Genomic DNA, 126,521 nt, shown 5'->3' with positions numbered 1-126,521 from the left:
AGGATTTAATTCCCTTAGAAAATGTTCTTAAAATGTCTACATCTGAAACCAAAGTCAAAAGGGAAAGTAGTGAGCCAAGGCCAAGCATATTAGTATTGGATCAGGAAGTCTTAATTTTAACTTACATCTATTTATATAAGAACTGAGTTTTGACAGTTTTGATTTACTTAGTTATTATTTTGTCATTAAACTAGCTTGATGATCTAATTTATGGGATAAAATAATCAGCTAATATTTCGATGATGGTTCCAATATACCATATCACAAAAGATACAAAAACCTTTTCACTGTTTGGTACAGGGTGTAGCTCCTTTGAGTATCATTTAGGAATTATATTTTTAAACCATTGTTTTACTCCAAAAGCTATGCAAGATAGTTTTTCCAAAGTATCAGTTCTGATCTCAATGCCATAACATTGCAAAAACAATCTGATTAACTATAATAATGAACCATAATGTAATACAGCACATTTATCAGCATTTCAAAGTTTTGTAGCCATATGTTTACGTGACACTGGATATCCTTGAGCTACTAGCTTGTGTAATTAGATTATATAACATGCTTATGCAAATCTCATGAAAATCAGAAAACATTATTTTTTAGTTATGTTGTATTACGAGGATGGATAAAAGACAAGAATATTATGAGTTACTCTAATTCTGAGCTGAATTTTCCAAAGCTACTTTCAGATTAAGCTGGTACAGTGGATGTAATTTTTTGTTAACTAGAATACAAAAAGTTAGTAATCTAAGACAGGCACAATCTGAAAATTAATTCATCGAAGAATATCATTTTCTATCATGACCAGATCTCAAGCTATTGCAGCTATAATGCATAAATCATGATTTTGTTGGAGAAGCAAATTTTTTTTTGCTGTTTTTCATCGGTATAAAAGATATTTTTTTCCATCGATATGCTTCAGATTTCCAGCTTCAAGCAGCAGTGACCTGAGAACCTAGTTATAGGTCAAACCTTTCTGGAATGTATTGGAATAGTTGCTTTTCATTAGTGTGTACTGCTGTTCTGAAAATTCTTAAACAATTTATATAAATGATTTGGATGAAGGTACCGATGTTATAGTTGCTAAATTTGTTGACGATACAGATAGGTAGGAAAGTAAGTTGTGAAGAGGACATAAGGAGGCTACAAAAGAATATGGATAGGTTAGGAGAGTGGGCAAAGATCTGGCAAATGGAGTATAACGTGGGAAAATGCGAGGTTGTCCATTTTGGCAGGATGAATAATAAATAATAAAACAGGAGCATATTATCTAAATGGTGAGAGATTGCAGAGCTCTGAGATGCAGAGGGATCTGGGTGTACTGGTACATGAATCACAAAAGGTGCAGCAAGTAATTAGCAAAGCTAAAAAATGTTATCATTTATTACAGAGGGAATTAAATACAAGAGTAGGGAGGTTATGCTTCAGTTATACAGGGCATTGGTGAGGCCACATCTGGAGTACAGTGTACAGTATTGGTCTCCTTATTTAGGGAAAAATGCACATGCATTGGAAGCAATTCAGAAAAGGTTTACTAGATTAATACCTGGAATGGGCAGGTTGTATTTATGAGGAAAGGCTGGACAGGCTAGGCTTGTATCTGCTGGAATTCAGAAAAATAAGAGGCGACTTGATTGAAACATATAAGATTGTGAGACCACTTGACAGGGTGGATGTGGAAAGGATGTTTCCCCTCGTGGGAAAATCTAGAACTAGGGGCCACTGTTTCAAAATAAGAGGTCACCCATTTCGGACAGAGATAAGGAAAAAGTTTTTCTTTCAGAGGGTTGAAACACTTTGGAATTCTCTTCCTTAAAAGATGGGTGAGGCAGAGTCTTTGAAGGCAGAAGTAGATAGATTCTTGATAAACAAGGGGGTGAAAAGTTATCAGGGGTAGACAGGATTGTGAAACTGAGGTTAAAATTGGATCAGCCATGAACTTACTGAAAGGTGGAGCAGACATGAAGGGCCATGTTCATAAAATCCTGAAACCATCAGGGATGAATTAGCAATGTCTCCTTGTCAGGACAGCTCTTTACCATATGTTGAGATACGTAATAAATCAAATTTGTTCTAGGCCATCTAGGTTAGAAATGTATTGTCTTTGTGTGCAATCAAAATTACATATACTTAAGATGCTTTTGACAATACTTTATTTCATATCCCCAAAATGAATTAAAAGTGAGGATCAATACTGATTTTGGAAACCTGACTTCATTTTTGATGTCACTACAGTTAAATATCTTATAGATACTTACAGACAAGGCTTGCAAGGCTATATTCGCCAGGTACTGTATCTCAGCAAGGAATCAATATTTTGGTGCATGGAAGGTAGAAAATTGCAAACTTTAAAAAATGAAATAGAAAATTTGTTTTGAATGAAGAACGAGTTAAGAGAAGGAAACCGAGCAATGACTTGATTTCAGCTGAATGTCAGAAGCTCAAAAAGCCATTTTGCAAATATCATTGAATTCATTCAATGTGGAATGAATACTCTCAAAAATAAATTTACATATATGTGTACATTGTTTCTCTTCAATTCTGTAATTCTCTAGAAAATGATGCTATCATATTGAAAAATGTAAACAAGGCTCAACTTAGAGATATGGCAACAGAAACTTAGAGGAATCACCACCTTTGGAGATTGTCTTCAGCTTGAGCAGTATATTAAAATCCATTCAGAAATATTTGGAATCCAAAAATCCTTGCATGTAATTTAGATCTGGAGCTTTCATCTTCTGCGCTGGTCTAACAAGAAGTAGTACAGTCCATAGAGTTGTTTTTGACCAGAATGTCTCTTCTAACAATAAAGGCCCCTTTGAAATTCTACATGACAGTAAGAGCAATCACCAGAACACCTGAATATCCTATCTTGCCCACACAGATGGATTACTTCAGGTGAAATGGTCATGATCAGAAAAACGACCATACCTAGCAGATGTTAGGCAAAATTAAGCAGTAAACATCACATCCACTCAAAGTAAATGTGAGCAGTTCGGATCATTCTTTTTAATGAATTTTGTGTTCATCAAAGAGAGGAATGTTTGCTTTGGTTACTTTAGGCAGTGTTAGTATCAGGTTAGATATTGCATAGTAAAGCTGCTTCTTCTCTACCCAAGACTCAGAACATTTAAAAAATTTCCAACATCAGCCATCCAATTTGATTTAAATCGTTAGTTCAGTGGCAACTTAGGAACAGTTTGTGTCGTAGTCCCTTGATCATTAGAAATTTCATTACAGGCTGCCCAGGCTCACCACAGGATCCTCATAGCCAATTGAGGAGGCTTTCATTCTCTCAGTTTAGGATTAGATTTGAACCTGGGTTCCAGAGGGACAGACCAATGTCTAATTTGGCCCAACCCTTCCACATTCTTAAGTTTTAAATCTGTGCTTTTGAACATTTTGGGATAACTAGTGGAGATTGGATGCTGACTTTAAAAAAATATGCAATTCAAGTTGATTAATTAAAACAATAGTTGAACTGTTTATGTATAAATGTCAATATTGCAAACTATAGGAGACCAATGGACATACAATCTAATAGATAATGATTGTTGCCATTCTTAATTGGCAGGGGTGGGGGGTGGTGGAGGAAATGGAGAGAGAAGGAAGGAGGAGAAACGTACATGACATTGGAGTCAGAGAAATGTTAAGTATATGGATTGCTGGGTAGGAGGTGGTTACAGGGATCAAGAGAAGCAAGGCCATGAGAGTATATAAATACGATGATGACAATTTTAAATTTAAAGTTTTGGGGGCCGGAAGCCAATGTGTGTCAGCAGGGACAGTATGATGATAGAGTGCAGCTTGGGCCAGGATTTCCCAGTCGGCGAGTGGTGGGGGGTGCACGCACACCGGGGGTGGGGGGGTGGGGGGGGGGCGGGGGGGTGGGCAGGGCCCGCTCACCTACGTGTAAAATGATGCGGGATGACATTGGGTGGAACTCCCAATTTCACCCCGCCTCATTTAAATTTTCAGGTGGGCAGGAACTCAGCAGAATCAACTGTGCACCTGCCAACCTGTCAATGGCCAATTGAGGCCACTGACTAAGTCATTAATGGACCTGCCCGTCCAACCTTAAGGTTGGCGGGCAGGCCAGGAGCCCTGGCATAAATTAGAAAAAGCATGAAACCTCATCCACGGGTGGGATTAGGTTTCATGTAGGTTTTTAAATTTTTAATAAAAGTGTTAATGAAAGTGATGAACATGTCCCTAGAGGGGATTTTTTTTTCTATTGTTAACATTTTTAAATTTGACGCCAATCTCCTTGAGGCAGCACTTAGCCTCAGGGAAATGAGTGCGCTCTTTCACATGCATGCACGAAAGAGCGCACTCTTGGCTTAGGGATACACCCCCGCCTGTACAGGGAGTGCATAGCGCTTTCTTGCAAACGTCACGCTGGGCGGGCCTTAATTGGCCCACCCACGTAAAATGGCAGTGCATCCACGCGCCTGCTCCTAAACGTCCCCCCCAATGGAGGGAAAATTCTGCCCTTAGTGGCATCTGTCCTATCCTGCACCAAGTTTTTGATGAGCTAAAACTTATGGAGGATGGGTGATAGGAAACAGGCCGGAACAGCAATGCAGTCATTGAGTCCGGAGATGACAAAGGCACGGATGAGGGTTTCAGTGGCAAATAAGCTGAGGTAATTTCAGACAATTCTTAGGGCATTTCTGCAATGATGTCTTTGGACTCTACTGAGTCCAAGAAGAAAAGGTGGAATTTACATGTTATTTGTCACACAGGACTCCTATATTACATTACTGCCCAGGCATCAATATTATATAATACTAAAATCCTGATAATAACAAATGGGATAGAGCTATCTTAAAGGTTCTTACCTCTTTACTAGTTTTACTTGACATTGTTGACAATCCTTTGCCTCAGCAAATTTAAGATGTATTCACCAAACTAAGTAGCTAAATATTTCCAATGAGAGAATTTATAACTTTGATATAGAGTATAAGTACATGGTCAACCTTTTGTTAAAAGTCTTCAATGGAAAAAAGACAGGCAGTTTATTGGCCATCACCTGTTTTACACTGAAGATGAATTTCAACCCCATTGTTTTTGCCTTCTCACCAACCAATGAAGATTATAATTTGCTGTACACTTTTTGATTAGCATTGGTCTTCTAATTCCAGTGACTATCATGGAGCATGTTTGCTCCACATAAAATGTACTATTACTGGAGCAAATGGATGGCTGCTGTGGAACCAACATAGATGGGCAACATAGCGGAGCAAAATGGTTGCTTAACAGTATTGAATTTGCTTCCAAGCACAAACAGGTTTTGACACAGACAACTGTAGTAATTTAATTTCATGGAAAATAAATGGTGTACACTGTGTTACACTTTTCTTCAATGACAACATATCCTTCTTTGTAAAAAGAGATAAGAAGACCTATTATCCTTTGAGCCAAGTTATATTTAGACAATTATTAGAATATCCAAAATAAAAAAAACTACCTTTTCTTGAAGTTTGACTTTATTTAGATTTTATTTTCCAGTTTCATCAAAATAATACACTTCCACTGATTGAAACACTTGCAAGACAATATACCAATACCTTCCTATTAAAACTGTATTGCATTCCTATATTCATGACTTAATTTTAAAAGTCCCAAAGGCATTAGATTTCTAAGAATGCAAATTATTTTTAAGAATGTGCTTATAGAGAAACACAAGTTTTATTGCACAATTGTCATTGAGATTATAAATTTTAAAACCATTATCTTCTGATCACAGGTATCAATACTGCATTATTTCAAGTATTTAATAGCTCAAGTACCTAGATATGCTGACCTTTATTCTCAATCTGGAGTCTAAACATTATTCAATTGCCAAAGTCCACAAGACATACGATTTATCTAATGGAAAATTACCTTCTGATGCTTTCACTCACTACCTGTAATATAATTTGAGTTGAAATGTTTAAGCTAATTCTCTAATACAATTATGTTTACATGATACTAAACACAGTCACAAGATTTATTTTCTGTTCTATTCTAATTAGCAAATAATTATAAACACAGTATGAAAAACATTAATAAGATGGAATGTAGTTAACACACATTTGATTCATAGTAATGTTTTGTGCTGTGTCAGTTAACTGACAAGGTTCACATTAATAAATGATGTAAGTTATTTTAGAAACAGACTACATAAATGCAGAGCCTATAAACTGTTGCCTTTCTTACTGCAACATCTGAAACTATTATCAATTAGAATTAATTTAAATTAGTATTTTTAAGTCATTAAATAAGCTTTTTGAAAAAAGTACAAATGGGTTAAGACAAAGAAAAACGTTCTTAAATTTTGGCACACTGCACTCACTACAAATTGGATTGCTTGGTGTTTATCTTCAGTTATTTTGTGTTTTCATAATCCTTTGTTGAAGTAAACATATTCCACTCCAGGACTGGTCTCTCGAACTTTGGCTTGAATATCATGCTCAAGATGGTTCACAGACATAGAACTGTAAGAAATTAAACAAAAGGCATCTCAAGACAGTTCAGGCATATAGTATCTCACAAGCTGTGCAAATGTAGATGGAAATCTAGGTACATAATTTTTATTCAAGTTTATATAATGACTCTATACTATGGTTTGGTTATATGTTTACATCCTAAATGAAAACTAAGTTGCTGTGGTGCATTTTGTAAACCTACATACTACTGCTACAGTGCACCCATGATGGAAGAGGTGAAGATTCATTTACTGGCAGGGGCACCGATCAAACAAATGGTTCTGTCCTGTACAGTATGCTTAAATATTGCGGCTGCACCTATCCAGGAGTATGGTGATCATTCCATTACACACCTGACTTGAACATTGCAGATGGTGCAGACTTTGAGGGGCCAGCCAGGTGGTGCCTCAGTAATTGGTGATGGGCTGCTAGCTGTTCACACTATATATAAATATAGGAACAGAGGAGAGGATATCCAGCTTTGCAGATGATAATCATCTTGGAGGCAGGTAAACAACATAAATTAAACAAGTGGGTGGAACAATGACAAATGCAGTTTAGTGTTTCAGGTAGTATGCTTTGGATGCAAGAATGGGAAAAGGGGACACAATCTAAATGGGTTATCAATAGGTAGCTGGATAAAGGGACTTACTTGTCCCTACTCCATTACAAACTATCTTGCAAGTGCAAAAGACAATCAAAAAAGGTTGAGGATGCTTCAGTGGCAGAGATATAAAAACAAAAAAAGTCTACTGAAACACTTGACAGACCTCATACGCACTACTGTATTCAGTTTTGGGCAGCCCACCTTAAAACTAGCCTTGGATTCACCAGATGATTTATGGGATGAAGGAACTGAACTATAATGACAGAGTAGATATACTTGGAATATACTCCCTGGAGATGAGGAGGTTATGAGTGATCTGATAGAGATGCATAAAATAATACAGTAAAGTACAGGATAAAATAGGGAATGATTCTTTCCTCCGGGGGGTAATCTAGAACAAAGGAACATCATCTTAGAATACAAAGAAAGATAGATTTGCATTTATATAGCACTTTTTCACAACCTCAGATTGTCCCAAAAAGCTTTACAGCCAATGAAGTATCATTATTGTAATGTAGGAATATGAGCTAAGTCAGTTTTTTATCCACTGGCATTTGTTGCCCATCCCTAATCGCCCTTGAACTGAATCACTTGCTGGGCCATTTCAGAGGGCAGTTAAGAATCAACCACACTGCTGAGTGTCTGGATTCACATGTGGACCAGACCAGGTAAGGATGGCAGGTTTCTTTCCCTGAAGGACTTTACTGAACCAGATGGGTTTTCACAACAATCAGTGATAGTTGTCATGGTCACCATTACCGAGACTAGCTTTATATTCTAGATTTACTAATTGAATTTAAATTCCACCAGCTACCGTGGCGGGATTTGAACCCATGTCCCCTGTGCATTAGCCTGGGCCTTTGGATTACTAGTTCAGTGATATTATCACTATGTCACCGCCTCCCCAAAGTTTAACTTGAACAAAGTGAGTGTTGGAAAATTTCTTTACACAATGTACTACCCCTATAAGGCTATTGATGAAAAATTGATTGAAGTGTTTAAAAAGGAGACAGGTACTCAGGAAGCAATTGATATGGAAAAAAAGACAACCTATTAAGGTGAAAAAGGCAAAGGTATTATGGCTCACAAAATGGCATTGCGAATTAGTCACATCAAGCAAGTCAGAAGTCAAAAGTAGACTGGACTTCGTACACTCGGCAGGTTCCCATTAGTTAATAAAAAACCAACAGCTTGGCTGCTGGTTTTGGTACCAGCTCACAAATGACCAAATTCATTGAATTCAATTTCTTAAAATGCTATGGTGTACCTCTGGATCACCAATCTGGTAAAGTAACCACTACCCTACCATACCTTATCCAAACATTTGAAACACCAGAAGCTTGCTACCCTTACAAAATAAAGGCTGATGTGGTCAATCTTTCCCTAGACAGTTAATGACTTGTTCTTTGTAGCACTTAAGATAGCACATCATTTATCTGTCCATTGTCCAATTTGTTCCATACTTGTCAGCTGTGATTTAGTCATCTTATTAAGATGGATAACTAATGATTCCACCAGAATGTTGAAAAAGATGAAACGGTGGGATTCTAAGGGATTCCAGTGTAGCTTCTGTGATAAGACAACAAACATTAATTTTCATGATCCAGCGTTTGAGTTTTCTCTTGGCATATATTCAGTTCAACAGGTACGCTGGAAGAGTGTGACTTTTTAAAAATGATATTGGTGTGGCACATATTCACTGGAAAGATGAGCTGTTATTTAAAATATTTATTACAATGAATAGTGGAAGAGTTCTGATTCAACAGAGAATAGAGGGATGTAAGCCTGGCACCTAGAGTTATGTACAGGCTTGGAACTGGACTTAAAGCTACTGGATGACATGGATTGTTTCTGCTGATAAAAAGTAAAACGAGCAATGTAAAATATCAAAAGACGTATTATGCTTGAACCGGTTTCTTACCTTTTCTGTGGAAACAATGCACAACAAAGTGGTGTGGCAAATACTAAACTGAAATGAGAAAGAGTACCAACAATAAAAATGGACAGAACACAACCAATTTTTCACACATACTTCCTTCCCAAAGTATTTGAAATATCCCACTATTTATCAAACCATCAAGGCATGGTAACAGTTCCATCAGTATTTTTGACAATACTTGCTCTGAATATTAAAACTAATTTTTTGAACAAATATTGTTTAATTAATTTTAAAATGTTGTAAGTAAAGGCGAGTGAAAGATTTTATATGGGCAGATTCTTCGGCTCGGCGAGCAGGGCAGGGCCTGCTCGCCAAGGCGTAAAATGACGCAGGGTGACGTCAGGCATGCAACCCGACGTCATTGCGCATCATTTACATTTTCAGTTTGGCGGGCATGCAGCTGACTTGGCTGCAAATCCGCCAAACTGTCAAAGGCCTTTTAAGACAAAAACAGAATTACCTGGACAAACTCAGCAGGTCTGGCAGCATCGGTGGAGAAGAAAAGAGTTGACGTTTCGAGTCCTCATGACCCTTCAAAAAGAGCATCTCCTGGACTCGAAACGTCAACTCTTTTCTTCTCCGCTGATGCTGCCAGACCTGCTGAGTTTGTCCAGGTAATTCTGTTTTTGTTTTGGATTTCCAGCATCCGCAGTTTTTTGTTTTTATTATTAAGGCCTTTTAAGGCCTGTTGAAAAGCAATTAAGGCAATCAGCTGAGCTGCTTAAGGTTGGTGGGCAGGTGAAGAGCTCAGTCGGCCTTCATGTTTTTCATGGAACCTCATCCATGGGCGGGATGAGGTTTCATGAACGATTTAAAATTGTCAGAAAACTTTTCATTAAAATTAATGGACATATCCCAGCTCATGTGACAGTTTCACATGAGGGGATGTCTTAAAAATTTTTACAACACTTTATTAGACTGTTTAAACTTTCCCTCGGAGATTTCTGCTCTTTTGCATGCATCACGCTGGGTGGGCCTTAATTGGCTCGCCATGTAAAATGGCGGTGCCCAGTCGATCAGGGGTGCCGATCAGCTGTGCCCGCGCCGGCCCCGCACAAGCCTCCGATGAGGAGAGAATTCTCCCCTATATTTTTTTCATAACTGTTTTAATACAGACTCAGTGCAAGATAATCCCCTGCTGTTTTATACTCTCTGCTGTTTTATGAGAAGCCCGTTTAGCTGTAGTGTAGTACACTTTTTAAAAATGTTTAAATTTGTAATCTTCTAAAATGAATTACAGCAAATCAATCTGATTTTATCCTTTGTTTGAATGAAGGAGCCTGACTTATACAAACTTTGGATGCAGTGGAAAACAGACCCACAACTACCTGCATTCTCACCTACATTACACACTGTTGCTGGGCCTCACTGACACTGACAAAGGGATGGAATCCTTCCATCTTCAAACTGAAATTCTTGCCATGGGAATTGTGGTATGTAGGTGCATAATTTGATTCAATGCCAGTGGTGAGTGACATTGCTACACCACTTGTTCCATTGGGCAGAATTTTTTGCCCGTCAGGCGGGCAGGCCCAACCCAATCACCAGTGGGCGGGGAGCTAATCCCTGCCGGAGAGGCGGGCCCCGCTGCCATTAAGGCCCACCCAGCGTGACATCCGGCGGGAAGCGCTATCTGTGCGAGCGGTGGGGGGCGGAATCCCCAAAAACAAGAGTGCGCTCTTTCGCGTATACGCAGGAAAGAGTGCACATCTCCCTGAGACTAAGTGCTGCCTCAGAGAGGTCGCTTACACTTTGAAAAATATGAAAAATAGAAAAAAACAATTCCCTAACACGTCCCCCTCGTGTGACAATGTCACATGAGATGGGACATATTCATAATTTACATAATAACTTCATTAAACTTTTTAAAACCATACATGAAACCTCATTCCGCTGGTGGATGAGGTTTCATGTTTTATATATTTGCCGCCGGGGCTCCTGGCCTGCCCGCCAACCTTAATGTTGGACGGGCAGGTCCTTTAATTGTATAATTGATCCTGTCAATGGCCTCAATTGGCTGTTGACAGGTTGGCGGGCCCGTAGCTGATTTTGCTGCGCTCCCGCCTTCCTGAAAATTTAAATGGGCCGGGATGATGTCGAGGGTTCCACCACCTGATGTCATCCTGTGTCATTTTATGTGTCAGCAAGTGGGCCCCGCCCCCTACTCACCAATGGCAAAATTCTGCCAATTATTTTTATGATGTGAGCTATTGTAATCTGGAATGCACTACCTGAAAGTGTGGCAGATTCAGTAGTGACTTTCAAAAGGAAATTGGATATATACTTGAAGGGAAAGAATCGCAGAGCAATAAGAAAAGAACAGTGGAGTGGGACTAGTTGGATAGTTCTACCAAAGTCATATGGCCTCCTTCTGTGCTGGATCAGTCCCTCATTCTATACCACAAACTCATGATGCTATTCATGAAAAATGATTTTAATGACAAACTTTTTGTTCAGAGTCTTTTACTTTTGAGATGACAGTGATAAATCTATAAAAAGAAATATTCTATAAAGAAACTTCAAATAACTGGTAAGATGACAGTAGCGCTGCCTCCAATATCTATTTACTCTAGGTAATGATATGCCAGTTATGAGATTTCAAAATATGTCTACTCACCAGACTCCCACCAAGCCCACTTGAATTGGTGCACTCATCCATGGGAATCGCTGTAAGAATGCAAACATCAGTAACTTCAATTTTGTAAATTTAGATAGAAATATCAGTACTGCTACATTATTTTACTAACCCCAAATAGGCATCAACAAGCTAGCTACATTTTGTATTGGAGATACAGGTTCATATGAAGGAAGTATTAATTCATTAATGACATTTATAAGCTTTTATAAGAACTGGTAAGTTAAACATAATTGTAAACATAGTCATTGCAGTCAACCTGAGCAGCTTGATTCTGAAAGTTTAATCAATCCTTTTTCTTGCTAATGTTCTCCACTCCTAAAGTTATTACTTCCTTTTTGAAGTAGGATTCCATTGGTCCCTACTTTTTCTCCAGTATCTTGTTTAAGTTCTCATCACATATGTGAACCCTAACAGCTGAGTGTCAGCCGACTCATAGAACTATTGCATATGTAATTTACTAAATGAGGCATCTCAGATGTGATTTTACGGAATGCAGAAAATGGAACATAGCAGTATAGCCTAAAGTAAATCCTGGCAGCAAATTAAAAGGTCTCAGGTGTAACCCAAGGAAAGGGAAAAGTGTAATCTTTCTCAATTGCAGAATGATAATTTCCTATGGTTGGAAAGTAGCCAGAGAGATAAACAAAAAGAAAGATAACATTGCTCCTTGTATACTTAAGGTTTTATTTGCTTCAACCAGATGTTTTTAAAAATATAATGTAATTTTTTTCTTGGAAATAATCAGTTTTCAAATTTACTGGATCTTTGTGCCTCTGCTGTCATGATAATGGTGATAAAGATGTATTCTTTGACAGCCAGTTACAAAAATTATTACTTGCATTTATATTGTGGCTTTAACATAGTAAAATGTTCAAAGGCAATTCACAGGAGCATCAAACAAAATTTGACACTGAGTCAAATGAGGAGATATTAGGGAAGATGACCAAAAGCATTGTCAAAAAGGTAGGTTTTAAGGAGTGCAGTAAAGGAGAAATAAAGGTAAAGAGGCAGAGAATTTTATGAAGGGAATTCTGGACCTGAGGCACTTGGCTGCTGAAGGCACAGCTGACAGTCATGGTTCAATTAAAGTCGGGCTGCTCAGGAGGCCATGATCAGTGTAGTGCAGATATCTTGGAGGATTATAGGGCCATAGAGGTTACAGAGATAGCTGGGGTGGGAGGTAGCACCATGAAGAGATTTGGAAACAAGGATGAGAATTTTAAAATCAAGTTGTTGCTTAACTGGAAGTCACTGTAGATGGGTGATGGGTGAACATGACAGAGATAATTGAGATATGGGAAACAGATTTTTGGATGACCTCAAATTTACCAAGGGTGGAATATGGGAGACCAGCCAAGACTGCGTTGAAATAGTTACACCTAATACCTAGAGGTAACAAAGGCAAACATAGATAAATATTTCAGCAGAAGATGAACTGAGGCAGAGGGAGGAGGAGTTGGGTGTTATTAGGGTAGTGGAAATAGGCGATCTTAATATAGCGTGGATCAGGATCAAATATGACACCAAGGTTGCGAACAGTCTGGTTCATCCTTAGACAATTTTCTGGGTGAGGAATGGAGTTGCTGGTTAAGGAATGGAGTTCATTGTCATCAATGTTCTCTGTAATACCATCAATCAATCAATAGGCAATGTGCACCACAAAGGCATAATTTTGCCTTCACCCACACCCCCTCACAAAAAAAAAAATGGCACACAATGCATTTCAGGGAATATACAGAGCAAAAATCAAAACTAAATCTATCCATTCCATGACAATGAATATCCACGCTCAAACACTCATCACCATCATGCTGCTGCCACAATTTTTTTTAATGTTCTCTTCATCTTAGATAGCATAGCAGCAGGCATTTAGGGGCACCAATCCCAAGGGTCTCAAAGCACTTTGGTCTGATTTTAACTCCATGTAAATGAATAGGTTTTGAGTGAGTTAAAATTTTGCCTTTTGTATCCCAGTAATTTAATTGCCCCCATGTCTGCTTTACCTCACTTGTCCATGGTGTTTAGAATATAAATTATGAAGTCCCTTCTTCACATTGAGGATACCCTCCATTATGTTGTGTTATCATGGCACTACCACCATGGTAAATGTTAGCTTTCGAACAGATCTAGCAACTCAAGACTGGGCAACCATGAGACACTGTGGGCCACCAGCAGCAGCAGAACTATACTCAAGCCACAATCTGTAACCTCACGGCCAGGCATATTCCAAATTCTACCATTACAGAATTTGTAATTCAGTTTGGGTTTTGCCAGGGCCACTCGGCTCCCAGCCTCATTACAACCTTGGTTTAAACATGGACAAAAGAGCTAAACTCCAGAGGTGAGGTGAGAGTTACTGCCCTGGACATCAAGGCAGCATTTGACTGAGTGTCAAGGTGCCCAAGCAAAACAGGAGGCAATGGGAATCAGGGGAAAACTCTTCACTGGTTGAAGTCACACCTAGCACAAAGGAAGATGATTGCGGTTATTGGGGGTCATCTGAGATCCAGGACATCATTACAGGGGTTCCTCAGGATAGCGTCCTAGGCACCTGCATCTTCAGCTGCTTCATCAATGACCTTCCCTCCATCAGAAGGTCAGAATTGGGGATGTTCGCTGATGATTGCACAATGTTCAGCACCATTTGCAACTGCTCAGATAATGAAGCAGTCCATGTCCAAATGCAGCAAGACCTGGATAATATCCAAGTTTGGGCTGACAAGTGGCAAGTAAATTCGCACCACACAAGTCCCAGGCAATGACCACCTCCAACAAGAGAGAATATAACTATTGCCCTTTGACATTCAATGGCATTATCATCACTGAATCCCCCACTATCAACATGCTAGGGGTTACATTGGCCAGAAACTGAACTGGACTAGCCATATAAATACTGTGGCAGGTCAGAGGCTAAAAATCCTGCAGCAAGTAACTCACCTCCTGACTCCCCAAAGCCTGTCCACCATCTACAAGGTGCAAGTCAGGAATGTGATGGAATACTCTCCACTTGCCTGGATGAGTGCAGCTCCAACAACACAAGAAGCTTGACACCATCCAGGTCAAAGCAGTCCGCTTAATTGGAACCACATCCACAAACATTCATTCTCTTCACCACTGATGCCCAGTGGCAGCAGTGTGTATCATCTACAAGATGCACTGCAGGAACTCACCAAGCCTCCTTAGACAGCACCTTCCAAACCCATGACCACTACCAGCTAGGAGGACAAGGGCAGCAGACACAAGGGAACATCACCAACCGGAAGTTCCCCTCCAAGCCACTCGCCATCCTGACTTGGAACAATATTGTCATTCCTTCGTCGTCATTGGGTCAAAATCCTGGAAGTCCCTCCCTAACAGCACTGTGGGTGTACCTATACCCCATGGACTGCAGCGGTTCAAGGCGGCAGCTCCCCACCACCTTCTCAAGAGCAATTAGGGATGGGCAATAAATGCTGGCTGAGCCTGTGATGCCCATATCCCATGATTTAGAATTTTAAAAAAATTACCAAGTAAAGCAGTGATGAAAAAGCATTCATTAAAGTACTTGTTTTTCTTCTAGTTCATTACAACGTTTTATGCATTTTAAGATTAAAAGGTCAGTAGTGAAATGAGTGAATAGCTTCATTAATATTTTTTAAAAACAGGAAACAAAATGAATACTGCTGGTTATTACACTAGCATCAGAATGACTCCATAAACAGAAATAATAAAAATTCAAAACATAAATATCAAAAAAAAACCTTACTTTTAAGAAGGCTTTCCTTTCCAAGGTATTCATTAGAAATGGAGGGATAGCTGAAAAAAAGCTCATTTAATAAATTAACAATATAATCACAAATAAAATAACAGAAAAAGCAGGTTTCTTTGGTAACACTAGGAAGTAAACATGTTTCTAATGTTTTAGATTCTAGTCCAATGCAATCACTACACAAGTATTCACGATTGACATTTACAACAGATAGTTTTGAATCCATCAGAAAAGGAATTTGAATTTCTGTAAAGCATTCTGTAAACATTTGGGTAAAAAGTTGATCAAACCTAATATGGTAAAAGTAACATTTCTGGTTTTCCAGTTGGAGGCATTGCCAGCATTAATACCTGACGAGACAAAGAACCATGCGAGCGAATTTTATTGATACTATATTTCAAGATTGTTCGGGGAAATATATTAACATTTTAAAATAAGAAACGGTAAATTAGAAAGTATGCACTTAAGCCATTTGCTTCCTCTCCGTTCACACCAACTTTCCCCAACTGTTCCTGAACAAGAAAGATAAGTTTCCTCATCAAGATGAATTTGTAATTGACCTGATTTTCTTAACTGAATCTAATTTTTATCTATTTTATTATTCACCAAGTTATCTAACAGGTCTCCTTGGTCTTTGTGCAGAGCCAGTGGTAAATAAGTACAAAAATAAACTTGCTAGGTAGGGTTCAAACTCAGCAGAGAAACACATGACAGGTATTGTGAAGAGAGTTCTTATTTGCATTTTTCTTTGAAAGTGCTCGAAAGTATAGCTCTACATTTCCATATAAAGGTCCTTACCAAAGCTGGTCCATGTTATTTGGAAGTCAGTGTTTTTAAGGTCAAGGCTAGAGTTTTGCGATTTCGGTCAAGATATCATCTTTCTGCCACTAGCTTTCCATCCAAAATCAGGCTAAGAAATGTTAGGATCTACCCTCAGAAGCTAATCAAGTTTGGATGACAAGCAAAGGTGGGCCTCCTGAATTCTACTATTAGAGCTACTAGCAATCAATGCTAAATCTAGCAGCAACCTAACATTGTATCTGAATTCTGAAAATCAAAAACACAAGACACAAAAATAACTGTGGTTAAAAAAATCTGCTTCAATCAAACTGGAATTGAATTATTTTGTAAAACATAACTAGCATGCAAATATATCAACATGATAAATCATAACAATTACCTACTGTAAATTTGGAATAAGTATGTAAGACCATAAGATGTAGGAGAAGTGGGCCATTCGGCCCATCAATTCTGCTCCGCCATTCAATGAGATCATGGCTGATCTGATAATCCTCAACTCCACTTTCCTACCTTTTCCCCATAACCTTTGATCCCCTTACTGATTAAAAATCTATCACAGCCTTGAACATACTTAACAGCCCAGCCTCTACAGCCCTCTGTGGAAAAAATTCCACAGATTAACTACCCTCAGAAGAAATTCCTCCTCATCTCTGCCTTAAATGGGTGACCCATTACTCTGAGATTATGCCCTCTGGTCCTAGACTCTCCCATAAGGGAAAGCATCTCAGCATCTACCCTGTCAAGCATGATTTCCCCTTAATGAAGCCATGCTGACTCTGCATGATTATATTACGCATTTCTAAATGCTCTGTTATTACATCTTTTATAATAGATTATGACATTTTCCCAATTACAGTTGTTAAGCTAACCAGCCTATTAGTTACCTATTTTGTTGTCTCCCTCTCTTTTTGAGAAACGGTGTTACATTGGCAGATTTCCATTCCTCTGGGGATTTTCCAGAATCTAAGGATTCTTGGAAGATTACTACCAGTACATCCACTATCTCTGCAGCTACTTCCTTTAATATCCTAGGATACAACCCATCAGGCCCAGGTGACTTATCGGCCTTTAGCCTCATTTTTCTCTAATGATAGTTATTGTACTTATTTCCTTCCCCACTTTTGCCCCTTGATTATTTAGCATTTTTGGAATGCTATTAGTGTCTTCTACCGTGAAGACTGATGCAATTCAACTCCTCTGCTATTTCCTGGTTCCCCATTATTATTTCCCCAGCCTCATTCTCCAAAGGACCTTTGATTACTTTGGCCTCTCTCTTCCCTTTCATATATTTAAAGAAGTTCTTATTGTCTGTTTTTATATTACTTGCTAGTTTACCCTCAAAGTTTATTTTCTCCCTCTTCATTTTTTTTTGGTCATCTTCTGTTGGTTTTTAAAACTTTCCCAATCCTCTGGCTTACCACTTTTAACTTGAGTGACTCAGGAAGTCATTTTATCAAAACTGTTTACTTTTAATACTATGAAGGTCCTGTGGCGCAATAAGTAGTGTCCTCGTCTCTGAGCCAGAAGCTCTGGGTTCAAGTCCCACTTGATAGCCAAGGAAGGTATACTCATAATGTGGTCAAACAGGTTGATTACCAACCTGCAAATCCTTCCAACACATGCCAATGGCTGGCAGTAAGAGGCGACTTTCCTGGTCAGCCATGCAATGGAAAAAAATTCAAACTTCTAACATCACTATCCATAACTCCAGACTACAATATGCATGTAAAAGTGCATGTTGCCACAGCAACTCTGATTCCGAGTGGTCTGTAACACAACACTTATAGTACTACTGACCCATGCCAGGAGCAGCCATGAGGATCCTAGAGATGACCACTTGTACAATAGCCTGTTGAGCAGCTTTTGCTGATTCTCCTAGTCGGTTACCATTCTCATCTGTTACTGGTATTCCATGTTTCAATTCTCTGTGGAATGAAAGCAGACAGTGAAGATTTTTGGAATGTTTGGTGTTGCAAACTTCAAAGCAACACTTGTCTCCATGCAGAAAGACTTTTTGTCAAAGCAAAAAGAAATGCATTACAATCTATATTTTCGTAAACAATGAAAATATTTAGATGATTACATTTTCTATGCTTCTTTAAATCAGTGCCTATCTGCTTATTTATTGGAAAAAAACTTACTTATAGCAATTTAGAACTAACTTTTCAAAAATACTAATTTTCTGAAAATGCACTGAGGGTGGGGCACAGAATGCAGTCTGGGTGGGGACCTTTGATGCCTATCACCAAAAGTGGCTTGGTAGCACCATCCCCTTTTCAGAAAGGCAGACTCATTATGATCGAGGCATCTTTTGGTTTGTGTCGCCATGTTAAATAAGCTGATGAAAAGATTTTCAGAAGCTTAAATCATGCTGTACTGAGAAACATATTATTCAAGTTAGGTAAATGGAGTGCCATTATATATGGTGGATAAAAACTACAGGTTTTTTTTTAAAAGTAAATATTGAAGCGTATTTAAAGATTTGATGTTCTCTTTGTATGGCCAACAATGGGAGAGTTAAAAAGGGAAAAATGTAATTTCAAAAATATTCCCAATCAAGGGTTTTTAGTCTCAGTAAGCAGTAATGATGATGGGCAAGTTATTCCTCACAAAGAACTTATACTGATCTTACCGGGCTTTTGTAGCATTCTGACTACTTTACAGCAATTGAGAGTTGTGTGAATTTCCTCAAATTTTTCCAGGAATATCAATTACAGAAAGTGTAACATAATAGGTTTGTTCCCAGCACTCTGCTAAATTCTACTCTTTAATAAGGAGGCTCTCAGGAATAGTTCACTATGACCACCACTTGATTTTGGAGAAATGCCCAAACTCTGCTTGAAATCTCTCAGTGCAAATCTGGAATTGGATAATCCACTGCATGATGCATCGTGCCACCCCTAGAATTATTTCATTTTGAAATTTGTGTTTTACTGCTATTGAGACAGTAAATGGAAAACTCACCTTTGTCTCATTAAAGGGATATTTATACAGTTGGCAGCAGCTACTGCAGCAAATGGAACAAAGCGTCCTATTAGAGGTGTCACACGCTGCACAGAAGAAATGGATCATTAATTACTTCCTTTACAAGAATAACTGAGGGAATCAGTCCAAATCTTCATTATTATATCTGTACAAATGTCTAAACATTATTAATTTTTTGTCTCCTGAACATTTTCCCTTATCCATATATTACCAACAGGTTGTTACTAATAGTGTTCATTATTTTGTCTCTTATCAAATGGGAGTACTAAAGAATTCAAAACTGGAATCCTGAGAAATGTAGCAGGAATCTGTCTACATGTTGAATTATGTTCTCACAAAGAGTACTGATGCAAGAGAGACTAATTTAATTTTCTTTCATTTAATCTTGATATTCCTTATAACTAAATATTACATGGTGTGTGAATTATTCTTCTATTTTAGAATTGATCTCGGTTATGTTAAATTGTGAACCACACTAGGCTTTTGTCATGCATCATTAATTGCAAATAATCCAGATTAGAAAACACACTCAAAATCAAGGAAAGGCAGAGTTAAAGAAAAATTTGAACATCTGAAGGAATTCAATAATATTCATACAAGAAAAAAAAAACATTCTTGCATTAAAGCTCACATCTCTGCTTAGTGGATAAATATGTTGTAACATGTGAAATACTAGCGTAGAAGCCTCAACTAGAAACAACACTAACAATTAGCGTCAGTATCCTTGCACTGGAAAGGAGTAAAGTTATCCAGGGTTCGGTTCTTGGTTATTATAGTATCCTTCAATAAAGTCCATGTGTACATGACCAGGCAAGCATAGGATCAAATTAGCTCTGAACCACCTACTGATATGTTTTTTGAATCTTGAACCAGTGGGTCTTTTGCAATGTATCCCTTCAAATCCTTCTATAGTTTTGAATATTTCTGTTAGATCTCTCCTTCACTTTCTCTGCTCCTTGAATACAGCACTAATTTTTCCATAATTATGTCTTTCATTCCTGGTATCCTCATGAAATTGGCAATACATATTTTCCATAGTTCCAATATCCAATAGCGGATAAAATATGCACGTATCAAAAGCTAATGATACCTTAGTTAGTGAATTAAGGCCAAGAGCCGTTGCTACTGCACCTGTTGTAGCAGACACATAGGCTGTACCAAGTTGGCTGCAATTTAAACAGGAAATAAAATAAAAAATCATAATTGTATTATATTCTTAGAACTTCTAGAACAAAATCTAACAGCGTTAACTATGATGAAAACACTATTCTGTTTTCATACTAACTGTAAATAAATACTCTATTTCTACAAGAAGTTAATGTATACAAAACAAATACATGAAATACGTTAATTTTATTTTGATCAACAAAACCATCATTTGGTTGGCATCTGAAATACAGTCCAAAACAGAAATTTATAACAATGTCTCACTGCAATCTTAACAGAAACACAACCTACCCTACAGTTATTGGAGCGTCTCCACTTCTGTTAGTATAGTTCACAATAGCATTGAAGGACTGATTAATCCACTGCCAGAAAACCACTGCTGGAGTAGTTCTAAAATCAAATCAATAGGAAACATTACACTTACTATATTTAGTTATAAAAATAACTGTTTTGGAAAAATAATAGGGAAATTGTTCAAAGCCCATATTGGATCACAATTTTCCCTACACCTGTATTTTGTTCTTTTCTTTATCTGTATTACAATTAAGGGAAACACTTGTAAAAAAAAAAAAACAAAAGTAAATGGTCAAGGTTCATGGAGCTAGGAATCACCAAAGTTGAAGGTAAGGTATATCAGGAATTAATGATTAAGATAGTTTCAAGCTTGAAGATTGTAAGAGGATGACATGAAACTTGGTGGGAATGTGAGTGGTGAGGAGGATGTTGAGGCTTCAAGGCGATTTAGACAAGTTGAGTGAGTGGGCAAATACATGGAAGATGCAGTATAACATGGGTAACTGTGAGGTTATCCACTTTGGTAGGAAAAACAGAATGGCAGAGAATTATTTAAATGGTAATAGATTGAGAAATGTTGTACAAAGGGACCTGGGTGTCCTTGTACACCAATCATTGAAAGCAAACATTGCAGGTGCAGCAAGCAGTTAAGATGGCAAATAATATGTTGGCTTTCATTGCGAGAAGACTTGAGTACAGGAGCAAGAATGTCTTACTGCAGCTGTACAGGGCCTTGGTGGGACTACACCTGGAGTAGCGTGTGCAGTTTTGGTCTCCTTACTTAAGAATATACTTGCCATAGAGGGAGTACAGCAAAGGTTCACTAGGCTGATTCCTCGGATGGCAGAATTGTCGTATAAGGAGAGATTGGGTTGACAAGGCCTGTATTCACTGGCGTTTAGAAAAATGAGAGGGGATCTCATTGAAACGTATAAAATTCTGACAGGGCTGGACAGAATGGATGCAAGAATAGGTTTCCTCTGGATGGGGGAGTCGAGAACAAGGGAGCACAGTCTCAGGATATGGGGTAGACCACTTAGGACTGAAATGAAGAGAAACCTCTTCACTCAGAGGATGGTGAACCCGTGGAATTCTCTACCACAGAAGGCTGTGGAGACCAAGTCATTGGATATATTTAAGGAGGAAATAGATAGATTTCTAGATACTGAAGATGTCAAGGGGTATGGGGAGAGTGGGAGTAAGGCATTGAGATAAAAGATCAGCCATGATCATATTTAATGGCAGGACAGGCTTGAAGAGCTGAATGACCTACTCCTGCTCCTATTTTCTGTGTTTCTATGAAAGATTGGGGGTGATGACGTAGCCCGGTGGGGGGCAGTGGCGCTGGGTTGGTTAAGGGAGAAAATAAGTTTCAATATCTTAAGATCACTGAGAAAGAATGATATAGGTTAGGAGATGGGTTATGACTTCAATATAGTAAAGATACAGGAAGTTGGAGCAAGTGTAGAAGAGAAGAAGGGTAAGAGAAGCACTGACCAATAGAGCACAATGTATATACTGTAATATATCGCTACATGGCGGGGTGAGAGTCAGTTCTTAAATAAAGTCAACAATCCGTGCCTTGATTTGTAGCAATGTGGTGGAAGCAGCTTATTTTGAAAATTTTCAATATAAAGTTAATAACCTACAACAAACCATGGAGATATTGATCACGTTATTACTGTTAAATAACATTAATGCCATAGAAAAAAATGTCATTTGATACCTTGCAAAATTTTTATCCAGTTCTTCTTCCTATATAGCCGTGTCCCCTATTAGTATGGTCATGTAATGCTGCTATGGAAGAGCTGACAATATACTTTCTTTCAAAACTGCTCAACAATAACTTGTATTTATACAGCACTTTGGATGCAGCAAATGACCCAAGGCACTTCATAGGAGCATTATCAAACATAATTTGACACTGAACCACATATGGAGGTATTAGGGCAGATGACCAAAAAGTGGTCGACAAGGTAGGTTATAAGGAACACTTTAAAAGGAACAGAGAAAGGTAGAGGGGTGGAAAGGTTTAGGGAGAGAATTCCCCATGTTTGACAAACTTATTGGAGTTCCTTGAGGATGTGATGACCAGTGTGGATAAAAAAGGAACCCAATCGATGTAATATATTCAGAATTCCAAAAGGCATTCAATAAAGGTGTCACATGACATTCAATACGCTGTCACATAAAAGGTTACTGCACAAGATAAAACCTCGTGGTGTTGGGGAAATGCATTAGCATTGTTAGAGGATTGGCTAATTAACGGAAAATGGAGGTTCAGGATGAATGGATCATTTTCCGGTTGTCAAACTGCAACTAGTGGGGTGCGACAGGGATCAGTGGTGGGGTCTCAACTATTTACAATCTATATTAATGATTTGGATGATGGACTTTAATATATTGTAGTCAAATTTGCTTATGATAAAAAGATAGGTGGGAAAGCAAGTTGTGAGGAGGACACAGAGTCTGCAAAGGGATATAGATAGGTTAAGCGAGCAGGCAAAAAATTTGGCAGAAGGAGTATAATGTAGGAAAATGTGAGGCCATCCACTTTGGCAGGAATAATAGAAGATAGATTTTTAAATTAAGAGAGACTGCAGAATACTGCAGTATGGAGGAATCTGTGTGCCCTCCTACATGAAACACAACTATTAGCATGCAGGTACAGGAAGGCAAAAGCAATGTTGCCTTTATTGCAAAGTAAGGAAGTCTTGTAACCACTGTACAGGGCATTGGTAAGACTACACCTAAAGCACTGAGTACAGATTTAAGGAGGGATACACTTGTATTGGAGGCAATTTAGAGAAGGCTCATTAGGATGATTCTTGGGATGAAGAAGTTGTCTTTTGAGGAAAGGTTGAGCAGGTTGGGCCTATGCTTAGTGGAATATAGCAGAATGAGAGGCATTCTTACTGGAATAAAAAAGATTTGGGAGGGGATGGGTGATGTGGGGAGGTTGACTAGTTGATGCCAAAAGGATGTTTCCCCTCATGGGGAATTTAGAACTAGGGGGCATGGTTTCAGAATAAGGGGGCTCCCATTTAAGGCAGAGAAGAGGAGGAATTTATTTTCTCAGGGGGATCAAGAATCTTTGAAATTCTCTACCCTAAAAAGCTGTGCAGGCTGAGTCACTGAATATACTCAAGGCTGAGATAAGAAAGATTCTTGAACTACAGATGAGTCAAGGGATATGGGGAACAGACAGGAAAGTGGCACTGAGGCCAAGATCAGAACAGCCATGATCTTTCTGAAAGGCGGACAGGCTTGAGGGGCCATATGGCCCACTCCCATTTCTTATGTTCTTATTCCAACACTTAGGAACTTGGCAGCTGAAGGCACAGCCACTAACAGAGGAGCCATTAAAATGGGGGATGCTTAAGAGGCCAGAAATGGAGGAAAAGAGGATTGTAGAGCTGCAGAGACAAGACCATGGAGGGATTAAAAACAAGAATGAGAATTTTAAAGTCAAGGTGTTACTTTTCTGGAAGCCAATATAGCGAGCACACAGGTGATGGGTGAATGGACTTGGTATGAGTTAGGATACAGGCAGCAGAGTTTTAGATGACCTCAAGTTTATGGAGTGTAGTCAGCTATTTGGAATAGTGAAGTCTAAACCTAACAATAGAATGGATAAAAGTTTCAGCAGCATTTGAGATGAGGCAGGAATAGAGCCAGGCAATCTAGAGGTGTAATTATGCGATCTTAGTGATGTAGTTGGAAGCTCATTTCGAAGATGAATTTTAAATTAAGTGGATATTTTAGTTCAGTCTCAGAGTTGCCAGTGAAAAGGTTGGACTCGGAGGCTAGGGAACTCTTCCTTAAACACCCATCCTGTATGGTTCTAACTACTGGCTCACCTCTAACTTTTTCTTTAAAGCTCTTGGAAGCATAGTAACTACCAAAGTGTACAATGGTTTTTCTTGCTTGACTCATTGAAGTCTAGATTCTATCTCATAAATAACGCTGAAACTCTCCTGATCAAAGTTATCAGTATTATATTGTATACCAATCTCTCTCCTCATGCCCTCTTTGGTTTGCAACATGCGTGGCCTTTCCATCATCCTCAATTGGCTCTTCTCTGTGATCAATTTATATGGGCCCTTTCTAATCCTGCCTGTCCCAATGTTGACAGTATAACTCCTGCAATGGCTTTTCTTCCCATGGGTTCTGATGATGGATCACAAACCTGAAACATTAACCCTATTTTCCTCTTTTGACAGATGTTTCTGAACTGTTGAATTTCCAGTATTCTCTGTTTTTAAGTTAGACAAGCAGAGAAGTTTCATAATTGGTGGAGGAAATATTTTTTCTATAAAAAGTAATTAATACAAAGCTTGTCACAAATTTAGGAACTACTTATTATTTTAAATTATACAAAGGCTTAGCAAAATTCAGGAATTATTAAAAATGTTCTGACAAAGGACATTGACCCAAAATGCTAACTCTATTTCTCTCCACAAATGCTGCTTGATCTGAGTGTTTCCATTGTTTTGTTTTTACTGAAAAAATACATTTTGTAATTGCTACTGTTTTTTTATTTCAGTACATAAATCGCCAGTTAAAGCCCCAAACATGGTCTTCTGCAGTGTTTTGCTGATACCTTTAAGGACAAAGAAAACCTGTGCCCTAAGTAATCCAAAAAGGGTGTCTATTCATTATTCTGTGCGGATTACATTACTTTATCTATTAAGGCAAGTGAAAACACTTGAGAATGTTGATAGCTCAGGTACACCAATTAAGTGTTGTCTGAAACACAGTAGCCAAAAGCAAACCTAGAGTAAAACATACAAAAAAAAGCAAAACATAACTTCATTCATGGTCTTATCATCTCCCAGTTACGTATACTGTTTACTGTTCTCCTTCTCAGTCTCCTAAGTTACTTATCTTACACTGCCTTGTTCACTGGTATTCACCAATTTCCACTAGTTCCAGTTCCCCCAGTATGTTGACGTAAAAATTCTCAATGATAATGGTGAAATCGGGCAGAGTCAATATGGATTTATGAAAGGGAAATCATGTTTGACAAACCTGTTGGAGTTTCTTGAGGATGTCACTAGCAGGATAGATAAGGGAGGGCCACTGGATGCAGTGTATTTGGATTTTCATAAAGCTTTTGATAAGGTCCCACACAGATTAGTAAGCAAATTTAGGGCTTATGGGACTGGGGGTATACTGGCATGGACTGAGGATTGGTTAATAGATAGAAAACAGAGTAGGAATAAACTGATCACTCTCAGGATGGCAGGCTGTGACTAGTGGGGTACCGCAAGGATCAGTGCTTTGGCCTCAGCTATTCATAATTCATATCAATGATTTGTAATGTAATGTTTCCAAGTTTGCTGATGATACAATACTTGGTGGGAATGTGAGTTGTGAGGGAGATGTAAAAAGGCTTCAAGGAGGTTTAGACAGACTAAATGAATGGGCAAGAACATGGCAGGTGCAATATAATGTGGAAAAATGTGAAGTTATTCACTTTGGTAGGAAAAACTGAGTGCAGATTCATTCTTAAATGGGAGAGATTGAGAAGTGCTGATGTCCAAAGGGATCTGGGTGTCCTTGTTCATAGCTCACTTAAAGCTAACATGCAGGTGCAGCAGCAATTAGGGGCAAATGGTATGCTAGCCTTTATTGCAAGGGGATTTCAGTACAGGAGTAAGGAAGTCTTGCTGCAGTTGTATAAAGCCTTGATGAGACCACACCTGGGGAAACATTTTCCCCTGTGTCGGGGGTACGCGTGACCCCGATCGACTTCCTCGGTCAGGGCTGCGCCACCCTTTTACGGGGGTGGGCCAGTGCGATGCTCGCCTGGAAGCGCTGAGTGTTCCCTGTGCAGGCTGGGTGAGGGGGGATTTCCTGGGTCGGGCCGGAAATCTCCCTGAGGCACAGAGGTGCCTCAGGGAGATCAGTTTGATATTTAAAAACTGAAATAAATTAATTAAAAACTTTTAAAACGTGTCCCCTCAAGTGACACTATCACATGAGCTGGTACATGTCAAAAGAATTATTTTTAAAATTTTTATTGAATTTTAAAACACTCATGAAACCTCAACCTGCTCGTGGATGAGGTTTCACAAAAAATGCGAAGGCCGCCTGGGCTCTTTGTCTGCCCGCCAACCTTAAGGTTGGACGGCAGCATTTAATTACTTAAATTAGTTTTTAACAGGCCTTAATATGTCTTTGACACAGTCACAGTCACAGCCTCCGCTCGCCAACCGGAGAATTCAGCCCCTGGAGTATCATGTGCTGTTTTGGTCTCCTTACTTAAGGAAGCATATCCAGCTGTAGAGGGAGTGCAACAAAGGTTCACCAGGCTAATCCCGGCGATGGCGGGACTGTCCTTTGAGGAAAGATTAAAGAGACTGGGCCTATATTCTCTAGAGTTTAGAATGAAAGGTGATCTCGTTGAAGTGTACAAAATTCTTAGAGGGCTCGACAGGGTGGATACAGGAAAGATGTTTCTCCTTTTTGAGGGACAGTCTCAGAATAAGTGATAGGCCATTTAGGACCGAGATGAGGAGCAATTTCATCAGTCAGAGGGTGGTGAATCTTTGGATTCTCTAAGCCAGGGGGCTGTTGAAGCTTCGTCATTGAGTATGTCCAAAGCAGAGTTTGATAGATTTCTAGCTACCAATGATATCAAGGGATATGGGGATAGTGAAGGAAGATGGCATTGAGGTAGAAGATCAGCCATGATCTAGTTAAATGGCAGAGCAGGCTCAAGGGGCCAAATGGCCTACTCCTGCTCCTATGTTCTCATCCTTGTTCCTCCATGGTCTTGTTCTATTCTATCTATGCAAGCTCACGTTCCAGCCCTGTTTTGGATTTCCCATCCTAAACTCCCCTGTGTTGCCAGACCTTTATCATTCTCAAAAAGAACCTACTGAAGGGCAAGTCATCCACCATTTGTTCTTCCTGAACCTCTGCTCAGGTGCTTGAACCTTGCTTTGTACCATGTCTTGAGATGTTTCATTACAGTTAAGGCATTATAGAAATGCAAGATATTCTGAGACAAGAATCGTGTGATACCTGAGCCATCAACATAACTAATATTTTCTAGATAATACACTGGCCTCAGCACCCATGCCACCCTTTAGAGGAATCCATTTTATATTTTAAAAGTCTTGTACCTTTGTGACTTCCTGTTGTGCAACACGTATTTGCTGTCTGGCCACATGTTTTCTGTCCAGGTCACACCTCTATCTTGCTATTTGTCATGCTATTTCCATAGCATTTGGATGACATGCTATCTCTCTCACACCTGTGAATTAGTTTTATACTGTAAGTTATAAGGCACTTATATTTACAGTTATAGAAACCTTTCAGTCCTCCCAACACTATATAGAAAGAGAATTTTGTCGAAATATAACACAGGAAAAGGCTGCTTATTCAACAACCAGTCCATGCTGGTGTTTTTCCTTCAAATGAGCAGTGGCCCTAATGGCAAATGCCTGCTTAATTCCCTTTGCCTTCAACCATCCATCTAACCTACAGTGACAACACTGGGTAATGCTAGTGCTCCTCCAAGCCATTTCCCAGATTCATTCATTCATTCATGGTAGAGGCAATGTGTAAAATGTTATAATTATTTTTTCTCTTTCCATACACTCTGTTCCTTGCAGGGAAGTTTTACCTTAAATTTATTGATGCTTTACTCAGTATTTGTTTGACGTCTTCTGGCCTGTCATGCTGTGTTATCCCCAGACAGTAAGTCTGTTCTTACTGAGACTGAATTCTGCTGCCATTGTCTTCCCATTCTGTACCTTCCCTGTCCATCCCTGCTGCTGCAGAGTTTCTTCAATGCTCCATCTTTAGGCCTGCCATGTTCTAATACTGGGCTCTCTACTACTGTCAGATTTGCTGCATGACCTCCCTTCCCATTCAAAACCTTCTGCCACTACCACATGACCTGTTCTATCCTATTAAGCAAGATCAAACTTTGTCTGGAAAAGAAAAGGTTCAGGGTGAGGTTGGTGGGACTGGGGAATAGATGTGAGATTCATGGGGAAAGCTGGGAAAGAGAGAGATAGCATCAAGTAGACATATGAGGGAAAACGCTGGAGCTGTGAAGCAGGACATACGAAGGCAAAGGAAGAGAGTTGGAAAAATGGGTAACAGGAGACAGGACAAGGGGCAGGTAGGGAACAGCAAGCAAATTAAGGGGGAATCTAGGAGAAGGCGGATGGGAGCTGATAAGGGGAAGGAAAGAAGTAATAGGATAAAGAGACAAAAAGAGAAAGTAGAGAAGAAAGTAGAGATGGGAGAAAAGGAAAACGGAATGTCATTGGGAAGAATGTAATCGGTAAAGGAGCAGCAGAAAGTACAACAGACAGCAGACAGGGTGAGTTGAAGAGAAAAGGTAAATACTATAGGTAGTACACAGAAACAATGAATAAATGGGAAATGAGAACACAAGGGGAGCTGGGCAGTAATTGTGTAGACACAAGAACAGCTGATGGGATGAAAGACAAAGGCATAAAACGAGCTTGGGGAAATTACACATTAGTGAAGGCAGTTAGAAGACCAACACCTTCATGTTGCTTGCTGCTTCCACCATGCTCTGTGATCATATGTCTCCTCTCGACTTTTGAGAACTCAAAGGAGGGAAATGAAAAAGACAACAGAGTCAGAAGAAAAGCTGAGAGACATCCAGAAAACAATATAAAAATGACAGAACCATAAGGAAATATAATGATACCACTAGAAACATAACGACAGAGTCAGGTAAGACACGAACCATTTACAGCAACTACTTAGGAGTTCCATTAGTATTAAAAAAATACATTATACTGCCCAGGGACTCCGGCATCCACTATTTACCAGGAAATAAACTTCCCAGGACTTGCTTTAAATTGTCAGGACCATGTGAAGCCCATTTATCACTGGTACTTTAATGTAATTCTAATACAAAATCATGTTTGAAACATGTTGAATAAATCCACAAGTATCAAACAGACAGTATAAGCCTGCACATTGTGCCATGCCATGGAGATTTCTTTTTGTCATGATTCACAATTGACAGATAATTTTGGTATATTTTAGGGCATTGCAACCCCTAAACGTTCCCCAAATGCTGCAATAGAGATTTCCAAATGGCATCCAGCTTTTGGGGTTCTGGGTAGTAGTTTCAATTCCACAATTACTTATCATATTTTATTTAAAAAAGAAAACCCTATTTGATGTTCCTAATAAGGATATGCTTTACATTTTCTTTTTGAAGAATGTAATTAGAAAATGAATTCCTTAATTCAGCCAATCCTACTATCTTCTATCGTTTCTGGATCAAATGGGCTGAAGTAATTACTCAAGTTCAATGCTTCGCCAGAAATGTGGTTAGTAGAAAGTAGGCAGAAACATGCAGCTCTCACCATATGCAAACTTGATAGCATTAAAAGTACATTAACCCTCCTGTCACAATAGGCTTTCTACAGTTGTGAAAAATCAGAAGGAAACCTTACATTTAAAATGTCTTTACTCACTTATAGAAGGTCATCATACATCCAGTAATTGTCATGTTCATTGGCACCTGAGCTGACATTCGGCCAATAAGAATCATTTTTTCTCCTGTATCTGGGTGAAACGCAGAATCATAGATATACTTTGCCCTCCAAAGTTCATCTTCTGTAAGTTCAGGAGCTATGATACCTTGCCTAAGATATAATACATATAAATATATAATAATCTTGCTGTAGGATAAACATCACCTAAAATCCTCTTATTAAAAAAAGACGAAGGTTAAAAGCATACAACTTAACAAGATACAGATGATAAAATGAATGAGTTTTTTTCTGCATCCAAGTGTCCAAGTATTTTACATAACAACAGTGACCATATTTGGTGAAATTACAATCACTTGGGAAGCAGTACTGAGCAAACTGATGAAGCTGGGGGCTGATAAGTCTTCGAGTTCTGATGGACTTCATCCTAGGGTCTTAAAAGAGGTGGCTAACAAGCTAGTAGATGCATTGGTGTGAATTTTCCAAAATTCACTAGATTCTGGAAAGGTTCCACCAGACTGGAAAGTAGCAAAAAAAAACCCTCTATTCAAGAAGGGAGGGAGGCAGAAAACAGGAAACTATAGCCCAGTTAGCTTGATGTCTGTCATGGGGAAGGTGTTAGAATCGATCATTAAGGAGTTGTCACAAAACTATAATGATTTTCATATTATTGTGGCTTATTGTAAAGTAGGTTTATGGGTGTGAATGTAGATAGTTCTGTGTGATTGAATTAAATTAGAGTCAGATAGGCTGCAAGCTTGAAATTATCAAAAGAAGTGAGGGGTAAGAGGCATTTGAAATGCTAATGAGTAAACATGGATGAGGTCTTAGCATGTAGGGTGTGATGGAAATGTGCATTTTTAGGTCAGTGAAAGAATTGTTTGGGTTTCAAAGGATGTTTACAACTAACAAGATAAATAGGTCCATTATGTTCATTTTTCCCAAAAGGTACTAACCATATTGGCAACATGAAAGATTTTTGTATTATGGGAAAAGTACATTTCCAAAGACATATATAATAATGGAATTTACAGATTAAAGAGAGAGAAACATATATAAAGAAGGAAGGAAGGTGATGTTGCAGGGTCATATAAGAACTAAAAGGAGTGTGTAAAACAGCCTTGCGGAATCCTCTAGCCATGTTTGCAAAAGTCTGCTGTGTCCAGTAACTAAAGTTAGAAAAAATTCTTTGGAATTCCACTGTCGAATGGGTGCTGTGGTAAATCTGCTAGCTTGCTATTTAAATTTAAAATCTATTTTGGACTGTTGCCTTAAAGGGGGTGTGTAGTTGGTAGTTGGGATAATTAGGAATTTTGGAATTTGTAATAGTACTATGTAACTGTAATCTTATTTATGTGCTTGAAATATTTTTTGTTAATAAATGTTTTAATTTAGTTTTTTAAGATATATAAAGGCATTAGGGGACTCTTCACTTCTGTATTCAGTGCACAAATCTCCTGTAATAAATACAAATTGCAAAGCCATTGTGATATTGAGGCCAAGTTTCCATTGTGGATTTGGTCCACCTGGCACAAATTACCTGCAACGTCATAACAGAGGTCATAGCTGGGCATTTAGAGAAACTCAAGGTAATCAAGAAGAGTTAGCATGGATTTGTGAAAGGGAAATCATGTTTAACCAATTTATTGGAGTGCTTTGAAGGAGTAATACGCACTGTGGATAAAGGGGAGCCTGTAGACATGCTGTACTTGGATTTTCAGAAGGCATTTGATAAGGTGCCACATCAAAGGTCATTGCAGAAAATAAAAGCTCATGGTACAGGGGGAAACATATTAAGATGGATAGAAAGTTGGCTGGCTGGCAGAAAACAGAGTATGCATAAATGGGTCTTTTTCTGATTGGCAGGGTGTGACGAGTGGAATCCCACATGAGTCTGTGCTGGGGCCTCAGCTCTTTACAATTTATATCAATAACTTAGATGAGGGGAGTGAAGGCATGGTAGTTAAATTTGCAAAAGACACAAATATAGATAGAGAAGTATATTGTGAAGACAACATAAGGATGTTGCAGATGGATATAGATAGGTTGAGTGAGTGGGCAAAAATATGACAGATGGAGCAAAATGTGAAGTTGTTTACTTTGACAGGGACAATAAAAAGTAGACTATTACTTAAATGGAGAACAGCTGCAGAAATCTGAGGTACAGAGGGATCTAGGTGTTCTAGTGCATGAGTCACAAAAAGTTAGTATGCAGACACAAGTAGTTAAGAAGGGTAATAAAGAATAGTATTCCATTAGGAGAGAAATTGAACATAAAAGCAAGGATGTAATGCTTAAGTTATATAGGGCATTGGTGAGACCACATCTTGAATAGTATGTGTAGTTTTGGTCTCCTTATTTAAGGAAGGATGTAAATGCATCGGAGGTGGTTCAGAGGAGGTTCACGAGATTGATACCTGGAATGAGCAGGTTGTCTTATGAGACAAGGTTAGACAAACTGGGCTTGTTTTTACAGGAGTTTAGAAGAGCGAGGGATGACTTGATTGAAGTATATAAGTTGCTGAACGGTCTTGATAAGGTGGACGTGGAAAGGATATTTCCTCTGGTGGGTGAGTCCAGAACTAGGGGGCACTGTTTTAACACTAGGGGGTCACCCTTTTAGGACAGAGATGAGAAGAAATTTTTCTCTGAGGGTTGTGAGACTTTGGAACTCTCTGCCTCAGGAGGTAAGGTCATTGAATATTTTTAAGGCAGAGGTAGATAGATTCTTGTTAGGCAAGGGAATCAAAGGTTATCAGAGGTGGATGGGAATGTACAATTTGACACACAAACAGATCAGCCATGATCATATTGAATGGCAGAACAGGTTTGAGGGGCTGAATGGCCTACTTCTGCTCCTATTTCGTATGTTCGTATTTTAAAAGTTATTCATTACTTGTGAGGCACTTTGGGACATCCTAAGGGTGGTCCATAAATCCAAGTTTTCTTTTCTTTATGTGAAGTTATTTTTGACAAATTTAGGATCTTACTGACTTAATGGCTCAGAATATGCTGTCAAAATAAGTGAGGCTAAAGGTGTTCACCGTTATTTGTGTGTAAATTATACAGCAAATGCAGGTGAGGGGCAGATGTGCAGTTAAATGGGGATATCTAAGTTACATTGCTCTACTGTAAGCCTCATAGAAATGTCACCTCGTTGCTGTCTCACCATTGAATGCCACAAAATTGGTGTACTTGTCCAACAGATATGACCCAAACTTGTCCCAGAAAGTTATTCTTGTCAATACAAACACAATGTAATCTTTTAACAATGCACCACTTGTTAATTACTGCCAATCAATCTCCCAAGCATTGAAAATTAATTATTACTAGTGTGGAATCTCATTCCTTTAGATAGTAATTTATGCTGGGGATTTGAAATGTCAAATTTAAAAATAAAACTGCCTTCCTCTTTTTCTCTCTTTCAATCCAACCTTTCGCTATTTCTCTTTTTGTACTGTATCTGATTTGGCATTGGATTCATCTACTCTAATTTACACTTCCTTTTCAGCCCTGAAGCTGTTTATTTCAGTCTCATTAGTTAAGGGGAGACATAGTTGCTTGCCCTGTCCATTTGGGTCCCATTTGTCCTGTTTCCCTCCTGCACGATCAGCCCACACTTCCAGCAACTAGCCATATAAATCTTGAAACCCTTACTTTGCAAGGGGAAGTCTAACGAATGGCAGATAGCATTAGGTCTCTGCTCCAGCAAATTATGGTCCATTCTCATTGATAAGTTTGGAAAAGGACTCTTGCATATTCTAATATAATCAATTTGTTAAATCTTAAAACACCCATTCAGAACTGAGGCACATTCAAATTCTTCCAAATAAATAGCGAAAAAAACAAGCAAATGGATTATACTTTTCTCAAGACTTCAGATGCTTTTTTTGTTCAAGTCAAACATACCAATTTCAAGGAAATACTTCAACAATTTATGATGGTTTCAAATTAACACGGGTTTGTGGGAATGATAATAATGCTAAATAATACTGGAGGAGAGAACATTCCGAAGCTAACACATGCAGATTGAATTTTGTGCTCACAAATTCATTAGCTTTATGTTTATTTATTTATTTACTTACAAATTACCTGTGGTGTAAGTTTAAATGCAGCTTTCTCATTTCTATAATGTGCCATGACAGAGTGCAAAGTGGACTTACTACAATCATACTAGCGATGAGAGACTTTAGTCACGTGGAGAGAACATAAGAAATAGGAACAGTGGACCATACTCCCGCTCGGGCCTGTTCTGCCATTTAGCATGGTCATGACGGATCTTTGGTCTCAACTCCCCAGTCCTGCCTCGATTCCCTGAGACACCAAAAATCTGTCCATCTCAGCCTTAAGTATTTTCAACTATGGAGCAAAGATTTAAGAGGGCAAAGATTTAAGAACTGACAAAAGAACTAGAGGGAAGGTTAGGAAGTTTTGTTTTTATGCAGCAAGTCATGATGACCTGGAATGTACTGTCTGAAAGAGTGGTTGAAGCAAATTCAATCGTAACTTTCAAAAGAAAATTGGATAGATGCTCAAAGACGAAAATAAATGGAGGGGGAAAGAATAGGTGAGTGGGACCAACCGGATATCCCTTTCAAAGAGCTAACACAGGCACAAGAACTGAATGACCTCCTTTTGAGCTATTTTTTTTTGCCTCCATGTAACAAATCTATATTCCCATAAATTTCAGGGGCTTTGATCGAATTGTTCAATTTTTTTGTACCTTTCAAACTCAACTATAACATTCAGAAACAGGTATTGTGATTAGGTAACCGCCTTCAATTTAATACAGACAAAACAGTTTGCTCACTGTCAACTGGAAATATTTTCCAACCTAGATTTGTTGCTATACAGTTACTACAAAAATATTCCACCTTTGATTCGTATTCCAATTTCATACTTTGCACATTAGTTTTCCTTGTGAAAAAATAATTTTTCCAGTTACTATTATGAAACAATTAATTAATCTGCTGGTGACATATACTCTGTCCACTGTTAAATAATAATACATTTATTTATGCTTGTGTTTATTTCTCATATGAATCCACAAGTAATTTCTTCCCTACTCTAGAAATTAGGGTTTCAGAATCTCAAATTAAATGTTGTTGTTTTTACCTTAAGCAAATAGAATTAATTTCATTTTAAATTCTTGGACCATTTCAATGTGTATATTGTACCCCTAAATCAGGCAGTTATTTTTTTCCCCATGGTGCAACATTGCAAGTAATATTTGTCAAAGACAAACTGTCCAGCATTAATGCTAAAGATATATGAATCAGTCAATATTGGGAAGGTCAGCATTTCAAGTGCACATTTTTTGCATTAGGACATTAAGGACAAAAATCAATGCCTAGCACAGTAAAATTAAATTCACACTTCCACTGTATACCTATATAGGAAAAATAATTGAATGTGGTATATAAAACTATGCTGTCTTTGTGAGTTTGAGCCAGAAATGGGTGAACGCTTCAAAGAAATAGCATAGGATGAAGTAAGTTTAGGTTAGAAAGAAGCTAATGTTTGGAAATACCAGATGTTTTATAGTGCTACCTTATGACTGACCTGTAGTTAACTCACCTGTTATGGATTGTACCCAAGCTATATTTTATATCGAAACGATTGGTCTGAGGCTATGCTGCATTGCCCAGCTTTGAAGCGAACATGCAACATCAGGAAAGAACTCAGCATGTGTAATTACTTGTACACATTTGGAGACCTCTGATATCAGATGGCAAATTTTACATTTATACTAAGATAAGGGGTGGGGCACAACATTTACAAACTTACAGCTGTCCAGAAGGATTAAGGATGGTTCCGGCATTTCTTTAAACCAAATTTGATAAATAAATGACCTTATACTCCATGATTTATCCAGCCCCAGGAATTGTAGATAGTTTTTCCAAAGGTACCCATATTTTTCTGTTCTAAAAATCAGATCTTAAGTACAACTCCAAAGTCAAGTTATCAATCATGTTTGCTTTTGCTGGTATGACGATTCTTATAGTTAAGAAACCAACATTCAAACATCTCTAACTGAGTTATCCTTATCCTCAATCTTCTTTCTAACTTGATATTCACCCACTGGGTTCTGTCTAGTGTAGGGTTGGGGTAATCCTTCCAGTCTCAAATCTTATTTGAGGCTTTTACCTTAACTTATTTAACTATGAACAGAACTAGCTTCTGAAGGTATTTTGTTGCTATCCTATTAAGTCACAATACCATTCACTTTTATCTCCCAAAGGGTTTCTTCCTTGTAAAGATATGAGTTCAGCTTACAAATGTGTGCATCCTTTTTCTCCCGTTGTTGAACTTAAAAAAGTTAAAATCAAATTGGTGATAAAATTGCAGGACATCAGAAATATATCAACAAATAAAAATAAAAGACAGGCTACAATGTCATATAAAAGCTTTGCTATACTATACCTATAATCATGTATTATCTTTCTAGCATTCTCCAATTGAGCATTTGATAGAAGAATGTTCCTGGGGTCAGTAACTGTGAAGAAGTGTTTTGCTCTCCCAATAAAAGTACCCTGGTCCCATCGAGGCTCTTTGGTATTGATGTTCAACGATACTTCTCCAGTCATTTTATACTCTCTAGAAGGCAAAGAAACATAAAACATGGATAAGAACATAATAAGAAATAGGAGAAAGTCATACAGCTTGTTGAGTCAGCTCCGCTGTTCACTGCTGATCTTTGGCTTCAATTCCACATTTATGCCTGCTCCCCAAACCCCTCGATTCCCTGAGGGACCAAAAATCTGTCCATTTCCTCCTTAAATACATTCAATGACGACAGATCCACAACCGTTTGGGGTAGAGAATTCCAAAGATTCACAACCCGTTGAGTGAAGAAATTTCTCATAACAGTCCTAAATGATTGGTCCCTTACCCTGAAACTGCCTCCTTGTTCTAGATTCCCAAGCCAGGGGAGACAACCTCTCAGTAGCCTATCAAGCCTTTTCACAATCTTGAATGTTGCTGACTCACCTAACCTGTCTATATCTCTTTGCAGCCTCTGTGTCCTCCTCACAGATTGCATTCCCACCCAGCTTTGTACCACCAGCAAACTTAGATATGCTTCTCTCTTTTTTGTCTACATCATTAACATAGATTGTAAATAGCTGAGGCCTCAGCACAGATCCTTGCAGTACTCTAATCATAGCATGCCAACTTGAAAATGCTAAATTTATCCCTACCCTCTGCTGCCTGTCCATTAACCAATCCTCTATCTATGCTAATATATCACCCCCAACTCCATTAGCCCTTATCTTGCGTATTAACCTTTTGTGTAGCACCTTGACCAAAATTAGGAGAGCTGTCCCACAGATGGGTCAAGCAACAGCCTGGCAGAGTCATACTCACAGAATCATACTTTCTAGTCAACATTCCAGACTCCTCTGTCACCGGCAGGATAGACCCACCAGAGGTAGTGCCACAGAGGTACACAGTACAGAGGGAGTGGCCCTGAAGTTCTCAACATTGACACCAGACCCCATGACGTCTCATAACATAACATGTAAAGAAATATCCTGCTGATTGCCACTTACTGCCCTCCCTCGGCTGAGTCACTACTACTCCTCCATGTTGAACAGCACTTGGAAAGAAGCACCAAAGGTAGCACAGGCACAGGACGTATTCTGGGTTGGGAACTTCAATGCCCATCAACAATAGTGGTTCAATAGTAGCACTACTGACCAAGTTAGTCGAGTCCTGAAGGGCATAGCTTTCCAACCGGGCTTGCAGCATGTGATGACAGAACTAGCATGAGGGATAAAACTACTTGAGCACATCCTACAAATCTACCTGTTGCAGATACATCTGTCTTCAACAATATTGGTAGGTGTGTACATATCTTGTCGTCCCAGCTGCATACTGAGGACACCCTCCATCATGCTGTATGGCACTACCACTGTAGTAAATGGAATAGATTTAGAAAAGATTTGGCAGCTCAAAACTAGGCATCCTTGAGTGCAATAGGCTAACAGCAGCAGAAAAATTAAATTTCGCCTCACCCAATCTGCATCTTCATGAAGGGGTATAGAAGAGCATGCCAGAAGCAGCACTCGATGTATCATTAATCTACTCTCAATCAGAGATGTTGTTGATGGGGGGTACTTTACTCTCACTAATCTACTCACCGATGCTTGTGTTCTGCCAGGACTATTCAACTAGAGGCCTTATTACATGGGCAAAGGAGCTGAATTCCAGAGGTGAGGTGAAAGTGACTGGCCTGGACATTAAGGCAGCATTTCACCAAAGTGTGGCACCAAGGAGTCCCTGTAAAATTGAAGCCAATGGAAATCAGGGGATAACAATCCACAAACTGGAGTCTTTGCTAGCAAAGTTTGCTGGGGACAAATTATCTCAGTCCCAGGACAGCATTTCATTTCAGAAGTTCTAAGGTAGTGTCCTAGGTCTAACCATCTTCAACTGCTTCAATGACCTTCCCTCCATTAGAAGGTCAGAAATGGGGATATTTGCTGAATGTTCAGTTCCATTTTTAGTTTGAGATAACTAAGCAGTCCTTCTTGCATGCAGCAAGACCTGGGCAACATTCAGGCTTAGGCTGATAAGTGGCAATTGTGTATATGATACATATTTCCCCTTTAAGAGGCTGTTAATTAGATAATTAGATTACTAGTTCATTTGGTAAACTCAAAAGAATATAATATACAAATTACACATTATATATGACAATTTCACGATAATTATTGTCACTTGTGTTAAATATTGTATTTATATGGCTTTAAGTTTGAACTACATTAATCCACTAGTGAGGCCATAAAGGTAACTAGATAAATATTTTTATTAAGCCACAATGATGCCTTCATGACACCAAGATTTTCCTATAATAACCTTTTGTGGTGTAAATGTTCTAAAAAAACCATTAGTACACAGAATCAAACCATGATTTGGTAGCTCTAGCTTCATCAGAATCTGCAAACAGATAGCTTGGCACAGATGTGGGAGTGAATCTCCTCTCTCCTCAATGACAAACTGCAAGGCTCTGCAGCTAGGAGAAATATCCTACCTGCACCTATCCTATCAGGCCCCTTAACAATTTCATGTTTCAATGAGATCAGCTCTCATTTTTCTACATTCTAGGGAACATAGGTCCTGTTTATTAAATCTCCCTGCATTGGACAATCCCTTCATCCCAGAAATCAGTTTTCATGTGTCAGTCATAGACCGGTGGTAGCACTATCACCTTTGAGTCTCAAGCTTGTGGACTCATGTCCCATTCCAGGACTTGGAACACAAAAATCAAAGCTGGCATTTCAATGCAGTTCTGAGGGATTGCTGTGCAGTCAGAGGTGCCCTCTTTCAAATGAAACATTAAATTGAGGCTCAATCTTCCCTCTCAGGGAATTTAAAGGATCACACAGCACTATTTCGACAAATAGGTGAGTCATCCCTGTTGTCTTGACCAATATCTCAATCACCATCATAAAAAAGAGGGGTTATCTGGTCATTGTCAGGTCAATATCACATTTTTAGTTTGTGGAAGTGGCTTTGTGCAAATTGGCTGCTGCAATTCCTATCAACAACTTCAAAAGTACTTCATTAGCTGTAAAGCACTTTGAGACATCCTGCAGTCATGAAAGGCAATATATAAATGCACGTCTTTCTTTTACTACACTTGTTCCAAGGTTAATACCCTATATAAAATTTCTTAGGTAAGGAGACCAAAACATACAAAAAAATCTATTCACAATCTATGTTATTGATTTATAGTCATTTGGTAGTACAGAAGAGTATTGGTGAAAAAAGACACCTTGTCGAAAATTTTCGTCTTGCACACATCAGGACAACTTGCTTGAGTTCTGGGTTTCGGAACTTGAGTGGCAGCTGCAGTCACCATTGTGCATCCACAAGGCAGAGGACTACGTGGATAGCACATTTAGGGAGGTGGTCACACCGCAGGTCAGAAGCATACAGTCAGAGAGGGAATGGGTGACCGCCAGGCAGTCTAAACGAACCAGGCAGGTAGTGCAGGAGTCCCGAGTCTGGTTTTCCATTTTGGATGCTGATGAGGACAATAGTTCCTCAAGGGTGTGCAACCAGAGCCAAGCCTGTGGCATCAAGACCGGGTCAGTTGTGCGGGGCAGGGGAGGAAGGAGAATGGAAAGGCAATAGTGATAGATGATTCCACAGTCAGGGGATTGGACAGACGTTTCTGTAGCAGTAAACGTGACTCCAGGATGGTGTGTTGCCTCCCTGGTGCCAGGGGCAAGGATATCACAGAGCAGCTGCAGGACATCCTTCAGTGGGAGGGAATCAGCCAAAAGTCATGGTCCACATTGGTACCAAGGTCATAGGTAGGAAGAGGGATAAGGTCCTGAAAACCGATTTCAGGGAGTTAGGAAGGAAATTAAAAAGTAGGACCTCAAGAGCAGTTACTCCCAGTACCACGTGCATAGGAATAGGAGGATAAATTAATTAAATACGTGGCTGGAGAACTGGCGTTAAGAGGGAGGGCATCAGATTTCTGAGGCATTGGGACTGTTTCTGGGGCAGGTGGAGCCTGTACAAGTTGGATGGGTTGCAACTTGACAGGACTGGGACTGATATACTCGCAGGGGTATTTGCCAGTGCTGTTGAGGTGGGTTTAAACTAGCTTGTCGGGGGGGGATCCTGAGGGGTAGCCCAAATTGGAAGAAAGTAAAGCTGGTAACAGGAAGTAGTAATGAGACCAGGAGGCAGGAAAAACAAAGCAGAGCATTGAGTAAGCTTTGAATGCGGAATGATGTCAAAAAGACAAAGTTATGGGTACTCTACCTGAATAGTTACTCAGAAGCAGCATTTGCAATAAGCTAGATGATCTAAAGGCAAAAATACAGGTAAATGAGTATGATATAATTGCCCTTACAGAAACATGGCTGCATGGTGACCAGGGCTGGGAACTGAACATTTAAGGATATTTGACTTTTAGGAAGGACAGGCAAGAAGGAAAAGGAAGCGGAGATGCATTGACAACAAGGGATTGAATCTGTGCATTAGTAAGGGAAGATCTCAGATCAGAAGAATAATGTTTGGGCAGAGCTAAGAAACAAAGAGCAGCAGACATTGGTTGGAGTTGTTTATCGGCCACCAAGCCGTTGTGATAATGTGGGGCATGGTATTAATCAGGAGATGAGAGAAGCTTGTAGCGTGGACAATACAGTAATCACGGTGACTTCAATCTGCATATAGACTGGGTAAACCAAATGAGCACTAATGCTGTGGAAGACGAGTTTCTGGGGTGTGTTAGGGATGGTTTTCTAGAGCAGTATGTTGAGGAGCCGAATAGAGGACAGGCTCTCTTAGATCTAGTATTATGTAATGGAAAAGGGCTGATTAATAATCCCAGTGTAAAAGAACCTTTAGGGATGAATGACCACAATATGATAGAATTTTACATTGGCCCGTAACTTCAATGCTTCCAAGTGTCGGATTTGGGGGGTACCACAAAGATGCACTGGGGAATCCCTCTGGCAAATTCCCAGTTAAGGGTTTGCACGGCAATTGCCCAGGAGTGCACACTTCCTTTAGACAATTGCACTGTGTTGGGAACCATCCGAAAACGTGATTTAAATCGCAAACTTAGGATGGTATTGCCACGCTTACACAGTATTTACCCAGAAAAACTTAGGAGAATTAAAAAATCTTCTAACTTCTGAGTACTTATTCCAAAGGGATAGGCCGACCCAACAGGATGCCACCCCCACCGCACCCCTCCAACCAACCCCTGGACCCCCGACAGCTACCACCCCTGACCTCCAACAGAACTGCCCGCCCCTCCCCCAACAACCTCCAAAAGCCCCATGCCACTGGACCACACCAGGCTGTCCCCCCTACATTGGCCCGACCTTGGACTGGACTGCCCCCCAGACCTCGGACCAACCCACCACCCCCCCTACCCACCAGACCAGCCCCCTGACCTCCAACAGCCACCCCTCCCCTGACCTCTGACATACCCCGACCTTGGACCACCCCACCCCTCCCCGCCTACCCCACCCCCGACCTCGGACCCCATCCCACCTCTCCTGATCTGTATCTAGACTTCACTGGGGCCTGCAAGGAGTCTTTCGCTGCAGGCCCCAAACAGCTCCATCGAACGGAAGTGTCAACATTATTTTCAAGGCCAGATAAGTAGGTATTTATTTCTTCTAATTTCTGTGGGCCAGCACTTTCTGAACTAGTCAGAGGTTATGGCCTATTATTTTTGAAAGTGAGGTAGTTCACTTTGAAGCAAGGGTATCAAAGTTGAATAAAGGGAATTATGAAGGCAAGAGGGACAAATTGGCTGAGGTGGATTGGGAAAATACATTAAAAGGTTTGACTGTATATAGGCAATGGATGGTCTTACACAGCTTATAGCACCTATACAATCCTTCAAGGTGTAAAATCCCAAAAAAAGTCAGTCAACCGTGTCTGATAAAGGAAGTTAAAGATTGTTTAAGATTTTTTAAAAAGGTTTATAAAGTTCACAGGAGTAGTAGTAGATTGGGAGTTTTTTAGAATACAGCAAAGGAAGACCAAGAAACTGGTAAAGAAAGGGGGAATAGAATACGAATGCAATCTAGCAAAAAACATAAAAACGGACTGTAAGAGCTTCTATAGATACTTGAAAAGGAAGTGTGTGGCTAAGAAAAATGTGTACCCATTGCAGGCAGAGTCAGGAGAATTCATAATGGGGAATAGAGAAATAGCAGAAAAGCTAAATGATTACTGTGTGTCTGTTTTCACTGAGGAAGATACAGGAAGTCTCCCAGATTTAGAGATCCAAGGGGCTAGGGAGAATGAGGAGTTGAAGGAACTTAGTATAAGTAAGAAGGTAGTATTGGAGAAATTAATGGGACTGAAAGTTGATAAGTCCCTGGGGCCTGATATTCTGCATCCCAGGGTTTTGAAAGAGGTTGCTATGGAGATGGCATACTGATGATCATTTTCCAAAATTCTATAGATTCTGGAATGGTTCCTGAAGATTGGAAGAAAGCAAATGTCACTCAACTATTCACAAAGTGGAGAGAGAAAATAGGGAACTACAGACCTGTTGGCCTTGCATCAGTAGTAAGGAAAATGCTAGAATCTATTATAAAGGATATGATAAGTGGATACTTAGATAATCATGATCTGATTGGACACAGTCAGCATGGATGTGCAAATGGGAAATAATGTTTGACGAACTTGGAGTTTTTTGATGTTACGAACAAAATTGATAAAGGAGAGTTGATGGACGTAGCATCCTTGGATTTTCAGAAGGCTTCTGATACAGGAGGTTGATTAGCAAAATAAAAGCACATGGGATAGGAGGCAATATACTGGCATGGATTAAGGATTGGCTAACAGGCAGAAAACAGAGTAGGAATAAATGGGTCATTCTCACATTGGCAGGCTGTGACTAGTGGGGTAGCGCAAAGATCAGTACTTGGGCCCCAGCTGTTTCCAATATATATCAATGATTTGGATGTGGGGACCAAATATAATATTTCCAAGTTCACGGATGATACAAAGCTAGGTGGGAATGTGTGTTGTGAGGAAGGTGTGAAGCCTAGTGTTTACCAGATTGATTCCAGAGATGCAGGGCTTGTCTTATGAGGAGAGATTGAGAAGTTTAGGCCTATACGCGCTAGAATTTAGAAGGATGAGAGGAGATCTAATTAGAGGTATATGAGACGCTAAAGGGGATAAACAAAAGTAGACGTGAAGCGGATGTTTCCCCTTGTGGGGCATTCTAGAACGAGAGGCCATAGTTTTAGGCTAAGGGCTGGCAGATTTAAATCAGAGATGAGGAGGAATTACTTTTCTCAAAGGGTCGTGAACCTGTGGAATTCACTACCTCAGAGTGCAGTGGATGCCGGGATGCTGAATAAATTTAAGGAGATAGACAGATTTTTAATTAGTAATGGGTTGAAATGTTATGGGGAGAGGGCGGGAGTTGAGACCGAAATTAGATCAGCCATGATCATATTGAATGGCGGGGCAGGCTCGAGGGGCTGAATTGCCTACTCCTGCTCCAAGTTTTTACAAAGCGGCTACAAGAGGATTTGGACAGACTTAGTGAGTGGGCAAGGACATAGCAGAAGGAATATAATGTGGAAAAATGTGAGCTTATCCACTTTGGTAGAAGGGTCACATGTGCAGAGTATTGCCTTAATGGTAAGAGATTAGAAAGTGTAGATGTACAAAGGGACCTGGGTGTCCTTGTCCATAAGCCACTGAAAGCTAACATGTAGGTGCAGCAGGCAATTAGGAAGACTAATGGAACGTTAGCAAGAGGATTTGAGTACAGGAGTAGTGATGTCTTGCTTCAATTGTATAGAAGCTTGGTTAGACTGCACCTGGAGTAGCATGTGCAATTTTGGTCCCCTTACCTTAGAAAGGATATTATTGCCATAGAGGGAGTGCAACAAAGATTCACCAGACTTGTTCCGGGCTGGCAGGATTGTCTTACGAAGAGAGGTTGGGGAAACTAGGCCTGTATTCTCCAGAGTTTCGAAGAATGAGAGGTGTTTCATTGAAACCTCCAAAATACTCAAAGGAATAGACAGGGTAGATGCAGGTAAGGTGATTCAAGAACCAGGGGACACAATTTCAAAATAAGGGGGAAGCCACTTAGGACTGAGATCAGCAGACATTTCTTTACAGAGGGTTGCGAATCTTTAGAATTCTCTACACCAGAGGGCCTTGGAAGCTCAGTCATTGAGTATGTTTAAGGTAGAGATTGATAAATTTCTGAGTAACAATAACATCAAGAGGTATGGGGATAGTGTGGGTAAAAGGCACTGAAGTGTTCAATTAGCCATGGTTGTATTGAATGGCGGAGCAGGCTCGACAGGCTGAATGGCCTTCTCCTGTTCCTATGTTCCTATACAATGCGGCGAAGAGCAGTGGGAAGCCAACAAAGACCAACAGAGGACAACTAAAAAAGTAATAAGGAGGGAGAAGATTAAATGTGAGGGTAAACTAGCCAGTAATATAAAAGAAGATTGCAAGAGTTTTTTTTAGATATATAAAGGGTAAGAGAGAGGCAAAAGTGAACATTGAGCTGCTGGAAAATGACGCTGGAGAAGTAGTTGTGGGGAACAAAGAAATGGCGGAGGAACTGAATAGGTACTTTTTGTCAGTCTTCATGGTGGAAGACACGAGTAACATCCCCAAAGTTCAAGAGAGTCAGGGGGCAGAGGTGAGCATGGTGGCCATTTCAAAGGAGAAGGTGCTAGGAAAACTGAAAGGTCTGAAGGTGGATAATTCACCTGGACCAGATGGATTACACCCCAGAATTCTGAAGGAGATAGCTGAAGAGATAGTGGAGGCGTTAGTGGTGATCTTTCAGGAATCACTGGAGTCAGGGAGGGTCCCAGCGGACTGGAAAATCGCTAATGTAACCCCCCGTTTAAGAAGGGAGTGAGGCAAAAGACGGGAAATTATAGGCCGATTAGCCTGACCTCAGTCGTTGGTAAGATTTGAGAGTCCATTATTAAGGAAGAGATTTCAGAATACTTGGAAGCGCATGGTAAAATAGGGCAAAGTCAGCATGGTTTCATCAAGGAGAGATCATGCCTGACAAATTCTTTGAGGAGGTAACAAGCAGTTTAGATGAGGATAGCCAATGGATGTTATATAGTAGTAAGAAAAGAGGCATAGACTATTTTCTAAATGAGGAGAGAATTCAGATATCTGGAGTGCAAAGGCACTTGGGAGTCATAGTCCAGGATTCTCTTAAGGTTAACTTGCAGGTTGAGTTGGTAGTTAGGAAGGCAAACGCAATGTTGGCATTTATTTCGACAGGACTAGAATATAAAAGCAGGGATGTGCTGCTGAGGCTTTATAAGGCTCTGGTCAAACCACATTTAGAATATTGTGATAACTACTTGGAGTTCCAGAAGGCCTTTGACAAGGTGCTGCACAGGAGGCTGCTCGGTAAGATAAGAGCCCATGGTGTTAGAGGCAAGGTACTAGCACGGATAGAAGATTGGCTGTCTGGCAGGAGGCAGAGAATGGGGATAAGGGGGTCCTTCTCAGGATGGCGACCGGTGACTAGTGGAGTTCCGCAGGGATCATAACTTTTCACTTTATACATTAACGATCTAGATGAAGGAACTGAGGGCATTCTGGCTAAGTTTGCAGATGATACAAAGATAGGTGGAGGGACAGGTAGTATTGAGGAGGCGGGGAGGCTGCAGAAGGATTTAGACAGGTTAGGAGAATGGGCAAAGAAGTGGCAGATGGAATACAACATGGGAAAGCGTGAAGTCATGCACTTTAGTAGTAAGAAAAGAGGCATAGACTATTTTCTAAATGAGGAGAGAATTCAGATATCTGGAGTGCAAAGGCACTTGGGAGTCATAGTCCAGGATTCTCTTAAGGTTAACTTGCAGGTTGAGTTGGTAGTTAGGAAGGCAAACGCAATGTTGGCATTTATTTCGACAGGACTAGAATATAAAAGCAGGGATGTGCTGCTGAGGCTTTATAAGGCTCTGGTCAAACCACATTTAGAATATTGTGAGCAATTTTGGGCCCTGTATCTCAGGATGGATGTGCTGGCCCTGGAGAGGATCCAGAGGAGGTTCACGAGAACGATCCCAGGAATGAAAGGCTTAACATACGAGGAATGTTTGAGGACTCTGGGTCTATACTCGATGGAGCTTAGAAGGATGAGGGGGGATCTGATTGAAACTTACAGAATACTGAAAGGCCTGGATAGAATGGACGTGGATAAGATGTTTCCATTAGTAGAAGAGACTAGGACCCAAGGGCACAGCCTCAGAGTAAAGGGAAGACCTTTTAGAACAGAGATGAGGAGAAACTTCTTTAGCCAGAGAGTGGTGAATCTATGGAATTCATTGCCACAGAAGGCTGTGGAGGCCGGGTCATTGAGTGTATTTAAGACCGAGATAGATAGGTTCTTAATTGGTAAGGGGATCAAAGGTTAAGGGGAGAAGGCGGGAGAATGGGGTTGAAAAACTTATCAGCCATGATTGAATGGCAGAGCAGATTCGACGAGCCGAATGGCCTAATTTCTGCTCCTATGTCTTATGGTCTTAAGAATGCCACATGTAAAGGGAACCACAATTTATACTGCATGAGAAGAGAGTGCTGGTTGGCAAGTGGACCTTGGTAGAAGCATTGCCATGGAGAATGCACCAATGACTGACAGTTAACTGCCAAGCTTTGTTTAAATTCAAAGCAGGCAGGTTGACTCTGAATGCCTGGGGAATGAGCCAGAGAATGGCTGTCATCTATACAGTTCAATGCACTATAAGTTTGGCCTTATTGGCAACCTTGTAAGTAGGGCCCAAGACATTTGCTCATTGTGCCAGCTTGATACTGAAGCAGGGTCCATTAAAGCCATCCTGTGAGATAATGGCTATGCTGATCAGGTCGTTGCTCCATGCATATCACGCAAACTCATGAATGGGCCCAAAGCCACCACTTTCGGTCCTAAAATGTGCACAGTCTACCTCAGATTACCCTGGAAGCGTAAGGTATCTCAACAATTTGTGAGAATCAGTCTTTACAGTGCAGGAGGCGGCGATTCGGCCCATTGACGCTCTGAGAGAGCATTCTACCAAGCCCCGCCCCCTGCCTTATCTCTGTAACCTTGCACATTCTCTCTTTCAGGTAGCAATCCAATTCCCTTTTGAATACCTCGCTCAAACCTGCCTCTACCACTCTCTCAGGAAGTCCGTTACAGACTCCAACCACCCCCTGGGTGAAGAAAAATTTCCTCAGAACGCTTATACTCCTTTTGCCAATTATTTTGAATTTGTGCCCTCTAGTTCTTGTTGCTCTCGAGTGGGAACAATTTCTCATTATTTACCCTGTCTATACCCTTCAGGATCTTGAATACCTCAACCAAGTCTCCTGTTTGCCTTCTTTTCTCCAAGAAAAGCAGCCCCAACCTCTCCAAACTATGCTCATAGCTACTGTTCTTTACCCCTGGAATCATTCTTGTGAATCTCTTCATACTCTCTCCAATGCCTTCACATCCTTCCTAAAGTATGGTGCCCAGAACTGGATGCAGTACTCCAGATGAGGCCTAACGAGTGCCTTATACAAGTTAACATGACCTCTTTAATCTTGTACTCAATGCCCTTATTAATAAAGCCTAAGATACTATATGCTTTATTAACTGCTCTCTCAAAATGCCCTGCCATCTTGAATGACTTATGTATATACACCGAGGTTCCTCTCTTCCTGCACCTCCTTTAGAGTTCCTCCTTTTATTTTAAACTGTCTCTTCATATCCTTCCTGTCAAAATGAATCATTACATGCTTCACTGCTTTGAGCTCCATCTGCCACTTGTCTATCCAATCCACCAACATGTCTATGTCATTTTGAAGTTCAAGACTATGCTCATCACAGTTGACAATGTTTCCAATCTTCGTATCATCTGCAAATTTTGAAATCATGCCCTGAACACTACAGTCTAGGTCATTAAAATATATCAGGAAGAGCAAGGGTCCCAACACTGAACCTGGGGAACTCCACTACAAATCTTTCTCCAATCTGAAAAACAACCATTTAGAGAAGCAGACAGAGGTGCAAAGAGACAGAGACAGGCTAAGTGAATGAGCAACAAGATGGCAGGTGCACTATGATAAGGGAAAGCGTGAGGCTATTTATTTTGGTAGTAGGAATAGAAAAGCAGAATTTTTTTCCAAAGGCACAAAACTTCTAAATGTTGATGTTCAGAGGGACTTGGATGCGCTTGTACAAGGAACAGAGTTAGCATACAGGAACAGCATGCAATTAAGGAGGCAAATAGCATGTTGGCCCTCGGTGCAAGGGATTAGAGTACAAGGCGTGTTTCGGTATGTCAGCAGAAATGCGTCCAAATGCTTTAAATGGAAGAATGTCCTTATGTAAATCTTAAAGCATGTTTCACGGCTTGAACAAATCTCTATGCTAATCCATTGGTGGATGGATGGTTTGGTGCTGAGGTAATGGGATGAATTCAGTTACTTCTCAAAAGATTCTCAAACTCCTGCAAGACAAACTGAGGTTCATTTTCAGTCACAAGTTGTTTTGGGAACCCTTAACGACTGAATGCTTCTCCTAGCCTTTGAATTGTGCTCTCAGCAGTAGAAGACAACATCGCTGAAAATTTTGGCCATTTGGAATGAGCACTCACAACCGCTATGAGCATTGTTCCTTCAAATGGACCAGCAAAATCAACATGGATGTGTTGCCAAGGTTTTTCTGGGCAATCCCATGGATGGAGGCATGCTAATTGAGGCATGTTTCTCACACTCTGACATGAAGAACAAGATCTTGCCTTGGCTTCAATGTCTTGGTCTAGGCCAGGTCACCAAAAGGAGCTTCTTGTAATCTCGACCATGTGAACTATTCCAAAGTGTTCAGAATGCAGTTAGTCCGACACTGGTTCCTCAATGTTAGTGAAACAACAACTAGCATGCCCCAAAGCAAACAACCTGAGGTGGCTGATAACTCCATCCTCCTGGAAACGCAAAGATGAAGGTCAGATGAGACTTGGAAGTTGGGGAAGAGTTGCCATGCATCACAAGGTCTATGACTTTGGACAATGTTGGGTCCACTCGAGTGGGCTTCTTGATTTGGACTGAAGTGATGGGTGTGTTCTCCATGTGTGCAAAGTAAAAGATGTCTTTCTGAGCAGTGTCCACATGGCTGACTGGTTAGGGGCAGCCTCAAAAGACCATCAGCATTGCCATGCAAAGTAGATTTTCGATATTTGATGTCATGTGTGAGCACTCAAAAATCAATGCCCAAAGCTGCATTCTGCTTGCAGCTAAAGAAGGGATACCTGTGTGTGGACCGAATATTGAGGTGAGTGGTCGATGATCAGTCAGCAGCGTGAATTTCCATCCAAACAGGTACTCGTGAAATTTCTGGATTCCGAAAATGATTCCCAGTGCTTTGCATTCGATTTGAGCGTATTGGCTCTCTGCTTTGCTTAAAGTCCATGAAGCAAATGCAATGGGCCTCTCCACACCTGAGGACATTGTGTGTGAAACAATGGCCCCGACTCCATAAGGCAATGCATCACATGCAAGTTGTGGAGGTAAGGAGGGGTCAAAGTGTGTCAGTACCTCGAAATCTGTCAGCACTGCTTTAGCCTTCTTGAACGCAGCATCACAGACGTCTGTTCATTTCCAGGCTTTGTTCTGAGAGAAGCTCATGCAGGGGTTTCAGCAGGGTTGCCAGCTGTGGAATAAATCTCCTTAATAATTCAACAGCCCAAAGAAAGAACAAAGCTGGCTGATATTCTGAGGAACTGGATCATCCAAGGTGCTTTGTGAAGACCAGCAGCATCAATGATGTGCCCCAAATACTCCACAGAGGGTTGAAAAAACTCGCACTTGTCTTTGCGAACCCGTAGGCCATACTCCTTTGTAGAGTGGCATCCAAGTTCTTGAGATGATCCTCATCAGTCTTGCCCGTTACCAAGACGTCATCAAGGCAACACTCAACTCCAGGCAAGCCACTCAGGATTTGCTCCATGGCCCAAATGATGTTATTCCAAAAGGCAAACAGCAATATCTGTACAGTCCTTTGTGTGTTGTGATGGTCAGATATTCTTATGACTTCTCATCAACGTGCATTTGTAAGTAGGCCTGGAATAAATCTATTATGCTGAATTTCTGCCCACCAGCCAGGCCAGCACAAAGGTCTTCAATATGGGGAAGTGGATATTGTTCAGCAGGGTTAACAGTAACCTTGAAATCTCCATGGATGCGTATGGAGCCGTCTTTATTGAGCATTGGAATGTTGCCCATTTGTTATGGAAGACTCCTACCTTGACCAGACACTCCAGGCCAGCTTCAACTTTTGGTCATATGGCATATGGCTTGATTCAGGCCATCAGAAATTTTGGTTGAGAGTCAGCTTTGATATTCAGTTTTACCGTGATTCCCTTTGTGCTTCTCAAATCTCCTTCAAAAGCAACAGCGTGCTTTTTTATAACAGCTGTCAGACCAGTTTCGTCTTTTTCCAATGCTGTGTACTTCTGCCCAGTTTAACCAGATCTTCTCAAGCCATGACCGTCCAACTAAAGGTGGGTAGTTGCCTTTCACCACAAACAGTGGTAGCTTGGTAGTCTGTCCATTTAATTCTATTTTAACTTCCATTCTGTCCATTATAGGTACAGATTCCCCTGTATGTTTTCGGCAGGATTTTTGCAGGTGTCAAGGGAAGATGTTTAAATTTCTCCTCATAAACAGCATCTGGGACCAGGGAAACTGCTACCTCTGTATCTAGTTCCATACGTATTGGTTGGCCTTCCAGCAGCGGTGTTACTCAGTAGCCCTGTGAACAACCTGTCACTGACAAGATGTGGAGGGGCCCTTCTTCTTCGGACTCGGTGTCACTCTGGTCCTCCTGTCCCTGCTGTACGACATGCAGATTTTTTTTCTTGTTACGCCAGATGGCAGATTTCTTTTTCTCTGGTTTGCTTTTCTGATTCGCTGCTACTTTTTTGTTTTTACAGGCAGGCTCAATATGCCCCTTCTTGCCACACTGACGGGCATTCAAGGTCTTTGCATCAATATTCAGATGGATGGTGACCAGGCTTTCTATAACGGTAACATTCTCAGCTGCTTGCTATTTTGTGTGTATGCTCAGCCGTCACGTTATGCACTTGAGTTGATGGACTCAGCTGCAGTGCTTCTTTTGCGGCCAGCTCCATAGAGACTGTAATCTCTATGACTTTCTGCAAAGTGGGAGTTAGCCTCTGTCAGGTGTTGTTTCTGGATTGCTTCAGTACGAAGGCCACAGACCAAACTGTCAAGGAGGGTATCGTTCAATACTTCTTGAATTCACAATGTTTAGTGAGCTTTTCAAGTACTGCACAATTGTTTCCCCCTCTTCTTGGTTTCTTTTGTAAAACCTAAATCTTTCTGCTCTGACAAGTGGCTTCGGGGAAAAACGCATCTCCAGGACTTTTACAATATCCTCATATGATTTTGTGCCAAGTTTGTCAGGCTGCACAAGCTTCTTAATAAGGCAAAGGTTTTAGCGCCCATCACAGTTAAAGTTGCCACTTTTCTATCATTTTCAATTCCATTTGCAAAGACAAAAAAACTTAGGGTTCAGTGTAGGAACTCCACTGTTCAACAGTCTCATCAAAATATCCCATAGGTCTGGTAAGGGTAGTCATTTTCCACCTTTTTATTTTCTCATCTTCATCAGTTACTTTTTGTTTACTGTCATTTCCATTGTTTTACTAGTAATTTCTTTCTACTAGCACTTTCACTTCAGTTTCGCTTTTCAAGTGGCATTACCACAAAGGTCCTTCGTCCTCATTGCCAATTTGTTATGAACTAATACAGGTACTGCTAATAACTTTTCAAAGATTAATCAATACACGTAGGCACGGAGGTGATTGAACATTGCAGCTCATTTTACTTTACATCTGCAACCGAACTAACAAACTGCGATCCCATACTGCACTGGCTTGCAAAGTACGTCAAGCAAAACAAGACATACATTACATAACAATTAGGGTCATGGGTTCCTCCTCTTCTGAGGCAGCAGGGCCAAGTGTGAAGTGGAGACTCTGGTGGGACAATCATTGGATCAGCTCAGAGCTCCCTGATACACTTGCGCAATGTTATATTTTTATGCGATGGTTTGAAGGGTGTGCCTAAGGAAATGAGCTCTGAGACACCAGCATTGCCTCCGTCAGAGTCTGTAAAATGATTGCGAAGAAAACCATTGCTCCCTACCCACACAACTGCGCACCCCTTCCCCGCCAGCACTCACAACTGCCCCCACTTCCCCGCCAGCACTCATAACTGTCCCCCTCCCCGCCAGCAGTCAATTACTCCACCAACCTCTCCCCCGCTCTCATACAGCCCAATCAAAATTTTTCAGTATCACAATTGGCCCTCACTATTTTTCTAGTGAATACCACTGGTTTAAGGGGTGGTTAGTCAAACAAATGAAGCAGAAGGGAATAGAGGATCATGCTGATAGAGTTAAATAGGGAAAGTCAAGAGGCAGCTTGAATGGAATATAAATCCCACTACAGACTGGTTGGGCACAGTGGCCTGTTTCTGTGCAGTATTTCCTATGTAGTTCTACATAGTTACTGTGAATTGTTGGAGTTCAAATGAGTAACAGGTAAAATAGGTTGGTGATGAGGATTGGGTTTTAAGCAAATGACTGAAGATCAGTTATTTGTGTGATTATAGAGGGACAGAGAGAAAACAATTATTTTGGGGCTGATTAGAAGACAAACCAGTCAACAATGATAACTCTGTCCTATTAGACACCAGTTGACGAATTTTAGGAATCTCCCTAGATTGTAGCCACACAAGGTTCCTGTTAATCAGTTTTTATTTTAAACTGTAAACTGATGAGAAAGGGCAAAGTCTTTAGTAGTTTCTGAATAGGAAGTTAAACTGGAAAATTACAGATAAATAGCCTGGTGTTGCATCATAGTTCGTTAAGGTATCTTACAGAACTCTTATCTTCATGGTTTCACAGTGGCACATAATAAGCAGACTTTGAACCATGATCCAAAAGTTGCACCTTTTCAGGAATATGTCACTGCAGAGTTGTGTAACTCAATGATTAACAATTACCCTACTTGCATGTTTAAACCAGGAAACCAGATATATTCTTCTCTTTAGCTCTAAAGAAGAGTCATACGGACTCAAAATGTTAACTCTATCTTTCTCTCCAAAGATGCTATTAGACCTGCTGATGTTTTCCAGCATTTTCTGTTCTTGAACCAGATATATGCTATGTATGCACATTCTCTCTGTTAATGTGGAATACAAACATGAACCAGAGGTTTTCTGGATTAATTCAACAAATAAATTTACAATCAATGGCAATACTATAATGAAGAATGTGGTAAGTACTATTGAGGAAAAATTCTGCATGTTGCAGGGGTTCCCAAACTGTGGATTGTGATCCCTAGTGGGGCCGCGAGATGAAATTTTGGGGTTCCAAGCTCTGAGGCAGCAATAGTGGCTATGGAGTTGAACTGAGTTTTGATAGCTACAAGGCCACTTCAAACGTTCCTTTTTTTTTTCTGTTCATGGGTGTAGCTAAATTGCCTGTTCTCTGAAACCCAATTACTGCTACAGCCACAGCCTGTAATAAAGATAGGTGTTCGCTGTTTTTAAGGCAAACCCAGCAGCTTTAACTTGCACTCAACAACTCCCTCTCCCCTAACCCTCCCCCCACCACCCTAACTTAACAACTCCCCACTCAATTTTCACTTTTCACTCTGGGGTCACAGAAAGTCTGAGACATTAAAATAGGGTCACATTAGGAAAAAGTTTGGAAAGCACTGGTTTATTGGAAAACTCTTCCTGGCTTCTCATTCACTTTAATAGTACATAAATCACAATTTAGTTCCAATCTGGCCCATATTATGAAGTACTGTTATGACCAAATTTCAGAACTCAATGAACTGCTGGATGTTAAAACTCTATTCAGGGAAATTTCAATTTATCTGCAAGAGCAATTAATAACTTGTGCTATCAGATTAGCATACGGTATTACATTTCAGTACTTTAGGTATGGGAAAATAGGTAGGGCTTAATGTTATCAGACCACAGAAGTACAAATACTTTCCAACAACATTCAGCTAATCAAAGTATCCATGGAAGCCAAGATAATTTTGGCTGCATATTTCAAATCCATTTGTAGGTACATTTCCAGTGCTATTAGTTCATTTAGGAAATGGGAATTTGTCCATTTCCATAAATGCAATCAGTAGCAACTTCAGTAGCAATCAGTAGCACTGATCAATGCCTGAACTATATTTGAAAATATCATGAACAAATCCACGTATTTGTAACAATGTAATACAATTCCCCCACTAACTGAACCTTTATATATGTAGCTCTGAGGCTGAATGATTAAATAAGTATATTCTACCGAATTGCCATCTAACCGTATATATGATGAAGAAAGATATATGCACAGTCAATCCTTGCTGTCATATTTTCTGCTTCAGTACTCAAGAGATTTGACTTGCAATAAGGAGTCTAGAAGTAAACCAGTCATAAACCACCCATTTAATGTGACATTGTGAAGCTGGGCAGGGGAAATTGATGACTCAGCCAATTAGAAACATTCAAGTCCTCATCTATATTTGAATTTGCTTCTTAAATTTTGAAAGGAAGAAGTACATTATCACCCAACAGAAACTGGAATAGGTGTATCGCAGTTCCGAAGCTGGTGTGTTTGAAGGACTTACCCTCTTCTCTTATATCCTAACGATGCTAGAAGGGTGAAAACCCTCTTCATCTTCCTGTGATCTGCGCACACCCAATGGTACCTGTGTTCCCTCTTAAGGGCCCACCTAAACTGATGGAGTGGCCAAGACTGGCTCCCTGGTGTGCTGTCACCCCCATGGACCTGGTCTGCCCCTAAACCAGCTTCGGCCCTCACCAAAATCTTAAGCTGGTTCTCAACAAGTTCTTTAGCTATTTAATTTGACCTCATTGCAGAATCGGGTGGGTTGACAGGGTCCACCTTCCTCCAATCTGATCAAACTTGTCAGCAACAGAAACAGTGACAGGAAATCAGCATGCTAGCCAAAGGGACTATTCTGAGCGCCTGTCAACTTAGTCTTTGCCCCCGGTGAAACCTAAAAATCCCGCTACCTTAAGTTTAATTCCACAGCCTTGTTTAGAGGTGACAATCTTAAAAAGATATGGTTTCAGGAGGGTTTAATCACAAATCCGACATTAAAAAGTAGAATTTGAAATAACTCAACCTATTTTTATGTGGCAGTATTTCAAATGAAAAGTGATTTATAAACAAATGGGCATTTTGCCAACCAAATTGCAATTGGCAAAACACCATTGCACTATTTATGCTTAACTGTGGCAGATTGTATAATATCAGCAGCTTTCACTTCATAATAGTTGCATGAAAATTGAAGCAAGCATGTCGAAGAGGAATAACTGCATGATAATTGAAGGAAGCATACTGAAGAGTATTCTGGCCTAGTTAAATTTGTCAGGTTGTACTAATAATTTAATAAATAATTCGGAAGTTGTGCAACTTCCCTTCGCTACACAATTTCTAAATAAATCTGCACAGCTCTTGTACTTAAAGAAGTGTACATATCAATTAAATAAACAGCTGCCTCCTGTTGAGCGTGCAATGTGTTTTTAAAACTGCAGGCAATTTCTGACATTATAACCATATCATTATGTAAATAATGGGTCACTACTGGCGAAACAACTAAGTCAATTTATGAAAAAAGGGCAAATCTGAAGAATCAGAAATTTAAAGCAGTATTTAAAATAATATAATAGACTTGGAAAGGTCAACACACTATTTATTCAGGAAAAGCATCAGAAGGAACAGCTGATAAGTATTTATCTTTCAGCAGGTACGATATTGTAAATTAAAAGGCTGTCTAACGCTGCAGTTCTAACTTAATTAGCTTTTCCTAAGTTAATAAACAATTATATTATAAATCATTTGCCAGAGGCAATTGTCACCGAATTTGTTAAGCAGGCAAGGCAGAGTGTCTGTAAGTTTGTATATTGCATTTTTATTGTTTCTATACTACAACACAGAAATGCATTTTCTCACTTCCCATTTTATCCTCAAATTGACAAACACCACTTCTCACTTTTCCAATTCAGGGACACGGGGAATTGGAATCTATCCCGACAGATACACACACACACACACGGCAATTTACCATAGCCAATCCACCTAACCAGCACATCTTTGGATGGTGGGAGGAAACCAGAGCACCCAGCAGAAACTCCACACAGACCCCAGAGGTCAGAATCGAACCCGGATCCCTGGAGCTGAGGCAGCAGCGCTAACCATTGTGCCACCAAATTGACAAAATATATTATAAATTGTACACATTAGCATAAAACACAAAATTATTTTGGCAACTTAAAAAAAAATTGGCACATTCAAAAATCTGGGATGCCTTCAAATTCTCTGGATTATATCGCCAAGGGTATGTGTATGATGAAGGGGTGGGGCAGGGATAGATCCTTGTGGGATGTCAGAGGAAGTAGTGAGAGGCTGCGAAGAGAAGCCATTGCTGGAAATGCTCTCACTACAGTTAAACATCAAGAGCAGAATTAAATGAGAGCAGTGCCACTCTGCTGAACAATGGAAGAAAGATGTCAGGGGACGGTTGTATGGTCAACCATCAAATGTTGAGAAACAAGAGGAGAGATAGTGTATCACACTAAGAGTCACAAAGCATGGCATTTGTGACTTTGATTAAAGAAGTCACAGTGCTGCATCAGGGATGGGAAACCAATTGACAAAATTCAAACATTGCATTGCAGGGAAGATGGGTTTGGATTTGGAAGGCAACATGTTTAATTACTCTGATGAGGAAAGGGAGGTTAAGGATAGGGTGGCAGTTTGCAAGGATAGAGTTTATTTTTAAAAAAGGCAGGAATGATACCAATGATGGGAAGAGTACCTGAGGGGGGAAAACTATTTACAATATCAGCCAGCTTACAGGAATGGGATCGTGAAGGCAAAAAGTGGGTTTCTTGGAGAAGGTGAGCTCAAAGGGGCTGATCGAGGATACTCGAAAAACTGGAGAAAGGTGTGGATTCAGGGCCAGAGAATCTTGGGGTTAATGCTGTTCATGGTGGGATTGACCCAGGGAATATATTGGGATGACAACAGGAACATGCTTCTTCTCTTACCTTAGTGAGGAGCAAGTTTAAAATTTATTTCATTATGTATTGCATTATGAAGCAACTTAGGGCCAACTTTGAGGGACAACCGTAGGAAGAAATATATAAGAGTGACAAGCAACAATTGTTTTAGTTTCTGAATATTAAACAGTTTTATAACAAATAGGGAGGATGGTAAGAAAAATCAATGTGTACTAACACTCCTGTTCCCTAAAGGATCAGAGTCCAATGAATATCTGTAAATATTTCTTTTTGCTATTTTCAAAATACAATTTAGATTGCTTTATTTTAGTTTTTCTTCTGTTTTACCATCAGAGGCAAAAAACAGTTAGGTGTTTGACGTGTGCAAATACATAATCATGATGGGAATTTTCCCATAATCCCTGGACAAGTTTTGCAATTACAGTACACATATTCACATAGGTGGTCGACACCAAATAAACAAACCTAAAAAGGAAATACATTTAATTGTCACACTCCAAATAAATCATATAACTTGGGACAAAGAACAGTGGACAAATGGCATATGTATAAGAATTAGGAATCACAAAATGTGCAAATGCAATGTTGAGAATAAGAAAAAGGGAAAGTGAATGTTTAGATGGTTAACTTTGTACCAGAAATCAGTGTTAACAGTTACATGCTTAAGGATCTAATATTTGTTACATATGGGTTTGTTTTTCTCCTTTGTTCCAAAAGCAACATTGTTACCCCCAGTGTTTATCTCAAACTAAATGTACTTTGCACAGATCACTAAACACAAGATTACAGTAGCTAACTGTTGATAACAAATAACAAGAAAATCAAATGCCTCAAGCAAATGCTTTCCAGTATTCAATTAGTTATATTAATAAAATCCCTACTGTGTTGTGAATTGAAGCTAAAGGATTCAATTGCTTATTATTTTAAAATAATAAACATTTCTGAAAATGCTCAGCAAAAATCATTAATGAAGGATTCTAAGATTTACAGTATGGACTTTTTGGTGCCTGCTCTCTAGTAGAACTAAGTAAGGCCTATGGAAAGTCAGGGCAATACTTGCCCAGGAACTATGAGATGGATAAACAAATAGATTTTATGACTTGCGTGATTTACTGCTGTGTGCACTTTTGTTACTTAAAACTGAATCAATTTAGTTTGCTGATGTATAATCTGCCTTATTTACATCACACATCAGATTCCATAGCACTTGAACAAGCAAGTGTTCCAGTGCTATGGTGCTACCTCAAAGTTGCAGTTCAGACCCAACTGGTAGATTTTCACTGGTGAAGATCTGAACAAGCTGAAGAACTTAACACAGCATTAAACAGTAGCAGGCAGGATGCTGTCCTCAGTAAAACTTTACACATTTGAGATACACAGTGTGCAATAGAACATCAACCAAGAGTTAATGGGGATAGATACTAGGGAAGTTGGTTCAGTGTGTTTGAAGTTGGGATGATTTGTTCTTTTCCACTTTTCTTACAACGCAATAATGACCTACATTCATATATTGCACTTTACACAGTAAAACGTCTCAAGGCACACGAGATATCAGCAAAACCATTTTTAGTACAAAGTCACAGGCACACGAGATATCAGCAAAACCATTTTTAGTACAAAGTCACAGGAGGAGATATCAGGAGATATAATACGATATAAAGGGTAGGCTTAAAATCTAAAAAGAGCAGAGGTAAAGAGGCATAGGGATGGAATTCCAGAGCATTAGGACCAAGGCAGTTGGAAGCATGGCTGCCAATGCTGAAGTGAGTAAAATCAAGAATGTACAAGTGGCCAAAGTTGGAGGAATGCAGACATTTCAAAGATTTGTAGGGCTAGAGGAAGCTACATAGATAAGGAAGAATGAAGCCAAGAAGGAATTTGAAACGAGGATGAGGATTTTAAAATTAGGTATCGTCAGCAACATTCCCTCAACTGTGCAGTCACATAGCTATCCAGAATGTACATGCGAAGAGGAAAAAAGGCCATGCACAAGCAGGGTCCCCTTTAAGATACAAGCATACATGGTGGTGCAGCAATCTTAAAGAAATTGTGCTGTGCAACAAATTAGCAAAAAGAAATTGGAAGGAACACTGTTTGTTGGATGGGAAACCAGTGAAGGTCAGTAAGCAGGGGTGGTCAATAAATGGTATTTGGAATGAGTTAAGATACAGGCAGCAGAGCTTGGATGAGCATATATCTATGTAGTGTGGAGGGTTGGAGGTTGGCCAGGAGTGCACTGGAATCGTCAAGACTAGAGGTAACAAAGGCACGGATGAGGGTTTCAGCAAAAGAAGAGCCGATGCAGGGTTGGAGTCAAGAGATGCTGCGAAGGTTAAAGTAGGCAGTCTTGGTCATGGTGCAGATATGTTGTCTGAAACTCATCTGGGGGTCAAACACAACACCAAAGCTGTGAATGGCCTTGCTCAGCTGAGGACAATTGCCATGAATGGAAATGGTGGACAGGAAATACGGCACAGAAATACTGAAAGTCATATATCCAACAGAAAAAAATTGCTAGAATAGTGGGTTCAGGCTATATTCTCTACAATCCTGCTGTTGTTAAAACTAAATCATGTCCTACATAGCATTACTCTGAAGCTGATATTAACCATTTTATCCTTATTCTGAATGACTCTAATCTATATGGTGAGGATCAGATATTTTCAAATTATCTTTGAAAAAGGAAACCAAAAAGTAGTAAGGGAAAGAGGAGGAAGGAGGTGCTCATGGCATCTCAAAGTTCTTCAAAACCAATTAATTGCTTTTGAAGTGGTCACTTCTTATGTAGGCAAATGTATCAGATAATTTACATACAGCAAGGTTCAACAAACACTGAATGAATGATCTGGTTTTGGTGGTAATGCTTGATGGAAGAATGTTGGTCAGAACACTGAGAAACCTCAATTACAAAATACTGCTTGTGATCTCTTACATCCATCCAAACAAGTAGATAAGAATCTGATGCTGACAGACCTGCTGAGTTTTTCCAGGTAATTCTGTTTTTGTTTTAGATAAGAATCTGAGTTGAATGTCTGATCAGAATAATGGCATCTCTTAAGCAGCAGTCTCACGTGCAACACTGAAGTGTCAATCTAGATTGTTTACAGAAAATCAGACACAAACAAATCTTAGCCAGGTGGGGCACAACTTAAATCCATTTATTGTATTATGCATGAAGCAGATGGTAATACAAGCTAAATCAGAAAGTAAAGAGCAGCATTTAACAACTGACCACAATTTCATATCCATCAGCTTGCTGAATCCATACCTCTTCCATTTTAAGCTATTTTTCTTCTTCATGTTTAAAAGAAATGACAGTGCATTGAATTGACAATCATTGATAATGAAGGAGATACATGCAGCTTTACACTTTAATCTCCATGTTACCTTTACAAAACCCTTTTTAAACACATTGGCTAGGATTCATCTATTTTCAGAAAACCTCATGTTACAACTGAAGAAAATATATTTCTTCTTGGATGATCAGAACATAATAAAAGTAGTTTACTTTTCTTATTACCTTTTCAGAAAATCCCCAAATAAGTATTTACATTTTTTTTAAAAAAATGAAACCGTCTGATTCATTAAGGGAAATTTTGCATAACTCAAATAATGCAGGGAAGGGTATAATATCCACAAGTAAACTAAATAATGATTCAATTTTTGGCTATATTACTCTGCTTATCTTGTGCAAGTTCATGCATTTTTGTACTTATCTTTGGCAATAATAATGGTCATATGATCAGTAAACCACGGCAATCTCTCACTATTTTTGCTTCTTTTATTTTTCCTGCCAAAATGGACAATTTCCCACTTCCACGCATTATGCTCCATTTGCCGGGTCTTTGAGGTCTTTGCCCACTCACTTAAACTATCTATATCCCTCTGTGGCCTCCTTGTTTCCTCTTCACATCTTACTATCCTACCTTTGTGTCATCAGCAAATTTAACAACTGTACCTTCGTTCGCTTCATAAATTTATATATAAATTGTAAGAAGTTGAGCCCCCAGCACAGATCCCTGTGGCACACCACTGGTTACATCTTGTCAACTAGAAAAATACCCACTTATGGCTACCCTCTGTTTCCTACTAGCTAGCTAATCTTCTCTCCATGCCAATATGCTACCCCTACACCATGAGCTTTCATTTTTTGCAATAAAATTTTGTGGCACCTTATCAAATGCCTTCTGAAAATCTAAATACAGTACATCCACTGGTTCCGCTTTATCCACATCACATTACCTCTTCAAAGAATTCCAATAAAGTGGTTAAACATGATTTCTGTTTCAAAAAACCATGTTGACCCTGCCTGATTACCCTGATTTTTTCCAAGTGGCCTGCTATAATCTCTTTAACAATTGCATCTAACATTTCCCTATGACAGATGTTAAGCTAACTGGCCTCTAGTTTCCTTTCTGTCTCCCTCCCACCCCCACCCCCACCCCACACTTTTTGAATAAAGAATTTACATTCACTATTTTCCAACCCAATAGAACCTTCCCCAAATCTAGGAAATTTTGGAAGGTTAAAACCAATGCATCAACTATCTCCCTAGCCACTTCTTTTAAGGCCCTAGGACATAGTCCATCAGGATCCAGGAACTTGTCAGCCTGCAGCTCCAACAATTTTTTCAGTATCATTTTCACAGTCACATCCTATGCCTGCAAAACATATTAGGAAGATGGATATTTTAGTGTTTTTTTTCCAAAAGCAGCATGGAATGGACAATTTACCTTAACAAAATGCACTCCAGGGGAGTCAGGTGACTTTTTTTGTGGTTTCCATACAGACAAGGAATAATTCGCGCTGAATGTACCTCTTTAAAGTTATTAAAATGTAAATGTCCTTGTGGAGGAAATTCCACTGAAGAGAATCAGGATGCAACAAGATCACATCTTGGGGGATTTACAGGTATTATTGTTTAGTTATTTACAGAAACTCAAGTTTAATGGTCACCCCAGGCTCAATGTCTACATACATGAAATCTAACAGTGTGGGGTATTAAGGAACTGATTACAGGAAAATGGGAATGACCATCATTCATTCTCCATTGTGTGACAATGGCTTATGACATTGAATCATTTGTGTGGACAACAGAATGCATACTGTTGTCACATGACTGAAACTGGCTGGAGATAACCAATACCTTATTAATCTACAAAGGCAGCCCAGCAATTCAGTCTGGGATGCAACAAACGGAAGGAAGCCATCTCGCGGCCAGCACAAGGAAAGGTCCTTCCCAAAAGCCTCCTTTGGGGAAGAAATGGGACTTATTCATTTTACTTGGAACATTATAGTTCTTCACTACAGGGGCTCAACCAACTTCAACTAGAAAGCCAGAAGCTTGCTGTTTGGTGTGAACCAATGTGAATCCATCATTAGAAAATTCCAACTTTCATTTTTCTTTAGCGCATCATGAGAGCATCCTTAAGGCCTGCAATGTTTCACCTGCCATCTCGCAGACAGATTAGAATTGACGTTTCTTTTTATGCTAAGATAACTAAGTTCATGCTACACCTTTAGAAATCATCTTTTCTTGTGTGTGTATATATTTATTGCATTTATATCTCAGATGTTGTGAAAAATAAATGTTCATCATTTGATTTACATTTATACGAAAGCCTGTTTAATGCCTTTTATTCAAAGTCACATCACTCAGGCGATAAAGCACTCCTTCTCAAAAACACATCATCTTGAGGTCAGCCGAGAGGTGAGAAAAGGGGAACATTATCCCATACTTCTCTCCCCGCCTGTAACAACACATAGTACTAGACTAGAGCTTCTAATGACATTGAGATGCAAGCCAAATGACTCAATTTCCCTTCTGATTTTTACTGCTTCTCTTCTTAAAGGGGTAAGGAGGTTGTCTTTTACTCAATGTGTGCGTCACAGCATCACAGCTACTTCATTTACTGAACCACGTATGGAACTACAGTTTGCTTTGCTGCTGTGGAAGTTAACTATTTGATTTGTTTGTTTTAGCTGCTCAATGAGTGTCTGACACATTAAACATAGCATTATTACTTGCAATAAAACTTTATCCAATTAATCAGTGATAACTCTCCTTCCCCCAACCCAAATTCCCCGATTTATGGACATTTGCATTACATTTACAATCTCCCCAGAAAAAGACCATTAGCTCCATCAACAAGTAGCCTCAAATAAAAAGTATGCTTTTAATTTAAATTCAGTTCTTATTTATAAACTAATTTTAAATACATTTAACATGTTACATATTGAAACATTTATCAGGTTCTCAAGAATCGCAATAGAATAACATAAAGTTGGAGAGTATAACAGGTTTATTTGCTTCTGAGGGGTATCTTTGAACAAAGGAGCTTTGAAGTTTCAGGTGCTTGTGCTCCTGGTTTCCCATCCTGAGCTGAATAGCAGTATAATTTCTTATTTCTGCTCATTAATTATAGGTTAAAACCAAGCCTTTAATATCAACTTCAATTAACCACTATTAGGACCTTCCATATTTCAAATTAGGGGAAACATTTCAAATGTGGATGGAATCTTCATTTCAACAGGGCAGAATTCATGCCTTGGAAACACCCACAGTTGGTGACATTGTGTTGCCACTCTTGATTGGATTTCAGAACAATTCATTGCTTGTTACATGCTTAGGAATGTTTCCAGGAGATGTAATAAGGCACTATATAATGGCAAGTTATTTTATTTAATCTTCAGGTTGAGGGTGCAAAAACCAAAAACCCAATTTTTGAAAGCAGTGTATTTAAATATTTAGATACGTAAAGGCCATAACTCTGAGAAAGAAAAAGTCTGAGCAGAGACCTAGAATTATATTTGATATATTAATCTGATATATTGAAGACCAGCGGCTGCAACAGAGGAACTCCACAGAATTAATTTGAAAAGAAAATCTTCATTAAGAATGTTCCTTCATGCAGCAACATTCCAATATTTAGCTAAATGCTGCATGCTCTTTGATTCATCCTAACTCACAAATACTTTGCAGCTTCATGACCTATTTGACTACACAAGATGAAGCTATAATATCACACATTAGCTCTCAAGTACTTGGCAGAATGCCATGGATAAAAACTAAATCCCAGTTTGCAGTTATCCCATCTGTCACAATCTGGATCAAAGGTCATTCAAGTCACAAGCTTTCATTATCATGCATATAAAAGCTAAAATAAATTGACAGTAAAGGATGTTAGAGAGTGCTCATTACGTAGAAAGCCCTAAGTCCCTAAACATTCTGCAATGCTATTATTTTTTCTTTTGTGTTCCATCTATTGTTTCCCATCTTCACCATGTTATTATCTTTTTGGGCTGCAAGCTTCTCCAGTGTCAGGCATTCAATGTCACTCTAGATCAGCCAACAGGATTTGCATGGTCTTGTTGCTATTGGGAATAGTGGAGCCATGGAAATCTTGAAAACTGAGAAGCATTTCGGTAACTACAGATAAAATGTTCCCACTTGGGATAGCCAAGCCTAGCATATCATTGTAGGTGAAATCAAGCCAGTGTTTCCAGAACTGTATCACTAACCTCATCGCTGAGATACCCTTTCCACGGCCTCCAACCTCCTGGACAGCGGTTTCTATCTTCTTCCTAAGATCCAAAACAGAACTGCCCTGCTAGACCCATTGTTTCAGCATCCTCCTGCCTTATGAACCAATTTCTTCCTATCTTGACTCTATTTTTTCTCCCTTTGTCTAGTTTCTCCAACCTATATCCATGACTCTTCTGATGTCCTCTGTCACTAACAGTTGTCAATTTCCTGGCTCTAACAATCTTCTTTTCACCTTGGACATCCAATCTCTCAAGACCTTCATCCTCCACCAGGACCACCTGAGGAATCATCTTCCTTGGACAAAGATCCAACCAGTTTCCATCCACCACCACCCTCCTCTACCTGGCTGAACTTGTTCTCTCATTGAACAACTTCTGTTTTAACTTATCTCACTTCCTCCAAATAAAAGTTGTTGCTATGAGTACTAAAAGAATCCTAGCTATGCCTGCCTTTTTGTGGCATAAATGGAACATTGCTTGTTCCAGTCCATCTCTGGGTCCCTTCATTTTTCCAGTATATTGACGACTGTATCGAAGCTGTTCCCTGCTCTCGCCTTGAACTGGAAAACTTCAACTTTACTTCCAATTTCAATCCTTCTCTCATCTTCACATGGTCCATCTCTGATTCTTCCCTTCCCTTCCTCAACTTCTCTGTCTCCATTTCTGGGGATAGGCCAACAACAAACATTCATTATAAGCCCACTGGCTCACACAGCTAACTCAACTATACTTCCTCACACCCTGAACCCTGTGAAGATTCCATTCCATTCTCACAGTTTCTCCATCTCATCAGTTCTGAGGGTGAAACCTCCTCTAAAAAGTCTTACTTTATCCTCAACCAAGGAATCTCTCACCACCGCCCCCCCACCCCGGCTCCAACTGTGGTTAACAGGGCCCTCAACTGATTCCAATCTATTTCCTGCACTTCTCCCTCCCAAAACCATGTTAGGGTTCCCCTCATCCCCACCAGTGTCAGTATTCAACAGATCATTTCCCGCCACCTCCAGTGAGGTGTCCAGACCAAATACATCTTTCCTTCCCACATTCTGAAGGGACCGTTTCCTCCATGGCACCTTAGTCCATTTCTCTACCAACCCCACTACCCTGTCTCCTGCAGCTTTCTGTCTAAGTGCAGGAGATATAACGCTTATCCTTTTAACTCCTCTCTCCTCATCGGTCAATGTTCCAATCACTTTTTCCCAGGTGAAGCAGCAATTTACATATACTTCTCCCAATTTTGTATACTGTATTCACTGCTCACAATGCACAGATTGGGTGACTGCTTTGCGGAATACCTCTGTTCAGTTCATGAGCATGACACCGAGCTTCTGGTGGCTTATAATTTTAATTCTCCATCTTTCTGTCAAGCTGACATCTTTGTTCTCAGCCAATTGCAGAGCTCCAATGGAGGTGTTCCAGTGAAGCTCAAAGAGCAGCACCTCATTTTCAAATAGGAACTTTACAGGCTTCGGGACTCAACATGGAGTTCAACAATTTTAAACCATAATCTCAGCCTCCCCATAACACCTCCCACAAAATATTTGCAACACCCCTAACAACTCCCCCCACACACACACACCATTTTGTCTCCTTTTCTTGCATGTGTCAGTTTTATACAGTTTTGCTTTTGGACAGCAGCTGTTTTTCTGCCATTTACACTTCCTCTAGACCCATTAATACTTTATTTACTTGTCCCATTACAACTCCCTTTGTCTCTGTGCCACTACTTCTTTTGCTATTTAATGTCTCTTGCCTTTTGACCTATCACATACTTTCCTTTTTTTTAATATTCAACTCTTCCCTATTTCACCTCCTCAAAAGCTATTACATTTCTAATTTTTCCCAGTTCTGACCAGGAGCAGTGTGGAGGTCAGGATCAATGTAAAACAGACCAGGATCACTAAGTGAGGGAGAGAGAAAAAAAACTTTGACATTACAGGAATGTCATGAGTTGATTGGCTGATGAGCATTGTAGCTAAGTTTACCTTTTTTCAAAGTGAGGAAGTCAGTCTAATTAGAAATTTCATTTTTTTGATAATAAGGTTAAAAGCATTTAAATTAACCTTGCTATATTTAAGTGACAGTGGGAGAAAAGAAATGAGTAGCTGGTGAGTCTTTTTTAAGTAGTGAGTTTTACTATCTAATAGTTAGAGGAATTGCAGAGCAGCTTTGACCCTTGGAGTGAACATCCTGTTCCATGTGGGAGCTCCAGGATATTTCCTGTGTCCAGGATAACCATATACAGAAAGCATTGTCAGCAGCAGGCATCCCTACTGAGTTGTTAGGAATTTTATCGATAGCAGATTTATAGATGTGGTCACCCCACAGCTTGATAATATGCAGAGAGAGGGGGAATGGTTGACCACCAGATAGTCAAGAAGAAATAGGCAGATAGTGCAATGTCTCTTGAGTGCATCTCACTCTTCAACCAGTATTCAGTTCTGGATACTGATCAAAGTGATGGCTCTTCTGGGGAGTATAGTAAGAGCCAAGACCACAGCGTCACCTCTTGCTTAGCTGTACAGAAGGGCATGAAGAAGACTGGAAGAGCAAAAGTGATAGGGGATTCAATAGTTAGAGGAACAGAAAGGCATTTCTGCTGTCACAGGCATGAAAGCAGGATGGTATGTTGCCTCCCTAGTGCCAGGATCAAGGATATCACTGAACAGCTGCAGAGCACCCTGAGTGCAGAGGGTGAACCAGCCAGCAGTCGTGGTTCACGCCGGTACAAACAACATAAGCAGAAAAAAGGATGTGGTCCTGCAGTCAGAATTTAGGGAGCTAGGTAGGAAATTAGCACGTAGAATCTCAAAAGTAGTAATCTTCAGATTACTCCCAGTACCACACACAAGTAAGTTAAGGAGAATACAGTAGATGGATGTGTGGCTGGAGAGATGGTGCAGGAGGGAGGGCTTTAGATCCTTGGGGCGTTCTGGTGAAGATGGGAAACGTACGGGCTGGACGGTTTGCACCTAAACAGAGCCATGACCAATTCCCTCATGGGGCGATATATTGGTATTATGGGGGAAGAGTTTAAACAAACTTGCCAGGGGTGTGGGAACCAGGAAATAATACTCAAGAGGGATAGTAAGGTTAAAAGAATATCAGGAGAGACAGATAGTACTACAACAGGCAATAGAAAAGTATTAGGTGGGTTCAGTATAAGAGGTAAAGCAATAAAGTCTAAATTAGGGTTACAGTGCATGTATGTGAATGTGCAGTATGTGGTAAATAAGAGTGGTGAGTTGCAGGCGCAAATAGCAACATGGAATTTTGATGTTGTGGCAAAAACAAAGACCTGGCTCAAAGAAGGGCAGGAGTAGGTATTAAATATTCCTGAATACAAGGTGTTCATGAAAGACAGGAAAAGGAGGAAAGGGGGAGGGGTGGCAGTATTGATCTGAACATTGCAGTCCTGGAGGGACAGCATGTCCCAGAGGAGCCAAGGACAGAATCTATTTAACTAGAGCCAAGGAACAAAAATGCTGCAATTACATTGTTTGTAGTCTATAGGCCACCAACTAGTGGGAAAAATGTAGAGGAACAAATTAGCAAGGAAATTACAGAGATGTAAAAAGAGAGTGTTGGGGGATTTAATTACCTGAATATAGACTGGGATAGTAGCAGTGCAAAGGAGAGAAAGTGGCAAAAGTTCTTAGAGTGTGTTCAGGTGAATGTTCTATAGCAGTATGTTCCCAGTTCAATGAGAAAGAAGGCAGTGTTAGAACTGAGTCTTGGGCACGAGATGGGCCAACTGGATCAAGTGTCAGCAGGGTAACATTTAGCAGACAACAATTATTGTATCACAAGATTCAGGTTGGCTATGGAGAAGGGCAAGGAATAATCCAGAGTAAAAATAATTAACTGGGGGAAAGCTAACTTCAATAAGATAGGAATTAATCTGGCCTAAATAAACTGGACTCAAAGGTTAGCAGGCAAAACTGTAACTGAAGTATGGCTGCCTTTAAAGAAGTGATAGTTCAAGGACAGTCAAGATATATTTCAGCGAAGGGAAAAAGGCAGGGCAAATAAATCCAAAACTCCTTGGATGAAGAAAGAGATAGGGATTAAGATGAAGCAGAAGAGTATTTATGAGAAATGTCTGATGGATAATACAGTTGAGAGTCAGGCTGATATACAAGGTTCAAAGGGAAATTGAAAAAGCAAATACGAGAAGCAAAGAAAGGGTACAAAACGGGACTGGTAGCTAACAAAGGGAATCCCAAAGTCTTCTATAGGCATGTAAATAGTAAAAGATTGGTAAGAGGAATGAGGCCGATTATAGACCAAAAAGGGGATTTATGCATGGAAGCGGGGATATTGCTGTGGTATTAAATGAATATAGGTACTTAGCACCTGTTTTAACCAAGGAAGATGCTGCCCAGGTCATGGGAAAACAGGAGGTAATTCAGACACTTGAAAGAATTAAAATTGATAAGGTGGTGGTATTGGGCAGGCTGTTTGTACTTAAGTTGATAAGACACCAGGGGCCAGATAAGCTGCATCTAAGGATACTGAAGGAAGAGAGTGAGAATTGCAGAGGTACTGCCATGTTTTTCAATCTTCATTAGGGTCAGATATGGGGGCAGAGGACTGGAGGATTGCAAATATTACATCCTGGTTTAACAAAAGGGTGTAAAGATAAACCCAGCAACTACAGGCCAGTCAACTTAATCAAGGTGGTGGGGAGCTTTTAGAAATGATCATACGGGACAATATTAATATTCAACCCACATTTGCCCAAGTGACTAAGGAAAACCAGCACGGATTTGTTAAGGGAGAATCGTTATTAACCGACTTGCTTGAGATTTTTGATGAGGTAGTGAGGGTTGATGAGGGCAATGCTGACATACTGGTTGTGGACATCCAAAAGGTGTTTGATAAAGTGCCGCAAAACAGACTTGAGGGCAAAGTTAGAGCTCATGGAATAAAAGGGACAGTTGCAACATGGATATGAAATTGGCTAAGTGATAGGAAACAGAGAGTAGAGGTGAATGATTGTTTATTGGACTGAAGGAAGGTTTATAATGGAGTTCCCCAGGGATCAGTGTTCCTCCTGATATATTAATGACCTAGGCCCTGGTTTACAGGACAATTTCAAAATTTGCGGATGATATGAAACTTGGAAGTATTGTGAACCTTGAGGAGGATAGTGTGGAAATTCAAAAGGACATCGACAGGTTTGTGGAATTGACGGACACATGGCAGATAAAATTCAATGCAGAGAAGTACGAAGTGATTCATTTTGGTAGGAAGAGCGCAGAATGTTAATATAAAGGATACAATTCTTGAGGGGGTGCAGAAACAGAGGACCTGGGAGTATATATATGCACAAATCACTGAAGGGGACAGGACAGGTTGAGAGCGCAGTTAATAAAGTGCAGGGCATACTGGGCTTTACCAATAGTACAAAAGCAAAGAAGTTATGTTAAACCTATATGAAACATTGGTTTGATCTGAACTGGAATATTGCGTCCAGTTCTGGACTTCACACTATAGGAAGGATGTGAATGCATTAGAAAGGATATAGAAAAGATTCACGAGAATGGTTCCAGGCATGAGGAACTTCAGTTACATAGAAAGATTGGAGAAGGTGAGACTGTTGTCATTGAAGAGAAGGTTCAGAGGAGATTTGATAGAGTTATTCAAAATTATGAGGGATCTGGACAAAGAAGATAGGGAGAAACTGTTCTCATTGGTGGAACAAAGGGCACAGATTTAGGCAATTGGCAAAAGAAGCAATGGCAACATGAGGAAAAACTTTTTTTCTAGAATACACTGCCTGAAAGTGCAGTGGAGGCAAGGTCAACTTGGTGAATTATTCCTTCAGAGGACCAGCACAGACATGACAGGCCAAATGGTCTCCTTCTGTCTTGTAATCTTTCTATGATGAAAGGTCATGACCTGTGTCCTGTCGAGGAAACAGGAAGAAAATATATATATATATATATATATATATATATATATATCTTTGTCAGCCTGGCTATTTTATAAAATTATTTTTTCTGTCTTTTCAAGACGGACAATTGCTGGGCTGATAAAATGGCTGCAACTGATTACTTGCTGGTTTCTGGAAGTTTCTGAGCAGCTTGAAAGTGAAAAAAGGCTAACACATCAAACCCCCTATAACGTAACACACCTTGCATCATATAAACATTCCAGCCAAGCTAACACTAAGGATAGTAGACGGTAACTCTTTCGAGTACAAACACGTTTCCATCTGCTTCAGATGAAGTTACATTGTTTCATAGTTTGCCATTGTGAAATTTGAACTCTTGATACTCTTTTGAGTAAACCTGTTTCCATCTGTTTCAGATGAAGTTACATTGTTTCATAGTTTGCCATTGTGAGATTTGAACTCTTGTTCTTGGGGTTACAAACCCAGTACCATAACCACTTGGCTATTTAGGCCAAGCCAAACTTTGTACTAGGTGTAACTCTTTCAAGTACAAACCTGTTTCCATCTGTTTCAGATGAAGTCACATTGTTCCATAGTTTGCCATTGTGAGATTTGAACTCTTGATCTTGGGGTTATAAACCCAGTTCCATAACCACTTGGCTATTTAGGCCAAGCGTTTAGTAGACGGTAAGTCTGTACCAGCCAGCTACTGACAAAAGTAGAGCTATTTGTGACTCCTAATCACCAATGTTGTGCTAATGGCCTCACTGTTGCCTGCTTCAAAACACAATGGGTTTCAATCAGGGGCCTCGTTAGCTGAATAGCTCAACGCGAAATCACCCTGCCAGATGATTGAGACTTGAACTGTCTGAATTCCTTTAATGATACAGCTTTTGAATTTCATCTTCAATTGTGGTTTAACCTTCAAAGAGAGTCAGACTCCAGGCTAGCAGCCTGCCTCTGACCTCCACCTCTCTCCAAGTCGGATTCCCAGAAAGAACCCTCTATTTCACCTACAAAGTAAACTAATACCCAGATACAAGAATACTTTGCTGCATCTTCAATGGACTCAACTTGCAACCAAATTCCTAGGACCAAGACCAGGAATTCTGCCAGACAAAGCCACCTAAAAGAATCTTCCTTGGACATTGATTCTGGACTCACATGAAACCATACTTCTTATTTTCATTGTGGTCTTTGTCCTGAATCCCTTTCTTTCCCTTATCCCCCTTTTATTGTATAAATGCAAAAGGGGAGGACGTGGCAAAATCCCTTCCCACGTTTTGAGAGAGTAAAATAGGCAGGGGATGAGCCACTTTAGCCATTGAATGGGGGAAGCGGGAAGAGGTGCTTCTGCTGTTGAGTGCAGGGCGGGGAGATAGGCTTCAGCCATTGAGTGAGATGGGTATAGGCTTTAGCTGTTAAGTGGGAGAGCCTTTACTCATTGAGTATGGTGGGGCTTTAGTTTTTATACGGGGGTTGGGGAGAAATAGGAGTTGTACATGTTGGGAGTTGATGACAAGGCAGGGTTTTGGCAAGAAAACACCTATCAATGCACAGGCATTTTTGCAGTAGCAATTTGGCCTCAGAGTAGTCATTATGTCATGCCCACCGACAGAAAAAATGTGATGATTTAAAGGGGCCTTGCACCTGTCAGAAATCAGTCAGTGCTGCACGGCAACCATTAATGCCTTAGAATTCCTGACTCCAAAACCTCATCCTGTGACCACAGTGGCGGTCATAACCCACAGTTTGGAAAGCTGTGCAGTAGAGACATGAACTGGAAGTGCTTCCCAACAAAAAAAATGAAGGAACATTTGAAGTTAAATCAGACTACATTCCTTCATCTCATAGAAATAACGGCAGCTTGTGAGAAAGGTACGGCAATAATCATGGGTGATTTCAATCTACATATAGATTTGATGAATTGCATTGGCAAAGGGAGCTTGGGTGAGGAGTTCATAGAGTGTTTTTGGGACAGTTTCTCAGAACAGTATGCTCTGGACCCAACCAGAGAGCAGGCTATACTAGGTCTGGTAATGTGCAATGAGCCAGGATTAATTAATGACCTCATAGTGACCCTCAGGTAGCAGTGATCATAATATGATTGAATTTCACATTCAGTTTGAGGGAGAGAAGAGTGGATGAAAGACTAATGTTTTAAACTTAAATAAGGGCAATAATGAGGACATGAAGACAGAGCGGGCTACTGGGAAATTAGTTAAGGGGTAGGTCAGTAGAGATGCAGTGGCAGACATTTAAGGAGATATTTCAGAATACTCAGGAAATATACCTTCCAGTGAGAAAGAAAGACTCTAAAGGAAGTATGCACCAGCCATGGCCAACCATGGAAGTTAAACATGGTATCAAATTGAAAGTAAAAGCATATAATCCTACAAAGATGAGTGGCAAGTCAGAAGATTGGACAGAATATAAAGAACAGCAAAGAATGATTAAAAGATTAACAAGGACGGAGAAATAACAATACAAGTGAAAGCTAGCTAGGAATATAAAAGCAGGTAATAAGAGTTTCTACAGGTGTTTAAAAAGTAAAGTAACCATTGGTCCTCTAGGGAGAAAGAGTCTGGGGAGTTAATAATGGAAAATAAGGAAATGGTGGATGAATTGGTATTTCATATCTGTCTTCACCATACAGGATACAAATAACATTCCAGAAAAAAGTATGAATCAGGAGTTGAAAGGGAGGGTGGAACTTAAAAACAATCACAATCATCATGGAAAGGATACTGAGAAAATTATTAGAACTAAAAGCTAACAAGTCTCCAGGTCCTGATGGACTTCATCCCAGGTCTTAAGAGTAGCTGCTAAGATCATAGAAGCGTTGGTTTTGATTTTCCAATACCCCAGATTCTGGAAAGGTCCCAGATTGGAGAATAATGAATGTGACTCCTCTATCCAAGAAAGGAGGGAGACAGAAAGCATGAATACAGGCCAGTTAGCTTAACATCTGTCATAGGGAAAATGGGAATCTATTAAGGTGATTTTTATGCAGGACACTTAGAAAATCTCAGTGCAATTAGGCAGAGGCAACATGGTTTTGTGAAAGGGAAATTATGTTTGACCATTTTAAGACCATAAGACGTAGGAGCATAAGCAGGCCATTTGGCCCATCGAGTCTGCTCCGCCATTCAATGAGATCATGGCTGATCTGATAATCCTCAACTCCACCTTCCTGCCTTTTCCCCATAACCCTTGACTCCCTTACTGATTAAAAAATCTATCTCAGCCTTGAATATACTTAACGACCCAGCCTCTACAGCCCTCTGTGGTAAAGAATTCCACAAGTTGACCACCCTCATCATCTCTGATTTAAATGGGCGCCCCCTTACTCTGAGATTATGCCCACTGGTCCTAGACTCTCCCACAAGGGGAAACAGCATTTCAGCATCTACCTTGTCAAGCCCCCTAAGAATCTTATATGTTTCAATAAGTTTGCCTCTCATTCTTCTAAACCCCAATGAGTTCAGGCCCAACCCACTCAACCTCTCCTCATAAGAAAATCACTCCATCCCCAGGATCAACCTAGTGAACCTAGGTTGCCTCCAATGCCAGTATACCTTTCCTTAGTTTATTGGAGCCCTTTGGGGAAGTAACAAGCAACATTGATAAAGTGGAACCTGTGGTTGTGCTGTACCCAGGTCTCGAGAAGGATTTGACAAGGTGCCACATTAAAGGTTGCTCTGCAAAATAAGAGCTCATGGTGTAGGAGGTACCATATTAGAATGGCTAGAGGGTTGGATTACTAACAGGAAACAGAATACAAAAGTAGAGAGGTTATGCTTCAGTTATATAGGGCATTGGTGAAACCACATCTGGAGTACTGTGTACAGTATTAGTCTCCTTATTTAAGAAAGGATGTAAATGCATTGGAAGCAGTTCAGAGATTTACTAGACCAATGCCTGGAATGGGCAGATTTTCTTATAAAGAAAGGTTAGACAGGCTCGGCTCATATCCGCTGGAGTTAAGAAGAGTAAAAGGCCACTTGACTGAAACATACAAGATCCCAGGGAGTCCTGACAAGGTGGATTTGAAGAGGACATTTCTTCTTATGGGAAAATTTAGAACTAGGGGTTACTATTTAAAAATAAGGGGACACCATTTATGACAGAGATATGGAAAATGTTTTTCTCTCAGACGATTGAGTATCTTTGGAACTCTCTTTCTCAAAAGGCGGTGGAAGCAGTCCTTTGAATATTTTTCAGGCAGAGAAAGATAGATTCTTGATAGGCAAGGGGGTGAAGTTATCAAAGGTAGGTGGAAATGTGGAGGTGAGGTTACAATCAGATCAGCCATGATCTTATTAAATGGGGGAGCAGGCTCAAGGGGCTGAGTGGTCTACTCCTGCTCCTAATTTGTATGTTCATAGAGAGTTGGTATAAATACATCATTTTTGGGTTGGCAAGTTATGACAAGTGGAATGCCACGGAGATCAGTGCTGGGCCTCAAATATTTACAATTTATATCAAAGGCTTGGATGAAAGGATCAAATGTATGATTACTAAATTTGCTGATGATAGAAAGATAGGTAGGAAAGTAAATTGTGAAGAGGACATAACCTATGTCCTTTTGCAGATTTCATAAGTGAACGGGCAAAAATTTGGCAGAGTATAATGTGGGAAAATATGAACTTGTCCACTTTGGCAGGAAGAATAGAAAAGCACTATATTATTTAAATGGAAAAAGGTTGCAGAACTCGGAGGTACAGAGGGACCTGGGTGTGCTGGTACATGAATCACGAAAAGTTAGTATGCAGGCATAGCAAATGATTAGGTAGGCAAAAGCAATGTTGTCATTTATTGCAAGAGGAATGGATTATAAAAGTAGTCAAGTTTTGCTACAGTGTACAGGGTGTTGGTGAGACCATACCTGGAGTACTGTGTATAGTTTTGATCTCCTTATACAAGGAAGGACATAAATGCCTTAGCAGTTCAGAGAAGTTCACTTGACTAATACCTGGGATGGTGGGAGATAGGTAGGGGTTATCTTATGAGTAAAGCTTGGACTCCATCGGAGTTAAGAAGAATGAGAGGTGATTTAACAGAAATATACAAGATCCTGAAGGGACTTGACAAGGTGGATGTTGAAAGGCTGAAACGGGGAGCACTGGAAAATAATTTGGGATGTTCTGGCTTGGGGATAAATGGGTGAGCAGAACTTGGTATGCGAATACAGGCAGAGAGTGTAGAATGAGTTGAATTTTACAGAGGGTAAAAGATGGAATGCCAGCCAGGACATTAGAATAGTCAAATCTGGAAACAATACAGGTATGGAATGAGAGTCTCAGCAACAGATGGATTAAGGCAGGGCTGGAGATAGGTGATGTTAGAAGTCTTTGTGATTGAGCAGATTTGGGGTTGGAAGCTCAGCTCCAGGTCAAGTAGGTTGCCCAAGTTGTGAATAGTCTGGTTCAGCCTGTGACACTTGCCAGAAAAGGGGATGGAATTGGTGGTTAAGTTTGTGGTGGGAACCAGGCCAAAGAAAATGGCTTCCTAATGATTAATTGGAAGTATCTGTAGTTCATCCAGGACTGGATATTGGACAAGAGAGTTGGTATGAGAGATAATGGAGGGGTCGAGGTAGGTGGTGGTCAGAAGAACTGGGAAGGATGGAAATCGGGTGGAAGTTTGTAAGGACAGAAAGTTGTTAGAAAGTGGAACTTGCTGCCATATGGAGTAGTTGAAACAGAGTGTTTTAGTGGCAGGTTGATGCAGAATTGAGGGAGGAGGGAATATATGGGAGCAAAGTGGGAAAGAAGTCAGCACATATGTGACATCATGTCTTCAGATGATGTAGCCGAGCATTGGCATATAGATTAGAATTAGGAAGGCCATGGGTAGACCCTCGCAAAACTCTGGAGATAGTAAGTCTGGGGCAAGAAGAGAAGCCAAGAGATTGCTTGGCTACAAGTGAATAGGTAGAAATTGAACCAGACAAGACATTCCAACACAGCTAGTCAGAGGAGAGGCACTGAAGGATGAGGTGCAAATGCTGCAGAGAGGTCAAGAAGAATGAGGCAGTACACTGCAGCATGATCAGTTATGAGGGACGTAATTTACTGATTAGGATCTTTCTATGCTGAGTTATGGGTGGAAGCCTGATTGGATAGGTTGAAACATGGAGTAGCAGTAAAGATGTTCACGTTTTTGGAAGATGGCAAAACCTTTAAGGATTCTGAAGAGGAAGGGAGGGATGGAAATTTGGTAGTAGTTGTAAGGACAAAGTGGTAAGAATGTGGAACTTACTGCCTCTTGGAGTGGTTGAAACAGATAATTGTGCATCAACCTGCCACTGAAACACTGGGGGAGGAGGGAATATACGGGACCAAGGTGGGGAAGAGGTCATTAGAATGGGAGATCTTTCGTCTGAAGTATAAATACTGGTATTTATACCAGTTGGGTCAATGGCATGAATGTTACTCTGCTGTAAATTCTATATAATTAAATATAATTAATGTAGAAGCACATTCTCCAAGAAAGCTCACTTGCTTTGCTTCAGAATCACTATATGACTCCAGGTTTAAACTCCAAATTTAGTACAGATATAGACTGGAAACTTCTTCACACTGATGCTAAAGTTGCAATAAATACGTGTTAAGATACCTTGCACTTCTGAGAATAGAGCAGTGCCTCGCACTGACAATCTTTATTATAGACTGTGATAAGGCACCAATCTTGGCTGCTTATACGCATTTGAAGTTGGGCTGCAAACAGTAAGTGAGTGATATGTAAAGATAATTATCTAGATTAACACCAAGTAGGAAAAAAATCTATTGACCAAACATTGGCCAGGATTTTTCAACCCCGTTGCGGGCAGGACCGCCACGGGTGAGGGCGCCCCCAGCCAGAAGTCCATTGACTTGCAGCGGGACCAGAAGATCACGGCAGCGGGTGGGTGTGGAAAATCCCACCCATTGTAATGTAATAATGACAAACATTAGTTTTAGGTTTTATAGGTGTTGAAAAATTCTTGAGGTTTGTTACAAAATAATTGCCTCGATTTGACCAAAACCTGGCCAAGTGTTTATGAATGTCCTGTGAAAAAAAAATTAAATCTTATTTATAGGCCACAAAAATAATCAATAATTTATCCTGTGTGTTTTAATAAATCTATGATAAAACATATTTTAACCACATTTATGCAAATTCCTTCAGCATAGACATTTAGCTTGTCAAAAGTAAACATAAGAACTACACCTGAAAATTGGAGGAAATTTTAAAAAAGAGAAAGCTATACATAGGCTAAACTACTATTTCCCATACTTTATGTTCATGAATCATAGCTGATGATTACAGACCATTCTTCTTAATTTGTTATATGCTTAGTCCAGTTCAGTTTCTAGTCAATCATAACCCCCTGGATGTTGGTAGTGGGGGATACAGCAATATTAACACCAATGAATGTCAATGACCTTCCTTCCATCATAACGTCAGAAGTGGGGAAGTTCACAGATGATTGCACGATATTCAATACCATTCGTGTGTCCTCAGATACTGATACAGTCTGTGCCCAGAAGCAGCAAGATCTGGACAACATTGTCTTGGGCTGACAAGTGGCAAGATATATTTGTGCCACACAAAGTACCAGGCAATAACCATCTCCAACAAGAGAGAATCTAAGCATCTCCCCATGACTTTCAATGGCATTACCATCGCTGAATCCCCCTCCATCAACATCCCTGGGGGGTTTACCATTGACCAGAAATGGAACTGGACCAGCCATATAAATACTGTGACTACAAAAGCAGGTCAGAGGCTGGGAATTCCATGGTGAGTAACTCACTTCTTGATTGCCCAAAGCCTTTCACCATCTACAAAGCACAATTCAGGAGTGTGATGGAATACTCCACATTTGCTTGGATCAATGCAACTCCAACAACACTCATGAAGCTGGACACCATCTGAGACAAAGGAACCCCCTCGACTGACACCCCTTCCACCACTGACGCACAGTAGCAGCAGTGCGTATAATCTACAATGTTCATAGCAGCAATTCACAAAGGTTCTTTCGACAGCACCTTTCAAACCCATGACCTCTACCACCAAAAAGGACAAGGGCAGCAGATGCATGGGAACACCACCAATTTCCCCTCAAGTCACTCACCATCCTGACTTGGAAATATATCACTGCTCCTTCACTGTCGCTGGGTCAAAATCCTGTAACTCCCTAACAGCACTGTGGGTGTACCTACACCACATGGACTGCAGCGGTTCAAGACGGCAGCTCAACACCACTTTCTCAAGGGCAACTAGGGATGGGCAATAAATGCTGACCTAGCCAGGGACACCCACATCCCGTGAAAGAATAAAACAAATCCAAGTTAATTCAAACAAATTACTTAATTAAATTCCCATTTTGCATTGTTAATTTGTCATTGACTTTTTCTCAACCGAAGAACAAGTTTGAATTGAAAATAACCTGCATGTGGCATTTACACAAATAAGCCATTTATGGGAGCACAAACAATTTTAATTCATAACATAAGCTAATAGTTAATGTTTAATTTCACATTGACTGTACAGGAGCCAAATTTGAACAGTCAGCAACATACTCCGCAAGTACGCTGTAACTACAGGGTGTTCAGAGTTATGGTTTCACTAGCAATAAGGTTTAAATGTGAACAGAAACTGCACGAGTATTTTACTTAGAACTCAACTGCAGCACTGCCCGTAGGAATATGGGCTGGAAATAGTGACAGCAAAATAGCACCAATGACCATCAACATAAAACCGATGTGAATTTTACCTTCATGCAACAAAACAAACCTTCCCAACAGAATTACAAACTTCAGGAATTAATTTTCCTCTCCATTACAATTCAAGAAATTATGGCACCAGAAATATTAAAACCTGAGCACATCTACTCAGCTTTGTCGGAACTCCGGAGAGGGGGAAAAAATCTATAGTCAGCAAGTCCTCTGCGACACGTATGCATGCAAGCTGCATGCGAATACTGGCGACACACGTTAAAGTTAAATTGCCTGACGGGTTTCTGTGACAGTGACATTTTGTCAAACTGTCGTAGCGATCTGCCTTTTCAAGCGTTGACTGCGAGAAAATTAATGAACCGAAACCATCGGTTGCATCACGCCTAATCTTTGCTGCACAGAGAGAAAGCTGCATTGGGAGCATTAATCCTGCAAAGCGAAGTATCAAAGCAGCGGGAAACCCTTGCAATGTGAGGCCGGGTTGTTTGATTTATTGACCACACTATTCGCGCTCGGCTCCAGCGGGAATCCCCAGCTCCCAGAGCCCGTTTTAAATTAGATAATAAACCAAACCAGACCGGGAGAAAGTGAGAGAGACATCCTGAGGATGGTACCGCTTCCCCGGGAGACACTAGCCCCTCAACCCCACTCAAAGTCACCGACCGCCGGTGGGTACAATGCTCCTCCTTCCCTACCACCACCCCCTCCCTTTACTGTCGGAGAGGGCATCTGTCCATACCCCCCCACCCCCCCCGCCATATACTGTAGGAGGGGGTATCTGTCCATACCGCCCCCTTTATGTAAGGAGAGGGCATCTGTCCATACCCCCCTCCCCCTTACTGTAGGAGGGGGTATCTGTCCATACCGCCCGCCTGCTTGTGAAGCCGGTTCCCCCGGGGCCCCGCCATTAAACGGCCCTTCACTCACTCACTCGCCGCCTCCTCCCGCTCTGCTCACTCCGAAGCCAGGCTTCAGCTAGAGGACCCGCTTCACCCGGAAGTGCTGCGCCTGACAGCGCGCGAGCCCGACCACATCGAGCACGGGGGCACGTCACTGGGGAGGGGGAGCTGGAGGGGCGCCGCGCTGACTGGACTCTCCCATGTAAAACTGCGGATGCTGGAAATCCAAAACAAAAACAAAAATACCTGGAAAAACTCAGCAGGTCTGGCAGCATCTGCGGAGAGGAGCACAGTTAACGTTTCGAGTCCGCATGACTATTCGCGCGCGACACAATGAGCAGTAGCACCTGCCTCACCGTGTGTGTATGTAAAAGCACCCATATATACATATATCTTAAAGCACCTGAGGGAGTATTCATGGAAATGAGTAGGTTAAGGGCAGCAAGGAGCAGAGATGATTGCTAGCCTTCTTTGAAAATAATGCACTGACACATTTGGTAAGAGAGGGAATTTGGTGCAGTGGAGAGATGGTTCTGTCTAGCCTTTCACAAAAAAAGTGATCCAAGAGAGGGAGCTAGATACTGCGAGGACGCAAGAAAGAGGAGACAATGAGACCCGAGAGCTGAAACCCATTAGGTGTGCAGGTAGGTGACTGGTGAGTTTTAGGTTTTTTCATCCTCTAAACTGGTGCAGTAGTTTAAACTGGTGCTGGGGTGTTATATGTATTTTATTAATCATATAGCACAACTAGTTAAATACCATAATATAACTAGAATAATCATTGAGTGATATTCTAAATTTGAAACCTAATTAATTGCATGAAAATACAATAAAGATGGCAGGGCAGGTGATGTATTGTAGCTGTAGCATGTGGGACTGGTAGATACCTCTGTGATCCACAGCAATCACACCTGGAGCTAGTGTCTGCAGCTTGAGGAACTTTGGCTCAGAGCTGAGGTCTGAGCTTTAGACATTATGATGCATCAGAGAGGGGGGAAATTATTTGGATACTTTGTTCCAGGAAGCAGTCACACCCTTTAGGCTAGGTTTTTCACAGTGGTCTGTGGTCATGGACAGGAGGGCGTACCATAAGAGAGACAGGTATGGGAATCCAGAGGGTAGCAGTGGAGGAGCCTCAGCCCTTGCAATTGACCAACAGGTTTGATTTTCTTGAATCCCATGTGGATGATAAGACACTGTAGGGAAGATGAGTGAACTGACCACAGCATTGTGGTGCAGGGAGCCGTTCAAATGTGGGAAAAGGAATGTAGTTATGGTAGGGGACAGCGTAGCTAGGGAATGGAACTGTTCTCTGCAGCCAAAAGCATGAGTCCCGAAGGCTGTGTTGCCTACTCCAGTGCCAGGATTAATAACATCTCCTCATGGCTGCGGAGGAACTTGGAATGGGAGGAGAAAGATCTAGTTGTGTTGGTCCATGCGGGCACCAAAGACATGGGTAGGATTAAGAATGAGGTTCTGCTGAGGGAGTATGAGCAGCTGGGGAATAACTTAAAAAGTGGAATCATAAAGCTAATAGTCTCTGGATTATTACCTGAGCTGCAAGCAAATAGACATAGGATAATTAAGATCAGAGAGTTGAATATGTAGCTTAAAGATTGGTATGGGTGAAATGGGTTTTTATTTGACACCAGTCCGGGGGAAATAGGAAGCTGTACCTTTGAGATGGCCTTCGCTTGAAGCATGCTGGGACCAGTGCCCTGGTGTATTGTATGTTTGGGGCTGTAGAGAAGGCTTTAAACTAGAGTGAGGGGAGGGCACATATGAGGGGAGATTTGGAAAGTTAAAGAGAAAGGACAAGGCAATAGTGCAGGGTAGCAATATAACAAGTGTGACTGGAAGGAACAAAGTATGCAAGCATAAGAATATACCAGTATGTAAGGTCAGAGTAAGGATAAATGGTAAAAAGTCAGAATTAAAGGTATGGGATCTGAATCTTTATCTAAATGCACACAGCATTTGTAACAAGATGGGTGAATTGATAGCTTAAATAAAAATAAATATGATATGATAGCCATTACAGTAATATGGTTGCAAAGTTACCTCGGCTGGGGCTTGACTATACCTTCACATTTTGGAAGGAAGAAAGGGAAATGAAGAGGGATAGATCTGTTCAAAGGATGAGATCAGTATAGTCATGAGAAATGATCTTGGTTTGGAGGATCAAAATGTAGAATTAGTTTGGGTGGAGATAAGAACGAAGCAAAGGAAGGAAGGAAGTCACTGGTGGAAGTCACTGAAGGTAGCTACACTGTAGGACAGAGAATAAATGAAGGAATAATGAGGGCTTGTAAGAAAGATACTGTAGTAATTGTGGGAGATTTTAGTCTTCGTATTGAATTGAGATATCAAGTAGGTAAATGTAGCCTGGATGGATAAGTTCATAGCGTATTTGAGACAGGTTCTTAGAACAGTTACATCTGGAATCGGAGAACAAGCTATCTTAGATGTTGTGAGACATGATTAATTAATGATCTCTATTGTAAAGATAAGAGTGATCATAACATGATAGAATTTCACGTTCAGTTTGAGGGTAAGAAATTTTGGTCTGAAACTAGTAATAAATAATGGCAATTACAATGGTATGAAGAAAGAGTTGGCTAAAGTGGAATTGGAAAATAGGTTAAAAGATAAAACAGTAGAGAAGCAGTAGCAGACATTTAAGGAGAGATTTCAAAACTCTCAATATATTTATTCCATTGAGAAAAAAAGTCTATGAGAAGGATGTACCATCCGTCCATAAGGATGGTATCATATTGAAAGAAAAGATGTACTATGTTACAAAGATTAGAGGTTGGCCAGAAGATTGGGAACATTTTAGAAACCAGCAAAGGGTGACTTAAAAAAAAAGGAGAAATTGGAGTATGAGAGGAAACTAGCAAGAAATGTGAAAACATTCAGTGAAAGATTCTACATGTACATAAAAAGGAAAAAGAAACTGAGTATTGGCCCCTTAGAGGGTGAGATTGGGCAATTAACCATGGGAATAATGGCAGATACTTTGAACAAGTATTTAATATCTGTGTTCACAGTAGAAGACATAAACATCCCAAGAACAGACAAAAAGCAGGGGCAAAAGAGAGAATCACTATCACTGGAAAAAAGGCACTAGGAAAACTAATGGGACTAAAGCCTGACAACTCCCCTGTACTTAATGGCTTGCATCCTATAGTGTTAAAGGGTGTGGCTGCAGAGATAGTAGAGGCATTGGTTGTAATCTTCCAAATTTCCCTAGGTTCTAGAAAGGTCCCAGTATTTTGAAAAACCGTTAATGTAACAACATCCTTCAAGAAAGATGGAGACAGAAAGCAAGAAACTAAAAGCCAGTTGGTCTAATATTTGTCATTGGAAAATGCTGGAATCCATTATTAAGGAGGTAGTAGCAGGACATTTAGAAAATCATAATACAATCAGGAAGAGTCAACATGATTCCATAGATAAAAACAAAAATACCTGGAAAAATTCAGCAGGTCTGGCAGCATCTGTGGAGAGGAACACAGTTAACGTTTCGAGTCCGAATGACCCTTCAGCAGAACAGTTCTGTTGAAGGGTCATTCGGACTCGAAACGTTAACTGTGTTCCTCTCCACAGATGCTGCCGGACCTGCTGAGTTTTTCCAGGTATTTTTGTTTTTGTTTTGGATTTCCAGCATCCGCAGTTTTTTGCTTTTATGATTCCATAGATTTTGTGGAAGGGAAATTGTGTTTGACAAATTTATTAGCGTTCTTTAAGGATGTAACAAACAGGGTGGATAAAGGGAAACCAGTAGGTGTGGTGTATTTGGGTTTCCAAAAGGCATTCAATAAGATGCCACATAAAAGGTTATTGCACTAGATAAGATCTTATGGTGTTGGGGGTGATATATTAGCATGGATAGAAGATTGGTTAACTAACTGGAAACAAAGTCCAGATAAAGGGGTCATTTTCAGGTTGGCAAACTGTAACTAGCGGAATGCTGCAGGTATCAATGCTGGGGCCTCAACTATTTTATATTAATGACTTGGATGAAAGAACAGACTGTATTGTAGTCAATAAAAACAAAAAACTGCGGATGCTGGAAATCCAAAACAAAAATAGAATTACCTGGAAAAACTCAGCAGGTCTGGCAGCATCGGCGGAGAAGGAAAGAGTTGACGTTTTGAGTCCTCATGACCCTTCAACAGAACTGAGTGACTATTAGGAGAGGGATGAAATATAAGCTGGTTTAAGGTTGGGGGGAGAGAGAGAAGTTGGGGGGGGGGGATGGTTGTAGGGACAAGCAAGCAGTGATAGGAGCAGATAATCAAAAGATGCCATAGACAAAGGAACAAAGAGGTGTTGAAGGTGGTGATATTATCGAAACGAATGTGCTAATTAAGAATGGATGGCAGGGTACTCAAGGTATAGCTCTAGTGGACGTGGGGTGGAAAGACTAGCAGGGCATAAAAGATTTAAAATTAATGGAAATAGGTGGGAAAAGAAAAATCTATATAAATTATTGGAAGAAACAAAAGGAAGGGGGAAGAAATGGCAAGGGGGTGGGGATGGAGGAGGGTGGTCAAGATCTAAAGTTGTTGAACTCAATATTCAGTCCGGAAGGCTGTAAAGTGCCTAGTCGGAAGATGAGGTGCTGTTCTTCCAGTTTGCGTTGGGCTTCACTGGAACAGTGCAGCAATCCAAGGACAGACATGTGGGCAAGAGAGCAGGGTGGAGTGTTAAAATGGCAAGCGACAGGGAGGTTTGGGTCTTTCTTGCGGACAGACCGCAGGTATTCTGCAAAGTGGTCGCCCAGTTTACATTTGGTCTCTCCAATGTAGAGGAGATAGCATTGGGAGCAACGAATGCAGTAGACTAAGTTGGGGGAAATGCAAGTGAAATGCTGCTTCACTTGAAAGGAGTGTTTGGGCCCTTGGACAGTGAGGAGAGAGGAAGTGAAGGGGCAGGTGTTGCATCTTTTGCGTGGGCATGGGGAGGTGCCATAGGTAGGGGTTGAGGAGTAGGGGGTGATGGAGGAGTGGACCAGGGTGTCCTGGAGGGAACGGTCCCTATGGAATGCCGCCAGGGGGGGGTGAAGGGAAGATGCGTTTGGTGGTGACATCATGCTGGAGTTGGCGGAAATGGCGGAGGATGATCCTTTGAATGCGGAGGCTGGTGGGGTAACACCTCTTTGTTTCTTTGTCTGTGACATCTTTTGATTATCTGCTCCTATCACTGCTTGCTTGTCTCTACAACCACCACCCCCACCCCACACTTCTCTCCCCACGGCCCCCCCCCCCCCACCTTAAACCAGCTTATATTTCACCCCTCTCCTAATATTCACTCAGTTCTGTTGAAGGGTCATGAGGACTCGAAATGTCAACTCTTTTCTTCTCCGCCGATGCTGCCAGACCTGCTGAGTTTTTCCAGGTAATTCTATTTTTGTATTGTAGTCAAGTTTGCTGATGATACAAAGATAGGAAAGCAAGTTGTGAGGAGGATAGAAAGAGTCTACAAAGGGATATAGATAGACAAAGTGAATGGGCAAAATTTGGCAGATGAAATGTAATGTGGGAAGATATGAAGTTGTCCACTTTGGCAGGAAGAATAGAAAAGCAGGATATTATTTGAATGGAGGGGAACTCCATAAGCTGCAGCACAGGAGGATCTGGGTGTTATTGTACTTGAATCACAAAATTAGCATGCAGCTCCAGAAAGTGATTAGGAAGGGAAATGGAATGTTAGCCTTTATTGCAAGGGGATGGAATATAAAAGTAGTGAAGTCTTGCTACAACTCTATGGGGCATTTGTGACACTGCACTTGGAGTACCGTGTACAGTTTTTGTTTCCTTAAGGAAGGATTTACTTGCATAGAAAGCAGTTCAGAGAAGGTTCACTTGGCTGATTCTGGGATGAAGGGTTGCCTTAAGGTTGAGCCGGTTGGGCCTAGACTCTTTCAAGTTTGGAAGAATGAGAGGTAATCTAATTGAAACATACTGTATAAGATTCTGAGGGGGCTTGACAGGATTGCTGAAAGGATGTTTCCTCTGGGGGGGAATTTAGAGCTGGGGGCACAGTTTAAAAATAATTTTTATTTAAGATAGAGATGAATAACAACCTACTGAAGATAAATTTCTCTCCTTTGGAATTTTCTTCCATCGAGAGCAATGCAGGCTGGGTCATTGAATATATTCAAGGCTGACTTAGATTTTTGATTGACAAGGGAGTCAAAGGTTATGGGGGACAAACTGGAAAGTGGAGTTAAGGCCAAGATCAGACTAGCCATGTTCTTATTGAATGGTGGAGCAGGCTCGATGGGCCAAATGGGCTACTCCTCATTTATTATTGTATTATCATATACTTCTATACTGACTTGCGATGTTCACCGCATCACTCAGAAGGGCTTTGTCCACTTTGCAATGGTGCAGATCTCTATTTGCTGATGATCCAAATAGCAACTAATCTGTATCCCCTGGACTGGGTTGTTAATAAGCAGAGTCTCAGGGCTGTTCTTGACCCAAGGATGTTTAGTGATGGAAGATTAGAACAAGTTGAACAAGTGTAGCAGATTCAACTGAAAGATAAAAGTTTTCTGTTCATTTATTTATTTATTTTTTCAGAATAGTAGTCCAATAGCAACAGGTCCCATTGAAGCAGAGCACAATGCTGTAGGTTAGAATGTGTGAATATTGTGAAGGAACAAGTGGATTGAAAAAATATTCAATGCAGGGGATAGGGGGCGGGGCAGTAAAGATCTACAATGTCCGGTGAGTCCAAAAGAAAATAAGTGATAAGCTTTACATTTATTTCTAATTTAATTTGACATCTTCATTGAGGCCTTAGTTTCCCTGAGTCAAGTTTTATTTTTAGTTACTTGTAGTTACACCACAAGTCCTGGTGTGATTGACAGGTGAATTGCACAATCACACCAGGATCACTGGTGTAAATGACTGGGAGTGGGTTTGTGCACTGAATTTATATTCCGTAACTATCTTCCATTTGCTGCATTTTGCTGGAGAAATAAACCTGCTTGTATCAGGAGACTTTTAGTGATATGTTTTGTTTGCGTTAGTTCCTGGAGAATTTAATTAAATAGACGGCTTTTGCTGAGTGAAGCACCTCTGCTGTGCCATATTTCAACTCTTTCTTGGACTCGAACTCAAGTTCTGTCGAAGGGTCATGAGGACTCGAAATGTCAACTCTTTTCTTCCCGGCCGATGCTGCCAGACCTGCTGAGTTTTTCCAGGTAATTCTGTTTTTGTTTTTGTTTTGGATTTCCAGCATCTGCAGTTTTTTTGTTTTTACCTCTGCTGTAAGTGTTTCGCCATCTCCAACTCGATGGTTGATGCAATGGTGTCAATGGACCCAGTGATATTAAAATATACAGATTCCACAATTATGTAACTCAGACACCAAAGCATACAAAATATTCATTATGTAAGAGATTTTACAAAAGAATATTTTGTAATACTTCATAATACTTTGTAATATTTATAGACTAAAGTTGTACAGTAAGATTCTTCATTTTTCAATCTGTCAGCAACAGAATATGTTCTACCTCGAATATAGCTGTCAACTTACTTTACAGTGGGGGCAGACTCTCAATGAAGCTGCAATTGCTATTTAAGGACTGAAAAGTACAGCTTGCATGAATCATGAAGAACAGTTATCAGAATAAACACAAAGGTGAAATTAATAAACTAACGAAGGCCCTCGAACAAATGGCAGAGTGTTAGTTTGCTATGACATGTCTGCATTCCTTTTCACAGATATCTTGCATCTAACTGGAGGAGTATCAATTCCCTTATCACCTAACTGCACTACTTCCTTAAATATAATCCTGTGAGATTGTTTGGAGGAACTGTTTTGTACAAAAACAGATTCCTTTCCTACAATTAAGTGTTGTGCTTCAGGTATTAATTTGAAATATAATCTCTTGAACTGATAGTTAAGACATAACCTTGTCCTTTAACTCAATGGCTAGATTGATGCTTATGTGCCTCCAATACATTTCTTGCTGTGTAGAGAATATCAACATGCTGCTTCATCAACCCGGGAATGACACCTAGCTGTCATAAAGATGTCATGCAGCGCCTGCTTGCCTGTGAAGCTGAAAAGATTAATAGGATAAGGCTGCTATGCTGTCTGAGGCAAGGGGCCAATTTTAACATAATCTGCCCATCAGGAAACGTGATATTGGACGCAAAGTTGATTTTATAGCCTACTCAATTTTACTTTCCATTGAAGTTGGTAATATTGGGAAGAGCATAAGAGAGAAATCATGGACCCTGGTACTTCTCCTGTTTCCGGACCGCTTATCCCTTTTTCTAGCAGTGTTTCGTGTCTGTGTCCCCTTTGCGAAAGTCTTGTATTCCAAGATGTGTAATGGTAAATATTGGTGCAATAAATCCAGAATCAGTTCAATTGAGATGAAAATATTGTCCAAATGCACTACACTTGTTTAGCTGAAACACAATAAAATCCTGATTTAACATGTGGGACATTACCACAAATTAATGTTCAAATGTGTATAATATTAATGATCCACTTTGTTAAATGCTGTTCCTTTTATTTTTAAAACTCATAATGGTTTTGCAATACAAGGTAAATAATGCAGAGTACCCAATATAATCAAGTATTACCTTGTCTTTGGTTCATTTGTGATGAATGACAAGTTATGCATTTTACCAAGAAGAGCACATTGTGTTTCTCAGTGTGGCCTTATCTTGATGGTTAGCATGTTCTTGCGCTGATTATCTTTATCCCCATTGGCAAACGGTTCCCATATGTTGAATTATATAAATATAATTGTTTCTAAATCACCATTTCTAAATAATTAGAAAATATTATGTTGCCATGCAACATTTTTAAACAAAACTATTATACAGAATGACCAATTGTACTTCTGGAAACTCCAAAATTAAATTCAGTGTTGTGAGGGTTAAAGTTGTACAAAGTCCTTAACAGAGGGTGATCTCGCTGTGTGCTCTGGTTTCGCATTGATCTACCCTGTGTAGTAGCAGCCTTGAGCCTGGGCTCCCCTTGAACACCTTGTGCAACCCCTTTCCTGGCATAGGCTCTGTTTGGCAGATGTGTCCTTCAGGACTCATTCAGAATGGTCAGTAGTGGTGCTATCAAGCCACTCTTGGTGATGGGCATTGAAGTCCTCCATCCAGGGTAAATTCTGTGTCCTTGCTGCTCTCAGTGCTTCTTTCAAATGGTGTTCAACATGGAGGAGTACTGATTTGTAGCTGAGGGAGGGTAATAAATGGTAATCAGAAGGTTTCTTTGTTCATGTTTGACCTGATGTCACGACACTCCATGAGATCTGAAGTCAATGTTGAGGACTACTGGGCTCAACTGTATACCACAGTGCCACCACCTCTGGGGTGGTGATGGAGGATTCTGGGACATAGTCATACTTACTGAATCATACCTTGTAGCCAATGTCAGGTTGTTGCTTGACAAATCTTGGGGGCAGCTCTCTCAATTTTGACAGAAGTCCCTAGATTTTGGTAAGGAGGATTTTGCTGGGTTGATTGGGCAGGTTGTGCTTTTGTTGTTCCTGGTGCCAAAGTTGATGCTGGGTGGTCCACCCAGTTTAATTCTTTGTTGACTTTTCTGTAACACATTGATACAACTGAGTGACTTGCTAGACTGTTTCAGAGGCAAGTTAGCAGTCAACCATTTGCCTTATATCTGGAGTCACATGCAGAACAGATAGACAGCAGATTTCCTTCTCTGAAGGGTATTGGTGAACCACATAGGTTTTTACGACAATCCAGCAGTTTCATGATCATTATTGAGGCTTGCTTCTTATTCCAGGTTTACTAATTAATTGAATTCACTAAATTCCCTCAACTACTCTGGTGGGATTTGAATGCAGGCCTCTGGAGTATTAGCCTGGTCAAACTCATTACTGGTTTGACAGAAAATTCTTGGCCACTGAATTCAAAATCCTTATTTACATTCTGTGATTACCTCTGCAACTCTTCTAGTTCTACATACTAGCCTGCAAGCCTTTCTTTGCATTATTCTCTCCTTTTGTTAAACTATTAATGGCAGAACCTTTCAACTGTCTGGGCCTACCACTCAAGAATTCTCTATCTTAACTCTGCTATGCTACCTTGATTCCCATCAAATTCCTCATCATCTCCTCTGACCATACCTTTTACCTTACCTATTTATTTTTCTGTCTTGATTGCCTCTATGAAGCACCTAATATGTGCATTATGTTAAATGAACTAGAAAAACACAACTTTTTGATTTTAGATGAATGGGGAAGGAGGAAGAGATATGAAGCAATTGAAAAGTGATGTGAAGAAAATTATGGATGAGTTTGTATTTCTTCAATACCTTTGTGCATTTTATGTTTCAGTTATGTGATGAAGTTTATGTTAGGGCTTTATATTAAGGAAAGTGAAGGCAATTTGAGTGGCAGAAGATAAGTATTGGCACAAGTGTTCAGACTTGCCCTAACTACACTTGTGAGGGCATTAAAATCCTTCTTGCGCTTTGTGGTATTGCTTGAAGTGGTGGACTACCTGCCCCTTCCACTTCCTCCATACAGTTTGAAAGAATCTCTTTTGTGACGGAAGTATAGTAATTTTTATATTTTTCTGGTTTATTGTGAAGTAGGTTCATGGGTGTGATTATATGGGTCGGTCTGTGTTATTTAATTACATTTGGAGTCAAGTAGACTGTAGGCTTGAAATTACCAAAAGAAGCTAGGTGTAGAAATGTGTTTGAGATGCTAATGTGTAAACATGGATGCTGGGTTAGCATGTAATGTGTGAAGGGAATTTGCATTTTTTAGATAAATTAAGGGATTGTTGGATTTCAAAGGGATATTAGCCTGTTTATAACTAGCCAGATAAGCAAGGCTAAGGAGTGTGTTTATTTTCCCCAAAGGTTACTGACAATATTGGCTACATGAAAGTTTTTATATAATGAAGAAGTTACAGTTTCAAAGACATATGGAACAATAAAATTTATGTATTATGTAGAGAGAAACATATATAAAGGAGAATGAAAGGCTATGTGAGGAGAGGGCCATGTAAGATCTAACAGGAGTGTGTGAAACAGCTTTCAAGAAGCCTCCAGCCATTTATGCATAAGTCTGCTATGTAAAGTAACAATGTGGGGAAGCCATTTAGAATTCCACTGTCAAGAGGGTATTGTCTTAACTTGCCTGTTTTGTTTTAAATCCAAAATCTATTTTGGACTATTGCCTTAAAGCGGGCATGTGGCTAGGAGTCAGGTCAATTAGGAATGTTAGGATTTGTTATAGTAGTAAGTAATTGTAGTCTTATGTATGTGCTTGAAATCTTTGATTTTGCTAATAAATATTTTAATTTAATTTTTAAAAAATCTCTAAAGGTCTTGGTGGACTCATTACTTCTGAATTCAGTACACACATCTTCTCATAATAAATACAAAATGTTGTGATAGCAACACCAAGTTTCCCTTGTGGATTTGGTCTGACAGGCACACATCTGCTACGCCTTAACACTCTTGTGGACTCTTAGTGCCCAGAATGTTTGCTATTCTGGCCCTCACTTCTGCCAGAAGGATTTCTAGGCATGCATCTGTGATTCTGGGGCACTTAATTGCTGACACTTTTAGACAATCTGGCCACTGCTTCTGCAAGTGCTGCTGGCCAGAAGTATTGCTGTCCCTTGTAAATTTCTGCACTAAATTGCTGCACTATTTTAAATACAGCAGCTCGAATTTCCTTTCCATTCAGAGGCTGTAGATTCAAAGCAGTGGGCAAAGGAGAGACCTAGAGCAGAATTTTACACTGGTGGAATTTTGTGGTCCTGCCAAAGTCAATGAACGTTTGAATAGCTTGCTGTATTTTGCGGCACCGGCACTGCCCCTGCCATGACGGAGCTGTAAAATTCCACCCCTAGAGTAATTTGCAATGCGTTAACAGCACTCCATCTTGACGATTGCTAGTCCTGCTCCAACATTAATAGGGCAATGGGAGGAGAATTCAGCCCAATAAATAAATTGGTTATTATGAGTTAATACTTAAGAATATTTGAGGTCCATATCAACAATGTTGAGGGAGTTTATGGAACAGCAACAAGGATCCCTTGTGGGCTCAGAGATTTAAAGAGCTTAGTCATTCTCCTTTGTGCAAAGAAGGCTAAGCAGGATAATACAAGTATTTAAAAAAGCTAGATTAATTAATAAAGTGGATGTAGCCCATTGAGCAAAAGGACATTTTAACAAACCATGAAAAAAATTGTCAATTAGTTTGGGTTAAAATTTTTCTGTTCCTGGACATTGAATATTTGTAAATAAACTGACATCTAATCTTATTTCAATATAATAAAGGTAACATTTTTAAAGAAACAGCTCAGATTTTTCTAGGAATTGTATGGTTAATAGCATGTTTGAGACGAGTGAATAAATTATCATTATTTGAAAAAAGTTACAAAAATCGGATTGAAATGTGCATTTATGATATTAAATTAGCCTGCATAGCAAACAAATGCTCAATAAGAAAACTGTTCTTTCAAATTCCTTATATTTTCTCATTAAAATGACCTAATAATGTCACTCACATTTATGTATATGTTCATATGTACATCTGAATTAGGAGCAGGAGTAGGCCACTTGGCCATTTGAGCCTGATCCACCATTCAATAAGATCATGACTGATTTGATTTTAACCTCACATTCCAGCCAACCCCCCCGATAACCTTTTACCCCCTTGCTTATCAAGAATCTATCTACCTCTGCTCTAAAAATATTCAAAGACTCTGCTTCAACCACCTTTTGAGGAAGAGAATTTTTAAGTCTCTCAACCCTCTGAGAAAAAAAAAATTCCTCATCTCTGTCCTAAATGCACGACCCCTTATTTTGAAACAGTGAGCCTGAGCTCTAGATTCTCCCACAAGAGGAACCATCCTTTTCAAATCCACCCTGTCAAGTCCCCTTCAATCAAATCGCCTCTTACTTTTCTAATCTCCAGCAGATACAAGCCTAGCCCGTCCAGCCTTTCCTCGTAAAACAACCCGCCTATTCCAGGTATTAATCTAGTAAACCTTCCCTGAACTGCTTCCAAATGCATTTATATATTTTCTTAAATAAGAAGACTGTACACAGTACTCCAGATGTGGGCTCACCAATGCCCTGTACAACTGAAGCATAACCTCCTTACTTTTGTACTCAATAAACAATAACATTCTATTAACTTTGCTAATTACTTGCTGCACCTGCATACTAACCTTTTGCGATTCATGTACTCGGGCACCCAGATCTTTCTGCATCTCAGAGCTCTGTAATCCCTCACCGTTTAGATAACATGCCTCTCTTTTATTTGTCCTTTTAAAAGTGGACAACCTCACATTTTTGTACATTAAACTCCATTTGCCAGATCTTTGCCCATTTACCTATCCTATCTATATCCCTCTGTAGTCTCCTTATGTCCTCTTCACAACTTACTTTCTATCATCTTTATGTCATCAGCAATTTTGGCAAACATACCATCAGTTCCTTCATCCAAATCATTTCTATAAATTGTAAAGAGTTGAGGCCCCAGCACTGATCCCTGTGGCACACCACTCGTCACACCCTGCAAACAAGCAAATGAGCCATTTATGGCTACCCTATGTTTCCTGTTAGTTAGCCAACTTCTATTCATGCCAACATATTACCACCTACACCCTGAGCTATTATTTTCTGCAATAACATTTGATGAGGCACCTAATCAAATGCCTTCTGAAATTCTAAGTAAGGTACACCTGCCATTTCCCGTTTACCCACAGCATCTGTTACTCCTTCAAAGAACTCCAATGAATTGGTTAAACATGATTTCTCTTTCACAAAGCCATGTTGACTCTGCCTCATTACCTTGAATTTATCTAAGTGCCCTGTTATAATGTCTTTAATAATAGCTTCTAACATTTTCCCTATGACAGCTGTTAAGCTAACTGGCCTATAGTTTCCTGCTTTCTATCTCCCTTTTTGAATAAAGAAGTTACATTAGATATTTTCCAATCTCATGGAATCTTTCGCGAATCTAGTAAATTTTTGAAATAAAGCCAATGCAACAACTATCTCCCTAGTCCCTTTTTTAAGGCCCTGGGATGAAATCCATCAGGAATTGGGCCCACAGTTCCAACAATTTGCCTAGTCTCACTTCCCTGGTGATTGTAATTTTCTTGAGTTCCTCCCTCAACCTACTAATTAGATGCAGAAGAAGTGCAACTATTTCTACATCTAATTAGTAGGTTGAGATTGTATTTTTATTCATTTGAAATGTAAATAGATATTAAATTGTAATTTTACAAACATTAAGTTACTTTTAAAGTTACATGGTTGCTTTATAGGTTGGTGTGACAGTCTATACAAAAAATAATGCAGAATTATGTAGATATGTTATGTAGGGTTATGCAGATTATGCTGGGGCCTTAACTTTTTACAATCTATGTCAAATGACTTGGGTGAAGAGATTGAATCTATGGTTGCTAAATTTGCCAATTACACCACGGTAGTTAGGAAAGTAAGTTGGCAAGAGGAGCCAATGAATCTACAAAGGGATATAGATAGGTTTGGTGAGTGGGCATAAAATTGGTAACAGGTGCTGTGGATAAAGGGGAACTAGTGGATGTACTGTACTTAGATGCCTCATCAAAAGCTATCGCAGAAAATAAAAGCTCAATGTGTAGGCAGTAATTTAAAAAGATGGATTATAGTATGGGAAAATGTGAATTTGTCCACTCTGGCAGGAAGAATAGGAAAGCAGTATATTATTTAAATAGAAAGAGATCGCAGAACATTCTGAGGTTCAGGACTATGTGCTGAAGGATGCACTACAGCTTAGGGCAGCTGCTGCAGAGGTGCAGTGGGGAAGAATCGTTGTCTAACTCGTTGTCTAACAGCTACTGAGGGGCTGGAAATTGTATAGAATCCCTCATGGCTACATGGCCATTGAATGTATACAGTAAATATGACATGTATCAGAATTTTATTGAAGTACCTCCAGAATGCAACAAGGGAGTCAAGGGTTATGAGGCTGTTATGACGGATGCAGTTGGTAAAGCTGAGTTATTTAAAAATCCCAGGGGGAAACTTTAAACAACTGTCATAACCTATAATTTTAAACAACTCTAAATTCAAAAATCAGACCACCGGTTCTCGAGGTTTTACATTAAACTAAATGAAATATCTTATTAATTTAACAGGTTAAAATATATATACACAAGGCTACAAGTAATTATGATCATAACTTTTAACAAATTCCCTAAATAATCTCCATTCAGGCAACAGTAACCCATAGGGGAGAATTTTCCCCATGTAAGGCGTGCCGAGAGGGTGCGGACCAGATCGCCGCCTGTGATTGGGTCCGCGCCACCATTTTACACAGGTAGGCCAAGTAAGGCCCGCCCAGCTTTCTCAACTCCGGAGGATAGAGGGAGTAGGAAGGCGGCAACGGGAGTGCACTGACTGCCGAGTCCAATAGCGACCCGGTGGCCAGTTTATATGGACCCCTGGCAATCTTCATAATGGCCGGTAGAATGTCACATCAGAGGGCTTCTGGTGAGCAGGCCAGGCCGTAGGGTAGGGCAGCGGAGCAGGCCAGGCCGTAGGGTAGGGCAGCGGAGCAGGCCAGGCCGTAGGGTAGGGCAGCGGAGCAGGCCAGGCCGTAGGGTAGGGTAGGGGAGCAGGCCAGGCTGTAGGGTAGGGCAGTGGGGCAGGCCAGGCTGGAGGGTAGGGCAGTGGGGCAGTGTGCTCCTTGGTTTTCAGATAAGTGCAAGCTGCCCTCCCGGAGGTGGCAGCACAGCACGAGGTCTTGCTTCTGAGGGGTGGGAAGTGGAGGCCTCTCCTCTTGACCAAACGTGCGTGGGAGGAGGTGGTCAAGAGTGTGAGCTCCCATGATGTGTTGCGACGCACATGAGTCCAGTGCAGCAAAAGATTCAATGACCTCCTGCACTCGGGAAGAGTGAGTACCATGTTGGCTGAGGTCACTTAATGCAGCTGTCAGTCTTTTCTCCCCACCCCTCCCAAGGCAACTCCTCCTCCCAGCAACTCTGAGTGCAGTTTTAGCATTGAACCCTTCAAGGCATGTTTTGCTCGCTGGGTGGGCCCGCAGATATTGCCCATGCATGGTTCACCCTGAGAGGGTAGTGCTGAGATGGGTTCCGCAGCCGCAGCATGTGTGACACTGACACCCAGAGAATGGAATTGGGGGTGGAGGGGAGGGGGAAACTCAAGGATCTGCCCCTAGGCATAGTGCTGGAATAGCGAAGCATGTCAAAGTCAGGGTGCTAACATACTGGGAGGGGACCTTCCAGGTGGTGTGGCACCAATCCATCTGCTGGCCTTTTGCGTTCCATGTGCTTGTGCCCCCTTGCTTTGCAAGGTTATACCTTGTGCTGCCAAATATGATGGAGGCAGCATTTGGGCAAAGGGGGGGTGGTGAGGGTGGGGGCGTGCGGTGGTCAGCCCTGGCTTCTTTGTGTGATTGTGCGGCAGCTGCAGGGTGATGAAGCACTGGAGTCCTGCAATGTTCCACTCTAGCTGGGGTGACGGGCATGTGATGGGAATCCAGGTACAGGCTGGACCAATCAATGCTCTTCTCTCCTTTTCGGAAGAAGACTGTGCACAATTCCACCGAGCGGATGCGGACTGGCGGAGACCAGGCCCAGTTAGCTAACATTACTCCATACAAGCAGCAAACCATGGATCTGGAGAGGTGCCATGTGCCCAGGTCCACCAGTGGTGGTGAAGCTGGGGTGCCACGGGGTGGTATGTTTGTTTGCCGAGCACTGAGGTCACCATGTGTGTCCCAGCAGCTATGGCACTGCTGAATGCTCAGTGATTGAAGTTTGCAACTTGGGTTGACCATTGATTATGGAAGGATGAGCGCATACTGATCGGGGGGACAGGCATGTACGTTGACATTGTCTCCACTTTAACTCATCAAATGTCCTTGTTCTTCCTTTCAGCATCACCGGAGCAGGGTCGGGAGGAGGAAGCAGAGGGGCCACCTCACACTCGTGAGGCCCCAGAACATATCGACTCACCAGCATCACACCATCTCTGCCAGGCAGGCACCAGTGCAGATACTAGCACCTTGGTGGGAATTGGATCTTCGGCTAGTGTCCAGGGGCACAGTGGTGAGAGCACTTCACACTTGCTTGAGGTGCAGGCGGAGACAGAGAGTGCCTAGGGCATTGGCAGTCGGAGGACTGCTGGGGACCAGGCACATGCTTAGTCGGTGGCTGATGTGCCTCTGGAGATACATGAGGCAATGTATGGCATGATGCCTGTGCTGGAGGAGTCCACGCAGAGCATCACCGATGCAATGAGTCTTTTGGCCAAGTGCCATGCTTCCTCAATGGAAAGAGTGGCGACTGTCACGGAGAGGCTCCTCCAGGAGAACAATCAGGGCCTGCTGGGCTTGCGCTCGGACCTGCAAGCCCTCACAGCAGCATTGACCTCAGCTGGTCAGTGCCAGTGTGGGAGATGGTTTGGGCACCAAGTTGCCCAGCTCGGTGCCCATCCATCCACGATGAGCAGGGAGGTCCGAAGCAATCTCACGTCAGCGCAGCAGCTGCCTGTCCTCTCTGCGGGCTCCTCTCAGGGCGCTCCGGATGAGGGCAGCAGCTCCTCTGCCCCTCTGCCAGTGACTGTGGCATCCGATGAGGCCGCGGTGACTGGGGAGATGCCAGCTGTGGAACTGGCCGCCAGGTTCAATCCTCCCAGGTGAGGCCATCAAAGGTTCCACGGGTCAGAGGACAGCTGCCGAGGTCATCAAAGACAACAGGACAGCACAGTGAGCAGGCTGTCTCAGATGCCAGTGCCAGCAAGGGGGCAGCACCTAGACATAGCACCCGTAAGTGTAAATTTAAGGCACATTAGGCACACCACAGGTTTCACAGAATTTTTCACGACACAGAAGGAAGCCAATTGGCCCATCGTGTCTGCACCGGCTCTCCAAATGAGCATTATCACCTAGTGCCATTGCCCTGCCTTTTCCACTGTACCTCTGCACCTTGTTTCTTTTCAAATAATCATTTAATGCCCTCTTGAATGCCTCGATTGAACCTGCCTCCACCACACTTCCAGGCAGTCAGTGTGTTCCAGACCTCAACCACCTGTTGTGTGAACAAGTTATTCTCACGTCGCATTTGCTTCTTTTGCAAATCACTTTAAATCTATGCCGTCTCCTTCTTGATCCTTTTACCAGCAGGCACCCTCTCTACTCTGTCCAGCCTTCAACTTAGGGAAACCTCCTCCCGAAGCGCGAGCGGCCCAACATGCATGTAGCCGCGCCAATCAGAGGCCGCCAAGTGGAGCTGCCCAAGCATGCTCCAGTCGAGTGGGCCAGCGATGCCAGGGTAGCTGAATGTCCTGGCAAGCTCGCCTCGCTACCTTCTCCCTGCAAGCAAATGAGCCGAGGAATGCCAATGACGCAGACAGCAGCAAAAGGGTTGCGCATCCATTGTGTGGTGGAGTGAATGTGGAGAGTGGTGATGTGAGCAGCCTCTGCTGGCAGCAAAAACCTACTGCACCTGGAATTCCCAGGTAGTCTCTCATCCAAGTGCTAACCAGGCCTGAGTCTGCTTAGTTTCCCAGTGCAGACGGGATCAGGCATTTTCAGACTAGTATGGCCTTAGGCAGCTGCAGCCTGCCTTTCTCGCTAATTCGAGCCTCTCAGTCCAGCCACTTCTTCTTTACAGCAGTTTTTCTTTTCTTTTCCCTCTTTCTCTCCTACTCCCTTTCATCCCTTCTCAGCCTCTCCAACGGGCAAACTACAAACCCTACTTACATAGCACGAGAGTCCAGCCTGCACCCTTGCTCCCATTCAATATTCATCCTCTCTGCACTGCTGTCAGCAAACCAGGGAGAAATGTCAGGCACGCACTACAATCCACCTTTTCCTTCATTCTCTTCTCACATCACCACAGCAGCCAGTGCAACAACTTGCATCGGTATCCCAGATTCACAGAATTTTCACGGCACAGAAGGAAGCCATTTGGCCCATCATGTCTGCACCGGCTCTCCAAATCAGCGTTATCACCTAGTGTCATTGCCCTGCCTTTTCCCCTGTACCCCTGCACATTGTTTCTATTCAAATAATCATCTAATGTCCTCTTGAATGCTTCGACTGAACCTGCCTCCACCACACTTCCAGGCAGTCAGTGCGTTCCAGACCTCAACCACCCGTTGTGTGAACAAGTTTTTTTCTCACATCATAATTGCTTCTTTTGCAAATCACTTTAAATCTGTGCCCTCTCAATCTTGATCCTTTTATTCACTGTTGCCCCACTATTAGTTCATCAAGACTTGGCGTGATGTGCAACACTTTTTTTTGGTTTCTGAAGTTCATTTTGTAATCTCATTAAATTTTGATATGTAAGCATGGCTCAGGGTGATTCCTTACTTCTGCAGGTGGACGGGAACCCATGATGTTATGAGTGAGTTGTTTGACATTGACCAAGGGCCTTAGTTAATGTTCCTATCCAGGCAGATTTAGCATTCAGGTATCGAAAATGGCGCCTGCAGCTCTGGCGTGATTTGGAGGTCCATCTGTGGTGGGCTAGCTGAAGGTTCTTTGGATTAAAGCCTCCTGGATGTCCCTGCCTCCCTGGAGTATGCCCGGGTCAGCATCTACCCCCTCAGCGTTCTGTGTGTGCTCATCCTCAGAGTCACTACTGGACTCATCATGTGCAGCCGGAGCAATTGCGTCTACATCTTCTTCGTCCACTACATTGCCTCTTTCCAGCATCAGATTGTGGAGAGCGCAGCATGCAACCACTATCAACGACACACGATCTGGGGGGTACTGGAGTGCGCCCCCTGATTGGTCCAGGCATCGGAAGCGCATCTTGAGGAGACCGATGGTTCTCTCTACCACAGCCTTTGTGGAGGCGTGGCTCCTATAGTACCATGGCTCAGCCTCTGTTCTTGGATGGCGGAGAGGCGTCATGAGCCACCTTTTGAGGGGATCGCCCTTGTTACCCAGCAGCCATCCATCCAGCTGGGCTGGAGCACTGAAGAGCCTCGGCACCTAGGAGTGTCTGAGTATGTAAGCATCTTGGGAGCTGCCTGGGTACCTTGCACAGACTTGCAGAATCAGCATCCTGTGATCACACACTATCTGCACATTCATGGAGTGGAAGCCCTTCCTGTTGACAAAGGTATCAGGCTCACCCACTGGCGCCTTGATGTGTGCAGTTGATTACAACCTGGACATGGGGGAAGCCAGCAATCGCTGTGAAGCCTCTGGTTCGCTCTGTCTGGCCGGCCTCATCCCAGCAGTAGTGGATGAAAGTCAATGCACATCTGAACAGAGCATCTGTTAGCTGCTTGACACAAGTGTGGACAGCTGACTGGGAGACTCCACAAAGATCACCCACTGACCCCTGGAAAGAGCCGGAGGCATAAAAATTGAGGGCAGCTGTGACCTTCAACCCTACTGGCATGGGGTGCCCACTGACACAGTTGGCGCAGATCTCAGAGCCTATCATCTGACAAATGGAGGTGACTGTCTTCCTTGAGAGACAGAGCCTCCTTCAGCACTGAACTTCAGATATATTGAGGTAGTTGCTTTGCCACCTATATACTCTGGCAGCAGGATAGAGGTGTCTTCTGTGGCCCCTTCTGCCGTGGACATCTTCTTGGCCCTGCGCCCATTGTGCCTGCACCTCCTCCCAAAAGTGGGTCCTCTGGAGGCTGAATGTGGACTCCTGGCCTCCTCCCCCTTCTGGCCCTCCCTACCTCTCACAGGAAGTGCCTCCAGTGGATAGCACAACTCCAGGCTAAGGGAAGGACTCCTGAAACATGCAGGCCCCAAAAATGATCTTTGCTGTAGAGTCCTGACCTGAAGACTGTTACTCTTGTCCAAGCAGCTGGTATGAATATTGCTTACTCAGGCAAGTAGCAGCAACTTTCACAATTAAATATTTAACTGGTACTACTCGCGACCTCACTCACCCCTCTTATCCTGCCCGTGGATGAAGTTTATACAAATGTCTCCTACCCGCCTGCCTGTTGTGCCCATGCGACGTCCTGAAGGTTGCATGGGCCCCAAAAAATTGCAGGCAATTGCTGCCTCAAGGGCCTTAAGTACCTGACTGATTAATGGTGGGCGCACGTCCAAGAACATCGCGTGCACCTGCCTAAATATTATGTTGGGGCGCAATGATGTTGGAACGCTCGCCCGATGTCACCATGCGTCATTTTATGCATTGGCATGTGGGGCCCACCCCTATATGCCAATGAGAAAATTCTGACCATTGACTCAACCAGACACCAGGCAAAGCATTTTCACCTTACAAATTCAAAATGAGGTCCCTTTCACTTTGGTTCCTTGCAGACACAGTGGTAGGCTTACTGGCTTTGATCTTACATTGCCTCTCTGCACACACAAAACTGCTGAAGTTATACTTAGCATTGCTCATTGAATGTAAATTCTCATTGTATCACCAACCTCTGACCTAAACCTCTAACAATAAAACCCCTTTCATAGTACCAGTTTTATTAGTAATATAAACATATTGTTTGGTATCTGTTAGATAGGGTCAGTTTTCACCCCACTTCTTGAATGCTCTATTCAAAAAATACGATTGCACTCTATCACCCCCCACATATCAAAACTAATACACATCAAAGCACCCAGACTAGCTGGTTTTAATCCAGTCAAGACACACCCACAGACTAAACCTCTATTTTAAAAGAAAATATATTTTCCAATAACAATATATACGTTAATAGCTTCATGACAGGGGCACAGACAGGAAAGTGGAGTTGACACCACAATTGGATCAGTAATGAACTTATTGAATGGTAGTGCAGGCTCAAGGGATTGAATAGTGTACTGCTACTCCTATCAACCAATATAACCAAAAAAATTTAAAGTGGCAAACGAAGAGAATGTTTTCATCATTTTGCTTTTCCATTTCTTTTCTACTACATTTTCATTGATTATTGCTCAATCCTGAGCTCAACTTAATTTTCCCTGTTACTGGGGCACTTTCCTTTACTTCTGAAACATGAGTGGACTCTTCCTTTGCCTAAAAACCCATTACTTCCAGAAACATATTACATGATTTATTACTGTGAATGACTTCTCCAAAGCTCTCCTTAATGCTCTTCCTGCCTCCACCTTCCACAAATGACAAAACATTCAATGCTTTGGTGCCCTTTTTGCTATCCCTGCACCTTTAACATTTCTATTTTGCCAAGTTCAACTAACCTTTCATACTGTAGCAAATTAACTGAATGATTGCTGCCCTCTTCTTCAAATACCTCTTTTGGTCTTGTTCCACTCTACCTTGATGAGCTCCTCCTGGGCTGCATGCGCACTTTAGTCTTTGTATTCCACTTTGCTCTTAATTCCCACACTCACTATTTTACTATAGGGAACTACAGTTTACTGTAGTTCTTTCAGACACAATACTCCAGTCCTTCTCTTAAATACCTCTGCCTTGTAATTTCTCTCTGTGCTTTCAAGGAACTCTTTTGTCCATGATTTTGCAGTCCCTTCCCATTTCTTATCCTGCTTGTTAACCTTTTTCATTAATCTTGTAAAAGAAGACAACTTTCTTTTGTTGAAGAAAACCATATAAATGTAAGTTGTTCTTCCTTCTGACTACAAACTGAGGTTCAGTTCCACAGCAGGAGTTACTCTCTGATGCTTTATCCAGGTTTTTGTTTTTTTTGAAAGTGAATGACCATGCCAGTCGTTTGAGATATAGAGCCGAAAGTTGTCTTTCCTGGGGAGTGTGCGCATTGACTGTCAGGATATGCTCAACTGTATGTTATTCCTTAGGCTTACCTAGATGCAATGCAGGGAGCTGTGTGCTTCCTGATCCCCACCCTCTTTCCTGCAAATAATATGCTGTCCAGTGCTGGGTTACTGTATCATGGGTACTAGCCACTTCTGTCATCATGCCCAATTGACCTTGCTCACATGTGAGTTTAGTTTGGGGTGACCAAGCAGTTTCTTTTGATTAGCATGTGACTGTTATGTGATTGAAGTGCAGCGCTTCAAAGGCAAAATAGAATATTATAAAAGTTGTGCATTCAACTCATTTTTGCTTATTTAGGTGGTTAATATTTTTCATCTTTAGCTTGTGGCAGATTATTTGAATCCTATCAGCAAGAACTTGGGTGTCAGTCTTGGTTGTCTTACCTTAATGGTATAGAATTAAGAAAATTGTCATTCTTTCATATCGTAAATACATGGTGCTCTAAACTGCAACCAATTTTCTAACAGCAATATTCCTGGCTAAAAGAGCTTGCATTGATGGCTGTTTTAATGACACAATTAATACTGAATAAAGATTTCAATTGTACGTTCAAATGCATTTTCAGATTTTTCACCACAATAAATACTTCTATTATTTTCTCCAACTTTCACTGGGTAAATTGTTTATCCTTGTATGAGGTGGTAATTGGTTACATCAAGTTTTAATGCCTTTGCTCAGCAATATCCTTTAAATAGAGTGGGGAAAAAAACAGGAATATTATCTACTTTGGTAGGGCCTTTTCCTAATTTTTAAATATTATTCTCCATAAATCAAATAATTGCTCATCATCAATGTAGAAAATCATAAGAGTAATGTCACTTCAAGACAAATTGGGTAGAATTTTCCAACTGTTTATGGAGGTGGTAGAAATTATTTTGACTGCCCACTTTCATTGCATTTTATCCCCAGTCTCTGGGGAATGTTGATGAAATATGCAAAGCTAACCCATAGCATGAAGTGCACCTACTGGCAGAAGGTGTTTGCAAAAGGGGTGGGGGCAAGGAAATTCTGGTTTTGCTGCTTGAAGTTCTGTTAAACCTAACTGGTTGCATGTGGATCCAAAAATAGATTCAGGCTCGCTAAAAATAACAAAGCTGCATTAAGCCTCTGAATGGAAAAAGAAGTGACTGGCAAATAACTAATAGATGGCAAAAAAAAGTATGCGGTGGTTCGGAGCAGGAACTAGTAATAGAGTTTAAAATAGGTTTGGGGCCTTAACTGACCCAATGAATATATATATGTGTGTGTGTGTGTGTGTGTGTGCGCGCACTGAAAGTGCCCATAGCACACAGTTTTTTTTTACCCCAATTCATCCAATTATCCTTTATAGAGTCATAGAGGTCTACAGCACAGATAAAGGCCCTTTGGCCCATCGAGCCTGCACCAGTCAAACAAGCACCTAACTATTCTAACCTCATTTTCTAGCACTAGGCCCATATCCTTTATGTCATGGCATCGTAAGTGCACATCCAAATATTTAAATGTTATGAGGGTTTCTGCCTCTACCACCCTTTCAGGCAGTGAGTTCCAGATTCCCACCACCCCCTGGGTGAAAAAATTCTCCCTCACATCCACTCTGAACCTCCTGCCCCTTAGCTTAAATCTATGCCCCTGGCTATTGATCCCTCCACCAACTGGAAAAGTTCCTTCCTATCTACCCTATCTATGCCCCTCATAATTTTATACACCTCAATAATGTCCCCCCTCAATCTCCTCTGCTCCAGGAAAAATAACCCCAGTCTATCCAATCTCTCCTCATAACTCAAACTCTCCAGCCTAGGTAACATCCTGGTAAATCTCCTCTGCACTCTCTCTAGTGCAATCACATCCTTCCTATAGTGCAGATTCCAGAACTGCACGCAATACTCTAGCTGTGGCCTAACCAGCGTTTTATACAGTTCCCGCAAAACCTCCCTGTTCTTATATTCTATGCCTCGGCTAATAAAGGCAGTTATCCCATATGCCTTCTTAACCACCTTATCTACCTGTCCCGTTACCCTAAGGGACCGGTGGCTATGCACACCAAGGTCCCATAGATCCTCGGTACTTCCCAGGGTCCTACCATTCATTATGTATTTTTATGCCTTGTTTGACTAGCCCAAGTGCATCACCTCACACTTGTTTGGATTAAATTCTATTTGCCACTGATCAGCCCATCTGACCAGCCCATCTACATCCTCCTGTAATCTAAGGCTACCCTCCTCACTATTTACCACCCCACCAATTTTTGTGTCATCCACGAACTTTTTGATCAACCCTCCTACATTCATGTCTAAATCGTTTATATATACACAAACAGCAAGGGACCCAACACCGATCCCTGTGAAACTCCACTGGACACAGGCATCCAGCCACAAAAACACCCCTCAGATATCACCCTCTGCTTCTTGCCACTCAGCCAATTCTGGGTCCAATTTGCCAAATTGCCTTGTATCCCATGGGCTCTTACCTTCGTTATGATTCTCCCATGGGGGACCTTATCAAAAGCCTTGCTGAAGTCCAAGTCGACTACGTCAAATGCACCTCCCTCATCAAATGCATCAACCCTCATCTACACACCTGGTCACCTTTTTGATAAATTCAATCAAATTGGTCAAACATGACCTCACCATAACAAAACCATGCTGACTGTCCTTGATTAATCCCTGCCTCCCCAAGTGCAGATTAATTCTGTCCCTCAGAATTGCTTCCAATAGTTTCCCCACCACTGAGGCTAGATTGACTGGCCTGTAGTTCCCTGGTTTATCCCTTCCTCCCTTCTTGAAAAACGGTACCACATTGGCTGTCCTCCAATCCTCTGGCACCTCTCCTGTGGCCAGAGAGGTATTGAAAATTATTGCTAGCACCCCTGCTATCTCCTCCCTTGCCTCACTCAACAGCCTGGGGTACATTTCATCTGGGCGTGGAGATTTATCTACTTTTAAGCCTGCCAGGCCACTTAGAACCTTCTCCCTTTCTATGCTAATTTCTTTAATTATATCACAGTCCATCTGCATGATTTCCATACCCACGTCGTCCCCCTCACTTGTGAACACCGACACAAAGTATTCATCTAGAACACTACCTATGTTTTCCAGCTCCACACACAAATTACCACTATGACCCTTAATGGGCCCTATTCTTTCCCTAGCTATCCTCTTACTCTTAAATACTTGTAAAATAACTTTGGCAGCTAAAATAAAGGAAAATCCAATGTTTTGTCATTCCCCCTTTTTTCTCTCCTAATTTCCTTTTTAAGTTTCTCCCCTACACATTCTGTACTTCTCTAGGGCTTCCACTGTTTTGAGCTCTCGGTATCTGCCATAAGCCTCCCTTTTTCTCTTTATCCAATCCTCTATATCCCTCAACATCTAGGGTTCCCTGGATTTGTTGATCCCGCCCTTTGTCTTTACTGGAATATATTGGCCCTGTACTCTCCCTGTTTCCTTCTTGAATGAGTCCCACTGCTCTGATGCAGATTTACCTAAAAGTAGCTGCTCCCAATCCACACTAGCCCAATCATATCTGATCTTATTAAAATCGGCCTTCCCCCAATTTAGAACTCTGATTTATGGCCCATCCTTGTCCTTCTCCACAACAACCTTGAATCTAATGGAGTTATGATCACTATCTGCAAAATGCTCCCCCACTGATACCTCTACCACTTGCCCAGCTTCATTCCCTAAAATTAAGTGCAGGACCATCCCCTCTCTTGTAGGACCTACGTACTGGCTTAAAAAACTCTCCTGGATGCATTTTAAGAATTCTGTTCTCTCTAAACCTATCACACTATGACTAATCAAGTTAATGTTGGGGAAGTTGAAATCCCCCACTATTAATACCCTATTATTTTTACATTTCTCTGAAATTTGCCTATATATCTGCTCTTCTATTTCTCTCTGACTGTTTGGGAGCCTATAGTACACTCCCAGCAATGTGATTGCTCCTTTTTTGTTTTTCAGTTCTACCCATATGGCTTCATTTGAGGAGCCTTCTAAGATGTCATCCCTCCTTATTGCTGTACTTGATTTCTTGATCAACATTGCAATACCCCCTCCTCTTTTACCTCCTTTCCTGTCTTGCCTGAAGACCCTTTTTCCTGGAATATTGAGCTGCCAATCCTGCCCCTCTCTCAACCATGTCTCTGTGACAGCAATGACATCATACCTCCATGTGTTAATTTGTGCCCTCAACTCACCTGCTTTATTTGCCAGATTCCTTGCATTAAAATAAATGCCATCCAGAGTTTGCCATCCAAACTCCCTTGTTCCTTAACTGACCTATAATTCCTATGCCTTCCAGACTCACTTGCTCTCTCTCCTAATTTTGGCTGTGCATCTCCCCCTGCTGAACCTCCTCTCTGCATCCTATCGCCCTGCCAAGTTAGTTTAAACCCTCCCCAACAGCACTAGCAAACCTCCCTGCAAGGATGTTAGTCCCATTCCAGTTCAGGTGCAAACCGTCTGCCTTGTACAGGCCCTACTGCCCCCAGAAATGGCCCCAATGGCCCAGAAACCTAAAGCCCTCCTTCCTGCACCATCTCTTTAGCCACGTCTTCATCTGGACTAACCTCCTATTTCTCACTAGCGCATGGTACCGGAAGTAATTCAGAGATTACTACTTTTGAGGTCCTGTTTTTTAATCTGCTTCCTAGCTCCCTAAATTCTGCTTCAGGACCTCATCCCTCTTTGTACCTATGTCATTGGAACCAATACGTACTATGCTCTATCTGTTTGCCCTGCCCCTTTAGAATGCCTTGTAGCCGTTCAATGACATCCCTGACCCTGGCACCAGGGAGGCAACATACCATCCTGAAGTCACATCTATGGCCGCAGAAACACCTGGCAGTTCCCCTTACTATCGAGTTTCCTACCACTTGCTCCTCCCTCTTTTTCCTCACCCTCCGCCCCCCCACCCTGCTCCAGCTGAGCCACCTATTCCCTCTCTGCCTGCACTTCCTTAAGCTGTGGGGAGATCACATCTAAAAACGTGCTATCCACAAAACTCTCAACCTCGTGGATGCACCTCAGTTCCTCCAGCTGCCGCTCAAGCTCCGAAACTCGGAGCTCAAATAGCTGCAGCTGGCAGCACTTCCTGCACTCCTAGTCGGTCAGAGTGCAAGGAGCATCTAGGACTTCCCACATGTTGCAGGCGGTACATAACACAGGACTGAGCTGCTCTACCATGCCTCTAGTTGAAAAAAAACCCTTTAAGCTAAATACAGTAAGAAAAAGTTAAATTATTTATGTACTTTAAATAAAAACTAGAGCTCTTTTGGAAGTTATTGGCCTAGATCTTCAGTTAGCACTGGGGCCATGCCCCCGACGCTGACCAGACAGAAAGTACCCACTTACCTTCATATGTTTTTTCAGACCACCCCCTGTAAGGAGCTTGCAGCGCAGCTAGCAGGGAATTCCTCCGGCATAGAATTGCAAACGTAGTTCCATTGTTTAAAAAGGGATCAAAGGAAATGCCAAACAATTATAGGCCAGTTAGTCTTACATCGGTAGTGAGCAAATTAGTAAAATCAATCCTGAGAGATAGGATTAACTGTCATGTGGAAAGGCATGGTCTAGTCAGGGATGGATTTGTTAAAGGAAGGTCTTGCCTCACAAATTTGATTGAATTCTTTGAGGAGGTGACAAGAAGGGTTGATGAAGGTAGTGCAGTGGATGTTGTATGCATGGATTTTAGCAAGGCATTTGACAAGGTCCCACATGGGAGATTGGTCAGAAATGTAAAAGCCTTTGGGATTCAGGGTAATGTGGCAAACTGGATAAATGGTTGGCTTTGTAACAGGAAACAAAGGGTAATGGTCGGTGGATGCCCTTGCGAATGGAAAGTTGTCTCAAGTGGTGTTCCACAGGGCTCGGTGTTGGGACCCTTGCTGTTTGTGTTATATATTAACGATTTGAATGTGAACGTGGGCGGCATGATTGGAAAATTTGCAAATGACACAAAGATTGGCCGAGTAGTGGATAGTGTCGAGGATAGCCATAATCTCCAAAGCGATATAGATTTTTTGGTGGAGTTGGCGGTAAAGTGGCAGATGGATTTTAAAATAGAGAAGTGTGAGGTCATACATTTAGGGAGATCAAACAGTTACAGGGGTTACAAAAGAAATGGGAGTATACTAAGAGGGGTAGATGAAGTGAGAGATCTTGGCGTACAAGTACACAGGTCCCTGAAGGCAGCAGTTCAAGTAAACAAGGTCGTAAAGAAAACATATGGAATGCTCTCCTTCATTGGCAGAGGTATAGAATATAAAAGTAAGGATATAATGTTGGAATTGTATAAAACGCTGGTGAGGCCACAACTGGAGTATTGTGTGCAGTTCTTGTCACCACATTACAGGAAGGACGTAATAGCTCTGGAGAGAGTGCAGAGGAGGTTTACAAGAATGTTGCCAGGGTTAGAAAAGTGTAGCTATGAGGGGAGATTGGATAGGTTGGGGTTATTTTCCTTGGAACAAAGAAGGCTGAGAGGTGACTTGATTGAGGTGTACAAAATTATGAGGGGAATAGATAGAGTGGACAGGGTAAAATTGTTTCCCCTGATGGAGAATTCTAGAACCAGGGGACATAGATTCAAGTAAGTGGTAGAAGGTGTAGGGGGGACATGGGGAAGAACTTTTATACGCAGAGGTTAGTGGGTGTCTGGAATTCGCTGCCCAAGTTGGTGGTACAGGCAGAAACTTTAAACTATTTTAAAATGTACCTGGATCTGCACCTAAAGTGCTGTAAGCTGCAGGGCTATGGGCCGGGTGCAGGAAGGTGGGATTAGAAAGGGCACTTGGGTGTCCTCAGGCTGGCATGGACAAGATGAGCTGAATGGCCTCCTTCTGTGCTGTAACTTTTCTATGGTTCTATAGCATAGTGGAGGTCAGGCCGCCCCCTATTATGTATGAAAAGCTGGGAATGCTTGTGAATGTCAGGCAACAGCTTGTTTTGGAATTCAGGCAGTGAGGTGAGTGATTTTAAAGTTCTCCAGCTTTGTTTTTTATCTATAACAATTTGCTTTAGTTTTTTTAACATTTTATGCTAACTAATGATTCTAAACTTAGCTGACTGAAATGTACTTTTGTATTTGCACGCAGAAGATATCAGCGCAGAGGTTCATTGTCCGGAAGAAAAGGTGTCAGAATTTCACAGATAAAGAGCTGAATATTCTCCTATCTGAGGTGGAAGTGAAACGTCAACGCATCTTTGGAAGTCGAAAAGTGAAACTGCCCAGGAAAGTGATCACCTTAGCCTGGAAAGAAGTAGCGCAGTTAGCACGAGCAACAGGAAAGAGACGTGAACTGAATTCCTTTATCCTCTCACCATCTATCAATAAGCAGAAGTGTTTTTAATGGTTTTAAAAATGAGCTTTGAGTTTCCCCAAACCCTTAGTTTGTGAAGTCCAATTTTTTAAAGTGACTCTCAGCAAACTCTTTGATTTAAATCAGAAGGTTGGGCTATTTACGCATTCAAACCGGGGGTGGGGGGGGGGCGGGGGTGGGCAGGGGAGGTGTTGGGGATAATCACAACTTCTCACATGCGTGCACACACATACAGTAAGGGGTATAGAAAAGAGGAGTTTTACAACAATGAATAACAACAGTAAAAGAACCACAGAAATTGGAAATCACGTGAACTGATATCAAAGTCTAGAAAGTCAGAGTCTGGGGTCAGGGGGTGGGGGTTCCTTCTCTGAGAAGTCCCTGTTCCAGTGAGTTCCCAGCTGAAGACAGCAATGCAGAGTTTCCTTAAAATGAGTGGAGATGCAGTGAGATGAGATTGCTGTACATAGACTTGGTCTGTTGGGTAGGGGACGGTCAGAGGCTTCCAATTAAACAGGCTTCAAGGGGTCTAAGACTTGTGGCAGGTTGCTTTGTCAACCTTCAGTCCTGCTGTTGAATCTTGCAGGTTGGAGGTACATCAGCAGATTGACTCATGAATCTCAATATAATGTTTTAAGTGTTTCAAAGGCCATAAGCTTGGATCATGATGTGGCCCATTACTGAGGCAATTGCAGGTTAACAAGCAGTTTCTATACCTCTGGTCAAATCCATTGTCCGCTTTAATGAGATAATAGGTGGCTCTTAGCATCTCTGCAGGGATAACAAGTTTCTATGCCTCTCCCTTTGTGATAGTTTAGGCTGACAAGACTGCTTCTCACCTGGTTTCATCCTCGCAAAGAAGTGTGAGATTCCACAGAGAGTTTCTTTTGTCTTGTACTTCAGCTTGGAAAAATTCAAAAGCTGTGGCCAATCTTGAGTCATGTGATCTGTAGCAGCCATCTTTTGGTTCAGCAAAGTCCAGTTTAAGTAAGGTTTGATTTTAAGCAGTTTATGATCCCTTTCATGTCTTGGGGACTTGACAAGTTATTTGGTTAAATTTTAATTCTTAGTCGTAGAATTGAAAATATGGGAAGGTCAGAGATGGTTTTTGTTTACTCATTTTACAAGGTGTCATGAAATGCAATTGCCTTGGAGTTGCTCCTGACTTTGTCATTGTGTGTTATCTCTAGTAAATCTCTGCCAATGCATCCTCGCACCCCCCCCCCCCCCACCCCAAGCACTCCTGAGTGCAGCTTGGAAGCTGTCTCCAGTAGTCACATTGTGTCATAAGACAGCTCGGCAAGTTTTGCAGCATGATTTATTTTTAAAAAATTTTCATTTCTTCCTTTAGTGAAAACTGGCCTCTAATGCCTAGGAGTGCTCTTTAACAGGGGTGGTGTAGGGCTCATGTTATCAGGATTTAATTTATGTGACAAAAATAATTGATTTTTTTACCTCTGGAACAGTGTGCCCACAGGTGTCCATGGACATATCAGATGGTGATGGAGGGGAGTTGCCGGCAGCAATTGAGGCTTCTGAAAGGGGAGATGTGGAAGGGACAGAGCTGAATGTTTCATGTGAAAGCAGTATGGTAGCTGTACTGGAAGAGTAAAACAATGGAACAAGAGGGTGACAACTCTGCATTTGAGGGTAGCTGGGCCAAATCTTTCAGTTGTTGAGGGAGGGAAGACCTGTTATGTTATGGCTGCTGTGGAAGGAAGGCATTCAGAAATTTTGGGAGGTGAGGAACCTGCGGCTTTGGGAGCAGAAGCTTCACCGTCTCCACCAGAACACTAGCAATGTCAAGCTCATGCTGATGGTATCGAAAACATGGATGATGTAGATGTTTCTTGAGTGATTATATCACAACCATCATGCGGATAGATGTTAAGTTAGATAGATATGTTACTTTCTTTGCACAGCCTCTCCAATCCTGTGTGTGTGATTAAGTGATAGCGTAGGTTCTTTTCTTTGAAGACTAATACTAACATAAACAAGTTACAGGAGAGCTCAACAAACTCTTTCAATCTAGGGATTCATGGAACCTACTAGTAACATGCTGTTTTACATCACTGCTTCAGTGATGACAGGTGCACACAATTTGCATATTCTTAAAGCGACATCGTGTTCAGTCAGTGCTGACTTTGATTGATTTGTGCAAAGTGTGTGTCATTTTGAGATGCGTTTTTTCTGGGACCTGCAAACAGCCAAATGAGGGTCTTTGCCAGCATTTACGAAGAACCAATGACACCCTTACTGAAATCAGACAGCTCCTGCTCAATCTGTAATGGCTCCACCTTCTGGCCAGCAGCAGCCCAGTGCAATGACATCTGATAGCTATGCCTCTGGCACAAAAGAGATCACATCACGGGTACAGAGGAGACGCAGAAGGAATTGGGGCCCCACTCTTCTCTACCTCATTTACCCCCTGCCCACCCCCCTTTTTGAGGGTGAATTTTCTGTGTTTTCCAGTTATCTATTTTATGTTCCTTTTTATATTTATCATTACATTTGACTGTACACTGCCATTTCACTTGATATTTTTTTTTAATATTTAAGCCTCTATTTAAAGATACTGTTCCAGGTCAGATTCGTTGTTTGTGATATTATTTATTGATAGTTCTATTTATAAATGTATAAGTGTGATTACTGTTTTTGATGCTCTTGTTGCACATTAGCAGTAGTCTTTGTAAAATGTTCTGAAAAGCTTTATTCACGTGACACTAATTAAAAGCTTTACAAAATGTTAAATATTTGAAAATACAGAAGCAACATTTCCTGTATAACCTTTTACTTGAGCAGCTGAGGTTTACCTTCAGTAGTTACCTCAAAAGTCTTTTACGTTTTTGGTACTGAAATAAAGTCACTTATTTCATTTTCAAATAACAGCTCTATTGTCCTATTTCTGGTGGGAGGGAGAGGGAATTCGTGATTGTCAATGTTGAAAAGCAGTAGCAACTAGTTGATCTCTAGCTGCCCTGGTGGCTGCAGTTAGGGGCTCCTCAAATGCTCCAGGAAGCATGTGTGCATCCAGATCCTTGTTGCACTCCTCCACCTCATCCTTGGGGTGGAGGTCCAGCCCTTCCTGGAGAGCAAAGTTTTGAAACACACAATATTCTGCCACAATCTTCGACTCTTTCTCAGGAGATTAGTGTCAAGTACCCTCTCACTTGTCCAGGCAATGGAAACGTGACTTCAGGATTCCGGTTGTCCTCTCCTCCACCTGATATGTTGAGACATGTGCATGGTTGCCTGTTTCCTAGGGTGCATTGCTGGTCCTACGGAATATGTCATCAGCCATGTTCTCAACGGGTATAGCCCCTGTCATGCAGTGGCAATCCTGACCTTCAAGGTAACACACTCATGATCTGGTGCAACCTTGAGTTCACCAGAATGAATGACTTGTGAGCACTTCTCTGGTTTTCTGCATTTGCAGTGAGAACCTCAAATGAGCTTTGCAAACAATCATGACATTCAAAGAATGGGAGACCTTTGACTTATTGTTTGGTGCTTTCAGTGGAATATGTTCCATTGACAACCCCGAGCATTTTTGGGAAACCAGCAATCCTGTGGAACATGATGGACTGCTCCCTCATCTTCTCAGAGGACATGTCAAAATGAATTAAATCAGAAGCCCTATGGTAGTGCCTCAGTAAGCTGGTGAATGCAGGCCCTCGCAGCACTTTGGGAGATGTTGCTCACGTCTCTGGTACCTGACTGAAATGACCCACATGCATAAAAATTCAGTGCAGTGGTTACTTTCTTTGTCACTGATAAGGTAGCGCTGCATTTGGAGTTTGGCTTCAAGAAATCACAGAGGTGGCCGATTGTCTCCTTACTGAAGTGTAGTCGCCTGACTACAACTCCTGTGATATCATATCTTATGACATCCGCTCTCTGCACACTCAGGGCTGGGTATTTTGGGCGGAATTTTACAGCATCGTCGCAGCAGGGACAGGGTTGTAAAATGCTGGGAGCTGTTCAAAAGTTTAACTTTGGTGGGGCCATAAAATTCCACCATTCATCTTTCTTGTCTTTTCTGCAACGAACAAAGTTGCATCTTGGAAAGCAAGATTCCAGAAGCACCAAAAGCTAAACATGTCTTCACCTCGCAGTTTGAATCTGCAAGAGATGCTGCAATACCTGTTAAAGTGATAGGTTACATTATTTTTAAATCCGCTTATGGATGTCTTGTCATAACACATTGCACTTTTAGAAAACATTCCAGATCACAACTCACTGTTAAAACATTTTAAAAAATTTCTTCAAGCTACTGTTACTATTGGACGCAAATGAATTTCTGTCCCTACTGTAGTACTGAAAAGGCTCTTAAAGTCACAGATGACATCCTGCTTGACAGTAACAAAAGGTAAATCTTTGCAACATTGGTATCATATTTGAGATAGAGAGAGCTTCTGACCAGATATCTGCACAACCACTAAGGCCAGCTATTTCTACCTCCTTAGCCTTCTCCAATTCCGGCCCTGTCTTGGCTTATCTGCTGCTGAAAAGCTCATCCGTGCATTTGTTACCAATATATGTCTATTCCAATGCATTCCTGTTCTACCCTCCATAAACTTGAGGTGACGAGCTCTGCTGTTTGTGTCCTAACTCACCAATTCCCATTCACCTATCACTCTTGTGCTTGTTGAGGGAGTGCTGCACTGTAAGAAAAGGTGTCATCTTTCAGATGTGATGTTAAATCAAAGCTCTGTCTGCTGCCTCAGATGGGCCTAAATGATTCCGCAGCACTATTTTGAAGATGAACAGGAGAGTTATCCTGTGTCTTGGCCAAGAATTATCTCCCAATCAATATTACATAAACAGATTTTCATGTTTCTTTTACATGCTGTTTGTGGGAGTTTGCTGACCACAACAGCTGACTGCTGTGATTCCTTCAAAAATAATTCATTAGCAGTAAAATGCTTTGAGACATCTGATGGTTGATAAAGGCACTGTATAAATACATGTCTTTTTCTTTTATAAATCCTACCTCTGACCATCAGATGGCTTATGTGGCTCAGTGTCATATTTTGTTTGATAATGCTCCAGTGTAGTGCCTTGGGATGTTTTATTACATTAAAAGAATTATATAAGGAAATGTTATGTATTTTGTGTAAAGTGAGCCAGTTTGCTGGCCTACATTAGTTTCATCCCACTAGAGGGCATATCATCCTGCCTTGTGGAAGATATGGTTGTGTAGTGGTTATCCGCAATAGAGAGGATTGCCTGACTGGCACCCCTGACACTGGACTCAACATCCACTTCCTCCATAAGTGGTGGTGGAGGGCTTCCCACTGGCGGAAATGAACAGAAGCATCATGAATAAATGCAAACTGGGATCAGATGATGTAGTTTTCAACTACCTATGCCAATTTTGGCTTTGATCACATTGCTGCCATCAGTTGTTGCTCATGCCCATCAAACATGGGAGGTAGAAGTCAGGAGTTGACCATTTTGAATGCACTTTTAAACGATTCTTAGCTTCAGTCAATGAAAATTGAAAGCAGATTTGGCACGGATTTTTTTTGTAACTGTACTGAAGAACCTAGGAGTAGGAGTAGGCCATTCAACCCATTGAGCCTGCTCCAAAATTCAGTACAATCATGGCTGATCATCCACTTCAATGCCCTTTTCCCCATATCCCTTTATTTGATTGGTGTTTAGAAATCTGTCAATCTCTGCTTCAAACATACTGAATGACTGAGCTTCTACATCGATCTACAGTAGAGAATTCCAAAGAGTCACAACTTTGAGTAAAATAATTTCTCCTCATCTCAGTCCTAAGTGGCTTCCCCCTTATTTTGAAATAGTGTCCCCTGGTTCTAGACTCCCCAACTAGAGGAAGCACCTCACATGCTATTCCTTTAGGTATTTTGCAGGTTTCAATGAGATCACCTTTCATTCTTCGAAACTTTGGAGAATACAGGCCCAGTTTCCCCATTCGCTCTTCTTAGGACAGTCACACCATCCTGGGAACAAGCCTGGTGAACCTTCATTGCACACCCTGTATGGCAATAATATCCTTCCTAAGGTAAGGGCATCAAAACTGTACACAGTACTCCAGATGCGGTCTAACCAAAGTTCTATACATGTGTGTCTAACAAAGATTCTATAAAATTGAAGCAAGGCTACTCCTGTAATCAAATCATCTTTAGCCTTCCTAAATGCTTGCTGCACCTGCTGTTAGCTTATAGTGACTTATTGATGAGGACACTCAGGTCCCTTTGCCCACCTGCATTTTCTAATCTCACCATTTATGAAATACCCTGCACATCTGTTCCTCCTCCCAAAGTGGATAACCTCACATTTTTCCACATTATATTCTACCTGCCATGTTCTTGCCCTTTCACTAAGTCTGATCAAATCCCCTTGAAGCCACTTTACATCTTCCTCACAACACACATTCTCACCTAACTTTGTGTCATCCACGATCTTGGAAATATTGAATTTGGCCCAAGTACTGATCCCTGCAGTACCCACTAGTCACAGCCTGCCAACGTGAGAATGACCTGTTTATTTCTACTATTTGTTTTCAGTCCATTAACCAATCCTTAATCCATGCCAGTACGTTACCTCCTATCCCATGTGCTTTATTTTTGCTAATCAACCTCCTGTGGGGGACTTTATCGAAAGCCTTCTGAAAATCCAAGTATATAATGTCCACTGACTCCCCTTTATCAATTGTTAGTAACATTCTCAAAGAACTCCAACAAGTTCATCAAATATGATTGCTCATTCATAAATCCATGTTGACGATGCCCAATCAGGTTTTTATTATCCATGTGTCCATTTATCACACCCTTTAGAATAGATTCTAGCATTTTCCTTACTACTAATGCAAGGCTAATAGGGTCTGTAGTTCCCTGTTTTCTCCCCCTCCATTCTTAAATAGTGGGGTGACATTTGCTACCTTCCAATCTGCAGGAATCATTCCCAAATCTAAAAATATTGGAAGATGATCACCAATGCATCCACTATCTCCATGGCTACCTCTTTCAACACAGTTGGGGATGTAGAATATCAGATCCTGTGGACTTATCAACCATCAGTTTCATTAATTTCTCCAATACAATCTTCTTACAGATACCAATTTCCTTCAAGTCCTCATTCCCCCTAGTCCCTGGATCTCTAATTCTGGGAGATTTCTTGAACTCTCCTCAGTGAAGACAGGCATAAAGTAATCATTTAGCTTCTCTGCTATTTCTCTATTCCCCTTTATAAATTCTCCTGACTTTGCCTGCAATAGACCCACATTTGTCTTTGTCAAATGTTTCATAGAAACCAAGAAAATAGGAGCAGGAGTAGGCCATTTGGCCCTTCAAACCTGCTCTGCCTTTCATTATGATCATGGCAGATGATCCAAAGCAATAGCATGCTCCCACTTTCTCCCCATATCCTTTTCACCCCAAGAGCTATATCTAACTCCTTCTCGAAAACGTACAATGTTTTGGCCTCAACTACTTTCTGTGGTAGCAAATTCCACAGGCTCACCATTCTCTGGGTGAAGAAATTTCTCCTGATCTCAGTCCTAAATGGTCTACCCCGTATCCTCAGACTGTGACCCCTGGTTCTGGACTCCCCCACCATCAGGAACATCTTCCTGCATCTACCCTGTCTAGTCCTGTTAGAATTTTATAGGTTTCTATGAGATCCCTCCTTATTCTTCTGAGCTCCAGTGAATATAATCCTAACCGACCCAATCTCTCCTCATTTGTCAGTCCTGCCATCCCAGGAATTGGTCTGGTAAACTTCGCTGCACTCCCTCTATAGCAAGAACATCCTTCCTCAGATAAGGAGACCAAAACTGCACACAATATTCCAGGTGTGGTCTCACCAAGGTCCTGTATAATTGCAGCAAGACATCCCTGCTTCTGTACTCGAACCCTCTCGCTATGAAGGCCAACATACCATTTGCCTTCTTTACCACCTGCAGCACTTGCATGCTTACCTTCAGCGACTGGTGTACGAGGACACCCAGGTTTCATTGCCCATTCCCGTCTCTCAATTTATAGCCATTCAGGTAATAATCTGCATTCCTGTTTTTGCTACCAAAGTGGATAACGTCACTTTTATCCACATTACACTGCATCTGCCGTGCATTTACCCACCCACTCAGCTTGTCCAAATCACACTGAAGCATCTCTGCATCCTCCTCACAGCTTGCCCTCCCACCCGGCTTTGTGTCATCTGCAAATTTGAAGATATTACATTTAGTTCCCCCATCTAAGTCATTGATATATATTGTGAATAGCTGGGGTGCCAGCACCAATCCCTGTGGTACCCCACTAGTCACTGCCTGCCATTCGGAAAAAGACCCGTTTATTCCTACTCTTTGTTTCCTGTCTGCCAACCAGTTTTCTATCCGTTTCAATACACTACCCCTAATCCCATGCGCTTTAATTTTACACATCAATCTCTTATGTAGGACTTTGGCGAAAGCCTTCTGAAAGTCCAAATAAATCACATCCACTGGCTCCCCCTCATCAACTCTACTAGTTACATCCTCGAAAAATTCCAGTAGATTTGTCAAGCAAGATTTGCCTTTTGTAAATCCATGCTGAATCTGTCTGATTCTGCCACTGTTTTCCAAGTGCTCAGCTATTAAGTCTTTTATAATGGACTCTAGAATTTTTCCCACTACCGACATCAGGCTGACTGGTCAATAATTCCCTGTTTTCTCTCTACCTCCCTTTTTAAATAGTGGGGTTGCATTAGCTACCCTCCAATCTGTAGGAACTGTTCCAAAGTCTATAGAATCTCGGAAGATGACCACCAATGTATCCACTATTTCTAGGGCCACTTCCTTAAGTACTCTGGGATGTAGATTATCAGGCTCTGGGGATTTATCGGCCGTCAATCCCATCAATTTCCCCGACACCATTTCCCTACTAATACTGATTTCTTTCAGTTCCTTCCTCTCACTAAACACTGTGTTCCCCAACATTTCTGGTGTATTATTCATGTCCTCCTTTGTGAAAACAGAACCAAAGTATGTATTTAATTGGTCAGCCATTTCTTTGTTTCCCATTATAAATACACTTGTTTCTGACTGTAAGGGGCCTACATTTGTCTTCACCAATCTTTTTCTCTTCAAATACCTATGGAAACTTTTACAGTCACTTCTTATGTTCCCCACAAACTTACACTCATGTTCTACTTTCCCCTTCTTAATCAATCCCTTGGTCCTCCTTTGCTAAATTCTAAACTGCTCCCAATCCTCAGGTCTGTTGCTTTTTTTTAGCCAATTTGTATGCCTCTTGCTAGGATCTAATACTATCTCTAGTTTCCCTTGTAAGCTATAGTTTGGCCACCTTTCCTGTTTTACTTTTGCGCCAAACAGGAATAAACAATTGTTGCAGTTCACCCAAGCACTCTCTGAATGTTTGCCATTGCCTATCCACCGACATCCCTTTAAGTAACTTTTCTCAACCCATCATAGTCTTTTTATATATCTATAGAAACTTTTACAGTCTGTTTTTATGTTCTTTGCTAGTTTATATTCATATTTTATTCTCCCTTTCTTTCAGTTTCTTCGTTCTCCTTTGCTGTATTCCAAAATCCTAGCAATCCTCAGGTTGTGGCCAGAATTTTTGGGTCAGCCAGCGGGGGTGGGGCCCGCTCGTCGTCGCATAAAATGACATGCGGTGACATCAGGCGTGTGTCCCGACATCACCGCGCATCATTCAGATTTTCAGTTCACACCTGAACTGTCAAAGGCCTATTAAGGGCATTTAGATATCAATTAAGACAGTAAACTGAACTACCTTAAGTTTGGCAGGCAGGTGAAGAGCCCAGGCAGCCTTTGCATTTATCATGGAAACTCATCCACGGGCAGGATGGGGTTTCATGAAGGTATGTAAAGTTTTATAAAAATTTTTAATAACATTCATAGACATGTCCCTGCTCACGTGACACTTTCACATGAGGGGACATGTCTTATTTTTTTTTCTTTATTAAAATTTTCAGAACTTCAGCAAATCTCCTTGAGGCAGCGTGAAAGAGAGCACTCCCTGACTCAGGCAACGCCCCCCCCCCATTCCTTCTATGCCTGTACGCTCCTAACCTGCAGTCGGACCACCTCTCTAAATGTATTATCCACATAGTTCTCAGTGTCATGGATGCACCATAGTACCTCCAGCCACAGTTCAAGTTCTGAAACCTGGAGCTCAAGCTTCTGCAGCTGATGACACTTTCTGCAGATGTGTTCATCCAGGACGCATGGTGTGTCCATGACTTCCCACATACCGCAGAATGTACATTCCACTGGGCCGAGCTGACCTGCCATACCATAACTTTAAAAACTATTTATTACAATTAGAATAAGTAGAATAATTTACCAGTTACTCACCAATCAGCTTCTTCCCTTGTACTGAAGTAAGAGCCAGCTATTGGAGGCTCCCTCACTAAACTCCTTCATTCACCAAACTCCCATTTTACACTCTGTGCATTCAAACCAGCACTCAGGGCAGTCAAAGCAGCACCGACGAAGGCCTGTTTTTATATTTTCTGAAAAACAACTGATTCAACCTCCTAAAACCAGTTTAAGCTAACTACCTAATTAACTAGCTGCAGCTGCTCTCAAAAGCTTGTATACCCCTGTTTTAAGCCTGGAATAAAACTTAACTTCTCTTAACTTAAGAGCAATTTTGGTTAATTGCTAAATTAAAGAAAAAAGATTTAAAAACTAGCCTTTAGACAGATATTAACCATAAATCTCCCTCACTCACCAGACTCATCAGCTCTCAGTGCAGGCAAGTACTTACTTGTGGGGTTTGAGCCTTAAAGGCTTGCAATGTTTAATCTCCTTGCTGCTGTCAATGTGACAAATATTTTCCCTAACTTTAGAATGCTGGAACACTCAGCAGATCAGGCCAACTGTGGAAAGAGAAACAAAGTTATTCTTTCAGGTCGATGGTCTTATCATCAGAACTGGAAGAAGCAGGAAATGTAATAGGTTTAAAGCTAATACAGAGGTGGGGAATGGAGGTAAAGGATGGAAAATAAAACAAAGGGGAAGGCTTGTGACATTGTTGAAAGCAGGAGAGATTAAATGACAAAAGGGATGATGGTGCAAAGCAAAAGTCAATGTTAATGGAATAAGTAAAAAAAGAAAAGATGGGTCTAGAGGAGGCCTTAACAGTACCATTATCAATAGCTTCTGTCCAAAAAAATGTGACTGGTTACAATTTGAAATTGTTGAACAACTGAATCCAGAAGACTGGAAAGTGCCTGTTTGAAAAATGAAGTGCTGTTCCCTTAAGTTATCATTGAGCTTCATTAGAACAGTGTAGGAGGCCATTGACAGTGAGGTTAGGGTGGAAATTGGACTTAGAGGTAATATGATGCTTGTGGACAGAATGGTGGTGTTCTGCGAAGCTGTGCTTTGTCTCCCCAATACGGAGACCGCACTATGAGCTGTAAATAGAGTATACTGAATTGAATAGGTACAAGCAAATCATCAGGAAGAAGTGGTTGGGGCTCTGGGCAATGGCAAGGGAGGACAGAAAAAAGCAGGAGTTGAATCACCTACATTTGCATGGGAAGGTTCCATGTGCAGGGAATGGAGTGTCGGGGGTGATTGAAGAGTGGACCAGAGGGTTGTGGAAGGTATGATCTCTTTGGAATGCTAAAAGGGAAGGTGATGGGGAGATGTGTTTAGTGGTGGAATCATTCAGGAGGTGATGGAAAAAGTAGAAGATGATCCGTTAAATATGGAGGCTGATGGGCGGAAGATGAGGAAGGGGGAAATCCTATCATGGTTCTGGGAGGGAGGGGAGCCTCAGTTTAACTATTAATCTGAAAGATGGCACTGCCAACAGTGCGGTACTTCCTCAGGTAATATTTATTTCACTTCCCAACTCCCTCAGGAAACAAATCTATAAATCTTCAATATAATTCTAGATAATGAAATGACAGCAGCTGTCTCTATTCTTCTTCTTATGAAATCTATAATCATGCCAATTATGCAGGAATTATATTCTTTGAAACTAAAAATGGGAAAAATGCTATCATGTTCATTCTAAACTGACTTAAGTGAGGGAAATATAAATGTTCTGACTGTGTGGACTGCCCATTCAGATATAGAACAGAGCATATTGCTGTTTCTAACTTGAGGCACTGTGTCATAAGGAAAATCTTGAGCAGTACAGATTTTAAGAGCCAGTCAAAATAGAAAATATGGATCCACTCAGTTTAAGATGTCTCATTACATCTATTGTCTTTGCTAACAACACTATATCCAGTCAGTGAGCCAATTAATAATCAAATTTATAATTTCAACTTACCCATTTACTTTTGCCAATAAGACATATGAGGTAGTTTTGAAATGTTTTCTGTAGGTCAAGATAAGTAAGATATATCACCTTAAATTAGTTAGGCACGATGTGCTCTTCATATATTCATGTCAATTGAATTTATTGCTAACTCACTCAGGCACTTAAATTGCTTCCTTTTTAATAGATTGCAATATTTTCCTACAACAGATGTCAAACTCATATGATATAACTTCCAAAATCTGAGATTTTTTTAAACACAATCAACAGGTTTGCAAAATAATTTATTAATGCACCCTTCTGCGCTAATTTATTTTCGAATTTCAAGAAATATTCTTTATTAAATGTGTATGTTTTTTTTGAATATTGTTGTGCTTATTTAGTTGAAGGTTATCAGTAAAAGAACTGAAATATTTTTGATACCTGATGTTAACACTACAGTGGAACTTTTTTTTGAATGCCATTTAGAATAATTTCGCTGATAAAAATACTAGACGTCACTGCATCTTTCAAGGTTTATATTATTGAGATTATCTAAATTGGCAAAATGCAAATTTTGTTCAAAAACACTAGAATTTTTAGCTGGGTAGAGCTGTAATATAAAAACAGAAAGAAGCAGTCCATGACCAAATGTAACAAGACCTGGACAATATGAAGGCTGGAACTGACAAGTGGCAAGTAACATTTGCACCACACAAGTTACAGACAATGACCATTAACAACAAGAGAGAATCTAACCATCGCCCCCTGACAGTCAATGGCATTACAATTGCTGAATCCCCTACTATCAACATTCTGGGGGTTACTATTGACCAGAAACTGAACTGGATGGACCATATAAATTCTGTGGCTACAAGAGCAGGTCAGAGGCTAGGAATCCTGCAGCGAATAACTCACCCCCTGACTCCCCAAAACCTGTTCACAAGGCACAATTCAGGAGTGTGATGGAATGCTCTCCACTTGCCTAGAGGAGTGCAGCTCCAACAACATTCAAGAAGCTTGACATCATTCACTTGTTTGGCACCCCATCGACAAACATTCATTCCCTAAACCATTGGCACAGTGGCAGCATCTATAAGAAACACTCAAGAAACTCACCAAGCCTCCTGAGACAGCACCTTCCAAACCCTTGACCACTACCATCTGTAAGGACAAGGGCAGCAGACGCATTGGGATACCACCACCTGGAAGCTCGCCCCAAGACACTCATCATCCTGACTTGGAAATATATCACCATTCCTTCACTTTGCTGGGTCAAAATCCTGGAACTCCCTCTTTAACAGCATGGTGGATGTATCTACACCACATGGAATGCAGTGGTTCAAGAAGGCAGCTCACTACTTCTCAAGGGCAATTAAGGGTGGGCAATAAATGCTGGCCAAGCCAGCGGCACCCATATCCCATGAACGAATAAAAAAAAAGAAAATATGCACAAAATAACAAACCATCCATCCAAAATATTGCAATTGCATACCACAGTTAGGCTCTCATTAGAGGAGTAAAACTTAGTTTTGCTCTTTTGATTCTTAATCCCAACATCATAAGAACCCATGCTGTACCATTTAAAACTTTTCCATTTTCCTTCAAATCTGTCCCTTTGGCAGCTTTTTGTTTTAATATGCCTTAAAGAAATAGCAGCATGACATCACTAGAAGGGAAGTGCTTTATGTGATCCAGTCTTAGTTTCTATTTTGATTTTCAGCAGAACACACACACACACATAGCTTTGCTATTGACATCTTCCAGCTTTCTAATTTTGTATAAATATTCTCATGTGCCAAGTCTCAATAAATGAATCCCACAACATGTTTACAACATCCTTTATGAGTGATTAGCGCCTTTAGATCATTATAACAACACAACATGATGTGCTGCAGTGGTTCCTTCTAAATAACATTGTGCTCAGTGGTGATCAAACAGCCTAGCATCAAATTCAGGTACAACATGGTGAAGAGACTTAGATCATGCTACATGGATGAGACAACCCTCAATGTTTTGGTCAGACTGCAATAAAGTTGCAGCGTTGGAAAGTATTGAAAACGCAATGGGTGACTACACAGAAGAGCTAAGTATACACAGCACCGAAATAGTGCTCAGATGCTGGACCCCACATGGTGAGATTGCAGCACATAGCCTGTCAGTTCAGTAAGTGGGACAGTGCATTGAGAGGGCCAGCACCAATCGGGAAAGGCAAGTGACCAGGGTGTGGGCCAGATCGATAATAAGTGAGGGGGAGTCAAACAAAAAAAGACCCCAAAACCGTCATAAAAATTGGGCCAGAGAAGGCTGCAATTATAACAGGTGGAGCTTCGGAAAAGCTTGTGAAACCAGCTACAGCAAGATTCCTCCAAGGTACTATAGGCTACAGAAGGTCAAAGGGATTTTGCCAGTGTGTCCACAAAGTTCCCCAGTTTGAATTGGGATGCAGCTGACCTAACCAAATTCAAAATGTTTAAACAGTGTACAGAGCTATGGCTTCTTGATTCAGGTGTGTCTGAACCAGACAAGCAAGCCATGAAAATTCACCCAGGAGTTGGGAATGAAGGTCGACATGGGCTGAATATGTCAGGATTAACAGGAGAGCTAAAAGACCCCAAAAAGATATGAACTACATTGGAAGAGCGATTCAGAGAAAAGGGTACGTACTGTGATTGCTCAAACATAGAGCTAGAAGACAGAATTGATGAATTGGTGATCGCATCCACTCCCATGGAAGTATTCCAGCCAGATCTGCTGGACAAGCCCAAAATGCATAACATCAAAGAGCTACTCAAGGATGGACATAATGTGAAATGATTCTCGCAGGTCGATGAAGCTTAAGGTCCTAAATACAACCTAAATTGTTGACGCACTCATGAGAATACCCAAACCTAGCAAGACATGTGGAAGGTGTGGCCTTCTGCATGCACCAAGGAAATGACCAGCTTTCCAGCAATTCTGCAAGGCATGTGGCAGCAAGGGCCATTGGCTGTGGCAGTGGATTAGAGCAAAGGCTAATGCAGCTACAAAGATCTGTGCACGGATCCAAACAGACTGTACACAAGGGGCACCTTCCAGCAATAAGAATGACCACTCGCTATCCCATCAGAAACATATAAATGTGGTGATTGACAAATCAGAAAATGACAATGCTGTACACAATGAGACGAAGAGCGGTGAACACCATCAATCGCATGGAAAACCTTGATGACACACCTGAATCAAGAAGCCATAGCTCTGTACACTGTTTAAACATTTTGAATTTGGTTAGGTCAGCTGCATCCCAATTCAAACTGGGGAACTTTGTGGTCACACTGTCTGAAGTGTTTGTGAAGATTAAAATGATCTATCCTAAGAACGTTGACAACTATTCATTATTGGCCAAGATTAACACA

General features: G+C 41.1%; 1 protein-coding gene and 1 pseudogene across 4 annotated transcripts; both read right to left on the bottom strand.

Annotated features, from left to right (window-relative positions):
* Positions 1-5,482: 5,482 nt before the first annotated feature.
* Positions 5,483-80,936, bottom strand: LOC121281560 (sideroflexin-1). 4 transcript variants are annotated; one of them, XM_041194526.1, is made up of 11 exons: positions 80,856-80,936; positions 36,573-36,746; positions 30,132-30,302; positions 20,647-20,745; positions 20,279-20,354; positions 19,168-19,253; positions 18,001-18,128; positions 15,400-15,449; positions 11,634-11,683; positions 8,999-9,046; positions 5,483-6,479 (listed from the first exon to the last, which is right to left on the bottom strand). In XM_041194526.1, exons 2-11 carry the CDS (start codon positions 36,734-36,736, stop codon positions 6,383-6,385), a joined length of 969 nt encoding a protein of 322 aa, XP_041050460.1. In that variant the 5' UTR covers positions 36,737-36,746; positions 80,856-80,936; the 3' UTR covers positions 5,483-6,382. The 4 variants fall into 4 exon arrangements, with proteins under 4 accessions (XP_041050460.1, XP_041050462.1, XP_041050464.1 ...); XM_041194528.1 differs by having other exon boundaries at positions 80,860-80,903; XM_041194530.1 differs by lacking the exon at positions 80,856-80,936 and adding an exon at positions 80,071-80,139.
* An 18,382-nt stretch (positions 80,937-99,318) lies between these two features.
* Positions 99,319-99,437, bottom strand: LOC121281608 (annotated as a pseudogene).
* Between the last annotated feature and the right edge of the window lie 27,084 nt (positions 99,438-126,521).

This window comes from Carcharodon carcharias, chromosome 8 (assembly GCF_017639515.1).
Source record: "Carcharodon carcharias isolate sCarCar2 chromosome 8, sCarCar2.pri, whole genome shotgun sequence".
NCBI lineage: Eukaryota > Metazoa > Chordata > Chondrichthyes > Lamniformes > Lamnidae > Carcharodon > Carcharodon carcharias.
The sequence above is the reverse complement of the archived record's forward strand: the minus strand, read 5'-3'. Positions and strand labels throughout refer to the sequence as shown.

Bases quoted from the DNA above. Each gene is read 5' to 3' on its own strand.
- LOC121281560 (XM_041194526.1), bottom strand. From the start codon at position 36,736: ATGACTGGAGAAGTATCGTTGAACATCAATACCAAAGAGCCTCGATGG. The intron at 18,129-19,167 runs GTGAGTTTTCCA...TTCATTCCACAG, and splicing joins ATCCCTTTAATGAGACAAAG to AGAATTGAAACATGGAATAC. The intron at 11,684-15,399 runs GTAAGGTTTTTT...GCATTCTTACAG, and splicing joins AAAGGAAAGCCTTCTTAAAA to CGATTCCCATGGATGAGTGC.